The 144,179-nt window shown below is 37.8% G+C and overlaps 1 protein-coding gene across 2 annotated transcripts; it reads right to left on the reverse strand.

Annotated features, from left to right (window-relative positions):
• Window positions 1-5,479: 5,479 nt before the first annotated feature.
• Window positions 5,480-96,187, reverse strand: KHDRBS3 (KH RNA binding domain containing, signal transduction associated 3). Of its 2 annotated transcripts, XR_013773615.1 has the most exons (11): window positions 95,696-96,187; window positions 69,584-69,702; window positions 59,262-59,378; window positions 57,052-57,198; window positions 50,740-50,879; window positions 40,313-40,505; window positions 28,281-28,363; window positions 13,070-13,128; window positions 9,651-9,800; window positions 8,229-8,285; window positions 5,480-6,241 (listed from the first exon to the last, which is right to left on the reverse strand). XR_013773615.1 is itself a non-coding variant. In XM_079300675.1 (9 exons), the coding sequence occupies exons 1-9, from the start codon at window positions 95,781-95,783 to the stop codon at window positions 9,709-9,711; spliced, it is 1,038 nt and encodes a 345-aa protein (XP_079156801.1). In that variant the 5' UTR covers window positions 95,784-96,187; the 3' UTR covers window positions 9,192-9,708. The 2 variants fall into 2 exon arrangements, 1 of the variants encoding a protein (XP_079156801.1); XM_079300675.1 differs by lacking the exons at window positions 5,480-6,241; window positions 8,229-8,285 and having other exon boundaries at window positions 9,192-9,800.
• Window positions 96,188-144,179: the final 47,992 nt, after the last annotated feature.

Here is a 144,179-nt window from a genome sequence, read left to right on the forward strand (position 1 = left end):
GAGCATGAAAACCTCCTGATCAATGCACATACCAAGAAGGCTGATGGAGAAAAATTTGGAGCAGAAACCATCAAAAAGAGTCTGCCTTTCTTTGTTCTCTGCTGTTGTCTTTAAGATATCAACAAAAGTGGTTTTGGAACAGAAATATGAGTGAGATTCATCAGGCTTTACTTCAGACATCTAAGGTTTAAATATCCAAAGAAGTTTAATCACCCACATGAGTCAAGGGGGAAGAGCCAGGTGCTTTCAGAGCTTGAGTCAGTCCCCTGTAGCTCAATGTATTTCCCTCTCAAAAAGCTGATTTATCCTTTAAGATTGTTTCTCTTTCAATGATAAGGGGAGCCTGGGCAAACAGTCAAGAGTTTTTCATCTGAGTTGTACATACATATGTCAGAAATAAAAAAAATTCAGCCTATTTTTTAACAAAATTAAGAGCCTTCTGTTAATTTAAGAAGCAGATGGTGTCTTTTTAAAAGTGTAATTTGTGGGGTTACCACAGCAATTCCCAAAATCTCTAGGTGCAGCCTGCATGAGGAACAAGAGTTGTGTTGGTGCATCAGCACCAGGAAATACCCTTCCAGTTTGCACAGTAGGATGTGCACTCACAGATAACACAGACACAAATGGAGAATTCACCCCTCAAATGAAAGGAATTTTTATCATCTTAACTCTCACATATTACTAGTCTGAAAATCAGTTAAAGAAAGGAACAGTGAGAATTACTATACAACAATCATTGATCCATGACTCTCAGGCTCAGACACAGTTATTAGATCATCCAATCTAGCTGCTACATAGGAAAACCAAGAGAAGCCCATTCTTTTCATGTAGCTTGCTGCTGTGGTTAATCACTCTCATTTGAGCCTAATTTCTCATTTAAGACTGCAGGGTTTTTACTCAGCATTAGTTCTTACTTTTTTCAGTACTAGATTAGAGTAATTTAGTACTTATTATTTTCTCCCTGTGCAAGCAATTATAAAGCATAATCAAGCTTTTTAAGTCTCTCACAGTAAGATATCACCTTCTGTCCTTTGAATTATTCTTCTGAAGGGCCCTTACCAAAACCATTAAATTATGTACACATGCCTATAAATATTATTCAGTACACAAAGTGACCTTTCAAAGGAATATTGATTGTGGCATTTACAAAAGTTACATGCTTATATCTTTGAAGTGTATCACCAAAAATTAGTGCTGCTGTTCCTACTATGTGAGGAATTTCAATGCCAGACCAGTTACATATAGGCAGAAGAAAAAAAATGTTATCACAGACTTCAACTGTGACCTGTGTTTATCTTATCCTCTGGACCAGGATATATCACTTCAACTTCCTAACATCAAATATAGTTAAACTGAGAGTGAAATTCAGGGAAAAATAGTTGGAATAGCCTAGACACAACCCCCCCCCAGATATCTGATAACAACAAAAGAAATATGAACAGCTACTGCATGGCTCCCCAAGCTATCTTAGGGAAGATACTTTCTAGAACATGGTGGCTTCTTTCCTCTTCTGTTCCAGATTTTGAAATCCAAATTGTCTTTTAGTCTTTAGACTTCTTTTGAACAACCGCTTCTCAATTCCTTGTTGTGTAATAGGCTTATATTAATTTTTACATTTTCATTTCCTCATGCCCATAATTTGTCTAATAAGGTAAATGCAATTCATGGTCACCACCATCAAACCCACCACAGAACTTTGCACAATCTCTTATGCATTTATCCTGTAGCTCATTCAGGAGAACTGCCTGAGGATCAGCTTTGTTTTCTTGATTTATTAATTCTGTCAGTCTTAGAGTGATCCTATTTCTGATGTTAAAATAAATAAATAAATAAAAATTAGTCTTAAAGTGAATAATGAAAAAAACCACACACACTTTTCTTATTAGTAAGCTGTATGAGAAAATCATCACTGGAGTATTTTAAATATCTAAGGGAATTTTCTATTCAAACTTCTATTTGAAGTTAGAGCCTCAAGTGCTGTAAAATAGTAAAACTGTGCATGGTATATACTCTAATTTTGAAAGCAGGTTTGTGCAGTATTATTAGTTGCTTATAATGGAGATTGGCTGAATTGGTCAGAGCTTGGTGCTGGTAACACCAAGGCTGTGGGGTCAGTCCCTGTATGGGCCATTTATTTAACAGCTGGACTTGACCCTGTGGGTCCCTTCCAACTCTCCTCCTGTGAATCTCTAAATTTATACTAGAAAGATTAAGCTCAATATTCACATGTGGATAATTCTGATAATCAACATTAGTCAGATGACTTCCAGGATGCATGCAGGCAGAAGTCTATATAGAATTCTCATTTGATTTCAAACTGTAATTAACTGTCTTGAAAGGACTATTGAATTTCTAAATAGTAAATATTTATATTGTAATATAAACGTGGCAAAATGATTTAGCAAAAGCCCAGAGTCCATGAATGCAAGTCTAGCAGTGTAATCCTGCAGCAGTCTCACTATCTGAAGCAATAGCATCTTCATCCATGGATTCTGAACTGATAATTGTGGTAATTGCACTAGCAGAAGAATTAACTCAAGGACAAATGTGTTTTCCTTATAATTTCTTTTTCTTCTTAAAATATCCTAGTTCTGAAATGGAGTCTACATATCTTCTTTCAGTAAAAAGGACAAAAACAGCTACCTCCACACAAAGAAACTTCTACTCTTAATAGAGGAATGAAAACAACAGGACAGGTATTCAAATGAATAAAAAGTGTTTCATCCTTCTGATATGTTCAGTATATCAGAATCTTCATAACCAGATCAACAAGTTACCACTGACTCTTTCACCACTGAAGGCAAAAGACTTGAGTTCCTGGGTTACTGCTAGAGTAAGCATTTGAAGGAGTTTACTATGTTTTGTCTAAGGGAGAAAAAAATCATTCTGTGGAGGTCAGTAAAAAACCTCCCAGCTTCCCATCATCTTCACAAAAGGGCCAGAATTTAGCTTCTGGTGAAAACTTTTTTTTATTCTAAATTTCAGTAAGAACACAAAGATAAAATTATTTTTGCTATTTCATGCCAAAGGATTCTAAGCATAAAGGACAGGTTTAGTATTTAGGTTTACAAAAGCAGAAACAAAAGCAGAAACTATATTCCAAGGACTAATTTATATTTGATTTTTCTCTGTGTAATAACATCAGGATCTTGTTTAGTCATGACTTCTGGCCCAATGGCTATCTTGAAAGAGCATGAGGTTTTTTTTTCTTACTTGATATATAAATTACTGATAAATTTTGCCATAAACCTTTACTAAATATAAATTATTATTTTTTTTTTCAAGTACATCTTTGACCAAAGAGTGAAAGTGCCCATTAAGCCTATTTCCTAATGTCCTATCTTTAGGAATGTTGACATCCCACACTTTTTTAATACCTTCCTACAAAAAAAGAACTATGCAGCAAAGCAGCTTTATTTCAGCCCTTGGCTACAGCTTAAACATCTCTAAAATCCAGGTTTGCCAGAGATGGTCTCTTGACTTGCAATGATGTGGAAAGGCTGCCTGAAGAAAAGGGTAAATGAACAAGGAAGTATCTGAGGCTGCACAAACATTTATCTTCACAATATCTGCCTTAATACTAAATACCTTCAATAATTTCCATTACCAAAGGGGTTTTTCTCCCCATTAAACAAATGCAGCTGTCTTGGACAAAACTGCTGAGCTTGTGAAAGTAATTCTCAGTCCCCTCATCCAATTAGTCTTTCAAAAAGCTATAAAGTCAAAGATATTTGGATTCTTGGTGTATTTACTTCAGCTGTCAGCAATGTGCTCTTGGACATTGGCAACCTGGAAATTCTTGTACAGATTTGGCCTTTTAGCACACATTTGTCAACTTACTATAGAAATCCAATTATAATAGCTAAAATAGTTTTTAAAAGATTGCAAAATTCTTTGTGGGAAAATTGGACCAGAACCACTCAATAACAGATTTGATTTTATTTATACCAAACCATTATATATGCATTTTGAGTTTTGCATTCCAATCTTTAAATTTTCAGTTCTTTCTTCACCAGAAGGATGAAGTTGAAACGTGTGTTCTTCAACATCACTTAGAAAAATTTCTGACCTCAAAGTTTGTTATAATTCAGTGTCGTGGAAAATCTTTTCATAGATTTATTATGTACCTCATGGTGGGGGTCATCCCCAAAAGAGCAGACACAATGGGAAAGGCTGTGATGCAGACTGGATAACTCATCTGAAGCAGCAAGCTCTTGTCCTTGCTCAAAACCTTTGAAGTAAATTGATGGCACCTGGGAGCAGAGCACCAGGACTGTCCCACAGTGTAACATCACTGAGGCAGCCAAGGCTGCTCCAGTGACAAATGAGACCCACATTTCACTCAAAACACAATCACAAGAACTCAAATTTTTAACTAATGATGATAATAAAACCTAGCAGAAATGGAGCCACAGAGTCAGAGAATGGTTTGGGTTGGAAGGGTCTGAAGTCCAGGCTGCAAAGGACAGAGACAGCCAGAGTGAAGCCAAGCAAAGCACTTGTATCCCCAACAGCTGGATGGCCACAGCCAGCCCACTTTGACCAGACCCCAGTGGTTCCTGTTAGGCCACTCAGCATCAGACAAAACCCCAGGAAAACCACATTTGCTAGATGGGCTTGAGAGTCACATAATGTACTCATCCTAGTGAAATGTTTTAGCATTGCCATTGAGCAGCCCTGTTGTTCATGACTCCAGAGTGGAAGGTGATACTTCACTCCTTGAGCAGTTCATAGCACTCCTCAAATGAGCTTGTGCTCATAGTCCTGGAGTCCAAATTACAGAAAGTGAAATTGCATTCTGCTTATCTAAATTCCCCACACAGTATCTATATACAGTTTTTATACTTGGCCTGCATTTAAAATGTCAGGTGCTGTTCCACACCACAGCTCCTGCCTGTCAGTCTGAAGGAATCACTATTATACATATCTTGTGCTTATTCAAAGAAGTTTTTTCTTGATTATGCTTTCACTTATTTAAATAATTACTATTGCTGGCTGTAGAAAACAGTTTAGAAATGCAGTTTTAGCACAGTGAGAGATGAAGGCAGGGAAAATCTTTCCAGATGGTGAGATTAACTGACAGAATCACCTTAAATATTCAGAGGTTAAAAATACATATTTTTAATGGTCAGTTTTCCAAGTCTATTAAAAACTGCCTTACTCAAGATAATTTGATTGGTGCCACAGTTAATAGGAAATATTTTCTTTTTCACATCCCCAGAACTTCAAAGCTATTTTTCAGTAGTCAGTATATGAAATTAGAAGTTATGAAAACCTGTTGAAGAGGCAGCATTTTGGTGTGAAACTGACAACTGGTATTGTTTATATTCAAAGCAGCAACAACACAGAACCAAATTAAGCTTTTGTTGGCAATAAATTGAGATTCAGTGAAGAAAAATGCATCTGTGATGGAACCATAATTGATGAATGGGGCACACATGCTCTGCAAGCAGTATTTGTGAAAAAGAACACAAGAAAATAAATTATCAGAACTTTATTTCTGTTACAAATTATCACAATCACAATTAATATAAAACAGAAAGCACTGAGGAAACATGACTGTTGGATACAAGATTTATCAAGGTGTAAAAGCCTCATCCAAGACTACTACTAGAAAACCTGTGACTGTGTATTAGAGAAAAGATTTCTATGCATCAAACACCAAGTGAAAGAGAATAAGCAGCAGGGATTGCTCCTTATTGATATAATAATTGACAGGGATTAAATGCCTTGTTATACAAGTTTTTGAAGGAAGTGGAAGTTGGAGCATTATTTTTACCCAAGAGTCTTGTGTGGAGCAGATTTCTTTACAATTAGCTATTAAGAAAAGCTTCAGCAGAAAACACCAGTTTTCATTTCAACTTATCCATGTTGTTCATACATTAGACAATCTATTTCCAAAAGCATTTAAGTTCTAGTCATGAGACTTCACACACTCTCTTACACTTGCTGCATAAGGCTAAAAAGAGTCACTAAAGAATGGGAGGTTGCATTATTGCTTTGTAACAGGAACTTAGATGGAAATACTTTATTGAGCTCCAAATAAAACATTGTTGCATCACTATACAGTTAAGAGTTTAAATATACAAGTATTTTAAAAAGTGTATGTTTGCTGTTATACACTTTAAGGCTTTCATACAAGAAATGCTGAGCAGGATTTTCATACTCGGTCTCGTCAGTGTCTGAGCACAAGGGTAAGTACAGTGCTCTAAGCAGTCCATAATTAACATGGCAGAAGTTCCTGAAAAAGAGTAAAATACACTTTATTTGTATATATCTTGAGACTAGAGACCATGAATTCTCTGAAACCTGTCAGACTGTAACTAGAGGAATCAGACAATTATGCATATAACAAATGTATGTAGATCTAGGCAAGCATTGAAGAAACTGCTGTCATTGAAATTCAGTGGAAATTTCATAAAAAGATTCAATAAAAGGAAATTAATGATACGACTAATTATGACAATTAACATTACTTTTTTGAACAGTAGCACACAGTAACAGCCCTGTGTTAGAGTGCAGAACTCTACTAGAATGAAAACACACTTCTAAGTTTGTCACAATGGAAGAAAGGCTGCCTTCTACATTGGTTTTCCTTTATGTGGAAGCCTTTTCAGATTATTTTTCCTCTGCTCAAAATCAAATGGATTTAATTTAAGAGATTACTCCACAGAAAAGAAAATACCCATAAGAGAAATTCAATAGCAGAACAATGCTAGTGCATGTTATTTGAGGAAATGCCAAGAAAAGTTTTGCACTACAAAAATAAAGTTTTGAAGAATATCCAGTACCATTTGTTTGAACTGGTATAGTTTATGAGAATTAATAGAACATGAGAATTGATACAACAATTTTCTTCTAAGATGCATGAAAACACATTTTCTTAGGAGAAATAAGATGTATCAATGTAGAACACTGGAAGAAGGAAGACTTAATTCATATGATAATCATTAAATGGTGCCCTTAGAGCCTCTATTATCAGGGAGACACACTCTTCCACCCCAAAGGGAACCTAAAACAATTTAAGGTTTTCTAGGACTTCAGGGTAGAGTAGTAGAGAATCACAAATGCTGATCATACATTCACCCTCCACGCTGGAGGCAGTAAGAAAATATGGCATTAAATAAAAGAGAGATGGATAAACATTGCATATTTATCTACTAGCCACCCTTGCCACTAGGTATTTTAGTTTCAACCCCTGAAGTTTCATTCTGTCTATTTAATATAATACATGATGTTTGCAGATGAACACTTCCTATGTAATTCATCATATCATGTGATTTAGGATGTGACCAGAAGGAGAGATTGTGCCAATTGTTATAAATATTTTCAAAAGATATTTATATATTCAGTTTTGCCACAGCAATTCTAGCAGCTGGTATTAAATCTTTGCCCTCTGAGCCCCAAAGGGGAGAAATCTTCTTCAAGCTCTCCTCCTCTTGGAGTCCTTTGATTTAAGCCCTTAAAACAGTTCTAAAGCCATTTTGTAGGTACAAAAGGTTCCTTTAGCCTGTGACAGCAACCTCTTAAATTTACTGCAGTACATAGAGGCAGTGCAACTTATGCAATATTTCACAGTATAGAGCTCTATTTATCTGAGCCTTGTCAACTAAAAGCACTGAGATCATGAGGTTAGCAGGAAGAATTACCATTTCAAGTAGAAAAAAAAAATCTGTTTTATTTAAAATGTACACCATCTGAGCATAAATACAGTTAAATTATTTCTTACTTTATATATTGAATTGACCAGAAACAGTAGAGCCAGCTATTCTTCAGCTAATGCTTCTTAATGGATTTGTTCTCCTTCAATTAATGCCATAAATCAGTCTGCTACTTGTACAGAAATGCTTTACTTTGAAAATCAGTTTACAAATGTATTTTTCATATTTTTGACAAGCTGGTTGACCAGATTAGAGTTTTAAATTCCTATTTGAAAACTACAACCATCAAATTACATTTGGTTTCTTCAGCTTCCTGTGTCCAATCAAACACTTAATGGTTTGAGATGTTCTCAAAGCCACACACACCCTTCAATGAACTGCCAGAGGAGTGCCCACACACTGTGACAGTTTAAGGTCCTAAATAATGACAATTTAAAACTATTACCTTTCCAACCAGAATTGAACACAGACAGTGAAACCTAACTTAAAGCTTTGTGCAGAATTAAGGACCTGATGAAAAGTTCCATTATCTATCTAATCATTACACAGATGAGTAAAGATACTTACCAAAGCATCAGAAGATTAGGGTTTTTGTTCTTTTGGCTGTCCAAGGAGGTGAGTTTCCTGACAAGAGAGATAAAAAAAAAGATTTTTTTACTAAATTTCAAAGAATTTCAAATAACAACTAAATAAAACAACATAAACTATAAGTAATAGAAACAATGCTTAAAAAAAAGCTTTAGATAACATTTGCAATGTTTAAGTTACTAGAATTTATGGAAAAATAATATATTACAAACTAGTGGTTATGAAGTTTTACAGTTGTTTAATAGGGAATAGTTTGTCCAAATTTAACTAGCTAAGCTAAGGCTTTTTAGATGACTAATACAAATTAAACGTTTTAAAATGAGAATTTAGGTGTCCTCACAAGTCTCTCCTACATTCTAAAATGCAACTTTCTAAGTTGCAGCCTCCCTGTTTTTATTGGTTCTATTAAGATAACTTAAGTGAGATTAAAATCTTATTTGATTTATTTACCTTTGCAAATGAAGACCGTTTTAAGGGTTACACATCCTCTGCCTCTGGCGAAAGCGACCTCAATTAGTCAAGTCAGAAAGTCTTTAAAAGCTTTGTGTTTATTGCTTCCAGCACGGAGCGAGGTGGTCATTAACGTACCAAAATTCTCATAAAAATTCCAAAGTTGCACTAGTGAAAAAATGCTCAACAAGGTGAAAGCTAGTCACATTTTTTTCCAGAAAATTCATTTGCTATTTTAAACCATTTTTTTTTTTAAATTAATGTGGCACTCGAGCAGATCCATACCATTTGGATATTTTAAACAGCATTTATATCTACTGTGAGTATATAAAGAGATACATTTAGGTTTAAACCATTTTGTTTTAAAAGAAGTTGCACAGTGTTTAATATGAGCCTTTTATGCTGATCACTGTTAAACATTTCTCCCTGTTTACTACTATTTATGAAGTTTTATTATAAGATAAAGCATAAAATTAATCTCACACACACTGATTTTCTTTCAAAAGTTTATTTAGTATCAAGCAAGGGTAAAACTTTGCTTAACACTACAGAACATTTCAAGACTTGAATTACAAAATACCACATTATTCGCATTTGTAGTTTGCTTCCCTTTTTACGCATGTTTGCAAAGAGAAAATCTAGCAAATGGCTGAAAATAAAAACTAAAAACTAAATTGTTGAAAACCTTTAAAATAAAAGGTTACGCTTATGTTAAAAAGAATGGACTAACGTATTTAGTAAACCTATTTTTGTTTAACACTAGTTAATCAAAGGTTATTTTTTTGATCACCTATTCTTTCAAACACAGTTTGGAAATAACAAAGTTCCTTGTTTTACATATCTTTCTGTCCCAGTTGTTCTTTCAACAAAATGTTTTAAGTTCAGTCCATCCATTCAGATTTTTTATGCACTTTGAGTTAATAAAAAGGGATTGTTCATAGAAAAAATTACTTTGAACAGTATACAGGACTGGTGGAGATTGGATATTTCACAACATCAGACAGTACAATCAGTATCTGGCATATGGCTGGTCTCTGTAGACTCCTTTTGTTGTCCTTGCAGAAGGTGTCTTGTGTCGTGAGTTGGTCCATTCTTCTTGCCCTACAAGGAAAGAAAATATGATCAGAGCCCTTCCAACATTCTCAGGTGCTGAATGTAATTCTCCTCTGTGAATCAAACAGCCACATTTTGCTTGCAGAAACCAAGGTGTGTAACACTTGAAACAAGAGATCTGGGTACAGCACATCTCTCTGAGCCATCCCACAGGGATTTCTCAGCACACAGAACAGGGAATGTGACAGGCTAATGGCAAAAATATTTACAGCTGTGGAAATTTAACTGGACCTGCTTGTTGCAAATGCACAGAAATGTCAGTTCCCACAGCAGACACACCAATAATTGCAATGGGATGAAATGAATGGAAGGTATGAATTATGTATAAGGAAATAAGCTGCCCTCAGAAATAAGTTTCTCTGCATCAGTGCCAATTTAGGCCTAATTCAAACATGCAAACCAAGCTTCAAGTATCACTACAAACACCTGTGGCTTTTAACATCCTAGAGCCAATATTCTATTTCTCTGGAGGTAAACATACACCTCCTCTGAAATGCAAGAAATAGGAGAGAAGATTATTAAAAAATATATTAAAGGGACAAGGAACATTAGTTGTTTCAATTTTGGCTATAAAATGAGTTTGTAGAAAAGCTTGTGATATATTTAATGATTCGTAATCCTACCACCTTTTAATGGTAATAAGTATTTTTAAAAAGTAGAAAAAATTATCTTAAATGAGAGTCTGAACTACTAGGCTGGGCAGTTGCAAAAGGGGAAACATAGGATTAAACACATAGCATAAGGAAACACTAGTTAGGTAAACTTTAAGGATGGAAACAAGTCAGAGTACTCTGTCACATCTGCAAAAGCAAAAATAAAAAAAGCAGAATCAAAAAAGCCCCCAAAAGTAAACACACCTTAAAAGAATGGATGTGTTTCCATACTTATTTTTGCAGAACTGCCCTGCCCTAAACAGACAGGTGCTCCAGTGAACCCAATGCAATCCAGAAACTAAAATGGAATCCAAATGTATGGTAGAACAAAATATAGACATCACTTTGTCTTTCTAGGCCATTAAAAAGCCCTAAAAAAGCCCTCAAAGAACTGCTGCATGCACTTTGAATGCTGAGGTAACTTGCTCTGACATGAGATATCTGAAATTAGATGACAAGGATCCCATATGTCAAGGGTTCAGTTTCACAATCCCTTCACAGAAGCCTCATCCTAACTATTTTTTAACAATGTAGGTGGCTGCCTGCAGGGTCCAGGTTATAAATCATACTCAGGTGGTCAGGATATTGGCCTAGGAGATAACAGGAACAAGTTCAAATTCAGTGTAAGGCTGAAAGAATTAAACTTTCAATTTCCAGGGGCATCTGGTAACAATCTCTTGTGCTTCATCACACAGAAAGCAAGACTTACATTAAAAAAAGAAAAAGACCCTGAGCCTAATAGTATGGGGAGCTGAGGAGTAGGAATTAAAAATATCCTAGCTTTTAAACACTACAGCAAGAACTGTCTTGGTTACAGTTTAAGGGGAATACTTGCTCTTTTTCAAAGAGTTGATAAATCAGCAGGGTAAAGAGTTATCTTACTGTTTCTTTGTTTTCATTTTGGTGCTGTTCAGGGCTCCAAATCCTAAAAACACTGATATTCTTCCTACATCCTCTCAATTGTCACCTGAGTTTCTCAGAGGAAAAGTTCAGATAGTTCCTGAGAATCTGAATCTCCTCATCTCCTCTCTAGTGTCTCAGCACTAGACAACTACCTGCTCACTAGGTAGTGTTATTTATTTTGAGGCATCTAATGTTCTTTACATATAGTGAAGATGGTTATTAATCTGTAACTGCTTTTAAGGGATACACTTAAGAAATAAAGTGTCTGACTATTTATATGTGCAAAAACTACAGTGGCTGCAACCCATAATCATTCTTCAAGGTATTTATAGTCTTTCTCTCAACATGAATAAATACATCACTTAATATTCTGAGTGGCTGTGCTTTGATAAATAGAAAACCAATTTTAAATGCAAAAGCAGTGAAAAATCCATATTTTCAACCTTAAATACTACAATCAATATCTCTCCCTGTCAGTCTATCTACATTAAGCCATTTCATATATTTTTCCCCCCCATCAATTTTGCATTAATGAAATAGTCTTAGAAATATCAGGTTTATAATGGCAAACAGTTTATTTTAATGCTGAAATAAAGATTTAAGCTATATATCTATCAACACCAACTGAAAGTGCTGGGGGACAGAGAATTACAAGTGACCTCTTCTTTTGATGAACTGTCTTTCTCCTTAAGCAAAATAATTAGTTTAAGCAGATACACTGGGCAAGCTACTGCATTAGGTGCATTTATCAGAACTTAGTTAAGGTCATTTTTGTTTCAAGCAGAAAGCACTTCCACATGGAGTTAAAGAAATAAACCTCTGAAAATTTCAAGTAGAGCTCTAAAGTTATTGAAGCATTCAGTACTCAGAATCACAACTTTTACACAGGTTACTAAAAACCCTCATATGTTTGAGATTTGAGATACCTACATTGTATTTCCCTGATCTCTATCCAGAGACTTAATATTTACCCCTTAAGAAAAAAGGTACCTTTTAAAATGCTTTATGCTTCTAACCTGTAACATATTTCTTTAATTAAACCTGTCACTACCAGACCTCTATAGTAAAAAGAAAAAAAAAAAAAAGATCTTTACAACTGGCATGTTTTTTGCTTCATTATGCATTGTTTTGTCTCTATACATAGTAATCTGTTGCCCTCATGTCTATTAGCTACCTAAAGTACTTCCCTAACCTTTATATAATGACTCCATGCTTGATTTCCCAAGACTGATGCATGAAAATGAACTAAAACAGAAGGAACATACAAGGCTAAAACACACTCTTAGGCCCTAATTCAGCTGGGCCCTTCAGCAGATTCCTACCTTGTACCAAGGCTCAGTGCAAGCTGTGCCACACCAGAAGCATTTGCTTTTGGCAGCCCAAAGTTCCTGGAGAAAGGTCTTCCACCCACATTTTTTTTCCTTAAATCTCATTGAATGTGACATGAAAAGGCTGTGTGGATCATGATTTAAGTTTTATTTTCTCCACTTCTGTGGTTCCAGTTTCCCATGACTGCGTTAGCTAACGGACCACAGAGCGCATTTTTCTCAATGAGCACACGAGGAGCTCTGTGACATCTCAGGAATCCCTGAGCAGCCATTACCTGCTGCAGGACTAAGCCCTGCCTCACAGAAGTTATCCTTCCATTGTTTTTTTTCCCAGAGTCTGGTGTGCAGGGATTGATCTGACAGAGCCACTCACCGTAGGAGTCGTAGGTGTCCTCACTCAGTCCGTGGCCATAGTCGTAGTAATCTGCTCCACTGCAGGGCAGGAGGGGCACGGAGAGAACAGCAGAGAAAACATGACAAGAAAAACTTATTACACATTCTGAATCTGAAAAGAAAGCTTGAAGGATATATGTGCTCTAAGAAAGGTAAATATCCATGTGACAGTGGCAACTGAGGTCCTGCTTGTTTATTAATTGGAAACTATATTTAATTTCATTTAAGATTTTATTTTTTTCATCACTTGGCTACTTGTCCAGATTGTAAATGTGGATGTGGCACTTTTCCATTTAAAATTATAGTTGGGGAGGTTAAAAGATCTTACAAGTGTTAATGAAAAAAATGGAGATATAGGTACTGAACCAATTAATTAGTCTTGTAAATTCCTTTTCATTGCCTACTGCTACCTAGTATTTCACTTTTATATCTTCAAATTCACTGATAAGAATGTAATAAAGGGAAAACTATTTGGTGATTGGAGTGTTATACAGCTGCTGTGTGTGCACAAGTTCCAGTTTCTTCAAAAAAAGACACAAGAACACAAATATAAAGGCTATCATTTTAACAGGAAGAAATGACAATAGGAACTATGTTAGAAGCTGAAATCTGTAGTTGTTAGGATCCAAAAGCGTGGATGAATACCATAATCATGGCCTAAAACAGTCCTCCATTTCATAATGGTTTTTATATTTGTATTAATACCTCTGAATGGAAACTGAAGAACAACACTTATTACACATAATTCCATTATGCTTTCATATTTCATGCAACTCTAGCTACATGCAGTCTTTTACACAGGATATGAAAATCAAGTGCCTAAATAGTTCTTTTCCTTTTCTTTCTAGCCACAGCCAGACTCAGGGCTGACAATATTTGGAAAATACTCTATGAAATGATGCTACCAGAGAAGAAGACTCTTTATCTTTTTATTTCCCTTAATGGATTTATTCTGCAAGGAAAGACCTTTTCATAGAATCACCTCCTGAGTGAGAAGGAAATCACTAATATATGATCACTAGCAAGTAATTACTGATATTGACAAAATGTTCCTAACATTAGATTGATTGCTAACAAAATAAACACCAGAGTGAAAATAAACAATTTATAGCCTTAACATGAATTAGCAGGCAAAGCATTTATATAAAACAAACAACACATCACAATTACTTCTAAACTGACAAAATACTTTGTTGTGCTTGACTTGTTAGTTTGTGTTTTAGTTTGGGTTTCTTTTTTTATTTTTCTTTTTCCCGTAAACTAAAAATTTTCAACCCCTCAAAATAACTAGTCCAGAAAAAAATTACAGTTTTAGTGTTTGCAAAATATATCTAAAAAGCCTGGATGGTATTTTTTATTGCTGGCATAATGCTTTCTAAACAAAAACGTAACCAACTACACTTTGAAGGTCTACAAAGAATTATCTCTACAAAACCTTTTCTCTATGCTGAGGTGATGAGGACCCCAGAATAAGGGCAAAGTTTGAATAAGAAATACTTTTTTCCCTACAGCAGCCAGTAATAGTAGTCTTTATTCTGACAATGAACTGAAAACAGACGTTCACTATCCTTCCACATAGCACTTACTTATTTTAAGACTGTGATCAAGTTCAGAAGTCTAAAGCAGCTGAGCCTCAACTCTGTATCTGTCAATCCTGTCAGAACAACTTTGTGGGGTCTCATTTCATAGATCTAATATATATATTAAAAAAAAACCTGACTCATTTTGCAGCATACAAACTGCAAAACAAATAAACATCAGAAAGAAAGGAGCTTTTCACTTATATTGAAAGTATATCACAACTCATCTTTATTAACAGACAAACCCTTCAAAATTAATACTCTCTCTGAATAGTACAAGGTGCAATGGGAAGCAAACTTGCCCAGTGCAATTCAGTACTCCCTGCTCTACTTCATTCATGTTCTATCAACAATGCCAACATTCTCCAGTCAACTCTGTGTTAAACAAACACAAAGCCTCAGATGAGAAAACCTCAAGGCTGAAAGAAATGGGTACATACAGATGGTTGTAGGGAGGTCTCAGTGAAAAAAAAAAAACCAAAACATTTACAAGATAATTTTTTTGTTTAATTTGTTAGAATCTGAATATTCCATAGTGTCCACAACCAAGACCGACACTAATGATTTCTTTGAGTTCCTTTAGAATTACAGAAAATTCTAGTAGTGTATGAACTTACAGCTTATAGAATTGTATTTTGTTTCAAAGCAACAGCCTACAAAAAGCAAACTTATTCAAAGCACCCTACAGCAATACTAGACTTCTAAATTGTACATTTTAACTCATTAACTAAGATAACTGAGGTCATTTTGGCTGCAAAGACTTAAGTAGCTACATTAAATAATTCTTCCTGTGGACAGAAACTATGATATACATTTTTGCTTTAAAATAATCTTTTACATTTAGACTCTTTTGTATATATTCTCTGACATCTTAGCAGTCTGACTGGTTTTTATTTCTCTTAATGGATTTACTCTGCAAGCAAAGGCCTTTTCATAAAATCACAGAAAGGCTTGGGTTGGAAGGGACCATAAACATCATCTAATTCCATGGCAGGGACACCTTTCACTAACCAGACAGCTCCTCTTCCTTTCATTTATCTCATAGAAAGGAAAAAAAGAAATCCACAAACTCAGTTCATTTTCTTCTTCATATCATGTGACTCTCTCCTTTCACAAATAAAGGAGAAAACATGACATGGATTCTTCCCTTTTTAACCCAGCCAGACTAGACATGGACTCTGCTTGGAGTTCTTTTGTTTTCAGATGTAAATCGTCTTCATGAAGCCACTTTCTTTATTTTTCCTCATTTCCCATACATCTACTTTTTTGGATAAATAATTGGATTACATGCTCTATCCAGTTGACTTGTCAAGCACCTTCCTAACCATCAAGTAAAGGGTACAAGTGCAATTAACACTCGAGTATCAGCTGTGTTTCAGATCTTTTGTACACACAGTCCTTTTGCTTATATCCCCTCCTTTTAACTGATTTTATATTCCCATTCCACCATAATGGCTTTGGGCTGACAAGGGAGAACACAGACTATGGCTAAGAAAAATTGCTTTGATTTTCCATGTCAGCATAAAAACTTGAAATCACTTAATGCTATAGAAGGATTAGAAAACAACAATAAATTTAAATATGTTTCTAATTGCTGAGGGCTGGGCAGTAATCCTACAATGTTCAGAAGAAGTGTGAAATGAGGCTTAAATAGTGTAAGGCCAGAGGAAGAGCATGTTTTCTGTGTTCAGAGAAAAAACTTCAGCCAGAAAGGAGCAAGCTCAGATTTTAGCATAGCAGTGCTGATGAAGCAGAAATGCTTCTCTACAGCTTTATTTAGTAAACTAGAGGACTGGGAAGCTTCCTGCCATTTCTCTAGAATCACCATGAGAATTATCTTAAAATACTTCAAATTAGAGGTATTCAGCATAAGCTTTCAAAGGCCCTATGAAAAATTACCTCAGTTTTCTACTAAGCTGATTTGTTTCTGAAAATATCTTGATGAACCATAATAGAGCAAATGTTTATAAAAACCATATAGGAGTAACTGCTCTACATGATGGTGAAGTCTTAAGGAACTTCACATTTCATACTTTGTTAACTACTAGGTTATTCTGCCTAGAGATCCTGGAATACTCTCTTAGGACAGATATGAACAGCACAGAAGTTTGAAGTCAACTCTCAGGGTTCCCTCACTACAAGAGGTGCCAGAGTGTATCCAGAGGAGGACAGCAGAGCTGGGAAGGGTCTGGGAAGTCCCTATGAGGGGCAGCTGAGGGAGATGGGAGTGTTTGGGTATAAGCCTGGAGAAAAGGAGACTCAGAGGAGATCTTATTTCTCCCTACAGTGCCCTGAAAGGAGATTGTTTCCTGAGAGAGTCAGTCTCTTCTCCCAGGCAACTAGACAGGATGAGAGGAAACAGCCTCAAGATGTGCCAAAGAGATTCAGGTTGGACATCACCTAGAATTTCTTCAGGGGTGGTCAGGCACAGGAATGAACTGCTGAGGGAGGTAGTGGAGCCACCATCCCTGGAAGTGTTCAAAAAATGTCTGGATGTGGCACTGAGTGCTGTGGTTTACTTGACATGGTGGTGTTTGGTCAAATGTTGGACTTGGGACGTCTTTTCTTTTAATGATCCTGTGATTCCATATCAAAAGAGGCCACTAGGCTAGTTTTGGGACAATCCTAAAACAGGCAGATTGACCACACAGTCCAAGTATACTTGCAAAATGCACAAAGGTTGTAAAAATATATTGCACTTAATTCTTGTGATTGCCACAGCTCTCTATATTTGATACATGCATCTTGTGGAATGGCTATTATGACATTTCTGTGTTTGAAACAGAAGAAGTGGCAGGAGCCTGCTTGCTAAGGGAAGATTAAAAGGTCTCTGGCTGAAAGCTTCTCGTTTACTGGAAAATCCCAGACTTAATCACTGACAAACCCAGTATAAGCACCAAATGATCTGCAACTGTCTTTGGCTTCTGATGAAAAACAGCCTTGGCCAACAGTTCAGCTTCCAGTAATGCCTATTAGGGAAAAACTGACCAAAATTTCGGCTTTTCCTTTTTCCCATGAGTATCACAAGTAATTCTGATCCATTTAGGCAGAAACCAGGGCAGTTTCAGAAAGTGACAATAAAATCCTTGCAAACACCAAGGTTTCCTTTGGTCAACTGAAGCTCCAACAAGCACCACCCTTTGTGTTTCCACCCAGAGTTGCACAGAACAACAAAACAGAAAAAGCAGATGAGGATTTCTCTAGCAACAGCTCTTATATGATAGACCCTGACTGATACAATCACATATGAAGAGAATCTTCCATAAGGATAAGCCTCTTTCCATCATTCCTGTCAGTTCTTCATGCTCAGCTACTTCTGATAACAAAATGCATCTGTCAACAGCAAACAGGAAGAGTGTCCAAGACAACAATCACTGCAGTGAAGTTTCTCATAACTCCATAATGTCTTGAACATCGTGTAGCTGTTCTCAATGATCACCAGAACACCCTGTTCTAGAACCCAGCTTACAGCAGGACAGCTGAAATCCAGATTATCAAGAGGAGACCCACACCTTTTCTTGAATCTTGTAGACAAATTTTTAGTTAATACCCAATTCTGCTGCTACTTAGTAGAGATTTCTTTAATACATATCTTTACCCCTGCAGCTCAGTTTATATCTGTCAACTGAGACCCCTATGTGAATGCTTTATAAAATACAGAAAAATGACACAATCTTCCTTGAATTATACCCTAATGTAGTCTCAAATGTACCCTACAAACAGCAGATGTGTTACCTGTAATCCCTAAAAGGTGACCCGAGTGTCCTCTCAAGAATCCCCTTAGCTATCCCTGTTTAGGAATTACTTTTTATGGCAGAAATGGGAAATTTCACTTCTGAATAGTGAAATGCCCTCAGAGGCATCTCCATTCTCTTGCTACCTGCCAGGCACAGACCTATCTAGGTATTTCTAGCATAACTCTAAACAGTTGCCTAGAGCAGTTTTACCATCTGAAATATCCAGTTATTGCTGTTTCAACTCAATTAGTCTTTCCTCACTATGATCTCATGTGCCACCTCTCAAAAAGGGAAAGGAAAATGGCAATTAAAGGAGGTGACTGAAGCTCATGTTACAAATAAGGTTTCTCAGGAACAGCAGCAGGAGCTGCTAAAGCAGGCTTTACCTCGAAACTATGAATAGAACACAGCAACAATACATTCCTGAACATGAGAAATGCTAATCATATTAATGTCAAAAAACCACTACATTAAATAAGAAAGTACCAGCAGAAAAACTGAAACCTCAGATTGCATAAATTCAGCATTTTGGTTTGGCTGGTAAATTAGAACCAAGTCCCACACACCCCACACCTTGTCTGTCTATTCTGCAAAGCAGGTTGTGAACTGCTACCAGAGGAAGCTAAACTTGAAGCCTTTAACTATCCATGTGTGTAGCTATCATATTTCAGATGCTAAATGGAGAAAAAAGACATGAAACAACATTAACATCAGAAAAAGATGTCTTCTTCCCTCTCTCTCCAAATAGGCAAGATTACTCTGGGCAGTGGAAGCAACAGAAAACAATAAAGATCTGAGAGGTATCAATCAAAAATTCCTAAGACTATTCACTGCAGTACTGGACAGACCAGCTAATTCTTGGTTATCCCCCAAGTTCTGCATATGTTGTTGTCAGAGATCCAAAATGTCACTTGTCACAGACTGGAGTACAAGACAACACTGCCTCTCACACACTGTCCTCAAAAAGTGCACAGGTGGTTTGTCACCATCCCATCATCACAAATACTGCTCCAGAAGATATACATAACACATTCTTATATTTTTAATTTACTGAAGGAACAGTACAACTTTCAACACCTTTCTAAAAATTTCAGGCCTTAACAGTTGAAATTGAAGAACATTTGAGAGAAAAGGTATCATCCATCCTGGTTTGATATAATTCAAAAATAACAGAAGTGCCATCAAGGAATACATTTGGTAAAAGAAAGATTATGTTTAATTATTTTCAGAGCTGCATAATCATGAGCTTTAGCATGTTCAAGATCTTTCCAGTACTTTCCTAACATCCTTTGTACCAGCAGAGTCCAAACCTTGGCTCTACAAGTACAGTAAGGCAGGACTCTTCCCCCTAAGGACAATTCATTCCATTTAAGTGCAAAGACTCATTTCCTGGCCTCATGTGAGTTCCACTACTTCTATCCATATGCATGTTACAGGTGCATTACATACAGCACTCATGATAGAATTACACCAAGATAAATGTGGTTATGATGGTTACTAATACACTACTTTTTACCATCTATACCTGAACTATATCAAAATCGTGCTTAAAAGCACAATTTACAGCCCTCAATATTTCTACTGAAATAAAATGCAAGGACACACAATTAAGACCATTATAAAGTTTTCCTACAACCATATCCCATTTTTAAGTTGCCCAATAAAGTAGGTAGTTCCTTACCAACAAAAAGAAGTGAGATTTTTCTTCCCTTGAAAAGCAAACTGAATACAACAGGGTCCCCAGAGAGAAAACTGCAACTTTCAATTACTGCTAGTAAGCAGCCAAAGTGTGTTGACTGTCAGCAGAACAGTGTCAAATCTTCATCTGCAAAAACATGTTCTGTGACAAAAGTATGTTCTGAGCTGATGCAGCCTGATTTCTCATTCAGCTAACAGGCACTGGCTTCCAAGTGTGAGATTCCAGAGAAGTCCCTTCCTCACCCCACACCAGGGGAAAAAAATAGTCTTCCTTATATATATCTATATGTCATTCTCTAGTATGCAAATGCACATTTAAGATGTCCTTTCTCTAGTCTGGAGAGAAAATGTTGTCTCTTTTCCTTATCTTGGTATCTCTTAATCAAACTGCTGGAAAGTTAATTACTATGTGAGATGTTTGAGAAGTCCTTTCTAAATGAATAACTTCAATTTGTAAGATTGATTATCTGTGTTCTGTCTCCAAAGCCCATATATCCAGCACCATTTCTACAGCATCCTGCTGATGCCTGGCAACTGGATATTCTCTCCCTTTGTTACCTCCATCCTTCAAATTTAAAAAACCTTATTTTTAAAACAAACTGTAATTAATTTGAAGCCTTCATATAATTAAGATTTTTTTAAACTATGACTGATTCTGCAAATTACACTAACAGGTTCAATACAGCACTTCGTGTTTAAAAAATATTCTCTGTTAATGATTTTTTTTCTCCTTTGGACTTAGAAGATCTACTTTGACCTTTCCTTTCCTCATGTTTTCACTGGTTAATCAGTCAAGGAAAAAAATCAAATCCTACCAACTACTAATCCTCTTTAATTGTATTGTAGAATTCAACCATCCAGTTTAAGATGCTGCAAAATCACTAAAGTAAAATTAAACCAATCATGCAAAATTAATATAATTTCATGAAATAATGCATTTTCTTGATTCCTCAATACCTGTAATTTGATTTTACTACTTTTTGTATTACTGTAACACCTGCATATTAATTTTCTCTAGCAGTTTTCTACATTTATTTTCAAATGTATTTTTACTTGTTCCCCAAATATGGAAGCAAAGACACAGTTAAATTTAATAGCAAAATAACAAAGAAGACCAAATGAATTTTATTGATTATAATTAGTACAGATGAAGAGTAATCTAACATTTATTAAATAGTGAAGCCATTTACCAGTATCATGAGGATTCAAAAAACCTTTTCCTGTTTTGAGTGCACCATGAGGTAGGATTGTGTTTTTTCTATCACTACAGCTGAATCATCTTAGCCTTATTCCTTTTTTACTGAAATTTCAGACCTGATTTCTATAAATCAATTAAAGAATTAAAATACACTAGATTTACAATTAAACTATACTAATGAGGCAGTTCTGAATAGTTCACCTTCTCACATCTCAACATGTAATCAAAAGGAAAACATCTATCTAAACCTGATCTGAAAAACTGCATTAAATAATCTCAATAATATAAGTGCAAAAATTAGGCAGGAAACCACATTCCAGGATTTTCACTCAAAAGCTACACTTGCTTATTTATGCTAATGCTTTAAGGCTTTATTTTGCTGAATTATAACCTTCAGTACACTCTGGTATATACCAGGTGCTCATAAACAACAGCAACACAAAATGCCAACCCTTTGCACAATCCTCAAAATCAAACTTCTGCAGACTGATTTGATTTATAAGTCAAAGCATGAAATACAAACAGCTACAAGCATTAAAATGGAGAGAATTACATCTTGGAAAACTACAGTAACAGACACTCGTTTGCATATAATGCATATTTATACATCCTGGAAATGCATGATTGCTGACAAACTCAACAATGCAAATTTAAAACACTGAGCATCACAAACAAACTGTTAGCAATTAACTTTCAAATACCAACAGCAACATCTCCATAAGCCAATTTCAAATCCATATGCTCAGCTCTTCATGAAAATCCTCCTATTAAACAGGAATGTCATCATCTTTTGTGTGACTACTAAGCATAGTTTCAAAAAACACCTGAAAATCTGAGCTCCTAGTGGGAAATGAGGAGGGTATTTCCAAGACCTACATCCTAGGAATCAGCCTCTCCTATAACTAAAGTGCCTCTGGAGTAACATGAAAAGCGGTACTTAGAGATTTGAAGGATTTTAGCAAACCAATTTAGTTGTATTCTTCAGGCATCAGTTGAACAATGGCCACTGCTGGATTTCAAGATGTTTTCCTAAGTCCTTTTCAACCCCATATCCAGTTTCTCCATTGTTAGATAACCATCACCAGCTACCAAACACAAAATTCCTAAAACCTTTCACATCACAGGATTTTTGAGCATAATCTTTACAAAGAAATCATCTGTCTTGAATAAGTCACTTTTGAAATAAATGGTAAGTAAGGTAATGGATTACAAAGGAGGCTCAGGGGGAACTTTATTACTCCCTACAACTACCTGAAAGGAAATTGTGGGAAGGGCATCTGCCACGTGAGAAACACTGGATAGTGGGAAAAATTCCCTCACTGAAAGGGTGATCAGGCACTAAAACAGGCTGCCCAAGAAACAGTGAAAATCTTAAAAAAAATATGGATGTGGGACAAACCTGGGGACATGGTTTGGTGGTGAACATGGTGGTGCTGGGTTGATAATTTTATTTGATCTTGGAGGTCTTTCCCAACCTGAACAATTATATAATTCATAACACCAAATCTTTAACATGCCTAGAATTTACCATAGCAGCAATTATGTTTTTATGCACTTAAGTAAATGATCTAACAAAGTTGCAGCATGTAATTCTTATTTCCCAACACATCAACAATAACCACAGAATGATTTAGTGGCACTGAATAAACTTAGGTGTACTAAAGAGAATTTGACAGTTCCCTCAGCTCAGATTTGTCTAACTGTGTGGCTCCACGGCTCACAAGAAATTTGCAGCAGGGATTTTGAATTTATCACATTTTGGTATGATTTGAAGTGATAGTAATTATTGTTAGATATGCACAAAGAGCAGCTGAGAAATGCTATTTAAGTGAATGGCAAAATGGTTGTTGCCAAGAGAAATCTGTAGCACTAATTTGTAAATGTGGAAACCACAGAACAAGGCAGAAAACTTCAAACAAATCCAGCAATTAGTCCAAGTCATAATTTTGCCACTTTTATGCACGTTTTTAGATTAAATTCTGCTACAGAGTGAAGGTGAGACTGCCTCATCTGAAGATCTAAAATACTTTAAAATTATGCATTATAATTAAACACAAAACCACATTACTACATAAATGACCCATTCTTGTTGTCCCTGTCCAGACACTGACATACAGCTACAGAAAGTGTTCCTCTTATAGTTTAGGCTTTTGATCTCTACTGTAAGCTGAAAAATAAATCTTGAAAAACCATTTTTTTTCCTCCTAGGAAGAGTATCCCACTCTAAATGCTAGCAAACAATCCTGAAGAAGTTCTTTGAAACTTCTGAGTGCGTGAAGCAGACAGATGGGGTCTGTCCACATTCTTTTTTGTTCTACAGCAACTGTGTTAGCCATTCTCTCTCAACAGTAAACCTAAAAGCACACAGTAAACCCTCTAATGCTGCTGGAGAGGTAACAAACCCAGCCCCCTTTCTCAGCAACCTTGCCACATAATCTGGATTTCAGCACCAAAGCTCGTTCCCTGGCATGTTAACTCTCTGCAGCATCTGTCACTGCCATGAATGGTTGATCACAAGTACCTCTGCAGTCATCTCAATGCCATTAAGCAGATGGCAGCGCTGAATCCGAATGATGTAGTACATCTCCCTGGTGGACTTTGTTTCCATACACCACCATTATTCTACAATTCCTCAGTGATAAATCTTATGTATTCTAGAGAACATTAAACAGTGAGCTGACAGCGACAATTGATTTATTAGCATCCATTTCCCTTTGCCATATTATTGTCCTCGCAAACACTTGTGGAGATCATCGATGGAGTCACTAAGGGACCAGAAGCACTCTGCCTCAATTTGAAGCCTATTTCAGAGATTTAAAATAACTAGATTTTTTATTCATGCTGAAAATGTTTAAACTGCATTTTTAAATGGAGATTCAACTAAATCCTCCTGATTCCTCCACAATACTATTAGGGGAATTTTCATAATAAAATTGGTCTAGCACTAAGACCAGGCCATTAAAGTATCCACTACTTTCTGCAATAAATGCAAGTAAGTAATTACAATAATAGACAGGCTTGGAAAGTCCTTTAAGAGTGAGCTGAGTTGTCTAAAGACATGCTGGTGACAAGTCTACATGTGTCTGACATTGGCAAATAGCACCAGGAGTCATGAGTTTGGCTATCACAATTACAATTCATATTTTACCATAGGATCCTGGAAAGGTTTTTGGCACACAACTGCACATGTAACATTAATACATGTGTATATAGGAGAAATGTTATGAAGAAATTGCTGACTATATAACATGCCTTTGATTGCACATCATGTAAGCCTGATTGCATATTGAGGCATGAAGTGATGGGAGAAGAAGGTATGACTTAAAACTAAAAGAGGAGAGATTTAGATTATCTAAGGAAGAAATTCTTTACTGTGAGGGTGGTGAACACTGGTGGAGGCTGCCTGAAGAATTTGTCAATGATCTATCCCTAGAAGTGTTCTAAACCAGGTTGGATGGAGCTTGGAGCAACCTGGTCTACTGAAAGTTGTTCCTGCCCCTGAATGATGTTTGAGGTCCTTTCCAACCCAAACTATTCTATGATTCTATGAAGCCTCTGCTACCCTCTGATTTTTAGAAATTGCAAAGTATTTTTTAAATTTTAGGTTGTTTTGTTTTTTTGTAACAAGAATAAACAATATAATTGATTAAACAACCCAGTTTATACTGATAAAATTATCTAACAATCCCTCTGCAAAAAACTATACATGTAATTTAATCTTCTAAAAATCAATTAGGTATCTAGTAAAGCACAGCACAGCTTCAAGGGACATTTAAAGTCTTTTGGATCATAAAAAATAATTCTGCTAAAGGATATCCTGAAGCACTATTTGGGGCTTTGTTGCCTAAACACGCAACAGTGGATAATAAAATGTTCTAAAGGAAAACAACATTTTTTTATAGGATTACAGGGCATTAAGACAGATGAGAACTCAGGAAACTCTCATGTTTCTCTCTCTATTAGTGCTGTGGCAGATTTTACCTCATCAGATTGCCAGCACAAGAAGGATACAGTGTCACACAATATGAAATAAAATATCATCAAACTTTGAACCAGTCACTGTTTGATGTCAGCAAGAAGTTAGTACACAGAATGGTATAATTTATTTGCAGAACAAAGTCTCAACTAGTTAATTGCACACAGAAATAACAGTTTCCTATTCTTCACATCTATACATGTCACTCATCCTAATCCAACTCAGATTTGGCCATTTCTGGGAAATACAGTTGAAAAGTCCAGATTAAAAGAGCACTAAAGGAGAGTCACACTGTGTTGTGCTGAAGACTGAATTTGGAAAATGCACTTCTGCGCACCTACAGCAAAAGAAATGCTGTCATGCAACCTCTTAGAGATCTCCAAATTCCTAAAAATATTTTAGCTTCTATTGCAAGTTTCTATCTTTAACAGAGGAACCACTAAATAAGAAAAAATTGTAAAACAAAAATGAAATTTTAACTGTTTCCACCATATCACACATTGTACACTTGTGAGGATTAAGCCCTGTTCCTGCACCCAAAATTAGTCATATACTATAAACTACTGCAAGTAATTTGATATGCCAATTCATTTTCAGTTTTTTAGCTATCTCTTATATTTTATCTTTAATATACAGTATCACTAATATCACAGTGCTTCTAGAGATCAGTATCAGAAGACATACTAAAATAGTATTACTTCAAGATTACTATTTTCAATTTAGAAAATGAAAGACTAAGTTACTTCCACATGCTTGCCACCAAATGATGCATTTTAAACACATCACTGATCTCCATGTGCAAATGAAGTTTCTTTCCATGTTTTATAAGGGCAAAAAATCAAGAATAAATAAGGGTAAACTATGAAAACAATGCACTATTATTTAATTTCCTTCATGGTAAGGGCATTGTAATGCACCTAAATATGATAAGTATCTCATTGTGCTTACAGAATGATATTTTGCAATATGGGCTACTACTTGATATTCAGATTAAAGACAGGAATGCTGGTCTAGGTAGCTCTGATGGCTGTTTATAGTTATTACCTTTTGCCTGCCAATATAATCCTAAAAATCTTTCTGCCAAGCCAGAAAATATGGTAGAAAATGAGTGCTGATATCCTGTGAGAAACGTGCAATTGAATAATTTGTCTTTTTACCACAGAGTGCTTAAAAAATTAGGGGAAAAAAGTCAAGTAATCATTAGAAGGCAATAAATTAATCAAAATCTAACAATGTATGTATTGTGAAACTACAGGTAAAACATAAGGTAAAGCAATCATTTAATGAAATATCTCCTAGCTAAGCACGTGCACATGTATCTAAGAAAATTATACACATTCTTATGTATTAATCCTTTACAAGAGCCATTCCTTTACACTGAGCAATTTCAATCAAGAGATTTATTATTTTCCTAATTTTAGTTCAAAGGAAGAAAATCTCAGTGAAAACCTTCTTAATGTGGAAAAAAAATCAAATCCAAGTAATGTTTAATTTTGGCTCAGGCAAATGACTTTGTAATGAAGTCCAAATGTTTGTGTGCATTACACCCATTTAGCAACAGTACAAGCAAGAAAGGCAGAAGAGAATTGCTAACATAAAAGTTGAGGACTATGTTGGTAATTGTCTTTTGGGGAAAAAAATCCATTACCAGCAACTGTTCTCGAAATGCAACACTCTATAGAGTCTCATATTGTGAAGATTCTACACTTCAGATTTCTTAAGTCATTTTTTTATCAAGTTCAGAGTCTGTAGGAGTCAAGTATCAGACACAAAGGTAATTTCATTATTTTAGTTTGCAACAAAAAGGACACTTGAACTTTCCACTATGCTTTTTCACATTGGCTAAGTTGTTGAGCACAGAAAAATATTCATTTATACAAAACTGAAGTTGGGTGTGACAACGCTACAGCAGAGCAGATGCCAGGTGTAAACAGCTTTGTTCTCAACTTTGCTGTGAATAGTTCTGTACTCTTTTAGATAAAGCTGCATATTTAGCAAAAGGTAGAAGAAATCTGCCTCAAATACATGATTCAGTTTAATTCACCACAAGGGATTTATTAACAGGAACCCCATAACCCTACCTCAGAGGCAGGCCATAACTTTGCCATAAAATTTCAGGACATTGTCAAAGACATTAAAACATCTACTATTGAGCAAATTACGAATGCTTGGTCTGAGATAAAAAGAATGAAAATAAATTACAACTCAGTAAAAGAAGTTCTGTTTCCAGACAGGTACATTGGAAATAATCAGAAGTGGAAATGATCATCCAAATTCCTAAATTTGTAATGGGATTTTTGCCATGAAGTTCAAACCACATAAAGGAAGTAGTTTGTACTTCACAGCATGATTCCCATTGTTGGGTCACATTGATATTCATGGAGCTGCCAAATAGTGACTCCTTCAATAAAGGAAAAATTAAAAAAAAAAAAAATAACAAAAAAAAAACAAAAACAAAAAAAAAAAGAAAAAAAAAAAAGAAATCAAAGGTAATTAAAAATACTGCTGAAAATGAAGTGGGAGAAAACAAATGGCAAGGAGTAAAACAAACTGACAGGTGTATTTTTCTTACAGTCAAATACAAGCAAAATTTTGGAATATAACTTTTTACAAGTAGTAAGAAAATTTCATCAGTTCTGTTTCAGAAAATTTAATACCTTCTATGAAGTTGTCTTTTTTCTCCTCTCCCCTCCTTACCTACTCCTTCCTTCCACAATGAATCTGAATTAAATTTCCCTGAATTTCCTGAACTTTCAAAAGCTTTGATTTAGGATTTAGCATCACTGGAACTGTTAAAAGTGCTCAGTTCTGTTTCTAGTCAACCTTTCATAAATTTAACTTTTATACTTATGCAATAGTAAAGACAAGTAACATGGGGGTTATGTCCAAAATCTTCTCATGAAATTTTGCCTGTTTAAGATGAAATTGAAAAACTCTAAATAAAATTAACTGGCCAACCATAGAATTTTTCAAATCTTGTTACAGTTGATTTGGAGGCTTACCTTTGTGCTTGAGTGCTATAGCTGTTATCATAGGAATCATAGCTTTGCTCATCATAAGCAGCTCCATAGCCATCATCATACTCCTGAAATGATACAAAAGATGCAATATTAACTTCAAGCACACTCCAGAAACAGAGCAGTGACTCAGTTCTATGTGTGAAAGACAACACTCCTGAAATGTATGTATAACATATGTACACCATGAAGTGGCAAAATCTTAATCTTGAGACTACTTCTATCTACAAATATTAGACCATAATTTCTTGAAAGATATTTTAAGCTATTGGCAACGTGCTTCAAAAATATGTTTTTTTTACTTAACAGTGGCTTGTACAGATAACTGTACAAATGTTTAATGTTTCCATGTTCTTGAGTTTGAGTGAACTACTGATCTTTAAGAAAACTCTGGGAAGCACCTCAGGGAACAAAACATCTGAATAAATATTGTACAATTGACTTAGGTACATGGCATATTTCTGGACAATAAATTTAATCTTCTGTGTAAATTTGGATAGAAAAGAACTTCCCTAGAGATAAGACTAGTAAGAATGATAGTTTACTACTCTAAATGCCCTTTGAATACTCTTCAACTTATGGGAGTTTATCACTGTGGAAGAAACTAGAAGTAAGGATTTCTTACTTCTCTCCACACTATATTTGCACTATTTAAATACACACTGTAACACTCTTCCTAAATCAGTGCTGAATTTGAACCAACTACTAACTCCAGCCATATAGAAGTTTAGAATAAAAAGAAGTGACAGTGATTATGAGTTTTCACAGAGAAGGATTAGCAATAGGAATCTGAAGAACTGTCATCAATTTACTGTTTTGTCCAATAATACACTTATCTGATCTAAACACAGGAAAAGAAGAAATGGCTCATCCACTGCATTGATTCCTAGGAACCCCTAATATCCAAATCCTGTCTAAATAAGCCAAAAATATCAATGGCTTTTTAGGAGTATGTTGCCAGATGAGAATGACCTAAAAAGAAAACACTTTGAACACTGGGGGATCATCCTTCATATACATCTGTGTGTGTTTGTGTGTGTGTTTAAATAAAAATGGTGCTTTCTGAATAAGTGTGTTTATCCAGCCCTGGCAATTAAAGGATAAAGCCTCATTAAAGAACATTTTCCATAAAAGGAATGTTTAAGAATCTTTCAGCAATGACAGAAAACAAAACCAACCATCAGTATTAACTCAGGAACGACAAATGATGGATTGTCTAACTCTAGTAGAAAATATCTCCAATGATGAGAATCTGACAGCTTTCTGTAGCAGAAGCCAGTCACATTCTCAAAGCAACTGACAGGAAATCTGATTTCCTATGAGTTTTTTTGCAAGTTTTCCAGTCATTTGGAATTGCTTCTATGGAAAACAGGCAACCTGCCTATCAATAGAGCTTCACCACTGCTAGATCAGTGCACATGATTGTTTCCCAGCAGTGATTAGGTGAAGAGTGTCTGTGAGCATTTGCCAGCACAGTTGAGTGAGTTTATTCATTGGTTTGGAAGAAGAAACTAGGATTCTTTCAACTGTCAGCTGCATGGAGATCCATTAATAAATAGTCACTCCTAAAAGGAAATGCATTTTCTCTTTCAGTAATTCACTGCCCTGAAACTAAAAATTAAAATAGACTCTTAGGATTTTCTTGCCCATCAGATATGGTTTTTTCTTGATAAGCCACAGACTAAACTCCAGCCCCACTGCCTCCTGGTAGTTATGCCAAACAGGCATTTTATTACTTATTGATGCAATACACACACATCTGCTAACAATACAGACCCTGAACAACAGCAGAAGCTGCCTGAGCCAATTTCTTTGCTCTGTTCCAGAACATTTATATGACATTTGGTCTCCTCTCATAGACTCTCCAAGCTGTGAACCAGCCATCCCTAAGAGAGGCTTCCAAACTTCAAACTGGGCACCTCCAGCAGTGGCAGCAAATGAAAGCAGAGGACTGAAATGAACATTTTAATGTGTTAGGAAAGCTTTGCCCCTAAGGAATGATTAGAGGCCTCTTGAGCAATCAGTCCTCTCATGCACATTTATGTTAAATATTTAACTGAAAAAACAGATCATGAAAGAAAGATGGTAAGAGAGTTCTTTGAAGTCATGGTGTTTCTATGATTTCCTTAAAACAGAGGAACAAATTAAATTTGAAATGAGAAGATCCTTCATAAGATGTTTAGCAGAACAAAAGAAAATTTGGGGGAGGTCCATTCTGTATCAGACTGAACTATTTCTTTAATCAAAAAAAGAAAATTAAAAATTTTCTTCCAGACGATTTTTGTCCAGGATTAATCACTGTTCATCTTTTCATGTGTTAATAAGTTGATAACTGCTGAAATTAAGCAGTTATCATTATGATATTGCTGATGGTGGCTCTTAGAAGTCTTGTAAGGAAAGACTTCTGGTTTGTGGTTTATGTGTGGGACTCATGTCAGAATTAAAATCATGAACCTGAGCTTTAGAGATTACTATAATCTGTCTAAATAGATCAATTATCTTTTATTGATGAGTATCACAGAATCACAGAATGGTTAGGGTTGCAAGGGACCATAATGATGATCTTGTTCCATCCCCTGTCATGGACAGGGACACATTCCATGTGTCCAGACTAGAGCAGGCTGCTCAGAGTCCCATCCAACCTGGCCTTGAACACTTAAAAATGGGGCAACCACAACTTCTCTGGGCAGTTTGTGCCAGAGCTTCACCACCCTCACAGGAAAGACATTTTCCCTAATAATTACAGTTATAAATCTCAAAGTTTACACTAAAACCAAGATAAATATGTGAAACATGCTCCAAAAATAAAATGAGTTTGCTCTTAATAGCTTGTTAAGAAATAAAAGATTCAAATTCCAAAATATGTCTTTGCTCTGCACAATTCCTTTGAAGTAGCAATTAGGCAGGAGCAGCTGAAGTATGTTTCAGAGCTTTCCCTGAACTACATCTGACAGTGTTTGCTCTTAGTCATGCAGTATTTGAAAATTTTCTCTTTCAGAAGGTTACAAATAAGGTCAGCCCAGACAGATTTTTTTACATTTTAAATTAAATCCTCACTACTTGAGTATTTTCTTTCTGAATCAGACCTCTAGTGGCTTCAGTAAAAGTTTTCTTTGACTTTATTAAGTATTTAAAATAGGTGAAATATCCTTGGCCATCTGGCATGTTTCAGTGCCATAAAATACCATGCTAACTTAAATGAAAATAACTATCATTTTTACACATATATAATGAAAATGGACAGAACTGAACTTAAAGCACAGAAAGCCTGAACTAAAGTACATCCTTATACTAAGTACATTCTACTAAGCCCAAGCATTGCTATAGAGATTTCTTTCTATGTAATAACAAAAGAATTATACCTTCACAAGAACCTTCTCATTATATTTTTCCTGCTGATTTTTGGGCATCTTTCAGGTACTTATAAAAGTGTTCGCTTTTATATTTAAAGTCATTATTCTTCTTCACATGGATGATGGTGTCTGAATGCCTTCCACCTACTAAATGCAATACAATGGACTTCCCTCTCTATTCATACTATGTGTCTAGGAATAGCTTTTCCTAAATGTACTCAGGTATCAGAAAGTTTACTGGTGAATCCATAGTTCATCTCCCACTTCAAAACCCAAAAGCCCACACCACATCATGTCTTCATTCCGTGAACAGAAGCCTTTTTTTTTTGTTATTCATTATTCTACTTTTCAGGATAACCTAGAAAACTTAACTCTTCTCAGACTAGTCTGATCAAAAGACAACAAATGTGCTGAACAGTGTGGGCTTACAACAGAAATGGGGAGAAAAAAGACCTGAAAATGCTCAAGTCCTTTTAAACTACAAGTATTTATCACCCAACATTTGAAGTATCCACCAGGAAGGTATCAAGAGCAACTGCCTTGACTTCAGGCTTAAGAATCTTTCCCCAAAGTAACAGAAAAGCTGGTGTTACAAAAAATAATATGAAATTACTCTGTAAATTCTCAAAGCTTATTAATAAAGTCCTTTATTAAGCCAACCTATAAATGTTTCTACTTAAAAAGAGCTTCTGCCTGCAGTGGTCTCAATAATGGTGCCCACAGGTGAAATAAATCCAAAGAGCAGTACTGGTAGCTGTAATTGCTCTGTGTAAAGTACAGACATTTTTCATTAATAGAATTAAAGGCAATGTGTAAATATGCACTCTTTGAATATATTAAGGTACTATCATGGGTCAAAAAATGATAAAAGCAATCTTTGCCAAAATCTCTGCATTCCCCAAAACATTATAAATCATGCTAAGCCTTGCTCATCAGTGCTTTTTAATTACAGCAGTACTCTGAACAAACCCTTGAAGTGGAGAACAGGAAATGGTGGTTTTAAATTGTAATCTGCTGGCAGTGACAATGACAGACTACTGTTTGGACCCTCTTTAAGGAAAATGAACAATGTTTCAAAGAGCAGCACAGAGAAACAGGAAGAAAGAAGAGGGTAAAAGTGGCCTTTAACAAAAAGGCCATTTGCAGAACTGGGAAAAAAGATAATGAAATCAATAAGAAATCAATTTTCCAGCTGTTCCCATCTAAGGAAATCCATCCAAGGAAAAAATAAGGCCGTTACCACTACAGCTAAAATGTTTTCTTTTTACACAGTTTCTTTTTCTCCTCATTCTCTGAAATACTTACACCACTACTTTATCCCAGAACACTGGAGGAACATATTCCTTTTAGATAAAAACTATCAAATTTAAAAAAAAAAGTTTGTGTGGAGATTAACTTGAAGGAGAAAACACAAAAAAACATCAATGCAGTGCAATGAACTTCTTTTGGCAAATTAGAAATACAAAGGGAAGGAACAGCCATTTTGTTACATGGGAATAACATCCCCCCTCATTTAATCAACAGGGAATATGGGACAATCAAATCAAATATAGGTAGCTACAACCATCTGAAGTCTGAGTGCCACCATCAAGGACATTAACAGCAAAAATGCACAGACTGTAAGCTCTTATCTGGGAGATTTTCATCTGTTTCCATCCAGAAGGAGCCTAGTGCATATCCAGCCAGAAACAATAAGGTTTTCCTAGAATGAGAGATGTAAGAGTGGATTGTTTTTTCAAGCACCTGAAAAAAACCCTGAGGAGTTGCTAATGAATATAGACAGCAACATTTAAACCAAATTACTATCAGACTAAAACAAGTCTGGTTTTCTATACACAACAGTAGGTAGCAGTGACAGAATCAGGAGGACTCATTCAATAATACCAAGTTTCAGATAAGCAGCTTAAACTAAAATGCTTGCAAAAAATTTTTATTGGAACTTTACAGGTAAAAACTGGGGGCAGGGGGAAAAGCTGTTCAGCCTTTTCTCCACAACACTCCACTTTTTCCACAGCCAATGTCACCTCAGCTCCTGGGCAAATAAAAATATTTTGCATTCTTTTTCCATCTCATCCTGAAAAACCCAGAGAAGGTAAAAAAATTGAAATTAAAGAAATCAGTTAATTGAAGTGCTTAAAATATGAAACCTTTCTTTTCCTCCATATTTATTGCTTCTTGCTTGCCCTATTTACTATGAAAAAGAACACTGTGTTGGGAAGAAAAAGCCAAGAAATAATGTTTGCATATTATGAACTTGCTTTGCAATAGTCTTACAGAAATTCCCCTGAATTTAAGAACAGTGATAGCACTTCTAAAAAGCCAGAAGTCAGTGAGTAAAATGCTTAAAAAATTTCACAATACCTAAATGGAAACCACAACATTATCCACAAAGGGGAAAACAGGGACAGCATGGACAAAAGATAATTTCTCTAGTTCTTAGAGACTGAAGCTAATTCAAGCCCTTTTCCAGAAAACAAAAAGCTTCACATTCAAAACAACTAAGCAAATAAACTAACTGATTTAAAATGGTGCATGTCATTAGGAACCTATCAACATTCACAATACCAAGGTAAATTAAAATGTGGTATGAATCTTGCAAAGTGACAAAAATTATACTTGAACTCCATTCAAGAATTTAAATTCTTTTCAAAGTCCTATGTCATCTGGACTAGCCCTTACTTTCACTAATACTTTGCTACCACAACTTCAAGAAGCCTTTATTTGTTAAAAAAAAAAAAAGGGGGGGTTTTCTACATAGTATATGGAAATTTTTCTCTTTTTTTCCTACAGCTCTTACCTTCTTCAACCCCAAACAGCAAGTGAATGTTAATGAGAAAACTCTACTTTAAAAACAGTTCACCATGCAAAATCAGCAGTGTATTAATAGCTCCAAGAAATTGCTTCCACATTAATCCTAATTTTCAGTTTTTCAAAATCTAAATTAATTATGATCTCAATAGGGAGACAGGGAATTCAAACTTCAGGCCGGAGATTAAATCAGAATTCGCACTGGCTTTCCAAGGAAGTGAACTAAGTGACAGGCTATGGTTTTTCAATGAAATAGGGGGTTTTTTTCCCTGTAAATAGTAAGACTGCAATCATTATTTTCTCTAATGGATACCTATATCCATGTTTTGTAATAATCACTGGATCATGAAATTAATTTCTTAGCCATCCAGACAAATATTTGTGACTCAACTTTCCCTAAGGCTGACCAAATTTGCAGGATTTCCTGCAAAACCAAAAGGACAGAAAGCACTGGGACAGTATTCTGGTGGTCAGCACATCATCTCCAGAGATAACCAAGGGAACATGAATACCTGTAACAGGAATTTAAACCTTCTACTGCCAGAAAAATACTGAGACAGAGTAACACACCATCTGCTCATTATTTTGGGCAAGATCTTGTTAGAGAGCAGGTTATGGTCATGTTTTGGGTCCTCCTCATTTCTCAAAGAAAGCAGGACAAGCATATTGTCATAGCATTGTGATAGCTGGAATACACATGTACTCCACAGTACACATACAGTGCTAATTACAGTCTCACAATACAGAGTTAGTGTGAGAACTACAATCTTGAATCTGAAGTCTGCTTTGTTCATCAGTTAAAGCAATGTATTTCTGGAAATATCCACAAATGAATGCTTCAGGAACTATAAAGCCTAAAAACATCTCAAACTTTTATGGCTTTGCAGAAAGAAGAAATAACTAAATATAGATTTTAAGGGGTAAGTTTTGAAATTTGTTGTTATCAGGAACTTTTTTTGCATCCAACTGTACAGAATGTACTTCTGAGTGGCCTGTATCTGTATCCAAATTAAAATAATCTTGAAAACCAATTGTAAGTATTTCACAATGATCTTTCTCAAATTACAATTTACTAAACATTAGAAAGGCTCCTGTGGTGTCTTATTGATAGACATTCCATCTTAGTTCAATTTCTTAAGACACAAAGCAATGTCATTGAAGCACTAGCTGCCAGAAACTACACATGGGGTCAGTGCATCAGAAAACTCTGCCCTTGTATTGACCCTTGTCTGAACATCAGAAAACATCAATAAAATGGCCAAAACCAGAAATAAAGCCCTGCCCCAAACTTTCCCCAGAACAGGTAGAAACATTTAGATGTGACTGTCTTCCAAAGCAGTGTTGAAGCAAGTCTTGGCCACAACATGCTAGACTGATGAGTTGGGTTTTTTTTAGTGTAGGCATTACACACTGCCAGAGCAACAATGTTTAAAGTTCTTAATGCCTAAAAATCTGATTATGAACTCAGATAAAACTCACTTTGCATTTAACACAACTAGGCAGCCAAAACAGGACTTGACACAGGATCATCACAAATATATTCATGCAGTACAGAAGTGAAAGACTGGCAGAATATTTGCAAAATATTTGCCTTTGTAAAATGAAAACAGCATCAAATAAAAATCTACTCTTTAAAGAGCTTCAGTCCCACTGCTGTGTTGCTAATTTGGAAAAAAGCCTCAGAGGTTGGAAGCTGCTAAGGAGACGACAGCAGGACGAGGCCAAGAGCAGCAAATGTTACGAGACAGAAACTGAGACTGAGCAGTTCTGTTCTAACCTATGTTTGACTCAACATATGCTAAGGAATTGACCTTACACTGTTACTAACTTCCTGCTTATTGGAAAATTGTGGAAAAGCTTAAAATTTTCAGCTGGTAGTTAAATACGGTTTCTATTTCTTATCTTAGTGGAATAAGTTGTCAGCTTAAAAATCCATGAAAATATTTTTATCTATTACACAGTATAGTTCAATGAGTAGAGAAAAATTCACATTTAATTAAGAGAAAAATGTTCCTGAAACCATCTGTAAGTGCTTCAACAAATATAGCATCCACCTAGTATGGTTTCCCTCTTCCAGTTATTACTAAAATAATGTAATGGCCATGCTGCACACGTCACAACATGTTTTCTCCTGACCTGAGCAGTTGAGGAAAGAAAAAGGAGAATCCTGTTAGTCTTCAGAGCAAGTTTATCACAGCAATCAGAGCAGTGAGGTCAGGACAGCAATTATAAAGGTGGCTGGCTGTAGAGGCTGGAATTTTTCCTATCTGAGCTGATGCTGCAGCTGTAAAACAGTCAGTCTTGAGAGAAAATGATAAGGAACTGTCATTTAGTGGCTTCCAGAGCTTCATCATGGTACTAACAGTGTGGTGGGGTCTCAGGAGAAATGAGTCCTGTGGCTGAGACTCATATATGAGTAAGACTGGCAACAGTGGAGTTAGAAAACTACTTATTCTGAACTGGAAAGGTGTGCAAATATTGCTGTCAGTCCAGTGTGCTGTGTGACTCCTGCAGAGAAAGCCAAAGCATCCAAAGGCCACCAATACAAAGACCCCAGAAGACAGAGGCAGATCACTCTGAGTAGTGTTCTGTTATGGGCAAGGTTCTGGAACACTTCCCTGTGGGCTCTAAACACAGGACAGCAATGTTCCCACAGTTTTCTTGATCTTGAGCCCACATTAAATGCATCTCAAATTAACAACTTTTTGCCTGAGATATTTTTCCGATGTGAAATACTGCCTCCAGAAGTAACCCTTCCAATTTTTCAGAATGAAACAGGCATTCCCCTTCCCATTTTGATGATAACTTAAAAAAAAGAAAAACAGCTATTTAATCAAGGAAGAGGAAGGAGAGATATCAGGATAAGCAGGAGGCAGAATTGAGTTAGCCACAGATGTTAAAAATTCATTGGTTCCAGGGACTACATATAGTTAGCAACGGGAGTGAAGGAAAAGGGAAGCTATTTGAAATTCATTGTCTGTAACAAGGTAGATTTAACAGCACTCAACAGAGGAAATGGGCAAGGACTTGACATACTGAAAGCCCTAAATCACTTTTGAGATATTCACAGTTGCAGGAGTGAGTGGTTCAAAGCTTCCATCCACACACAGTTTGCTTCCTCCTGGACTTGTAGAGTTTCTCATTAGTTTCATGAGTACAAAGCAAAGGCATTTTAGCCTAAGGGAATGAAAAGATTCATGAATCTTCAGGACTTTCCAATCCTAAATGGAAAGTCTTCTTGTGGTGGGTTGACTCTGACTGGACACCAGGTGCCCAAGAAGGGCTGCTCTTCACTCTGCTCCTCAGGTGGATGGAAAGAGAAACCACAGCAAAAGCCTCATGACTCAAGAGCAGAGAGAGATCACTCACCAGTTACTGTCACAGGCAAAACAGACCCAGCTGGGGGATATTAGCTCATTACCAATGAAATCAGAGTAGGATGATGAGAAATAAAAAAACTCAATTTAAAACTCAATGCCTTCCTCTGCATCCTTCCTTTCTTTCTCAGTCTCAACTTCACTCCAAAATTCTCTACTTGTTCCCTCACAGCAATGCAGGGGGGTGGGAATGGGGGCTTAAGTGAGTTCACCACACCTTGTTTCTTCTCATTCTTCCCCAGGGACAGGACACTTCCCACTCTTCACCTGTCCAGCATCAGATCCTTCCCACAGAGACAGTCCAACACCAATTTCTCCAGTGTGAGCCCTTTCCTTGGGCTGCAGTTCTTCATGAACTGTTCTGCTGAAGGCCCCTTCCATGGGGTGAAGTCCTTTAGGAACAGACTGCTCCAGACTGGGGTTTTTTTCCCTCTCTTTCTTACATACATATCACACATGTATTTCTATATCACGTATCACAGAGGCAGTACCATCACTGCTGCTGAGCTCTGGTTTGGCCAGCAGCAGGACCACCTTGGAGCTGACTGGCACTGGCTCTGCTGGACATGGGGGAAGATTCCAGAAGCATCTCACAGAAGCCATCCTTGCACCTCTCTGCTACCACAACCTGGCCACAAAAACCCAATACACTTCTAAAGGTTTCTCTGTAACCTCTCTGGATATCTCAGTCTCCAAAGCTTTGATGGTGCTTAAAATAGCTTATGGTACACCCCAGTCCTTCTGATGTTCTCATTCTACAGACATTTCTCAATCAACAAGACCTTATTCTGCTGAGGCTGGCAAACTAATGCCTTAGTATAAGATATAACTGAACAGGAATTAGTAAAGAAGGTGCAGAAATACTACTAATGACTCCTACCGTGCTCCCTTGACCTGTAAAAAATATAGTTAAGGCACTTAGATAATGTACTGCAAATGGACAGGTTAAAAATACCAATAATCCAATTTAACACTGAACATATGTTCATGCAGCTAAATGTTCTTCCAAAGAAAAAAACAGACCACCTAAGATTTCTTTATCAACTATAGCTTTAAGTATTATATCTACCTATATATCCATTTATCTCTAACCCAGCTTTTTTTGGAAGATAAGTGATCCAGTTCTAAAGAAAATTCTTTTTATAAGTTATTTAGCACAGCACTATTTTTCTGTACAGTGCTATTTTCTAATTATTCTCCCAGAAGTGAAGCATACTTCAGAATACTGATGCAAACAGCTGTTACTTCCACACCACTTCTACAGACACGTGCTATAAATAGCAAATTATATATAAATATGAAGTTTCTCAAAGAGGTTTATATTATACATCTCTCTATGTGTTCTAGAATGTATGTCCTGGAAACAGACTCTTCAATGAAGACTGATTCTTTTGAAAGCATTGTGAGAGAACCACGCATCTGCAGTACCCACTTTGACTAGTCAAGTATAGCCAGGGGAAATTTAGGCATGTAGTTAAAGTCTTCTTCCTCAAAATTAATGAACTACGTTAACTTCTTCTGAATTATTCAGTTATATGCACATTTCCATTAACAACACTAAACTTCTTCTGTAATAAAGCTACAAGTGTTGTATAGAAAACTTGGTTTCTGCCAAAAGGAAGAAGCCTGGTATTTGATTTAGATGGCTTTGGTGGGGATCTCTGGAGGAAGAGAGGTGAAGGTAGGTGAAGGAAAGGTTTAGAGAAGAGCAAAAAATATCTAAATAGCAGCAGCATTTTCAGGAACTCAGAATCTCCTTTTCTGCTAGTCTAAACAACAAAGTCCAGACACACTTGGCTGTAAAGAGGGCACACTAAAACCTTTAGTATATATAAAGCATTAAAAGCATTGTCCTTGAAGGTATTCTTTTTCTATAAGACTAAATTCATTTTTATCACTATAGTTTTGATTTAACGATCTTTTTTCTCTATCTTACTACTCTCTAAGATCAATTTAAATTTTTGTTAACAATTCACAACCGCATAGTTTTGTCATATACAACATAAAAAGTATTTTGATATGATTCTAATGTTTAATACAATAAAATCAAGATGAATATGTACGGCTTATTGAGATACACTGTGCATTGTTAAAATTTTAGGATTAGCTCTGAAGCTTTCATAAAAATATTTTACATGTCTAATCATTAAACAACTATATGACCACAAAGATAGGCTTGGAAAGGAATATTAGAATATTATTCTGTTTTAGTTGAGAATTGAAAGTCTACAAAGTGATTTTTCAGATTTTTTGGAAAGCAGCAACCATTTAAGAGGTACATAACTATTTTGCGAAATGCACCGTAAATGTCTTTATGGTGGTGTATACATATCAACAGGTTTTTTAAAAATGAAACAGTTCAAGTCTGAAATGGAGAAGAGAGATGACCCCATTTGTCAGAGATGTTGGGTGCAGACGTTAATTAGGTGCTGATGACAGATGCACAGCAGGACACACACACAGCCCCAGCCCCACTTACATACTCCCCGTAGGTGTCCTGGGCGGGGGGCGGCGGCAGGGGCCGGTACCCTGCCGGGGGAGGAACTCCTCGTGCTCGGGGCGCCAGGAGCCCCCGGCTCCGGCTCACTGGTCCTCTGCTGGGAGGGACTCCCCGGGGAGCTGGTGCCCCTCTGGGCACTCCTGCTGGTGGTGGAGGCACTCCTCCACGGCCCCTGCGAACACAGGATCACTCACCATTAAACACATACCTGCGCCTCCCTCCCCCCCACTTCATGACAGGTTTGCTTTGCTACAGCCAGAAAAAGTCTAGAAGAGATTTCGAGTTTGTCATTTCTCTGCAGGCTTAAATCCGACTATGTGTTATGCAAAAAATGCTGGAAGATACAAACTAGACATGGGATTCAGTGATGAGCCTTGCACTGACTTGAGTCACTCACACACGCAGACACACCCAAAACAATCTGCTGGAATCAGTCAGTTTCACTGGAATTTGACTTCTAGTATGTGAAATCACAAGCACAGAACAACAGCTTCATTTGAAGGTGTCAGGATATATCATACTTAAACCCTGCACAGTTGCCACTCCCTTCTGATCCCATGAAAGCTTCTGAACACAACCCCAAAATCACACTGGGTATAAGATACTGAGTGGGTCACAAGAAATACATTTTCTTCTGCTTCTGAAGAGATTTCCATCTGTTTCAGGAAACACCATACCTAGTAAAACGTGCAGGGTGGCAGTATATTTGGTCTAAAAATTCTGAAAGGATGATAAGCACTGACTTGCATTCCATTATTTTGGACATGTAACATATGGATAAAAAAATGAGACTTCAGTTGAACCAGTTTTCAAAATCATTGGATCCATTTAGAAGTGGCTTTTCCTCCTGCCTCTCTGCAGTAAAGGGAGAGACTTAGAGGTACAATTTATGAGAAGTTTGCATAACTTACTCTTTTAAACAGACTAAAATATTGTTAATATACATCATCTTTTTAAGGACATCATTTCAACCCATGAACTATAACAGAATCTGAATGACTGCTGCTGGCAAATAGAATTGTTCCAAAGAAGTCAGACCCTTATCATACACTCTAACAGATACATAGAAGGAAACAAGGCACAAGCTCTACCCTATCTTTCTACCTACCAAGTCATTATCTAATTAATCTCAAGAACAGTAATTGTGTAGAAATGTCCTGATTTCAGTAGAAATTTCTAACTTGCACAGTATTATAAGGATCCAGATTTGGCCTTATAATTCCTTATCCCCTTTCATACAAGTTGTGTAATTTCACATCAATAAGCGAATCAGAAAACAAGGCAATAGTTCCACCACAAATAATTATTATTTCAAAAACTGCATCACTGAATGAGGAATGCAAAAAAAAATGTAAAGATACAACCAGGATAGATTTTATTAATTTTAATTACTGATCAAAACATAGTCATGAAGTATTTCAAATGAGCCTGGAGAGTAAGTGATTTAAAACTGTGCTTGTTACTTGGTTTTGGCTAATCTGTAGAATGCCTCCTCAGGACAGGGTACCAGTTGCTTATTTGACTTCACAGTAGTGGGGGGAAGGGTTGAGCAGTGAAGTTCCCAGACACAGGCTGCTGAAGTAATATAAAGAGATAGCAAATGTGATATTTTCCAAGAGAAGCCAGAGAAAGGGAAATCAACCTAGAGGAGTAGACTATAGTCAATAAAAAAAGAAAAAGGTCAGTAAAAAGATTCAAGAATCACTAGGCATAACCATGACAGCATCCTTCAGGCAAGATGCAAGTGAAAGCAGGAAATGGGATATGCTGAAAAACAGAAGAATATTTAAGGGAAGATAAAAGGTAGATTTTCAAGCTAGTATTGGTTTATTTTTAATTTAATTAGAAAGCCAGATCCATGTGACTTTTCTGCATTAAAAAAAAAAAACAAACAGTTTGTATGATGGGAATGGTGATGGGTGGGAAATAATATTTCTCTTATATAAAGAGATTACTTATGATCTTAACTATTCATAACTTTATTCATTCCTCCTAGTGGATCTCTTAGTCTGAGATGTATAGTTCTCATGGTGACTGCACCATGCTGGAGGAGACTGGAAAAGCACCAGGACAGAAAACCCAGTGACAGGAGAGTTCAATCAGCACCACACAGACTTGAGTTGTATCAGGTTCTGAGGCTAAAAGGAAATTTTAGAAACTGTAAATTGTTATGTCTTTTAACTTGTATAAAAGTTTTTATATTGTAAATTGTATATGTGTTTAACTTAAGAATTGTTATTTCTAAAGAAGGTATAGTGGAACTTAAAAAGCTTGATGGACATTTACAGTGAACAGACTCAAAATATTGAGATACCAATTGAACAGGAACCTTTGCACACCCTTGCAAAAACAAGGACTGTTCAGCTTTGCTTAATTTGAAAAGGGTATATACCCAAATTATGTTCAGAAGTTTTTAAAAGAGTAAAATGTACATATGTGATATGGGGAGACAGCAATTCTGTGGGAATTCAGAGGAAACACACAAAATCAAACTATCAAAAAAGAAAAAGCTTGAGAAAGGGCAATAGGAGCTCACTGAGGCTAGAACAGGTTTTAAAAGAGGCATCACTTGAAAGGCTGAACCCAACTCTAACCTCAGAGAAAGAATCCTAATAAAACAAAATACTCAGAACACCAGGTCCAAGATAACTGAAGTTCTTCAATTGTCCCAGAATCAGGAAATCTCCCAGAGTGAGCCTCAATCATCAGTACAGATAAATCAGTATATATATGAATGTCTGCATGCACATGCACATTAAGATTGTGCTAAACAACCAAGAATAACTTAAGTTTCTCATGGTAGAGCTGTTCTGAGAGTAATCCACTGGATAGAGCTGCCAATGCTTTACAGACAAATTATGGAACAAAAGGGACAAATTAAAGTGCATGTACTATTTTTCTATAAACTGCAACAGAGGTTCAGATGCCTACTGTAATAGGTAGCTGAATCCCAGCCTGAATGTTTTAGAAAAGAAAATAGCTTAAAAAAATGTAACTTAGAGGACGGGACACTTGGGAGTTAATACACAGACACATAAATTTATGTATCCTTTGCACAAACTAATAGGTTCTGCACTATGACTGTCTATAGAACATCTAGAATTAAGATTGGCCCAGACATCAGAACACTAAAAACAGAATTTTAGAAAACATTAGAGTACACACAACTTTGCTACTCAACTGTGTGTATTCACAAACATTTCCTAAATCAGCTTCTTTCCTAATTAAAAAAAACCAAAAAGCAAAAAAACGAAAACCAAACCAAACCAAAACAAAACAAAAAAACAATAAATAAACACCCAAAAAAACCCCAAATATAAAATAACTCAAAGTGCATCAGAAGCTATGTCAAAGATGATAAGCAGTCTAGAACTGTTCACACATCAGGGACAATTAAGTCAATTAAGGCTCTTCATACTACAAATGACAACTGAGGCTCATCTGATGGATCCAACAGAAACATCAGAGGAATGGAGAAGGCTGAGAGGTGCCCTCAGCACAATCTGCACCTTCCTCAAGGGAAGCAGTGGAACAGAAGGTGCTAGGCTCCTCTCTGCTGACCAAACACAGGACCAAACAGAACTGAACAAAGCTGATTTTGAACTTACATTCTTTCCAGGACTTTTCATCTCCTAATAAACTATTTTTGAGGGATATCCATCTGTTTCTGAAGCCTCTGAAGAAACAGCACAGAGGATCTGTTCTCTACCCTTTCCCTATAATTATCTCACCTATAAATTAAAGAATCTTTGTGCAACTGCTAAAAATTATTTTATCCCAGATCTGTTTTATCACATCCTGAGATACCTTACCATTAAATCAAACTTCTCACAGCTCCTAGACCACTTCCACTGCTTGCTTCTTTGCACAAGGACATCCTTATGATGCAGGCCAAATTTCAGGTGCCACCAACTCTCCTTGTCTTTGCTACCAAACTGATGATTAGTTTTATTTTCTTTATAAAACCTTTGTAACAAGTTACACACCATCAAAGGTGGTTTTTCAGCCCACTGTCAGCCTTGACTACCAGTCATATTCTAAAATACAAGAAAGGTATTTTTTTGTCTCTATTTTCCTTCATTTCTACCATGATGTCATCTCTGTCCCTGTCAGAAATATTTTGAATGTCCTCAATAAAACCCCTTAGGAGTAAGAACTCATAAAAACTTCTTAAAGTGCTGAGTCCATATATCCAGGCTGATGGCATACACAAATAAGAACTGAACCTCCCACAGACATGTCTCTGAAATTTTTGAGTACTTTGATTGTGCAAATACTTTGGAACAGGGTTAAAGTGTCTTATTTTCAGGAAATGTGAAATAAAAAGGTCCTTGCCAATAACCCCTTGGAGTAAAACACTGGAATACACAAGTACTGGAGCATCATAGGGAACACTAGCAATTGATTTTTTTTTTTTTTTTTTTTTGCTATGCTTAAAAAAAAAAACAAACTGTAAGGACCTATTAACTATCACACACACTAGTATTTAATTATTGGCAGTAAACACACTCAGCAAACCCTATCACCTAGCCAGGTGCTATTATTGTAAAGCCAAAAAGGCTTTAGCAACAAAATGCTTGTGTATGCACTTGAATCCATTGTGCTTTGCTCTCAAATAAACATTTTATTACCAGATTATAACTGCTTCGAGAAAATTTGAAATATTTGTTTCATCTTTATAATCACTTTGGGTTTGATTTTCCTGAATTTATTGATCTGGTAGTGGTGAGTCCAGTGAATAAATTAATCCTTCTCCATCAAACACGCAAGTGATTTAGATTGTTTATTTTCTGAATAACTTTGCTCCCAAAGTTGAGTAATTATCTTGTAGGCTCTGCATTAAAAAAAGCTTTTATATCTGGGTACCATGGACTAGACTAAGTAAAGCAAATCCCAGTAACTCATTTAATATATTTTGTTTCACTACAAAATGGGAGGAAGAATCTAATTTAACTCACATACCACATCATCCCTTGAAGACACTTTCATGAAAGCTGTTTTTGTTGGAATCTAACTCTCTTCTCATAACATTATTTCATTACTTATACTTCCAATTCAATATATGAGGAAAAAGAAAATGCAAAATGAAGCACAATTTCTATAAAACTATAAACAGACTAGAGAAAGGGAGAAAAAGCCTCTAACCAAAGTGGCAAAAGGTGCTAAGGTGATTTGTAAACACTGTGGATTAATGAGAGAAGATGGTTTATGTCAAAACACATGCAAATGCAAAGTCTACCTTACTGTGTCTACTTACAGTATAACAGTACAACTGAAGTATTGAATTTTGTGATTACCATCTCATTGTTTGAATCCTGAATTTACTGTACCTAAAAACATTCTCAAGAAAATCTAATACCAAAATCCAATACCACTTAGAACTATGCTACACAATGTTTGACTCAAAACATTAAAGAACATTGAGAAGGAGTTCACAAGCATTAATCTAATAATTGATTCCCACTGAAATAGTATTTTGCCAGCTTATACAACTTAGATACTTCCTCTTTGGTCTTTGTTAGCAATAATATTTGATATTTCTACTTTCTAGTAGTCCCACAGTGTTTCTAAGATTTATTTACAGCAAACCAAGTTACTCCCCTTTACACACTAGCAGGCACAGCATCTCACACTCATCTCCAGCAGCCCTCAGCAACAGCCACTTAAATAATTTTGTTTAGCACTTTCTCCACTCTACAACCACAATGATTTTTATTTTAAGTTTAGCCAGTCACTGGATGGCTGAGTTAGTAAAATTATTCTGATCATGTAAACACAACTACAGTCAGTTCACAGTTTTCCTTCACTTTCAGTGAAAAAAAAAAAAAAAGTAACAGTTTATGGTATGAAGATGCTTTCCACTATCTCCACCCAGAAATATGAAATGGAAGAATAGCTTTAACATAAAAATACCCACAAAATTTATGACTGGTTCTCAAACACTGTATTATTTAATGAGGAAACACTTGAAATTATTTAATTTTAGCATTTATAGTTGTCTATATTTGCAGGGATTTACACTGTTCAATAAACAGATCTAACAAATTTGGTTACCAGATGTTGATATATTATATTCATTTGAGCACAGCCAGCTATATTCAATGTTCCTCAAACAGTAAATATTTTTGGTTTTTATTATACATCTGAAAATAACAGACCTGTTACTTCAGTGTTGGCATTTTAAAATACTAAAACTTATATCCAGATACAACTCAGAACTCTAATTCCTGACTTTTTTCCCAAAAAGAATTAAGAGAACCATCATTGAGTTAACACTCTAACACAAGTCTTATTTCATATGTATATTTTAAAACAGTAATACATATGCTCATGTTTCAGTTTTGTGGAAAATGGGAGATCACAAAACTAAAACAAAACACAGTGAACATTAATAATATCTGCCTTTGGCCCAGATCCTGAACTGGTTTTGTCCAGTATTCATTTTGTGCTACAGAATCTTCTGCACTTCTCTCCCTACATGCTCTCAAGAAAAGGTTATTCTTCAAAAAAATAAAGCAGTTCATTCCAGACATGGCAGGAAAGCAGCTGGAAGCTGTGAACACACTGCAGCAGCAATCCACATCAGCTCATTTTGCTTCTAACATATAAGACAGCAAGTTCTAACACACAACTTCTGTAGCAGTTTTATTTTTCCCCAGTGACAGACATTCAACCATTAGGACCCTAGCCATGCATAAACTGAAATATGAAGAATAAATGGTAAAGTAAAAAAAAAACAAAAACAAAAAAACTCCACACCCTCTTGAAAGATAAACCAGATATCTTCCATTTCTTTAAAGAGAATTTTCAAATACAATCTCTCTTAATCTGGCATGTGAACTCAGCCAGCTCTACATTATTGTGGCTTTTCAACAACTAAGTAGAGCTGCTTATAAGAAAAAGAGTAGTTTCATCAGGGTCTGTACTGACAGGATGAGGGACAACAGCTTTCAGTTGAAGAGGGCAGGCTGAGATTGGACAAAAGGAAGAAATTCATGATGAGGATGGTGAGACAACACTGGAACAGGCTGCCCAGGGAAGCTGAAGATGCCCCATCCCTGGATGTGTTCAAGGCCAGGGTGGGACATGGAGCAGCCTGGTCTGGGGGAAGGTGTCCTGTGCATAGAAGGAGGTAAAATGAGATGATCTTTAAGGGTCCCTTCCAACCCAAACCATTCTGTGATTCTAGCACTGATTTCTAGCCATAAATGACACAAAATGCTTCCCCCATCATATCACCCCAAGGTATCAAGGACCTTTTAGCCTAAATTCTTAGACTTATTATCATCTGATAGAATTTCACTTTTCTAAAACATCTCAGTTGGAGTCACGATTGAGTGATCCTTGAATTTTATTTTTATCCTTAAAATAGTGTAAAGCTTTAGAGAGAAATGCTGCTTTAGTTGCAAAACCTCCTTAGAGATGTACATTAACATGTATAGCCACAGAAAGGTTTGGGTTTGAAAGGACCTTAAAAATCATCAAATTCTGTTGCTGTGGGCAGGGACGCCTTCCACTAGAACTTTAACATGTATCTTAAGTCTTTAAGTCTTTAGTTAATCAGAAATCAAAATTCACATTTTGGTTGCTATCATTTATAATGCACTGATTCAGGATGGGAATACAAGTGCACTAAAGAAACACTCATTCCTAGAGTTACATTTTCTAGTTTCCCACCTTAACAGCATCCCATTAAACACCATGGATCCTTCTAAGCTTGCAATGAATAAATTAAAAAGCAATGAATTAATAAATTAATTAATAAATTAAAAAGCAACTGGCATGATCATTTTATACAGTTGGCTCCAGAAAAGAATTTAAGATCATAACAAAAACAAAGGAATAAAAACCAGACTTTCACCACTTTTCCCTTCTTGTTGTAGAGAAGAGGGGTTATGTCAAAATAGTTTAAGTGCTCAGCATGAACACTACAGAAAATAGAAGTGCTATGATTACATCTGAAGGTCATCTTTAATGGTAATAGGGACAAAAACTTGGGGCAAGGTGGGGGAAAAAAATAGCTATAGGAAGCAGCTGTATCCTCATAGATCAGTGATGAGAAAACAACATTCCTGAATGTAAAGCTCACAACACACACTGAGCTCTTCCAGAACAAATTCCATCCAGTCACCCACAAAACCTTACTTGGCTCTAGAGTAATAAAAATTTGGTCAAAAAAATAAGGAACAATTCAGAAAAAAGAATATAGAGTTGCCAAACAACAACCATTAAGAAATACTTACCACACACAGGAACATCTGCACATAAGCTAGAATTTTGTATGCAAATACAAATGTACTGTTTTTTACAAAATGAAATTTTGTTATGGAGCTAAGAATTGATTTGACAAGATGCATTATATCCAGTTCTCACATGTCTGATAAGGAGCAAAAAAAGCAAAAATTAGTACTTTTTTTGTAACTGTAACTATTCAGGAGTAATAAAGGTTTCAAAAGTGGGAACTTAAACACACTCAACAGGATGTTTCATGTATCCAGGCTGGTATCATAAAACCATTCTGCAGATTACAAAGAAAGGTTAGGATCAAGGTTTAGAACTTCCTTTTGCAAGTCTTCTGAGGCTTTGCTTCAACTTCTCCTGGATATCTCAGGGATGCTGCCTATTGAAACTTTTTTATCCAACACTGAGACAAAGCCTGAAAAGCTTTGCTTCAACAATAGTATTATTCATTGACATCCATTTCTGCTAAAAAAGAATCAGAGCATTATAACTGAGTGTGAGATCTTCAGCTCAATGGCTGTACAATCTCAGCAGCAACAGAATTGAACTTTGTTTAAGGAATATGGTAACAGAGCTCTTCAATTTGAGAGAAAAGTGTCTTGGAGTTTAAGGCAAGCCTTGAGGTAAGGACAAGTCAGACACCCTCTCACTTTGCTTTAGAATATATATGTGAAAAATGCTGATGAAAAAAACACAACCTTTTACTGCCATCTCCAAAACAAACACTAATAACATTTAAATTTACCCTGAAAACACTTCAGTAGTTGTAGACCAATTATGCAGGATTGGGTAAGCTGTGTAACAGTGTATCTCTTGCATAAAATGCAGATTTGAAAAAAATACTTTACCAAAATCCAGAGGACAGAGCTAGTGATGTTAGAAATGTAGTACTCTAAGAAACTATTTACATATGCACATGTTAGGTACAAACAGTGTAAATTAATTATCAAGCTTTGATGATAGGACAATAGCTTCTGTATCCCACAAATATTAGCTGAAGGACATGGAAAATTAAATAAACTTGAAATAGTACTGCAAACGTATCTGCATTGAGCATTTGTAGCAGAATCTTTTTTTTTTTTTTTTTTACACAGTATTACAAAATACAAAAATTTTATGATTGAGATTTTTTTTTTCCTCCAAGGACACGACCCACAATAAGAATAATTTCTTTAAATTAAGATTTACTCTGCATTTCATTTGAATCATTATCAGGATACATGCAACTAAGCAGATCTATATAAATGGAATATTTCTTAGTGCTGCTTCTTCTAACATGCTTTACCATCTGAGGCAAAATGCTTAATGGTATTATTCAGAAATTAGTTTATGAGAAATGCATTGAAACAAGAAATTAGTTTACAACTTGCATTCAGAAATGCAAGTTTCAAGTTGCATTAACAAGAAATGTACACAAAACAGGAGATTACCAAAGTTAACAGTCACACTTAGGTGCTGCAGCCACAGTCTCTGTACTCTGTAACATAAACAGTTATGAACTTTATTTAGGTTTTGTTTTCACACTTCAGAACTTGAAGGAGTTGAAACTGTCACCTCAGTACTGCAATGAAGATGGGGGATGCTAGAGTAAAAATAAAACATCTCCTGTGACAAAAACAGCAAAAGCAGTAGATTCTGCCTACTCCCAAATCAAACAAAAGCCACTTTTCACAAAGTAAGTGCCACTCAGACAAGAGAATCCAAATTCTACCTCCAGAGCACTTCTGTATCATTTCATCATGACCATAAAAACTTAGTAGTACCATCAAAAAAGAAAAGTATATTGTATAAGTTGCTTGATACTTGCTACTGCCTGATATTCTCATCAATCGAGGTAAGACATTTACTGCTGTGAACTCCACAGGGCCCAGACACAGACTGCACCTAAGGAGCAGCTCAAGGCTAGAAATCAAGCTGCTCACAGTAGCACTGAACATCTCCTGTGCTGTGCACTGCTTCTTTACAAAGGCAGCATGCAAATTCCACAAGACCATTTTTAATTCAGTCCAAATGAACTAAACTTTCATCAATAAATGGAGTTTTTTTCCCTGGCCTTTTGCTCTTCTTTTGGGAATCTTTCATGTGTTTTACTGTTGTACTTGAGGACAAAGTGTGTTTTAAAGGAGAAGCTGGAAATACATACATTCAAATGGAATCCCACATACCTGGACAAAGCAGCAACAGGTACTCCTCTGGCTCGAATTGATGCTTTTCCACGGACAACTGGAACTTCTGCACTTTCTGAGCCACCATTTAAATATGTTAATTCTTGAAGCTGTGCCTGTCTGATTTCATCATTGTAGTCCTAAAACAAGGGGGAGGCAGAGTGAGAAAAATAATTAAATTGTTTAGCCACCACTCCAATCAAGCACTGCTCCTGAAAGTTTTCTCTTAAAAAGTTGAACATTCCACTGAAAAAGTTTAATATGCATATTAAGATAGGAATAATATTCAGTCCAAGCATTATAAGACAATTCTTCTTAATAACTGACATTTTTGCTTGGGGAGGTTTTTCTTTCCCTTTGCATATATTTTTATGTAGCTTTACCAATTAAAATGGCAATGTTAAAATACTGCAGAGATAGGAGGGAACCAGGAAAAAAAAACAGGAAAAAAAAAAATCAATATCCCACATTCTGAACTGAGATTCAGTTTGTAGTTTCAGCTGTAGAATGACTGTGTAAAAAGCAGGAAAAAGAGCAGAGAAAGAGTAAAAAAAAAAAGAGTAGAGAATAAATACACTGTTGAGAACAGCACATGAAATTGAAGGAATAGATTAGGAATCCACACTTTTAAAGTCAGGAGTTATCAAATAAACACAGGAATTCATTCAATACACACATGCACTGTTATTTAATAAGAGCTCAAAAAATTGAATTCCATAATATGCAATGGTGAAAATGCCAAGGACACATGGCTTATTTCTGTCTGCACAAATCCTCTACTCTCAAGGTCTAGCAAAAAGAAAGCTCAGGCTTTTACACATGAAATTAATATGGTACTTCTCAAGCACAGTTTTCAGGGACCTTGTGTCAACCTTTGAAACAAACAGAGCATACAGGAATAAAAACAGACCCAGCACAGAACTCTTGGGATATAAGTATTTTTCTATCATTTCTCCTCCACTTAAAGTGAGCCAAGCAGAATGCAGCCATAAAGGTGAATTAAAGATAACTAACTATTCTACCCAAGGTGCATCTGTACTGAGTATCAAAATATTAATAGATACTCCCATAGGAACAAAGGGATATTTCTGATACAACTGCTCTTCTGCAAATCCTCCCATTTCAAGAAAGAAGGTTTGTTCTAACACCACCCACTTCACAATTCAATGACAAAACAAAGAATCTGCATCTCACTGCAAATCTGAGTTTATTACATTTATTCACTAGACAGGGACCAAATGATTGCCAGGCAGTCTTACAGACTTGGAAATATAGCCGTGCATTGAAAGGAGATTAAAACTTCCCTGAATTCAAATCTCTCAATTATCCTTGGAATATTCTGCTTCTCCTAGACTTCTATAAATGGAAATAAAAAAGTTGTCCTTTATATGCCATTCCTGAAGAAAGTTACTGGTGTTAAAAGAAGAAGCACCATAACATCATTTTGTCCAAACTGTCTTAAATAGTTTCTGCAGTTTAACTCCCATCTGCCCACCTGAGACCATCCCCTATTTTGCAGCAGAAACCAAACAGCAAATATGAAAAAGGTCTAGAAGACTGAAATAACTCTTTCAAATGGCATAATTGAAGCTTTTGAGAAACAGATTCCATTATGAAATGGCCAGGACCCAATATGTAACCAATCCATCACAGGGAGTAGACTACAAACAGGAAACTGAACACGATTCTGGCCAGCTGCTGTACAGAAACCCACTTTGTATGTTTTTATTTGTTGCTGGATCAGAACTGGCTACAAATGCAAAATTCTATGTCCTGTATAGAATAAAACTTCAATCTTGACACAAAATGCCAAGAAACTGTACCAACAACATACAATATCAAAATTCTGACAGCCTGTATCAGATGCTCTTTATAATTTCTTCAAAAAATATCTTTTTTAGAACTCAGCCCCTGGAAAAATACTTTTGATCATTTTATACTCAATTAATTTAATTCCTTAGCAAAGATGTGCTCGGATTGCCCCTGTGTGTGTTGGGTCCCTTTTCTTTTCTCCCTGATGCTTTCTCATTTTCCTGCAGCACATTACCAGACACAGCAGCAGCCTTAGGTCACAGAGAAGGGCTCCACTGTGCACAGCACAGAACAGAAAACATGGCCCTTATCACACACACCAGAGGCAGCAGGAGGATGCAAGTGAAGGGGCAGCACAAGGCAGCCACGATAAGCTGCAGTGTTAATCCATTAGACTCTGAAATGGATTCCTCAATTAAAAGTAGCAGATGGTCAATTTATGAATGCTCACTGCTGGAAGCAGCACACTTCAAGTCAAATTAAGCAGACAATAATCTTTTTCTCACCTAGAAGATGGACATGGAAATGCTTTAGACTCATCCCTTCTCTGAATAGCTTAGGCAGTGGCAACACTTGAATTTCAGTCAAATGCTGCTGCTGAATTTCAACTAAACAGGTGTACTCTCATTTTATGAATAAATTGCCTACTCTGACTATCTACAGTCTTATCCAGTCATGGAGGGTGCATTTACATCAAGATCCATGCAAGAGATTTTCATCCCAAAAGTCCCCATTACTTACATGATCTAACTAAATCCTCTTTAAAATTTTATCTATGATTTTTACCCAGCCAGATCAACACATTGGCAGTGGCTCTTCTTGGGATCACTCTAGCTTAAGATCTTATTTCAATTCACCACTGAAACTACTAGCAAAGCTATTTATTTATATCATGTTAGGAGAGATCCCTACAAAACCCTTTGCAGCTTGGCAAAGCACTCAAGTAGATCTTTATCCTGACAAGTGAGAAATCAATAATTACCAGGTTTCCAGCCATCTTTCTACACCTTGCAGTTACTTGCCAGCTTACTTAAGGAAAAGTCTGTGAGAGCTTCCAAATGCCACCAAGCTTTTCAAAATGCCATTAAAAGCTATTTCATCACATCTCACAAACCAAATATGCAGACAGTAGGACAGGCTACAGGAAAAGGTTGTGAATTCTGCTCACATTGTCATATAACTGGTACAGATTGTTCTCTCAAAGACATTTCTATACTTTGCTTTAAGGACAAGGAAAACAAGAAACTGGTAACCAATAGCAAAGGGTAATTAGTGTTGCATCTGTCAGAAGACAAATGACTGCCACTGCTCAAAAATGACACAAAATAGACTAAGTTCTAATGGCCAAAACTGCCATAACCAAAGAATCACAGAACAGTTTGGGGTGGAAAAGGCCTTAAAGACCATTTTGTTCTGACTCTCCTGCCATGGGCAGGGACACCTTCCACTAGACCAGGCTGCTCAGGGCCCCATCCAGCCCTTGAGACCCTGCTCTAATACAACACCAGGGGCAGGTGAGGTTGGAAGTACCTGGCTTTTTGACCTGACAGAAGTAATTCTGAGATAACCAGTAACAAGCACAATACCCACCAGTCTAATACTCAAAAGTGCTGACCAAAGAGACTGGCCAGAATAAAGGGACTGGCTAATTTAAAGGAAGACAAAAGAATATACTTAAAGTCAGAAGCTGCAATTCTAACTGCAGAAGAAATGTAAGACTCAAGGAACCATAAGCACAGTCAAAAATACCCTCAAAACCAGCTTTTATGTTTTGAGTTATGCCAATAGTTTAAATGAAATTACACCAGTGCAAGCTTCAATGCAAGGATACTTTTCCAGAGAGGCTAAGGTGCTTTTGCTATGGTCAGCTACCACAAGGATATTCTGTATTCTGCATTCTAGCACCAAATGTGATGTTATATTCAGCACTGATCTGAAAGATGAACAATAAACATAATTCATAAATCTGATCTAGCATCTAAAACTGTAGGAAGTCATAATGACTCTACATTGTAAGGAGAATGCAAATTATGATCATAATCATATATACTCATAGCAGCACATCTTTCCTGAAATAAAACAGCTAATTTCTTAAGAAAGTAACAACAGACCCTGGAGAAAAAAAAACAACAAACAAACAAAAAAAAAACCCCAAAACAAACAAAAAACCACACCAAAAGAAGTTACATTTGGCAGCAGTGAACCAAACAGTAGTTCTAGAGAAGAAAATCTGCTCCTTATTCCTTCAGTGGCTGCTGCAAGGGGGGGCACGTGAAAGAGATTAAGGCATTTAGAGCAATTCTGATAAGCTTACATTTGAAAAGCCAAAGGGAAATTAAGACAGTGTTGGCTTGATCCCACAGTTCAGGAAAGATTATGTAGCATCAGTTCAGCTTAGTATAATAAAGATGCAATGATCAAAAATAAAGATGGAAAAGTGTATAAACACCAGTCAATGGAATTGCTCATTATCAGTCTGTAATTCTACTGGCTTAACACACTAATGACCAGGTTTTGATAAGCTTACTTCATTTATGGCAACATTAGGGAAATCAAGCTCAAAGAAGAAAAATAAGAACTCTGGTGGAGGGGGCATGGGGATCAGACATATCCTTCCTTCCAGCACGTGCAAGAAGTATTTATCAAACTGAACATACTTCTATCCAAAAAAAGGCAGCTGTTTTCTGTCTAGAATACCCAAGAATTTAATTCTCCCTTATCTCTCCACACCATTAAATCATGAATCATGTAAACAGAGTAGCCTTCAACATTATGACAGCCCAGCCTCCCTACAAATATTCTGTTGAGTATCCCCTGTCTGATCAGTTATGTTGGTTGAACAGCAGGATGCTCATTCACCTCTTCTCATATGCATCAAGAAAAAAGCAATTTGGAACCTGCAGACAAATGTACAGTGTGATGCTTGATTTTTTATAAAATGACAACATAATGCCCAGAACATCTTTGTTTTTAACTATCCTAAAGTACATCTACATTGGGGTTATTTCACATCAGGATATATTCCTACTGAACCTCCTGACAGCTGTTATTTATCATGCTTTGGTTCATACCACGGTGTAGTATTGGGGCACATGACCTCATGTCATCCAGACAAAAACTGGCTCAGAAGGAACACTCAAGAAGCACACAGCTCCAGACACCTGGAGAAGACTTAGTTTCATAAAATACCTTGAGTTGGAAGGGACCAACAGGGATTATTTGAGTCAAAATCCTGGCCCTGCCCAGGACACCCCCAGAATCCCACCATGTGCCTGACAGTAATGTCCATTTCTTGTATTCTGTCAGGCTTGGTGCTGTGACCATTTCATTGGGGAGCCTGTTCCAGTGCCTACCCACTCTCAGGGTGGTTTCACAGGTGTGGACTAGGTTTGGTACAAGCTATAACTACCAAAATGCATACAGAAGCACTGTTAAGTCATCAGCACCAACTGCTGTACAAGAGGCATCCCCAGCTGGCTCCACTCAGACATTTACAAGCTGCAGATACATGCCTCAGGACACTTCCCTAACCAGGGCCCCACACTTCCCAGATGACACAAATAAACACAAACACTTGGGTAACATTTTCAGCAGTAAAAATAAACAGAAGTCATGCACCTTAAGAATCTATTCCTTTGATCACCAATAAAGACTGAAGAAATGCTCACTCAAGAACTAAAACAGTTGAGAACTTCACACACAACCATCACCTCAAGTGCTCCAGAGCTTCCTAAGAAAGGCTGGATTTTTTCAAGCAGTTTAATATTACAGAGAAGTAAAGTTGGTTCTTACATGAGGAGCAGATGAAGTTATCTTCTAATAGAAGACATTAGAAACCTATTACCTAGATATATCCCAAACCTGGAGGACATAATTGTGCTAGAAACCAGATGCAGTTTTATATATCCATACAATGGAAGCTGAAGTACACACCAGAAAACAAGTATAGCTCATGTATCACTAATATTGTGATAAAAATAAAGATACAAGATAAACCTGTATTGATTCTTAGCACTCAATACTAAACCAGGATTACAGGTGAGAGAAATACTACAGCTTCAAATGTATTAATTCTTAAACAGAACTGATGCTCCATGCATCAAGAAAAGACACACATTTCACAGACTTTTACAATTATTTATAGTCTGTGATACTTTGCATATGACTAGTCAAGCAAGAACAAGTTTTCTTTTTACTGTATGTCAGGTCATGAGATTTGTGTGAACACTTGCAGATTCACCCAGAAACTGTCTGTATCAAAATGCAAAGTATTTGACAATCATAATTTCTTCTACAAAGGAAATTAAACTACATGACCTGACCAATATTGTGCACTGGTCAGAATCATAGAACAGTTTGGGCTGGAAGGGACCTTAAACATCATTCAGCTCCAACCTCCTGCAATGGGCAGGGACACCTTCACTAGACCAGCTTACTTAGTTTTAGAGATGAGATTTCTCACTCAAGAGTACCAGAATTCTCATTTAACAAAATACTAACAGGGATGAGGAACTTCTTGATTTCTTCCAAGGCATGTCCCATTCTGGCATATGCTTCTGCAGGTGGAGCAAATACTTCAATCAAAACATGCAGGTCATCATTTAGGTGGAAATACTTCGCCTCTCCACTTTTTCTCAACTCTTCCTCCTAGGAGACATGAAAAATATTGGTTTTACACATTCTTGTTTGAAACATTGTAATACAAGCATTGAAGGAATTTGCAAACACTCTTCACTCACATTCAGATGTCTGCAACTAAAAAAAGTAACAATGAAGTAAGAGCCAACTGCTTGTGCTCACATACAGAAACTACCATAGCACAAGGAGGAATGCCCCAAGAGTTTTCCCAGGTGCACCAGTTTCATGAAGAACACACTCTTTCCTTCAAACTCTACAGAAACAGGTTTGATCTAATATTCAACAAGAAAAAGCTTCTTTTTACCAATATTATTTCTATTTCAGTATTACTATGCTGCTCTCAGTATTACTATGTTATTCTCACTGAAGTTTTTATCCAATGAGTGCATCCTTCACATTTGGACATAAAGCTAACAGCATATGAGATGAGAGAACATTAGCAAAAAGAGTTCACTACCTATTTCAGAAGCAAGCTTATTTCTTTCATCTTCTATCACCCAACCCACTTCATTGATTGCAAAGTTGAGTTCAATGGAGTGAAGCAGAGCTCAGTTCTCAAATAGTGACATTCACATGCAAAATATTCACAGACCTAAAGGGCAGCACTTGCTTTTCTCAGGTTGCCCCTCGCCTGCGTGTATTTGACAGGTCCAAGGGATGAAACCAGCACTGGAAATAATTTCATTGCTTTACCAGATAATGTTACATCAAATAACTAGCAGTTCTGCTGTCTAAAAAACTGACACTCCCCTGCAGATTCTTGTATTTGGCAAGCACCAGGTAAGCACTTCACTCTTTAGATTACTAAAATTATAAGTTGCAATGATAGCTGAAATCTGCTCCCCTGCACACCCCTAATTACAGTTGAGGTTTATATGTGACAACCCATTCTGCTTTTCATGAATAACATTCTTATCAACATGATCTGTGTTTTACTATGAAGATGCTAAAAAAAATAAAAAAAAATCAGTCTGGATTGCTGTCAGAGCACCCAGAGCAAGAATATTGTGAGGCCACTCAGCAGCATTAGACTCCACCTGCAAAATCATTATTTTGTCAACAAAAATAAGAGATCTTAAAAATAGAAAGCAACCGAATATAAACGTCACAGCACAAATATTTAGTTTTAATAGGAACTGCTTATCAGGGAAATACTTTAGGCACAGTTACTCAAAACATATGAGCCACTAGCACTGGAAGCTGAGTTCCCCATATACTGCACCATGCATTCCCTGTCCTTTTCTACTAAAGAGGAAAAAAGTCACTGTGCAGTTGATTTGTGCAAAAAACAGAGTGCTAACAACTTCCTTTCTGTGTTTATCAATCAAGTTGGCTGATAACAGCAATAAGAAACAGAGAAGTCACAATTTTTTGTGTAGGACCTGGTAAAAAAGCATTTAAATCACCACCTTTAACAAAACATACAGAATTTAAATGCAGCTGTTTTTAAGATCATTCCCATAATCAAACTTTTAAAGTGACTCTGTGTTTTTGTTTTTTTTGTAAGTTCACTTTAATTATTGCATTTTATTTCAGTTTTGCAACTATGGTAACTATGACTTGGCAATGCTTCCATTACTTTCTCCATTACTTGCAAGGCCAGAATTGGACTTTGATGATCCATGCAAGTACCTTCTAACTCAGGATATTCTGGGATTCTAAGAAAACACTACACACTAAAACTCTTACAACAGTACACAAATTAAAATTAACTCACTCACTCACTGGATACATCTCACAACCTTGAGAACACATTAAGCATTTCAGGGTTTTTTTTTCATTTCCCATTAAGAACAACACAAAAGCCACAACTTGTTCCCATTCCAGTATCCTTCTCTGACAAATTTAGCTCCCATAAAATTCTCTGTCTTCCATTATTTGACATCTATTGGCTTGGTTTGCCCACTGCATGTGGAATCTTGGCTTGGCTGGCCAAAGAGAGACATTAACCAATAATCAATATAAGGATCTCCTATGCTTTTTATTTGTTCCAATTTTCATTACAAGGTTAGTTCTCCTGCTCAGAAATTTAAGGTAAGTAACAAAACTCCACTGATATACTCAGGCCTTACCTTTGTTTTGTCCCTCATAGAACCTTTTCCCAAAATAGACATTTTTGTCAGCGTTTCTTCCTGTAAACGCTTTAGAGAATTACCACGTGGACCCAAAAGTTTTCCCACAAAGTTGAACTGTAAGAAAACAAAGCCAAAACAAGAAACCACATTAACCTCATTGGATCTTTAATTGTAAATTAATAAGCAATGAGCAATGAGTAAATTAAAAGGGAAATTTTGCTGAAACAACTTTTGTTATAGGTGCAAATGATTAAATAAATTTAAAAACATTAAGTACAGTCCTATAGCACAATTAATAGAATGCCAGTGGCTGCAGCAGCATATTAGTATCTGAACTCAAGGATAACTTGATGTCCACTACAAGCTGCCAGATCCAGAGGAGCCTGTTAACAAAGCCTTCCTGCTCCAGCTGACAGCAGGCATCATGCCCAAAGCTTCTGTCCTTCTCAGAGACTCCAGCCAGCCCAACATCTGCTGGAAAAGTGGCAAGGTGAGCTGCAGGCAACCCTGGAGACTCCTGGAATGCATGTGGGATAACTTCCTGACCCAGATAATAGACAGACCTACCAGAGAGGAGATGTTACTGGATCTGTTGGTCACCAAATGAGCTCACAGCAGCAATCATCCACTGGGTATGGATCATCTAAGGAGTAAAACTGGGCTCATGAGCTTCAGGAAAACAAACTTCCAGCTCTTTGGGGAGCTAGTCAGTGGGATCTCCTGAGAGACTGCCATCAGGGATAAGGGAGTGGAAGAGAACTGGCAGATCTTTAAGGAAGTCTTATATTGAACACAAGAGCTAGTGATTCCAAGCAGGCAAGAGACCAGCATGGCTGAGTAGGGACAGGCTGGCCAAACTAAAAAGCAAGAAACAAATGCACAGACAGTGGAAGTTAAGACAGGTGATCTGGGAAGAATACAGAGATGAAGTGCTGTTGTGCAGAGCTGGGCTGAGGAAGGCCCAAGCACAGCTGAAACTAAATTTGGCAAAGGACAAAGAGTAACAGAGTCCAGTGTCCCAACCAGAAAAGGAAGGTTAAAGAAGGCGTTACCCCCCATTCCCACCAATAAACCATGATGGAAAACTGGTTGCTAGAGATAAGAAGGTTGAGGTACTCAACAACTGAACACAAATGACACAATCATAAAAGATTTAAAAGACAGTCTTAGAAATAAAATATAGTGATGCTGAACAGCAAACAGGCTGAAGCTTTGTGGCCTCAAATTTATGAAACAGTTCATAAGTTCTTTGTTTGTCCTTCTATGAAGAGCCAAGATGAGCTGCACTGATCTCCCTGTTTACCTGGAGTCATTTGAAAGCACCTAACAATGTGGCAATGGCAGTCCCAAATCTCTTGTTGTTACACTGGAAGTGCTGATAGAACAAAGGCCCAGCTGCACTCACCCTACAATGGAGAAAGTCTACAGCTCCAGTTCATTTCTTTCAGCTTTAGACAAAAAGGAAAGCATGCATTTAAAGTCAACTAAACAGGAAAATAAAAATTTATTTCCCTTACTAGATGCAAATTCAATTCCCAATGTAGATCTGACATAATACTATTGAGAAAATGGCTTATGGATTACTATCATCCACAGAGCCTATTAAATTTAGGGCCTTGTATTAACCAGTCTTTCCTAAAATTCTTAGGGAAATTCTTTAATTTTGTTTTTATTAGAGTTGTCCATTTTTTTCATATAGGTCCTAAGATACAGTCAAAAAAATATATTAATCAGAAAGATTGAACAGATACAGGTAGAAATTTCCCTTGGTGAGAATATTCAGGACTCAGGGCCACTGATGGGGTCCTGTGCAATTTAATTTGCAACCATTATTTCAACAGAAGGTTGAACATCTGAAAGCACAGATGTTCTCTAGAGATTCCTTTTAACTTGGACTTCTGATTTTATTGTTTCTGAAGGTATAACTAAGGAAAGCAAACAAATTGAAATAATTTGTAATAAGTTTGAATTTTGAGAAGTCAATTACTCCTTACCAAGAATTTCCTTCAAGAAAACTCATAGTTAAGCTCAAAGTAAAGCTTTCATGTAGTGGAACACCCCCCTCCCCCTGGGTTTTTTAAGCATACTTAAGATTATTTATGTCTACTTATAATAGCTTTTTAAGCTACTGGGAACAAAAATAAACCCTCTTTACTGCAGCTATATTCTTTTAGTTAAAACCAAGTAGTTCAATGCTGTGTAAATCTAAAACTTGACCTACCAAACTTTAATACCTTCATAAGATTTCACCTTTTAAAAGCCATGAAATCTCTAGTGCCAAAGTCAGACATTACAGAAGCTATACCAGGACTGCACAGATGACATGTTCCAGACATATTTAATGAACATGAAAATGCATTGTGTCCTGGGATCCACTGAACTATTCTTTCCTGTGCACTGAGGCTCCAAATATTTGATTTGACAAGTCTGAAGCATAAGAAACTTGTGTTGCAAGTCTGAAATTCTGCTGATTTGAAAACACACTACCTCTAAGTGTAGCAGAAAAGCACAAATAAAGGTTAGTAAACTATGGCTTACAAAGCAGTCATAGAGCATTTTTGCTCCCACATAACAAAACTAAAAGGCTTTGCAACATTTCAGTTCATTATTCCATATCTAAAACCCATTTAGGATATTGAAGGAATCCTTTCAGTAGAAAACACATTATTTACTTTGAACAGGTACTGCATTTTGTTAAAACTATTGGTCTATCTGCCTTTTACATTAAATTGGAAACATTCGATCAAAGGTTTATTTTGAAATATTTCATAGATACAGAAACACTCATGGTATTAGTCACTAAGTTACTGTTACTACTTATATACTGCTTTCAATCAAATAGTGGATTGATAAAGATACAAATCCAGTAGACAGTAAAAAAAAATTTACTTACAAAATTAGCAAAATGTGTTTATCTGCTGGTGTTACAGAAGCAAGTAAGCTCTTACGTGAGATTGGTCACATACAAATTGCATGGGTGTTCCCATGTTCCACATTTAGGGTATATTTGCCCCAAGAGCACAAGAATAAAGAACAAATTCAGGTTTATTATTGAACTCAAGATTATAACAAGCTTATAACAGTTTATAAACTGTTCTGAATTAGATGCACTGGATAGTAACAAACAGACATTTGAGCAGCTCTGCTGAGTCAGCCCAGCCACATTCACTATTGCTGGATCAGAATCAGACATGCCAGACTCCCCTCTTTAACTGACCCTCTCAACACAGCATAATCACCTCCAAACTGCAAATATCATGCTGCAAATATCAAAAATAACCCTCACCTTCACCAGCTTCAGCTTAACACTCTATCAAAGCAGTCACACTGTGTTCCAGTGCAAGCTAATGAAGTTCCCAGTTCTACATGACAGGTGACCTCTTAAGAGTCAACCATAAATGTCACTCTACACTGGATCACCTTTGTCAAACCAGGAATTGTCTCTGCACTAAGACAGTTTCTAATGCATTATGTAAGTACCAGGAAACTATGGAGAATGGCATACAAAAGAGGAGATAGTCCCCAGCTCAGATTTGCTTCTAGACCAGCTCTGAAGGATTTGGCAAAATGGAATCTCAAGCACAATTACAGGCATCTTTGCAAAAACAATATCAAGACTCAGATTAACAGACCTGGGAGGAAACAATTAGATAAAATAGGAAAAATTAGTACCTCAGCTACTCTAACCAAATAATACTCTGCTATTGATAAATGGTACCCTCTGAACAAAATATCATCTGATAATGCATTAGTTTGAGCAAAAGGATGCAAGATATGAGAGGTGTTCTTATTCCTAAAATCTGTGATCACAGAAAGCTCATCCTTGTGTACCTCTGGTTTACCTTGTGGGTAAAGATACATCATGCAGTGCAACATCCTTCCTCAAATTCCTGGGATACAGGATTTTCTCCTGAATATGGTGGCCATTAGCTACCAAATACTGGTTAATTGTACTGGAAGAATGTATCCATTTCCCTTTTACACTTTATCCTAAAGTCAAACATCTCCAATTTAAAACACATCTTAAATTGAAAACATCTTTCACAATAGAAACAACAAAAAAATTTATTACAAGGTTTATTATTCAAAAGTCTTTCCTTTTTTAGATGTTCATAAATCCACATTTTAAGAAGAATTTTTTCAGTTATCATATAATTGAAATTATGGGCATCACTGCATAGCACCCATTTCTTCAGAATCACCAAATCAGAACATGACTTGAACAGTTGTCTAAAGATTTGTTTCCTTACCACATCATTGCTTGAAATTATTCCCTGAAAACATTTATAGAGAAACAGAGTTACAAAGAACATTTAAAGAGCAGGAAATTCTCTTCAGAACCATTTGATCTCTATATGAACTATATAACCAAAAAAAAAAAAAAAAAAAAGGAATTAATGCCACTGCTACAACATTTTTTAAAATGTATATATTACAGAAAAGGGGATATAATAGAAAATGTAATCCTTGTTTATCCCCAACCAAGGCAAGCCTGCTAAGAATGGTTCATCCAGCTTAAAACACTCAGTGAAAGTACAAATGCTTGACCAAATGCTTTCCTGTAAAGCTTTAAGCACTCCATTGTTATTAAAGCCATAGAAAGCTTTCTTGACATTAGTTTTCTGCAATGGTTTTTCTGAGACAGGGTCACTAGGAAAAAAAAAAAAAAAAAGTTAATTTAAGATTCAGAGTACTTTCCCTCAGAATGACCTGAAACAAGGCAACTTCAAGGTTTTTCCTATTCATCTCAGAAAGATAAAGTCTCTATAGAAAGGTGCTTCAAACATCAATATTCTACCACAAACTACTCTCCTTCATGTAACATGGTAATAGTCTTTAAACATTTAATCATAGCAGAAAGCTTGGCCAATTTTACTATAAAGTTGCTCAAAAGTTATCTCTGCTATTACAATTGATGCTTGTTCCTCCACATTACTTCTGCTTATGCAACCACATTTTCCCATTTCTGCTTTAAGAATTCCTAAGAGCTGAGCTATTATGAAATATTGCTTTTTAACTGGTCATGTGATTAAAAAATTAATCTCTCCATGACTTTATATAACAGCAGGTATACTGTATATGACAATGACATTTTAAAACAGGTATTTTCACTTTAAAAGTTGAACTAAAAAGCTTAAATGGATACCAGTTCCACAAGTCAGTAACTTTTGAGAAAATATATTTGAAGTATTGCTTTGGGGAAAAAAGACCATTTCTTCCCAACTTCTGAGATTTACCCAGTATTTAAGTGTAGATCTAGAAGCAATTTTTAAAATGGTAGCCTGTCAAAACGAAAATAATTATTCCTCACAGTTTTGATCCATCTCAAGGAAAACCATCATGATTCCATTTACCATCCATGGAAGTTATTTTTTTCATCTAATTCAGAACACCCAAGTTCAGCCAACTGTCAAAGCAAAATCAGGGTTCTGAGACTAAACTACTCCACAATGCATATTCATTAAATGTATGGGAGGGGGATAAAACCTTCCTGCCTCACAAGAACACAACAAATCTCTAAAACACCTTTCACACATGATGGTTCTTCACAGCAGAGTTGGGACAGAGCCACAGAGTCCCTCCACCAACACAACCACATCAGGACCTTCCTTGAGTGGCCAGCTCACCTTTAATGCCTTTAAGCCTGTGCAAGGTTTGAAGATTATTTTCAAGCATGAAACACAAGAGAAATTCAGCTTTAAGGGTCACATTTTCACACATGACCCAGAGACAGTTGAAGTATTCAGCAGATCAAACACAAGTCACTCTCACCTCAGTGTCCTAAACTGACAAGATCATGTTCCACTACCTATTTAGACATCCAGCACCCACATGGACTCCTACCTTTGGTGACTTGATTTAGAAATCAGTGCTCAAAAAGTTGGCACTTTTCCTATAAGATTGCATAAAAGCCCAACCTCTCTAATCCTTACTTGTAGTAAATGTCCCAGTTACAACAGGATTGCTGACAGCATTACCAGAGCTTACTCAAGCTTCACCTAAATACCTCAGATTAATTTCTGTATCATAACACTTCAGGCCTCTTGGAGGCATCTGCAGAGCTGGACCAAACAAAAAAACTCTAAGATTCTGCACTGTCATATTTTGAAAATATGTGATTGGGCCTGCAATCTATAAAGGAGTTGCCACAAAGTTTTGTCTCACCAGGTACAACTATCTGTCACCATATCAAGACATATTAAATCAGAGACTTTTTTTACAGGTGTCTGTAAAAACAAGAAAATTTATTCAAATGTACAACCAGCCTCAAGGAGAAATTGAACATATCTCCTGGGACTAACCATCTTGAGTTATTTCATAGCACAGGCAAAATTCAATAGAAATTAGTTATTCTATCATCTATCAAAGTACAAATATGAAAAAAAAAATCCCAAAATATTTAGACCAATAATCTGTAGCATGAGATAAGTATGTTAACTAACACAGCCAAGGGTTGAACAAGACAAAAGTTCCCAGTTAAAGGATGTAAATCTAGAGCATCATAGAAAGAGCCAAGAGCATATCACCAGGAACAATCAGCTATTTGAGCAAAATACCAGAAACTCATGTTTTTTCAAGGTAAGCAAAGATGCTCAAAAAATTGCATTATATGATTTGGAATGTGAGGTCTACCAGACTCTTTTCCAACAAAAACCCAGCTGCTCTGCACTGTAGTTGAAGAGTTTCTGCTGCACTTAACCTGTCACCTTGCAGGGCTGTCAGAGGTAATTGCACAGGACCCAGCCATGGGCTCATGAGAATGTATCTGGCAGGACAGGAAATGTGAGCAAGCATTACTCTGCCAGGCTGATCTGATCAGAGCCTGGACTGCCTGACCTGTGTTGAGGCTATTATGATTTATTCAAAGAGTCAGAGGTACAGAAAAGTTTTGAAGAAGGAAAAGGCAATGTACTATACATTTCAGGTATAGCAGGCTGTCATGCTTGGGGGCAGGGCACTGGTGGGTTGTTTTGGTTCATAGACCTCTTGTATAACAAGAAATTAGGATAGGATTAATGAAATATCAATATACATAAATAGCAGAGTCATCCATGGCAAATATAAACAAAGGAATATTTTGTTGGCAAAAATCACTTACATTTGTGGTTAATTTCATTTTCATACATTTAATCCTTGTTAAGAATTTAACAATTTTAATAACTTGGAGGGAGGAGTTGATGTAGTTTAAAAGCAGGACCCTTTATTTAGGGGACTATTCTGTTAATGAAATTGAAGCAAACTTGTTTTTTCTCACTATGTCCTGGTTACCAAAGTCAGATTAAACCCAAATTAGTAACCCAAAGTATGTTTGAGAGATTAATCAGTTATTGTAATGATTTTGTCATCTTCAAACAGAAGATTTTTAGATCACTAACCCCATAAATACTTCATCTCCTGAAAAAATGGAAATGTCTGTTCAGGATCTTGTGAAGCAGGCAACAGTACTAGTGTGGACTGGAGGCAAACGTGCCAGAATGATAGCAGAACTCTGAATTCAAAACTGACATGCAAAAGATTTTTTTGCACAAATTTCATCCATACTTAAGTATGGAATTTCATTCTTCTGATGCATTTGTCACCAACACTGATCAGCAGGATGAAAACTCAAAAATAAGAAACAAATATTTTAACCATTCTCTGAGGAATTCTTCCTTGGTATTTTCTACCAACAACACATTTGCAGCAATACCAACACCTACCACAGGTAAAATGGTCTAGGAAACTGCACACATACACAGAACAGCAGTGTAGACACAAAGCATTTATGTGAAACACCTTTTCAGATTTTTATGAGGACCATAATATTTTTTGGTAAGTTCTGCAGAAGAGAATGACAGAAAAGTATAGGATGGAAGAGACCTTAAAGATCATCCAGTTCCAATCTCCTTGCCAAGGGCAGGGACACCTTCCACTCAGCCAGGTTGCTCAAAGCCCCACACAGTCTGGCCTTGAACATTTCCAGGGATGGAGCATCCACAACTTCTCTGGGCAACTGTACCAGATGTCTCACTGCTCTTTCAGTGAAGAATTTCTTCCTATTATCTAATCTAAATCTCTCCTCTTTCAATTTAAAGCCATGCCCACCTGTCCAATCATTCCATGCCCTTGTAAGAAATCTCTTTCCAGCTCTCTTGCAAGTCCCCTTCAGGTACTGGAAGATGCTGTAAGGTTTCCCTGGAGCCTTCTCCAACTCTCTCATCCCATCTTCCTAGCAGAGATGTTCCAGCCCCCATCATCTTCATGATCACCCTAGACTCACTCCAACAGCTCCACATCGTGAGCTCTGGGGATGCCAGAGCTGGGTGCAGCTCTGCAGGGGGGGAGCACCAGAGCAGGGCAGAGGGGCAGAATCCCCTCCCTCACCTGCTGCCCACAAGAATTTGGATGCAGCCCAGGACACCTTTGGTTTCAGGGCTGAGAGAGCACATTTTGGGATCTTGCTGAGCTTCTCTTCCACCAACACCTTAAGTCGTCCTAAGGCTCTTAGTTTGCCTTAGTTTGTCTTTTGTAGAAGCTATGTCACTTCATACAAAGTATCATAATTTATTAGAATCTCAAAACCACAAACCTGGTTCTAATACCAAGTGATAGCAAATTTCAGTGACTGGCTGTGGTTTAGGGCAGGTGCTTCTCAGAGACATCATGAGTACATATCATAATTCTGAACTGACACTCACCTCCCTCCAGAACACTCCTGTACTGTGAGAAATTTTAGTTCATTTTGACTCTACAGAATCTTAAATGAGCAACCTTTATCAAATATCCATCTATATGCAATAAAATGGAAATTTCTAAGAGAAATTGAGACCCAAAATATTGTGGTAAAAATATTCCTATTAAGTATCTAGGATTTTATTCACTCTGGCAGAATAGAGATTTATGTGCATAGAGATACCAATAATTTGCCTTCAGTGGAGCAGTCCTAGTGGAGATACAGGAACTCACATGACATGTCTGTTCTGCATAGCTGTTTTATTTTGCACCCCTGGATCTGCCTGGACATAAGTTCAGGCTTCTTTACACAGCATACACCAGGCTTTATTCCAATTCAGTGTCTCTATGGGCCAGAATCAAACAGCAGAGCATCTCGAGCCATTCAAAACACAGAAAGAGCTTTCCTACTAGCTATCCTAAATAATTTTAATGTTTAGTCCTATAAAGTAAGTTGACACTAGATAAAGAAGCAGAAGTACCTTTCAGAAGGCATTTTCCCTTTTTAATAGCCAGTTTGCCTTTCTTGCCCCTGAGCTCAAGTATCTACATCTCAACATTTAGAAGAAAAACATCCTGTTTGCAAACACTGACTGTAGAGTAAGAGGTTCCTATATTTTACATCCCAATCTTTATGTTTCTGTTTGCTAGTATTTAGCTCTTAGTCATAAAGATGACTTAAGTCAGAGTTCCTAAGAGGTGCCCACATGATCTGCAGCCTAGCACTGACTCAAGGAATATTTCATGAAACTCTGAACAGCACTAAAGAAATCCCTGCAAGTTACCCTGCATAAGCCTATAAGAAAAACACAGATACAGTGCAGGGAAAAAAAAATATAAAAGATTTTCTTAAACAGAAGGAGGAAGGAATGGTGACTTTATTCCTCCATGAGCAGAAAGTCTTGAAATTTCTAGAAGGAAGAAAAAGCCAGTTCAAACAAATTAAAATAAAATTATAATCTGATTGTCATAACATTAACCTTAAAATTTTAAGCAGCACCAAAATAATAAAGTTCCACAGCCTACTGAATGTTGCATAAATGCTACCAGGCAGCAATATTTTAGTGCAGGATGATACTTGGCAGTAAAGAAGAGTTAAGAATTCATGGTGGGCAAAGATATTAATGAAACCGTCTCTACCCCTCCAGAACAGACTGCATAATTTAGCACTCAAGCTATAATTCATTAAAGAATAACAATGGCTGAAATTTAAGAGTATGAGAAAAAAATTTACACAATTAATTCCTTAATGCTGCATTTTAAGCTGCACTTCCAGCTACAATAATAAAGTTCCAAAGCCTGGCATCAGATTCAACTTCAAAATTGGTTCTTCCTTTTGATATTCTGAAAAGGAAAATCCTGCTATACCTTAGATATGGTTTAATTATTTGCTCTCAACATACTATTTTGTGTGACCAGCACCACTTTCCTGCACATTTATTCCAACAAGAATCACTTCTGCCTCAGAGCTCCTACAGTACACAATACACAACAGTAACAGTAATTTCTGGTAATAGTTTAAATGCTACATTAATAAAATAATTAAGATACTAGTGAAATGTCTTTTATAAGAACTTAAATTTATCAAACATGAAAATTAGACTTACCTTAGGGAATTGCTTTACTGGAATCAGAACTTTTTGTCCCAACTTCATATTCTTATTGATGACTACATCAATATACTTTTCTTCTTCCTTTCCTTCCCCTTTTTGGAATTTTTCAATTTCTGTTAAAGAAAAAAGTTAATTTTTCAGTTTAACGCAACAATCTAAAAGCTGAGACTCTTCAAATTAAGTATAAATAAATTTCAAATCTAATACTGTATGGCATATATACGGCATATTGTGTAATTAATACATGCAATTGGTTATACAAGGCCAATAGGGTAAAGCATGTTTCCCTCTTTTTATATTTATGTTTGTATCAGTACCTTGATTTAGTATTGCAAACACTGTACTCACTTAACACTTAATACATATTTTTTATATGGCTCAAGTAGTGAAAACTATTCCTAGATACCTTTGAGCGTGTTTAAATTAAAAAAAAAAACAAAAACAAAAAAACAAAAAAAACAACAACAAAACCACATAACAGTTTAATATTCAATAATTTTATTCTCTTATATAAATAAAGTATGCAGTTTTAATGGTGGCTTTCTACAGTGCACTTAGGAACAAATGTCAAGTTTATCTTTCAGAATTTCAGGAATGTAATTGAGACATAGATCATACTCAAAAATCTGAGATTAGTGTTATACCAACAATGGCATTATTAGGAATGGGATTTAGAAGTTCAAGCCCTGGCTTGCGTGACTGTTCATTCCAGAGATACACACAAAACTGACTCTTGATTATGCTTTTCTCCAAATATTGACTCTCCAGTGTGCTAATGAAAATCTGCAGATCTCATTTCATTAGAGAGGATTCCTGAGGAGCATACAGGGAGACAAAGTGAAACATTTATTGATGTATTTGCTGGATTGAGTCCATCACCTGGGGGCTGCAGCATTAAACGTGTCAGCATGCACCAAAATCCAACCCATCTCAGAAGTGCCACAGAAGTTCTTCTTTGGGAATCTAGCACTTGTCCTCCACAAGCATCTCCATATATCTTGTTAATTTGGCACTACAAAAAACACCCTTCTACTCTACTCAACCATAGAAATTAAGGACATTCATCAAGACCTTGCAGCTCCCTTAATGGGAATGTGATCTTAGGCCAAGAGGAAACTGTAATAAAAACTTGAATGAAAAGAAATCAATCAAAAATACACAGAAAACCAGCCTTTAGTACACTTTCAAAGACAATCTGGTTTGAAATTAGATCCAACAAAAAACAGAATAAACCAACAAATTTCTAACTACTAAAAAATCCATTATTAGCATTATTAGAGATTTGTTTAATGAATACCAGTCCATTTCCATCTACCACTAAGAAATTAGCATGCCAACATCTTTTTTAATAATAAACTTATCTTCCATGCACATTTTATCCTCACTAACACAAAACAGGAAGTAAACAAGTTATCCAAGTTACTGTTCAGTGGCTGAAAACTAAAAGTCAGACCAGCCTCAGACTATCTGAAGGCTTCTTGAAAGAAAAGAATTCCCCAGCTGTAGTTTCAAAACTTTTGTCAAGTCTTTTCAAAGTTTTTGATTCCTATGGATTCCAATGTACAAATTCTGGAGAAGCCCTATCAAAGCAACTGTTTCATCATGCTCAGTAAAAAAAGTCTCCATCACCATTAACCCACCAGTTAACAACAACTGAACAACATTTCAATAGTGGAAATCCAGGTAAAAATGGAACTGTCACATTACAGACTAGGGAATTATGGGCAATTAAACAGATGTAAAGTTACATCAGTTTAATTTGGAGCTCATTTCCAGGTGAAATTAAGATTAAAATTTTATAGGATGTGATGTTCCCACTCAGAAATCAATTAACTGGTATTTTTACAAGTTGAAGTTTGCAACTATCCCATTCAGGTGCAAAGCATAACACTATCACAGCATTCAAATACAGATATATATCTAACATCCCTCTTTCCTCATGTAACAAGGGCAGTAGTGACAAAGGTCTTTGATTTCTCTTAAAAAACAAGATTAGGTACTTAGAGGTTTTTATGTTTTACAAGTAAAAACACAAGACTAATTTTAAGGCTGCTGCTGCTCTTACACTATTAATACTCAAAGTTTAAAACTGACCAGAAACCTGCTGTTCTTTAGCACTATTTTACACCAAAAAATGCTGGTTATTAAAACTGTAATAAAAAATACATCCAATTTTTATGACTGAAGCAAATGCAGTTGCAAAAAATTTGATATAACTTGATTTAGTACTGATTTTAGTATTGATTTTATTGATTTAGGACTAAAATTTAGGTCTAAAAGTCATAAAAGCACAGTTAAACTCCATTCAGTATTAAATTCAATTAAGGCATTTGCTGTATTTTTTTGTGACAGAGCAGTGCACCAAGATGCCCAGGTAGTCCAATTGATCTCAGCCTGATGCAAGACCTTCACAAGTTCTCTTTCACTGTAATTACTGTTACAGAAAAGGACTCTTTCCTGAAACTTACAAAAAAAGAGTACCTTCAACACCAAAGTGCACCAAGTTTTTATGAACTGGTAAAGCTAAAAATTTATTTTCTCATGTTGAGTCATAAGATGTTATCCCCAAATGCACAGCATGGCATACACTGCAATTTCCCTGCCATCTGAAAGTGATCAGAACACAATAACAATAAACCACAAGTTTATGAATCAACAATGGTTTAAGGAACTTCCTAGAAACTGCCAAGAAATATTATACCTGGAAATTGTTTCAGGCACCTCAGACACACTAAAAATGCTCTTGAAGAGTTAAGTACAGAGTTCTACATCAGTTCTTCGGCTGAGTCAGAAGCATCAATTCCTTAATAGATCAATACACTGCTAATTGTATTTCCTAATTTCTTTAGCTTAGAAAGTTATTTGAATTAGGTGTTTGAAGGACTTGGTTGCAACAATGTGATTAATGCTAAATATGCTCATAATATGGGACTACTTTGAGCTAATAAAAAGCATAAAAAAGACCTTTCTCTTCTTGCTCTAGTAGATACTAAACTTCAAGTCACTACAGTAATTATTAAAGGAAACACATTACTTACTACAAAAATCAGTTTTCCTATCCCAAGTATCTACACAATTTATCGAACCTTTTAAGGAAAAGGTCTTCGTTCTTTTACTTGCACTGTCTAAACAACTTTCTTTTTGCTTGAAGAAGCTACTGAAACCTGTTAAGAGGCTGCAAATCAGCTCTCAGCAAAATGGATCACCATTTTCCCTATTTGCTTTAAAGACAAATTGCTTTACTAACAAACAGCCACAGCCCATTGCCAAAGCACTACAAAGTAAGATTAAGTAATTTTTTCCCGTTATGCTCTGATGTTAATCAAACAGATTTAAAACTTTCTGGCTCTTCACTGCTATTGTATAAGACTTCAGTTTTGTAGGAACAAAGTCCAGTCCACTGATCACATTTTATTTCTGATTTCATTTCTATTTCTTTGCACTTGAAATCTAAGATAAGGGGGAAAATACAGCTAAGCATTAGAATTTTATTCCTATCTGCACAGCTCTTGTAACATCATTCATATACATCAAGCTTTAGATAATTAGGGAAAAATCATGCCAGATCACACAGGAAATCCAATCAGATTTTCAAGGTCAAAGGGATAGGAAGATTTGCCTTTTCTTAATCCTTAGATTACATTCTGTACTGCTTAGCTATATGAAGCAATGCCATTTCCTAGACCACAAAGAGTAAATAAACATGTGATTAAAGGTTCCCATAATGCTGGAGATTAAAATCTCATGTTCTCAGACCAAGGATGCAGCTAATGCAACAGGAATTTAACTGCATCCAGTAATAACTGCATGGATTTTTTTTCTTTACATTTAATCATAGTAGAGATCTAAGCAATGATTAGTCCTCAGTTAATTCACCAAATAACAGTGGTAGATACATCAGATAATGACAAAGTAGAATTGCTTCATATTATTCTTCAGCTAGAATTAAGCCTTCTGAGGCAGAACTACAATCCAGGATTCCAGCTCCCTTGGCTAAGCCAATATAAGTACTTGTGTTTAATGCTGAGCACAATGATGCCCTATTTGTCTGTAGTAAATCAATATAATAAATATAAGATCGAATGTCAACCTCAAAGTAAACAGAAATGTTTACTGCATTTGTCCTTAAGGTAATATTTCCTTTACCCAAGATCAGGGGAAACAGTAACCAGGTCAATTTGCCTGCAAATCCTTAAGAAAATTTCTACTATATTTCCTTAAATTCAGATGTCTTACCAAATACCCCATTAAATCTAAATAATTTTGTACTGACTTTTTCCTATTGTGGATGGAAGAAAAAGTGAAAAATGCAAGGCTCATTCAAGGACATGCACATGATCATAGCTTAAGAGAACAGGGCATTGATGGAACTGCACTGCAATTGCACTAGAAATAGTTCCACATTCATTTTGAAAGTGAAAATATTCTAAGAATTACATTATCCTTTAAAAATAATCCTAGAGCAAGTGGGTTTGAAAATTACTAACATTATACAATAGAAGCAATAGATTTTGTTTTATTTGGGCAATTTCATTGCCTTGTATCTAACAAAAGGAAACATCAAAATTTAGCCTGACTCAATCAAGCATGTTATACAACTACTGAAGCACAGTCCAATAGCAGTAATATTTCTCAGTGAATTCTCAAAACTTCACAGTTGACTTAGAAAAATCACACCCTCCTCAATTCAGAAAGCTCTTAAGTCAAAGTGAAGGCTAAGTATCTTTACATACTTCTCCTGTCCTTTTTAGTTCTTGAAAACTCATTGCTTTTGACCATTGCTAGAGATGGAACACTGAGCCAACCTCCTCTGGCAGCATGATTCCTTTTGTTTGCACATCAGAAAAAAATCAAAATCATGGTACTACAAAAACAGACCTTGGTTAATTAGTTTGCATTTCATGAAGACCCTCTTTAAAGAACACATTCAAGCTTTGGTAAGAGACAAGCTCCCAGAGGAAAGGGGAGCTCCAAGTCAGTTGCAGCAGAATTTCAGAAAAAAAATAAATAAAAAATCCCTAGTTTTTCCTCAAAGGACAAAACCTAACAATATCAGCATTCCATTTGGAAATTTTCACTGTGGCAAAACCCAAAATTTATTTCAGAATACATATTTTAAGAATGCTTATTCTTAAAAAATTATTACAACTTTCCCAATGAAGCCAAGTCTTGGGAAGCTTCAGATGCTGACTAACTGCCCACAGTGCTTCCAGGAGTTCTGTAAATCCAGAGCAAAGGAACACAAGATGCTGAACCCCATTTGATTAAATTGGTGAGAGCTTAATCTCATTATTGTTGTAGTGAAAGAGTCTTGATTGTGCTTCAGATTATACATCTTTTATCTTGGACTCCCTTATTCCCTGTCCTACTAGGGGATGATTAAAAGTTCTTTGAATCAGCACCTTTCCAACCAATATTTCTCATCTTTTGAGCTGAAAACAGTACTGCACAGCATGAACTTGAACTAGAATTGCCACACCAAGGCTCTATTACATTTCAAAAGGCTTGCTGAAATAAACCCCACAGATTTCCTTACAACAGCCTCTAAGAGTCCTACTACTCACTCCTTGTCCTCTCAATCAGCATGAAGCTGGACAACCTTCCCAATTTTTGCACTAAACAGGAGAGACAATCTTATCTTCCTACTTTTGAGCATCTTAGAACATGTCTAGCATAGTCTAGTCTGCTGCAAAGCAGTTTCTCTGTGTAGACATTCACCAAAAAGTCCAGAATTTCCTAATTTCAATGGTATATAGCATTCCAAACCCCCAGAAAAATACAGTTAAATCCAGCAACTAATCATCTTCTGATATAAGTAAATGCTTAGACAAATATCCTTTTTTCCAGCCTCCAATATATTTCCAAAGTAAATACTAATTAGTGTGTCTTCATAAAAAAAAAGAAGAAAAAGGGGGAAAATAGAGAATTAAAGTAATCAAGCAAACAAAAAATTGCCTCAAAATATTTAAAATAAGGAAACTAAATATATGTGGAATGGCAACATTTATATCCATTCTGGATGGGTCTAAAACACAAATTAAAAATGCAACAGAATTTTCAATTTTTAATTGTGTTGATCTATTACTGCATCCACCCCCACTCCTTTAAGACCCTCAGAAAATTTCACCTACTCTCCTCAGCCAACATTTTAATCCTTTAAAAAGTCTTTTTAAAAATCACAAGTTTTGCATCCATAATAGGTCCTAATGCTGAACTGGCATAGAAAGCCATGCATTAAGAGCATGAATTGTGCATAAAGAACCACACTAATTTGTTTCAACTAATGCACATTATTACAAAAGTTGAATTCCGAATAACTGTCTTTCATATGCCACCTTAATTTTGTAAAAGCAACTGACAATGAATCTAATTTCAATTTACAATAAAATAAGCAGTTCATGCTAGAATGATGTCTACAGCATTCAGAATCTTCAATTAATAATAATAATATCCCTGTTGAAGGACTCAAACCAATCTTTATTTAAATTGCATTCATAGGCATTATAAGTTCTATTTTAAAATTTAAGTACTACTATCTGCACTGATCTGAAATACATTTCAGTCACCAATATGACAAATATTTTGAATGGGCTTTTTTATTTAAGCAATTCAAAACTAATTGAACACCCATTACCTTCACATCAAAAATGACTCCACTGAAATCTGTTTAGACTGATTAATATTAGCAGTAAGGTAGGAAGTACCACAGTAGGAACTGTCAAAATCATGTATAAGGTATTAATAGCTGTTTAATCAGTCTTGCTCAGGAAGAAAACAAGATGTAGACATAGACTTCAGTCCCATATCCTCAACCTACTCTACTGAAAATTATTTATCTCATTGTGAAGGTAATTTATAACAAAACACTAAAATTTGCTGTAAGATTTACCTACTGTACATTTATCTACAGCAGATCTTTCATTAAGCATGAATATTTTTTTAAATCAGCAAGGTCAGGCATCAACTAATTACAAAAAGTCAACTCATTTGTTCTGTAGCTTAAAAATAAAATCCAATATACAGAGCATCTTACACTACTTGGTGCACAGGACTCAGGTAAAATGAAGTTAATATTCTTCATCAGTCCTTATGAGCAGATGTTCCACCTTTTTCATTTATTCATATGAACACAGCCAGGTAGCTCTTACACAAGATTTCACTTGACATTTTGGTGAGACATCAAGAAGGGCTTATAATCTTTCTTCCTTATCATGTACTTAGCACTGCAGAGTACTACAAACTTTCTGAGACTCCTCTGACAACTTTCACAAGAAAATGCCTCACATCTCAACTAAAAAAATGGATACAACCTGCAGCTCTCAACATGCAAATATAACATTCTAACTATTGCCAAGGTGAAGCAGTAGCCATTGCACATCCAGCTGTTGACCCTTAAAACAGACAGACTTGAGCACTATTAAGACTGCACTTTAAGGCACAGGCAAAGACTTCACTCTAAATATCTGCCAGCAAATTCAAACAAACCATATTTAATACTAGAAAATAGCTATGCTAACAAAATACATCCCTGTGTTTCCTGCAATTATAGTTACACAAATAAGTGTACAGCTGTTTCCTTAGCATTATGCAAAATTTATGAAGCCATCAGCAAGACAAAGTAGAGTTAACTTCTACTTCTCTAAAAATAATTTTTAGGTAACTAGAGCTTTGCAAGAAGCCTCCATGCCAATGACAGAAGGGCAGGGCAGAGCATCACACTGGCAATTCTTAATTCAGTAATGTGTCATAGCCCACTGATAAATACCAGTAAAACACAATTCACACCTGTAAGTTACAATTTACTGGAAATCATCACTAAAGCAGAAGTTTCAGGAAACATACACAAATACTGAGGGAGCTGGCTGATGCCATCAACAGGCCACTGTTTTGTAAGGTCATGGTCATCAGGGATGACTGTGGCAAAGCATCCTATCTTCAAGAGCAGGGAGGAGGAGCTGAGGCATCACAGCAAGGTAAAACTCACCTTGATCTCTTGGAAGGTGATGTAGTAAACAGCTCAGGAAAACCATTTGCAAGCATAGAAGGATAAGATGAGAGCAGCTTGCACAAATTCATGGCAGGGAAGTCACATGTACTAAACAGCTATGAACAATATGAGATGAGACAAGAGCTGGTGTGTCCAGCTCATCTGCAGCAGAGCTTTTGATAAGCCTCCCACACCCCATCCTCATGTGGACAGACAAGGCACAGGATGGAGACATGGACCATGAGGTGGACTGAAAACTGACCTGCCTGGCTCAAAGGACTGTCAGGGGCATCACAACCAGGCCAGCCATCAGTGGTGATCTCTGAGGGTCAAGGATATTTAACATCTCCAGCAATGACCTGGCTGATGGCAAAGAGTGCAGTTCCAGCAGCTTTACATATTACAGAAAATTAGGAGTAATTCAAACACCAGAGGGTTGTGATGACACTCAGCAGTGCCTCGAAGAGGTGGAGAAATGGGCTGACAGCAGCCCTATGCAGTTCACAGGGAAGTGCAAAGCCCTGTGCCTGTGGGGGAATAACCCCATGCAAGAGAATGGCCTGGAAACCAAACAGCCAGAAAGCAGCTTTGCAGGAGAGGATCTGAAGCTCAAACAAGCTGAACACCAGCCAGGAAGGTGCCCTTTCAAAGGCCACCAGCACCTGGGCTGCACCAGAACAGCACTGCCAGTGCCTTGGAGTGATGACCCCTCCTCTCATGCAAGTTTTAGAAAGTGTCTTCATTTCTGCTGTTTTGCTGAAAAGTTTTGAAATTATTTTTTTGAAGGAAAGATTTGTTCCATCTTCAGTACTTTTAAAAAAATACTAGTTCTAATAAATTCTTCCCCCAGCCCAAGATTTATTTCTCATGAAATGCTGGAACATAGAAAGCCATGATTTGTTACCTGAAAGCACAGCAGAAATTAATGTTATTCATTCATCATAGGAATGCTAAAACAGTCCAGAGAAATAGATATGGACAGACCCAGGCTACAGCAGTCCATTGTTTTCCCTCTCCAATGTGCATGGCTGAAAATGCACACAGCATGCAGCTCTTCCCACTGCTGTCCAGAATGCCACACTGCCCAAAATGCATTTTCTGTCCAATAAAGTCTTGTCACTGCCCATACTTCACACAGAGTTAGGGAAAGGAACAGAGATAAAGTTATTGCAAGAATCTATAGTGGTTTTAAATTCTTATATTTAATTCAATGAAATTCAGAGTTAGCACCAGACACTGCTATGACAAACTCACACCCACTGATCCTACATAAGCTATACCAACAAGTATCACCTCAATCTTACTATAGAATGTGCAAAAAACATCTGTAGCATATTCTGTAGTATTGCACTGATCAAGTGAACTCAGAAAGTGAATGCAAACTCTTAGAGCCTCTAAAAGATGAACTACAGAAAACAGTGCACACTGGAGTAACCTTCATGTATAATCTCTTGTTTCAACCTACTGGTCCTAATTTTCTCATCTTGCTGATTTTTAACACAAGCTTCCTGGCCTTTTGATGTAAATTTCTCAGAATCCTGAAACTTCCACCTCTGAAACTTTGTTTATTAAAGCACAAACTATTGATGTGCAAGTAAGCTGTTATAAAGTAATCTTGTAAAGAAAGAAAACAAAACCACAAAAAGAGGTGGATGTCACAGGTAATAAAATAGATGAGTTGTATATACCCTCTAAAACCAAAGAGTTGTATATTACCCTCTAAAACCAAAAAAAAAAAAAACATCACAAATTTTAAAAATGTTTTTGTGATATTAATGAAAAAGGTAACAACCTAAAGCATCCTAAAGCATTTGTGCATTCTGATCCATAGATGTAGGAAACAAACCTACAGACATTGGTTGGCATATGTAAAAGAAAAGGGACTAATACCAACACACCATCCTGGATTAGGTTAACAAAACCCTAATCCTCTAACCTCAAAGCCAGGTTTGATGGGGCTTTGAGCAAGCAGGTCCTGTGGAAAGTGTCCCTGCCCATGGCAGTGGGGATTTAAACTAGGTTCTTCCAACCCAAACCACTTCATGATTCCTCCAGAGGGAATTTCTTCCATCACCTCTACTGCAGAAGATAAAACAGGCAAAGCACCACTTTTTATTTTAGGTAGTACTTTTATTTTTGTCATTCATTACAGTCCTGTGCTGCAGTAATGTAACTTGGCAGGAAAAACACATAAAGGCAGCTTGGACATCTACTATCCTATGGGAAAGCGCAGCTTAAAGAAATTTGTGTTATAATTGTATACATGAGCTTCAACATAAATTGGATGTTATAAACTTGCAGCATCCAAGTTAAAAATTAACTAGCAGAGGGATAACATTAATTACTATCCCTTCCACATGCTCAATACCAGGCAACTAGAAATTATTTTCTGTGTAAGAAGACACATATTACACAGAATTTATGCATATTGCTATCACATTAAATTTTTTCCCAAATATTATGCTATTAAACTTATTCTCATGAAATTAGTTGAACCACATCACAGAATTGCAGAAGAAGATAAGACTCCTCTAGAAGCATTATAAAGCTTGAAAGTCCATCTTGTGGTCTCAATCCAGCTGCAAATCATAAGGAAAAGACCAAACATCTTTCAGCAGGCCAGTTTCTGCAGGAGAGCAGCCACATCTACAGCTGCAATAAATCTCTGTCTCTGTAGGATCACACACCCATCCATGCAGCACCTTCCCTGAGGAAGGTAATCTTCCAACTACTGGGGCATCCAAGAAGAGTTTTTTCCTTAAACTAGTATTTCTAGCATTCTCCTAATAGAACATTATTCATCTTTCCAAATTTAAGAAAAAATGAAACAGATCATGTTTTATGCCTGCAAAAATATCTGAAGTAACTATCAACCTATACTAGTAAGCTTTTGCTGAAAAACACCTTACAAAGCTAAAATACACTGCAGTTTTAGCAGCATTTATGGTATGGGTTTACTTGCCATAAGAAACAGCTCTGACTCAAAATCTTTCTCTAAAGAAAGTATCTTCATGTTTACCTTAAACAGAAGGAAGCGGTTCTTACTGAATAAATTGTATTTTTGGTTAGTAAATCTGTTTACTTTCTTTAGTAAAAAGTATTCTTAACAGTCCAAGATTCTTTCCAACAGACATAGTTATGGTATAGCTGTTAGAATCAGGAAAATTGCATGTTCTGTGCAACTTTTCAGCAGTCAAGACACTCCAAATTCATTTGTCTTACTAATTTGTTTTGAAGACAGTTTAAAATCAAATGCTTATATAGAAATCTAAAATACAATGCCTAACTTTTACTGCAGGCAAATTATGTTGCATAGTTATTTGATAAATTAACTTTATACATGCTACTGTTTTAGTTTTAATCCAGCTAATTTTAAAATACCTACTGTCACTGAACACAAATTTTTTCCAGTGATGTGAATGTATTTTCTTAGGAGAGTAATTCCTATATTCAATAGTTTAAACAGCAGGTTTCAGTATATTTCTACAGATTACACACTGAAAATCAACTACTACAAAGTGTCACAGGCACAAGACAGCTGACACCTTTAAGTGCAGTGGAACAATTCACAGCCTGGGAAGTTCACCTACATTCAAGGTGAGACAGCAAGAACAAAACTGGCCATATTTTAACAGTAGTGCTGGGAGCCTGCAAAAGCTGCTTCTAACCAGACACCTGGCCTGCCTGTCCCCCACCTGCCTTCACAACCCCATATATTCAAGTTTCTGCTCCTTCATCACTTCTGTCTGCCAAGAAACAATAAGAAAAGTGCCAACACAAACTACCTGAGGTGCCATTACCTCTTGATTCAGTGATGCTCAAATTGCTTTTATATGGGAAAGAAAATGTTGATGCTCCATTTTCCAAAAGTACAGAATGAAGTTATCTTCTAGGTGTGGCAGAGGACAAAGGGAATGCATTTGCAAAAAATACAGCAGCTTAAGAACTCTAGAGTCTTGGTACCTAAACGATGGACAGCTGAGACAGCAATAACCAGTTAATTAATGGGGGAGATTTTTCTATTGTTCCTTGCTACTAGAGAGAAACAAAGCAAAAAAGGGCATTTGGGAAGAAACTTAAACAGTTGCAATGGATACTTGTGCACCCAGGAAGAAGTCTTCCTAGAGAAACAGTCATGTGTAACTAAGTTTCACATCTCACTTCCCCATCTGGATTCCTTGACCTCAGAGCAAGTGCAGGAATGACACGTCCACTCACAGAACAACCATCTGAAAAGGCTGGAATGTGTTATTTTGCATAGACCCAAGAAATAAAGGTGCTCCACTGAACTGAAAAATCTGGCTGTCCACTAATACATCTGAAAAGAACATTTAACCACGGGGAATATAAGCTCTTCCTCGTGCAGACAGGAGAGACACATTCACAAATCCCTCTACTGAACCTGTCATGTGGGTTTAAAGACTCAATCATCAGTGTGTCACAGAGCCAGAAAATACCAGAAATGTTACAAAGAATTTTCGTTGATCATAAATGGAACTACAGTCCTGGATCCACTCTTTTTGCAGGAACCCTTTCCAAAGCAAGACACAACTCATTTAATAAGCTAGTACTCATGCTTGCTATAATTGTAACTAAAAATATGAACATAGCACTAAATTACCAGAAAGAGTTGGGAATGAGGAAAAGCTTTTTTTACTAAATTCATACAGCTTTTACTTTACCTTTGCATAACTATTGGCAGTAGCCCTTGACAAGAAGCATGAGATTAACTATGTAGGTGGCCAGGAGTATCTATTCTGTTTAATCTATTTTTCTGAAGGGACCATCTGCTCTTATTTCTTCATTTTGTGGCTTAGCTTGAAATTGCATTCACTATTCTGCTAGGATTTCAATTAGGTACATGTAAAATTTGTTTCATGTCAGGATGGCTGTCTTGAGGATGAAATACTGTAAGGGGAAAAGGTGTTATTACAAAAAGTTGATTGACTATAATTGATACAGCTCAAACAGCTAATTAGTCACCAATAAAATGAGAGAAAAATAATACTAACATTTGTTTTATTACAGCACAGCTTGACATCCATTACTAGCAGTATGCACAGCCATGTTTAAGGTACCAAACCTGAATAAAGGAACTATGTTTTCTGTGTTCCCTCCACTCAGCTCTTTTCCAATGACTCTGCAGAAAAACTTAAAATCTCAGCTTTGATAACAGTAATGAAACCTTTCCAAATGAGGAGCCAAAAAATACCTCATACAGATGCTGACAAGACATACCTACTTGATTAGCATCATTTGCACAGACTTAGAAAGAATGAATAGTTACTCCTAAAACACTTACTGAAATACAAGCTACAAGGTTGAGCTCTACCCAGTTACTACTCCAGTGAAATAATATAAAGTTAAAAAAAATATTCTGAAAGAACTGGAAAAAAATAAGCCTACAATTTTGCCTTATACTTTATCCAAAGAGGAAAGAAAAGTACTTTTGATTCAATTATTTCCTATCCATTTCACTGCTTTCCCCAGAAAAATGACCAAGCAGGCAGCTATCCAGCAAGCTGAGTACTTCAGCTATTGCCTAGAGTAAATAAATACTCAGCATCAGCCTCATGCAAGGCATCATAGCAAGCAGCCTCCCAGCCCAGGCAGTCATTGGAAGCTTTGGTCATTGCTTTGAACACATGAACAGGAATAAGGGATTGGTGCCTTCAGGACCTACAACCTACTCAGAGGCAGAAAATACATTATGTTAGCACAATGCTCAGCACACCACTGGAGTCTAAAGAAACTATGATCTACCAGTTAAGAAAGCAAGTCACATCCCTTTTCCACTGTCAGGGCATTAATCTAAAGGATAATTTGCTTAGAATTCTATATAGAGCTGATTCCACAGCCAGATACTTGCCACTTACGTGAATGAAACACACACCAGCATTTTTAATTAACCTTATCTTGAACTATTACTTAGGATTTCAAACAAGGCCTATTATTTCAGGTCTGCAAACTATATAAGTGCATCTATAAATAAATAATTAATTTATACCATTATGGTAATTTCCCTGTACTCTCCATTTAATCAGTTGATAATAAAGAAATATTCTGAGAACATGAAGTTTAAAAGCCTGGGAAAGTTTCTTTTAAAACATCAAATTGGACTGACAGCAGGCTTAGTAGTTCAAGCGTACATGAAGAAAACACCACAGGCCAAAGCTACTTCAGGTCACAGAAGGGTTTGGGGTGGAAGTGACCTTAAAAACCATCTAGTTCCATAGCCCCTGCCATGGGCAGGGACACCTTCCCCTGCTGCTCAGAGCCCCATCCAACCTGGCCTGGAACATCCCAAGGGATGGGGCTTCCATAGCTTCTCTGGCCAACCTGTGCCAGTGCCTAGCACACAGAGATGGATTTATTCCTCATATATAATCCAAATTTCTCTTCTTTTAGTTTAAAACCATGTTGCTTAGTTTAAAACCCATGTGTGACATGGTGCCATCCTCAGTACATAAAGTGAGGGGCAGAAAGAAGAGGGGGACATTCTGACTGGGAGGAATAAGGAAGGGGAGACTGTTCAAAGTGGAGGCGTTTGTATCCTGGAGCCACAGTCAGGTGTGATGGAATCTTGCCTTCCTGGAGATGGCACACCTGAAGTGGTGAATGGATTCCTTGTCTTCATTCACTTGTGTGAACAGCTTGTACCTTGCTTACCAAGGTAACCTATCTCAACCCAGAGTTCTGCAGTTTTCCCTCCTCCCATTCCCTCCCCATTGCCCGGCGGGGGAGGGAGGAGCGGCTGCGGGCTGGGGTTCCAGCGGGACAGGGACACACCTGCGCCTTGCGATGCAGAACAGGCAGAACAGCTCCGGCTGCCGAGCTGCTGCGCCGGGCCAACAGCGCTGGCAGCCCGCGCCCGACCCCGCTCTGCGAGGGGATCGCACCCGCTCCCGCTCCTCCCATCCCGCTCTCCCGAGGGGCTGACACGCGATCCCGGCATCACACCCGATCGCAGGAGCCCCGAGCACGACGCTCCCGACGGACTGGCGCCCGATCCCGGGAGCTCCGATTCCAGCCCTCCCGAGAGGCCAAACCCGATCCCGGTTCCCCCGCGGGGGAACACACCCGACCCCTCCAGCCCCACCCCGGCTCTCCCGGTGGGAATGATGATCCCACCCCGATCCCGGCAGTCCCGCGCCGCTGTCGCCTCCTCGTGGCACCGCTCGGCGCGGGCGGCACCGCTCCAGAAATAATTCCCGAAACGCTTTAAAACCCTCCCGAAATAGCTCCCCCAAAATGAAACATACACAAGGCCTTCAGTAATAACTATGCCTAATCATAATAGAATTGCCTGGCAAAGATGTATTCAAAAGCCTTTCTACATGAGCTACGTCGTCAGGAGCTCTGCATCACTACATGTATGATGCTTTATTAGAATCTTGTAGGAAAACCAATTGTGGAAGGCTTCTGCTCCTTCTAAAGTGTGCCCATATTAATAGTTCTTAATCGCCCAAGATCCTCAAATTCACAGGTGGCTGTGAAAGGCTGGAAAATTCTTCAGAGATAATTTATTCTCTGTCATGGTTTAACCCCAGCTGGCAGCTGAGCCCCACATAGGTGCTCCCTTCCCCCCAGAAGGATAGGAGAGAAAATTGCAAGGGTAAAATTAATAAACTTCACGGGTCGAGATAAAGACATTTTAATAGTAGGTGAAGCAAAAGTCATTCACATAAGCAAAGCAGAACAATTCATTCACCACTTGTCACAGCCAGGCAGGAGCTCAGGCATTCCTAGGAAAGCAGGGCTCCATCACATATAATGGTGACTTGGGAAAACAAACACCATTGCTCTAAACTTCCTCTCTTCCTTCTTCCCTCCAGCTTTATATGCTGGGCACGATGCCACATGGTCTGGAACATCTCCCGGGTCAGTTGGGGTCAGCTGTCCCAGCTGTGTCTTACCCCCCTCCTTGTTCCCCCAGCCTCCTCCCCAGTGGGGCGAGGAGCAGAAAGGCCCTTGAAGGGCAGAGAAGGCTTCTGTGTGAGCTCTGCTAAGCAGTAATGAAAACACCCCTGTGTTATCAACAGTGCTTTCACTATGAATACAAAACACAACCCCACACTGGCTACTAGAAACAAAAAATTAACCCCAGCCAAAACCACCACAACAACCCCCACAAGCACTTTATGACTACACTTACATCATTCCCAGCACTTGTTTCACATGGTATTAACAGCCTTCTGTGAAGGCTCAGGAGCCTGCAGAAACAAAAAGGTCTAAAGAACAGATACAGTAAGCCTCAAAAGCATGATAAATCTTTTGTTGTATGCTTTTATACAGTAGGCCAATAAAAACCTAATCATTTTTCCAGACCATGGATGCACAGTGTAATAAAAAGGTCAAGGGTATATGATAAGCAAAAAGAATCTTTAAGCCCAATCTGTGTAGCACAAGACAAATTGGACCACAAGAGTCTTTTCCAGTCCCTAAGATCTAGTATTAAAGGTGCTGAATTTCACCTTGCAGACTATCCAGCCCAGGATATTACTGGGATAACTCTACATAGGGGGCAAGTGTTAACTAGGGATAAAGGTATCTGCTGTGAATCTCCTCCAGACACACCAGGCTTCAATGGAGAAACTGAATCAACCATTAAGAACAAACTCTTTTGCTTTGAAAAACACCTCCAATTACCACAAAGATTTTGGGGAATCCTTTTAAGAAAGGCAGAAAACTGATGTGCGATCAAGTTCCTTCCAAATTAGAACTTCTCAAGCCTAAAATCATAGGCTGGAAATCACCATGAAGCAGCTGGATACTCAGTAAAGTTAAAAAATGCTTTGTGAACTTTCATGACTCTACAAATGGATCAAGAACATCATACTCTAAGTGTGATTCTATAACTGAGAAAAATCTGCTTTCCTTCAAGTTCATGAGGGGAGAGGGGGTACAGTTAAACACAAAAATCAAATCACCAAACAGACATGATGAACCACAATGCCTTTCACTTTCACAGAAGTGAGATTTATCATTTAGCATTAATCTGGAGGTGGGTAGAGAAGGAAAGGGTGATTTTTTTATTTCACTGTTTTACCCCATGGAGCTGTACCACTGTAGTCAGCACAGAGGACACCACAGCATTCCTGCTCAATAGCAGAAGAAAGGCAATAAAAATCTCCTTAACCCTCAAATACTGCAGATGTGATTGCAGGGAGCAGAAACTGAGCTTCTGACCAGGGACACACCAGGACTGGTACTTGACCACCTCTAGTTAATTAGGTCATGGATCAAAACAAACCAGTAACAAAAACCATTTTCCACTACCAGCCAACAGAAAAGGACACACAAGAGGAGGAATGATCACATTAAAAGCAGGTCTTCCATTTCTGCATCTGAAAATCACCATTTTTATCCCAAAGCAGTAGGAAAAATTGGCTGAAAAATATCTAAAACCTTTTGCTTTCAAACACATCTGCTTCCCAGAGTACTACTACTGAATGGTCTGAGGCAGTAAAAGGCTACAGACACATTTACTCTCCAAGCATTCAACAAAAGCAGCAGCAGGGAGTGGAGAAGCAATTTTGATTCATAGAATCACAGAATACCTTGAGTTGGAAGTGACCCACAAGGACTGAAGTCCAACTCCTGACTGCACAAAACCAGCTCAAGAATCCCATCCTGTGGCTGACAGCATTGTTCAAATGTTTCTTGGGCTGTGTCAGGCTTGGTGCTGTGACCACTTCCCTGGGGAACCTGTTCCAGTGCCCAACCCTCCTCTGGGTGTAGAATCTTCTCTCAGTATCCAACCTAAACCTCCCTGGAACAGCTTCAGGCCTTTTCCTCAGGTCCTGCCACTGGTCACCAAAGAGAAGAGAAGAGTGCCAGCCCCTCCTCCTGCCCTCATGGGGATGTTGTAACTGCAATGAGGTCTCCCCTCAGCCTCCTTCTCCAAGCTGAAGAGACCAAGTGCTCTCAGCCACATCTCAAATGGCTTCTCCTCCAGACTCTTCATCTTCATAGTCCTCCTTTGAACATCCTATAATAGTTTTATATCTTTCCTATATTGTGAGCTATATTGGGGTATCTGAAACTGCACAGTACTTAAGATATTTTCCTATATTCTTTATCTTGACCAAATGAAGGCATCTTCCTCAGACTATTTCTTTTGAACAATCCTGATAGATGATTAAATTCAAAGAAAATCAGTAAATCTTCAAAGGATTTGCAGCTTCAGGTTTTCACTGTCACTATATTATACCAAGATCAGCACAGCAGCAGTTGCTATAACAAATCTTCTGTTGGATCAAGTACAATGGGTTTACTGAAATGACTTCTAATCTTTTAGGTTTCCAATTACTTTGTCAACAAATTCTTCCTAGAAAATAAAGATCTAGAAAATAAAGATCTATAAAAGAACACCTATACAAGCCAAAAAAGTGAAAGATTTACCATCTACAAGAATTAAACTGACATTTTTTTGCTGCCTTGCAACTTTGTTGAAGTTGAGTTGCTACCTGCAGCCAAAAGTCTGATAAACACATCAAAATAAGAAATGAAAAGCATCCAGCAAATAGCAACTAGAGAATAGCAAGATGGAGAACAGAAAGGAAATCCATTCAACTGCCTAGTTGCTTAATAAGTTTACCTTGACAATAAAGTAAAATGCTGAAAAACAACAACACAACATAAAAGAAACATAAGCGATAAATATGAAAAAGGCGAGTTTAACCAAAGGAAAATTTTAAGACAGGATAAACACACAAAGAATAAAACATTCACTGCTCAGTTGTTGAGGTACAAAAATACATCAGTCAATCTAACAATACTTCTTCATGCTATCTCTCCAATTACTCTCTTCAATTCGCTCCTTGGCATAAACAACTGACCTACAGCTACTGTGCAGCCCAAATCATTGGCAGTTCAAAGAGCTTAACAATTTAGCAGGGATCAAGTGTCCATAAATGAAACTCATTTTGAAGCAAAAATCTATTGGTCCTTATATCTGGTTTAAGAGTTAATCATCCATTGCTAGAACTTTGTGCATTTTTTCATTTGTAGTTCTTGGCCAGACATTTCACCATTGGTTTAAAGGGGCTCTCGCAGCTTTATTCACTCCTGAAGGCTGCCAGGCTCTCAAAGCACCAAGTCAAAAATCACTTTCACACAGCAATCAGACTAGCCAGAGGCCTGCAGACCTTCTCAAGCTTGCAAAGCATTGTATTTTTTCCATGATTTCCTCAAAGATTAAGACATATGGACTTCTGTAACTGGAATGTCACGAGGAAATTAAATTCCCAAGTCCATATGCCCTTATGGCCTTAGCTTAAGGCCAGAAAGTTATTAATTTTCTAGCTAGTGTTACACTTAGGAAAAAAAATATAAAAATCACACCTGGCTAGAAATATAGGGCTCTAAAATAATTCCCAGAGTTACCACCATCCCTACCACACAGCTCCCATAGCATGGGCAAGACTTGCCTTCCCAGGACTGAGATAGAAGATAATGAAGGACAGGGCTTCTATACTGGGAAGGTGGAATGTCTTGATAAAGTGGGGTTGTCTATCTGAAAAACAGTATTAATAATGTAAACATTAAGCTTGCAAGATTCCTGCAGAGCTCAGCTAAGAGCAGTCAGTTAATTCACCATAAAATATTAGGTGTGTCAGTTACCAGTTAATCTATTTAAACATGCTTTTTACTGAACCCTGCTAGATACTAATTAAAAAGTCATGCAGTACCACACAGAATACTTTACAGATGCTTTTCAACTTTGACACCTGATTCTTTCAAACAAAACCCCATCCTAAATTCTTTTGTTTCCTTAATTATACTTGAGGGGAACAATGAGGGCAGACAGGTCATGTACACAAATTTTAAGTACATGTTATAAAAGTCAAACAAGCCACAGGCCGGAAGAACAGCACTGTGACCTTTCCGATTTCCCCAGTAAATAAGTACTCAGAAGGTTACAGTTTTAATTTGCATGGCTGGTGTCAAAAAGGATTGAAAGTGACAAACCATGTCAGCCTGCATTTGAAACCTTTGAATTCAATCTTCCTCATTGACTGCCAAAGTGAGTGTGCAAGTGAATTAGGAGTCAGCTTTACACTAACTGTGATCAGCGAGTGGCTCTCAGCTCAGTCAGGCTTCAGAACAGACGAGCCCAGGGGTGTACGAAGTGTGATTATCTTCAGCTGCATTTTGCAGAAACCCTGTTAACATGACTGGAATATCTGATAAACCACTTTCCCAGCCTTTTAAGAAAGCAAGATTGAAATCTAACTTTTAGGAAGCCCTCTGACTGTTCCAATACGGTTTCACTGCAGCAAAAGAGCAACCATAACAAAAATGTGAACTTCTGAAGTTTTACCAAATACAGATAGCTGAGATGAGAGAGACTCTGAAATATCCCTTCTGCCCTCCAAGGGTTACTACTTTTCATTCTGCTTCAAGAAAATAGAACCCAAGTCAGCCTTCCCTAGTTTGATGGTGCAACCATTACATCACATTTATTCCCCCTACTGTAATTTAAATTTCTCATTACACTTGGCCTGGAAAACATCCAATTCTACCAACATGTTTTGCTTAGACTGTTGTCTTCTATAATCAGACTAAAACCCAAAGAGCTTATTTCTGGCTAACCTCTAAGAAAGGCAACTAAAAGTGACCAGATGTCAGAAATAAATCTGAGGGGCACAAAATTTACTATATTTTATACAATATGATGAATAATTTTAAAACACCATCAGCTTTCTACAGCCATATCTCATTTTCAAAACACCTGTGACCTTCATGAAATGCTTTGAAATCCTAAAAGAGTAGGACACTCGAAGCAAGTATTGTTTCTGTGATTGCTACTATAATGACAAAAGAGGAGAGTCTGAGGTTACACCAGTGCATTCAACACTATTAGTGGCTGGGAATGAGCAGCACCATGTGTCTGTGATGTGCCATGAAACTTATCCACACAGCAAAGTGGATGCTTTAGTGGCAAACTGAATATTTACATTACAACATATGGATGTCACCATATATAATCACATTTATTTTTGATAAATTAAAGAAAAACACAAACTCTTGCATACTTAGATGGATTTATTGAACATTCTGCTGCTTTTGGCTGGGATAGAGTTAATTTTCTTCCTAGTGCCTGGTACAGTGCTGTGTTTCAGATTAAGTATGAGAGTTGACAAGAGTGATGTTTTGGTTGTTGCTAAGTAGTGCTTACTCTAAACCAAGGACTTTGCAGTGTCTCACACTCTGCTGGGGAGCAGGTGCACAAGAAGCCCAGAGGGAGCACGGCCAGGAGAGGTGACCTGAACTGGACAAAGGAATATTCCACAGCACAGGATGGATGCCCAGCATATAAACCGGGGGGAGTTGACTCAGAGCCACTGATTGCTGCTCAGGGACAGTCTAGGCACCAGTGAGCAGATGGGGAACAACTGTAGTATGGATCACTTGTTTCTCTTGGGTTTTATTCCTCTTTTTCATTTCCAGCATAATTATTACATTTTATTTTATTTCAGTCATTAAACCCACAAGTTGTATCATATTTCAATTCTCCCTAGATTCCACCGGAGGAAAGGGAACGAGTGGCTGCACAGTACCTTCCAACCAAGCTAAGCTGAAACCACGACAAAAATCAGCAACATATAAGGAACCATAACCTACTGTTAAGCTCCTACTTAAACCATTTCTACAAAGCCATCTCTGCTGAGAAAAAAAATTAGACCACTAATATCCTCCACAAAGCAGCAAGTACTGTTGTAAGGCTGAACAGGGTTTGGACCCTGGTGGACACATCTGTACAAATCTGGACCTTGTGTGTGCGCACCAGCTAAAAACTTTATTTAGTTGCTCTGTTTTGCTGTTCAGTTATTTCTGCATATTTTGCTGTTCCTTCACATGCTTCTTTCACATGCTAGCTGTTTTTGTGTATTTCTTAGTTTAGATCAGTGCTTACAACAGGTGCACGGCATGAGATAATTTTAGGATTTTTTTGGTAATTTGTTTGAAACCACCCAAGGCTGCTGAAACATCAGCTAGGCTAAATCAGGAGAGAAGTTGAAAACATCAAACACCAAGATTAGAAGATTCAAGATAGCAGGGGGTGGCAAAAATTTTGAAGACCATCATTTACGGACTTTCGGGGGGTTGAAGGGGTGGACCAATATCTTAAAATTACCAATTGTAAAGTGTGTTCCCATGTGGGTGACGGTTCTAGAAATGTATAATTGGGGCGAATTGTAAACAATAAATTGGCTTCTGCAAAATCATATTGATTTGCTGTCCAGAAGTCCATTTTGTTCCTGCAAAGTACATTCCCTCACACTCCCTTCTCCCTGATACTTAGGGAGGGTACAGCTCTGATTATTGAATCCCAAGCAAAATTTGACACGAGATACAGCAAGGTCCTGCTGATCACCACCAGACATGTGGCTCACACAGTTAGCACATACAGCCATCTCCTGATAGGAAGGCTTGGTATTCCTCTACATCTTCTCATTGATGTTACCTCAAAGCAGCTAAAATGAGCTTGCAAGGAAGAATTTCAGAGGTCCAGCATGCTCAAGAGAGCTGTTTTTCAGCAATGGTAGCAGCCCAAACTTTCATTATAGACACATTTAATTATCTACACAAACCAAACAACTGCCAAGCACCCATGCTCATGTCTCCCGTTAGAAATGTGTCTGGTATCCCCATGTTTTATTTACAGTTAGCTCCTTCCATCTGCAGTTTCACATACTTCATTCAACATTCAAACTGCTCATCTTGAATCACTACTATAAATAAATATGAAAGAAGGTAAAGTAACTTTTCACTCAGATCTTTCAGTATTTTTAGAGCATCACTCGTGAGCCAAGTCATGACAATCAACACTACACTTGCACATTTACCAACATTTACATACAACCACAACTGCAAAGTCAGCCTATAAAATAAGGCTTGATTTCACAACTACCATCACTCCCATAGACAAATATTTTTCAGATTTCACATAAAAATAAGCACATGAGAGTTGAAAATAGGAAAAATACAAATGTACTAAGCTCTTTCTTCATCATAGAATCTCATCTTTCCCAAGGTTCTTCATTTACTAAACTTACTATAAGCTAATAACTGGACAATATGTTCCAGCTCCCATTGGTACCAGCTGCAAATTAATCCTATTACCATGGTCATCTTACTCCACATGCAAATAAGTCTACTTCCAATCTATAGCATGTTTAATAGTTTACAGGCAAAAAAAAAAATAGTCCCTTTTTTAGAATGGCTTAATGTTGAAGTAAACAAATATATCATCATAATTAGAACAGGGGATAAAGTCTAGTCTCCTGGAAAAGACTCCCCCTGCACTAAAATTTAAGCAGCAGCTGACAGGGACTGTTTAAAACAAAAATTAAGCAATAGGTATTGTATTTGTATCCCAAGGAGACAGGGCATCAAATCCTTGAACAGAGCTCTCAACAAGAAAAATCAGGACCTACTATGCAGGAACATTGAAGGGTACTGGTATTTGATTTTAGTGCTTTCAAAACAAGGTTTTGAGGCAGAGAAATTTCTGTCATATCTTAATTCAGAAAGACAGATTAGTAATACTGCCCACAAAAATATTCTTACAGAAGCTTAGTTATTTCCACATTATTCTTTAACCAAAATGCTACCCAGGAACTTGAAGCAGGTCAAGCTCCATTTTTTAAAATTTAAAATTATGTAATTTGTGTTCACACAAATTATAATGTGTAATTATAAGCATAATATGCAAATTTATCCACTTCCATTGACATCTATAATTACCAGATTTCAGAAGCCTAGACCCAGGATTTTCCCTAGAAACCAGATTTCAATAAGACTGGAAATTTGTTAGCAATTTGGCTCTTCTGTCTAAGCAGTAAACACACCTGAACTACTTCAGCATCTCAAAAGGATTCTGCTATATCCACACAACTCTTACCAATTAGTCTTGAGTTTCTGAAGAAAGACAGCTGATGTACAGTATTTCAATTTAAGTAAATAGATAGCAAATTTAATACCACTAAGACACCAAAATGCTATTACATAATTAAGCTGGTTATTTAAAGCACTTAAGCCCCTTGCTAAGACATTCTCACAGAAACCCAAAAGAAACCAAACTTGGAAACCTGTTTCATTCTAAACTTAAAAGATAAACAAATCCAGTTAAGAAATTAGACAGGCTATTTCATTTGCTAATATAGAAAGTACTCAGTGGACCTGGCACACAAAATCCAAGCCAGAACCATTATATATATTTCCACTAATAACTGTCATTCATTTAAGTGCATAGAATTATTTACAATTGAGAAGAAAAACCAATCTCTGATAAAGTTAGTGTCATGGCAGTATGGGTTTGTAAAACATGCCCTCCTGAAGTCTTATTTCCCACCTGGATTATACAGTCACTTCATTTTATCTGGCTCTTTGGTAATTCTACAATTAAATTATCTATTTTACATAGACATGATATAAATTTTCATTTTAAACTACAGTTAACCAGTTGATAACTCACCTTCAATCTCTTTTTCCCATCTCTAACATGAGAAACACTTCAGCTATAATCCAAGAATTCACTTTCAAAGTAAACAGAATCAAGACAATCTAGATTACAGAGGTTGGATGCACATTCATCTACATTTTTTCACTGACAATATATTTTCGGTAGCTGAATGTATACATGCAGATTCCATGATGAAAGGCAAAAGTTTCAGTCCTCCAATTTATCATTTCAATGAGAGCCTCAAAAAATATCAAACTCAGTCAAAAGGACTGAGTTACTTCCTTTAACACTGTTTAAAAAATAGTAAATTGCATACATACAATAGTAAATTGCATACTCCCTGTAGTAATATACACATGCAAAAAAGATCTTTCACTACTTGGAGAGGAATTTCAATAATTTGTAGCCATCAAGTTTAATTTTTAAAAGTTTGGTTTTTTTTCCTTTAAAGCAAACACAGCAATTAGCTGGGTTTTTAAACATAAGTCTCCTTTTCCCACAATCAGAGACATTTTTACAGATTCAATGTTTGGAAAAATAGGCAAAACATTAACCACACATGGATCTTCAATTCACACAGCATATGCATTCCACAGCTGAAACTGTGTCAGCTACCCCTAACTCCAGAGTATTTCAGAAAACAGTAATTTCCCTTCTGATTCCGAGGCAGGCATTCACATCTACTACACACCAAAACCTACAGTGCATTAGAAGAACCCATATCAACTTAAACTTGTTCCTGTTATAGGATGTAAAGTACACCAAGCACGGCTTTTTAATCACTGCAATCGAAGCCCAAATCATTTTGGCTGTCACTATGTTTGGTGTATTAGAGGATCAGTTCATCTCTTGAGCATCCTGAGCACTAAATCAAGCATTTGCCTCTCCAGAGCTCAACTTGAAAGTCACCTGCCAATTATACAGTACCTCCAAATGTACATTAAATCATACTTTAATTCACACAGAATGACTTTTATAGTCAGTGTTGCATCACTGAAACAGAAAGCTAGCACTTTAAAGCACATCTGACGTGACATGCAGAAGGGGAGGGAGCAATTTATTATCTGGAGTTATATAATTGCAAAACAAAATATGCTTTATATTTTTTAAAGGTTTACTAAAATAAATCGTTGGTTCCTTAGAATCTTAGCCGCAGATCCCAAAGTTTCTAGGAAAGGCCATGGGCAGTGGGCTCGTTCTTAAGACGGCTCACACGCATGTAAACAATCGGCCGCTCATTGTTCGGAAACGCGGTAAAATAGGAAAACCTGCTGGTGTTTTAATTGACGAGCAGAGCTCAGCGGACTCAGCCGTCCTACACAGCCCTTCATTTTGGAATAATGCACAACTCGAGCAGCGAGCGATGGCAGAGAAAGCCCGGGTTGAGAGGAGCCGTGCGGGCACCCAGGAGCGCGGAGCGCGGGCGATGCCGCCCGGCGGGGAACGGGAAGGCGCCGGCAGGCGAACACCGCAAACCCGCCAAGCGGAGCACGGCAAGGGTGAGCTCCTCGCCGAGGAGCCCGTCAGGAGCCTGAACGAACCCCTCCAAGCGGTGCAAAAGCCGAGGGTGAGCCTCCGGCTGAGCTCTCTCCGGCCCGTCCCCACCGCGGGACGAGGCGCCCCGCTCCGCCCCGCCGCCCCTCACCTTGGTTGACCAGGCGCAAGGCGTGGGTGAAGGACGGGTCCAGCGAGTCCTTCTCCGCCATCAGCTCGGGCAGGTACTTCTCGTCCATGGCAGCGGCGGCGGCCCGGAGCGGCAGCGGAGCCGGGGCGCCGGGTGCGCCCGCCGGGAAGGAGCGGGTCCGAGTCCCAGGCGGCGGTAAATCCTCGGAGGCAGCGCTTCCCCCTGGCCGCCTCCCGCCCGGGGCTGCGGGGACGCATCCAGAAGGAAGCGCCGCAAGCCCCCGGCCAGGAGCGGGGAGAAAAGGGGCGCGGGCTGAGGGGACGCCCCCCCTCAGCGGTTAAGCGGCACGGACAAACCACTCTGCGGAAGCGCACGAGGAGGAAAGACGGGAAAGAGACGCGCCCCGGGCGCCGCTGACCCAAGCAAAACGGGGGGCGCGCACACAATGAAAGAGGGATTGTTGCGCTGCGCACAGAAAAAACAACACAGCCGGCGACACTGCGCCCAGTGAGCAGGGTGAAAAGCGCCGCACACGTTTATATACCGCCCCAGGCCACGCCCCCTGGCGGGCCTTAGCCCCGCCCAGGAGCCGTGCCCCGCCCCGGCTCCTTCTAATGGGCGGGGACAGCAGGGCCCCACAAGTGTCACCGCCTTGCTTAAGTGGAGGTTTCTATTGGATGGCGTGGCCTGTCAGTCAGAGGCGAGCCGCAGCTTCTCATTGGTCGCTGCTGCTGGCCCCGCCTCCCCGCGGTCGGTGAGGGGCCGGCTGAGGGAGCGCCCCAGAGCGGCTCGGCGCCGGGAGCGGAGCGGGAGCGGGGCTGTGCGCGGAAAGCGAGAATCGTAGAGCCCCTCAGACCCTCCCGACACACGAGTGCCCTCCCCGGGCTATAGGATCTGTGAGAAGGGTCGGGGATCCAGAACAGCGTCCTTTCCGTCTTAGTCAGATGCTACGGGGAAAGGCAGATCTTGTGTTGAAAAGAGTGTAAACTCGATTTTATTTTCTCTCCTCTAAACAGCAGTATCCTCTCTCCAGCGTTCTGTACTTGCGCCTCTAATAATACAAACCGCTTTATAAATAGCAGCCAGAAACCCGTATTGCTCATGAGTTGCCCAGATGTGCAGCTGTAAGGGGGTTCGGGATTTCACCCTGTTCTAAAACAGGAAAGAGAAACAAAGTTTAAAAAACCTTGCTTTGAGGCTTTACATCGCTTCCTTATTAGTCCTGAGGTGTCTCATCAATGAATCTTGGGTGACAAGCCCGGGGGAAGCCAGACCAGCTCTTCTCTGTCACACAGCACAAGGGCAAAGCAGAGGAAAATTACTAAATCACTGAAGCCAAACCCATAAAGCAGCATTTTAAATCAACATTTACTGGGAAAGCCGATAAGAAACTTTGATGTTCTACACTTAAAAGACCACTGAAAATATTCTTATATCTGTGAATTGAATAACCATACATTTACTTTTGTATTTCATGAAGAAAAAAAGTCTGTGATGGATACTCATATCCTTACAATACAGGGAGGAAAAACGCTCTGAAAAGGTAAACCAGCATGAGAAATGCTCACTCAGAGCTTGGAAGCAGAGGTTAAAGCTCCCTTCTCAGAACTGCAAGGGCTCTTTCACCCTGAAAACCAAAATACTATATTTTAAGGTATCTGATTCCTTGTTGTATTTCACAGGTTTCAATAACCCATGAAATAATGTCTGAAGCATACTTGATTTACACTCTCTCTACAACCATTCCAAATAAATCTTGATGCAGAACAAACAGAAAAAAATTTGCAAAGTTCTATTTAAAAAATTCTTTTGCATGACATCAAGCTCAATTGATACAACTAAAGCATACTAGCAGCTGGAAGAAGTTGAATTAAAACAAATGGGTTTTTTTTTTTCAACTTTCCATATACGTCTTCTATATAAAAGCACTGAAATGCAGCCATCTGTTGTGAAACAGGCAGGCACATACAACTCTGACACAGAACAATATGTAGGAGTGTAATCTTTCTTGGGTGACCTGGAGCAAAAAAATCTCTATTTTGCCAGTTAAGTCTAAACGTATTTAAAGTCGAACTAAAACATGCAGGACCTCACACAGAAAGGCGGCTTTGTTACTACAAATTGTGTAAAATACAATGAACCTTTCTTGGAAAGAGTCATATTCTCCCTGGTAACTGATTAAATAAACATTTGATGTTTCAAGAAACCACAGTATTTCTTCCCAAATTATACCAATTCCCTCTGGCTTTCAATAGAGAAAGACTTACTGGAAGTCTGAAGCCTTGGTTGTCCCAAGTCTGTAATAATACAGGAATTATAAAATTATCCACTTTGTACCCTGTTGTTCAAACTCAAACCTGCACCTAACAAGTGCAGGATATTGTTTTCTCCAATGAAATTCACTAGGATGCAATAAAATAAGACGAGGGAAGAAAGGTTGGGGAATTATGAGCCTTGGGCCCTAGAAAGCAGCCCAGGATGTGGTTAGCTGGGGAAAGCCTGCTGAGCATCACTTTTACTGCCCAGGAAAGGCAGGAAACACCATCTTCTAAGGATTGATTGCTTTCTTACTGCTGAAATCTATGCAAAGCTTGAAAAGCAGCCTGCTCAAGGAGCTGCCTGGTAAGTATTAGCTGTAGGATTCATGAATGTTGAAAAGCCATGAGTTCAAACTTTTAAAACTCGTTACTGAAATGTTTTCCCTCTAACCATTCACATCTGCTTTGCTGTTAAATGCATGTGGTAGTCTCAGGAAGTTAGTTTGGTGGGTGGGTGTCAGTCAGGAACCATGTCAGACTAATATCCATTGCTCCTTTTTAAGCACCAGTTATCTGACCTGACAGTGTGCCTGCCTATCCATGAGCTAAAGTTGTAGGTGCCAAAATTAATATTCATATGTGCTAGAAGCATTAGGATGTGTTGGTATCTTCACTCTCAGGAATGAAATTCACTTTCTTGTACCAACAGGATGTGAAAGGACCATGTGTAAAGGGGCAGAAACTGAGCTGTGCCCTCTCTCTGGAATATGGATTCTGTACACAATTACCCATTTATATTTTCATTATTTGTTGGATTAGCATAACAAGCAGTGATTATAAGCAGTAATTTCACTGTTAAGTCTTTGTTCCCAATATTGCAAGTACAACTAAGTATTTGTCATTTTCATGCAATCTTTGAATGCTTTGGGTTTGGAAGGGTCATCTAGTCCAACTCTGTTCCTGCAATGAGCAGGGACATCTCCAACTAGCTCAGGTTGCTCAGAGCCCCATCAAAACTGACCTTAGTTATTTTCAAGGGTGGGACGTCTATCACCTCTGTGGGCATACTGGTCTAGTGTTTCACCACACTCATTGTAAAGAATTTCTTATAAGCCCCCTTTAAGTACCAAAATGCTGCCGTAAGGTCTCCCCGGAGCTGTCACCCATGCAGGCTGAACTGTCCCAACTCACTCAGCCTGTCTTCACAGGGAAGGTGTTCCAGACCTCTGACCATCTTTGTGGTCACCTCTGGACCTGCTCCAAGAGATCCATATCCTTCCTGTCCTGAGGAGCCCAGAGCTGGATGCAGCACTGCAGCTGGGGTGTGATGAGAGCAGAGCAGAGGGGCAGATTCTCCTGTCTCACTGCGCTTTGGGTGCAGCCCAGGACAGGCTTGGCTTTGTGGGATACACACCACAGTAAGTGGCAGCTTGGTGTGATCATTGCATAGATGGAACACTTGTCACAGGAGAAAAACCAGAATGGACAGTAATTTAGGCAAAATCAACCTTGTGGTTGGGATTTACTACAAGGTGCCCGATCAAGGGGAGCCTGTAGACAGAGTATCCTCACTCCAGATGCAGAAGGCACTGCACTCACAGGCTGTCACCATGCTGAGGTCATTTCCAATTCTGTGCTAGACTTTCATGCCTCTAATGTAGTTCTTGCCTCTGATTAAATCCCGGGTTCTTTATTTAAATCTCAGACCACAACAGGCTGTTACAGAATCATTATTTGTTTGAGACTTCAACTTGCTAAACTTCACACAGCTGAAGACCTGTAGAAGCAGGGTCTGTTTGGGGAAATAGTTTGTCACAAACACCACATTTAGTGATTGATGTGACTCACCACAGTTCTGGCTAGCATGTTGCTGAGTGGGTTCTGGCTTCCTTAATATTACAGTGTGTGACTTGCCAATTTCTATCAGGCATCACGAAAGTACCATTGCACTCCTTTCTCCAATATGGCTTTTTTCCTTCTTCCTTCTTTCTTCTTTTTTTTTTTTTTTTTTTTTTTTTTTTTTTTTTTTTTTTTTTTTTTTAAGATTGCATGTGTTTTAAAATATGAAAAAAATAAAAGAGTGTACTTTCCTATCAAAACATCCATGACAAATTGTTTTCAAAAGCTTTTCTCTAAAAATTCATATCTTTCTCTTTTATACCTTTTGCCTCAGTTCAAAGTTCAGGCTTTTTTTGGACCTAATTAAGGTAATCAGCCAAGTTAAGGTAGAACACAGTACATAGAATGTATGAGACCTGTAGAGCAAAACAATTACATCATCTGAAGCAGGCAAATTTTATCAATTCACTTTACTTTCTTTCTTTCTATATTGTGAAGCCTAACACACTGTATCAGAACAGTCTCTCCAATTTCTAGTGCAGTAATTGAGTCAATACTTTGCAGTGAGCTCACCACCTTTGTCATTATATTCCAGTATGCCATCTTCTGAAGAGTTTTTTCCTTTCCTCTAGATATTTTGCTAATGGCAGTTGTAGCAGTGCTGATAGTCCTGGAGCTGCACACATGTGCCTTGGTCATATGATGTGCCTGTAAGCATCTTGATGAACTTAGTATTCTCTGCTCTGGAGCATTTTGCCACATTAATAGGGTCTTTTCTAATCTTGTTTTGAATAAGGTGCAATGATTTTGCAGCCTGTTATTTGTTTTGTACAAGTATTTGTTAAAAATCTAGATTTTGTCATTTTCTATTACGTACTTGCTAGTACACATTTCCTATAGTTCTAAGGATGCAAAAGATATCATTATCATGGCAAAAACCTTTTTCTAGATATTCTCTTACTCTTGTGTCATATTTGAATATAAATACTTTTTTTTTTTTTAGTACTCCTTTCTTGATCTTATGCTGTAGCCATAAAGGAATGTTGTACTATTGCTAAATTCCTCTGCTAGGAGCTTTTGCAAAATTGCATGCTCTTTAATTTCCTATATTCCCATCTACTACTCTTACAAAAGTGGTTTGCTTTGAGCACTTTGTGACTGCCTTCTCTGATGCTGGGACAATCAATGTGTATTACAAACCTTGATGCATCTGGTCCTCCCACATAGCTCTTTTATTGCTCTGAACGTGGGTGATGCCAAATCCAGTATATCCTTATCTCTGTTATACCTGTCCTCTTCCTGCTTTCATATCTTTTAGCACATTGTGTTGTGTGCTAATGAATGTTCTCCTTTGTTATTAGGACAGCTTTTTACAGGGTGAAATTGTTTGTTGCTAATTTTTTTTCTTTTTATATTCAATCCATTAAAAGCTTGTCTCTCACAGACTGTCTTTCCTAACTACCAAGGCTTCATCAGCCATAAGTTATCCATTGTCTTGGTAAGACTGTGATGTGTCTCCCAACATTTATCTTTGTATGGTGATGTTTTCTTTAAAAAGAAACAGAACTCGATTCAAAATTGCAATCTGTGTTATCCTGTCTGCTTGCATGAGTTTACTGGATACTTGAGCTTTGAAAATATCAGTGTCTTTTTCCTTGTTACCTTGTGGAACCGAGGTGAAGAGTATTAGCTACTCCAACCGTGGAATAAATCTGCTGCATTAATATCCTCTATATACCACTATTTTCTGCAATATTTCATTTCAGTTTTACCCATGGCCTATTTCTTTCATTATTCTGCATGAAAATCACAGTTTCTTTTCTTCTGATAATATATCAGAAAATAACATTGTTCAGACTGCTCAGATCCTCAGAGAGTCAGAGTAAACTGAAGTTATTATATAATAGAGGGCATTTGGTGATGGTGGTTTATTGCATTTTCTTTTATACTTTAACTCTACACAGTAATAATAAAGCAGTCTTATAAAAAGCATTTCTTAAGCTTCTCTTAAGAAGAAGGAGTGATAGTAGTAAAATGTCCATTTTTCTCTTGGAATAAAAAATCTTATTTAAAAAGCTGGAGGTGAGCCAGAGCACAGTTCATGAAAACTTCACAATGTTGAGACCAGAGTGGATATAAAAGTGATGCTGCTCTTGAGTGACCTTCAAGAGCCTCCATACTTGAAGTGAGATTATGAAGGAAAGCAGCAGCTGTAGGAGACTCCCAAAGGAAACAATGGGGGCAGGGGGAGGGAATTAAAAAAAAAAAAAAAAAAAGGCATAAAACATTTTCTGTTTGGCAATGGAACCATGGGCCTTCTGTACCTTCTACAAGGCAACAGGTGAAAGAGGAACTCACCTTGTAAGACAGCAAGACTCAGCACACGTCCAGATCAGTCTGTGAAACGTGGATTTTATACCTGCACCCTCTGTCAGGATTCAGTGGAAGGATCAAGCAGTGCAGAATGTTCTCAGCATCTTGTTCTTGGTATCTTTTGTGATGCAAAGAGTTAAGGAACAGAAAGGGAATCATCAGCCTTTGCTATCAGAGGTTTGCTCAGCTCACCAGCAGTTGCTGAGAAGGCTGTTAAGTTTTTACGTCCAGCTCCAAATGATGTCATTTGATTTATAACACAAAATAGGTCTGTTTTCTAAGGCTAATTCTCTCAACCCACCTATCAGTATCATCTCCACAATGTGGGGATGTGTTGATGTGACTGTTGCATGTGTATCTCATTGCTTAATTTTTTAGTATTATAAAGTCAGGTAGATGATACATGCAAAACAATTGTTTTTGAAAATTTTTCAGCTGCATACACAATGGTAATTATTAATAAATTTTAAAAATACTTTGGATAGGTAGGCAGATTTTTGTCACATTCTATATTTATGAATTTTGTCTCACAAGAAATCTGTTCCTTAAATCTGTCACATAAGTTTAGATTAATTTCTCTTGAAACTTCTAATCATTGTGTTTTGGTCCTACATTTTGAAATAAAATGTTTTCTTACTTAACTTTACTATAAATTTTTGCAGTAAGCAAAATATGTATTATATATTTAAGTTAGTAGTTCCTTAGCTTTAGACATTATATAAACAGAATTCTAGAATCACAGAATATTTGGAGTTGGAAGGGACCCAGAGGATTCATTGAGCCCAGCTCCTGATGCTGCACCCCAAGAAAAGTTGGCACTGCAAGATACTGCAGGAAGAGTTGGGAGAGCTGTTGCTTTGGGGGATGTTAGAGGAAATATGGCTGTGAGGAGAGAAGTCACTGGGAAAACAAAACAAAACAAACAAAAACCCAACAAAACCCCCAAACACCTGTTAAACTGTGCCTGAGAATTCAATGCGTGGCAATGGCCTGATTTCAGATTTTTAATTTAGGACTCAAATGGAAAGAAAATAGTCCTGACTGTAGGTTCATAAGTATCACAGCACTTCTATGTATTAAGTTTTCACAAAATGAGGGAAAGTAAGAAGCAGGACAATTTCATTATAGCAGGACTATTGCATTATAGATCAATGTATGAAGTGAAATGTTAAGGCAAAAATACTTCTTTGCTTTCCTGCTGGAATATTTTTATTCGATGCAGTGTCCCTCCCTCACCCCATCATTTCCCCTCATAATTTGGGATTCTGACTTAATGCAGTTATGAGACTTATATTGAGAAATATATTTTTGTCAAAATAAGTTACTAAAAATCAATAGTTTGAATTTTATTCATGCACTGCCTGATTTTGGCAGTGAACAGCTGCAAACGTAAACTCAGGTAAGAACTGCTTAGTAAGACTTAAAGTGTACCCAGGCACACACTTCCTTAAAAATAATACATCAGTTGTCTAATATCTCAATTCTGAGTCTTATTTAGGGGCCTTTACATAGTTTATTGTCTTTTTTCAAATTAGTGGTGGATTAGAACATAATATTTCCCAAGGAAAACACTTTTGTTTTCTTAAGGAAACTGTTAAGTTTTATTGACTTTTGAAGAGTTTTGCCTCTTACAGAGTCCAAGCAAAAGTGCAGTGCTTGAAAAGTAGAGTATGAATGGGTGTTTGAAATTACCTTGAGAAGCTAATGACGTCTTTATAGCATTAGTATTTGGTAATTGATGCCTTAGTCCTAAAATCTCTACTTTGCTGCTCCAGCAAGTCCCAAAAATTAGCATAACAATCCTAAAGAACAAATGGGTCCCTTGCTGTAAGTTTCTCTGCTACTGATTTTTTCATTCATTACTGTGATTTTTTTTCCTGGTGTTCTGCCACAAATCTCCTGTTCCCATGATACTATATGCAGTTAAAATTATCTCATCTTGGATTTGTTTTTCAATAAACAGAATGTGTTACACAAATGTGTCATATTCATGGCTGTATATAAAACAAATACTATGCTCTAAATGACACAAATAATTAGATTTTTAATATCCATTACTGTTTGCTGGTTTTATTTTTTTTTAGTCTTGATTGCTTATAGCTATAGGTATTATAATGTGATTTCTTATGTTCTATATTACATTATATTTCCACAGCAGAATTAGGAAACAATACTAAAAATATCCAATGCTAAGTATAAACAGATACATTTCTATTCCTTTTTTCTGATATCACAGAAATAGAACAGCTATAATTTTATACTAGTAACAGAACTAATTTCAGTAAAAACCACGTCAGGTAGCCTGGGACAAATTAAAGCATAAAAGTGAGAATGTGTGAAAGAAGCATGCTTTCATTTCAAGATTTATGGTATTTATCTACAACAGTGTTGAAGTCTTGCTGGTTTTCAATATGGAAGACTATTCAAATGTCCTTAACACAACAGGTTAGTGGTCAAGTGCAGCTTTATAAAACATTGCTTTGCCAGATGCTGTTGTCCTTTATATGCAGGAAAACATCAACATGGGTATTTTTTTTCTTGACAGCACAAACAGCACAATGTTACAGCAAGCTGCATGATACAGAACCAAAGCAAATGAGAGTGAAACAGGCCCCCAAGGTCATCTAATGCAACAGTGTGCCCAAGGAAGGAGTCCAGGAACACTAATATCTGCTGAGCTGCCTTGTCAAAACTTGGGTTCAGGGTCCCCAGTGACAGCCTTCCCTTGCACCTTCAGACACCTCCTTTGGTGTAAAGCACTGGGGGCTGTGAGTACACCAGGAGAGAGCTGCAGGACCTGACCTTCTGCCCCAAAGCTGCCAGATAATAAAGTTTATCCCACTTGTTCAGGTAATTCAGGGTGATTTTATGCATCCTGCATATTGCTTGGTAATATTCACCCAACCTAAAGATTGGGAACAATTACGTAATACTTTTCAAACCTAAGTATCTATAGAAGTGCCCAGTTACCCTTTCAAACAAAAGATAAGAGCCTAAATTTACCTCCCACTATAGTACCTCCCACTATATATGGAAATTATTTTCTGTGGTATTATTATGCTAAATTCTTTAGACCTAAACTTCTGATCGAGTCTGAGGCTAAGTTTGACAAGGGTGCCCACTCTTAACTTTGGGAATCAACAGGAGGATCTCCGTTACCTGTTGCATCCCTTACTCTTTTCCCTCCTTGCCCATCTGTGTCCCTGGTCTCAGTAAAAGGCTCTGTAGGTTACTCCTCCATTTTTATTTGTGGCTTTTATTTGAATAGTAAGTATTAGAGTGAACCTTGCCATCAAACTTTTTCATGCTTTTGCAAATTTATATCAAACCTGCTTTTGCTGATCCCTTGCTGGTGATTCTTTAAGCAACCTGAACCACTCATTTGTGGCAGCAGCAGCTAGTTTTTCCTTATTTACACTGAGCTCTCAACTTCTGTTTTCTTTTGGGGCTTTGTTTGGTTTGGTATGGGTTTTTTATTAAAGAAAATAAACCCATACATCATTTTGTACTGATTACTTTTATCCTGATCTGCTGACACAGCAGGAGTTTTTACTGGAATAATTTCTTACCTGGGTTAAAAAAAGCCATCAGCGTCCATCCTTAAAACCACAAAACTCTAAGGCCTCACACACAGCTGCTGCTATTTATAATGTGTTTCTTTACCCAAATTGAGAAAAAAAAAGAAGTCCTGGATTTTTGAATCCATTTCTGCTTCTCCAGAGTCTTAGAACAAACCTACCAAAAAGGGTATTAGCTCCAATAGAAGTAATTTTGAAAGAAATAAAAGTCCATATGCATTAAAAACGTGAAAAATAATATTATCTCATATTTGAAAAATCCTTTGTGTGTTTTAAAATTTTTAAGGCCTCCTAAAAAAATGTAGCCCTAGATGTTTCCTGTGCCACATGTCACTTTCTGAGTCGAGGAAATTCTTAGAAAATTATATTCCTCATGTAAATTTTGTTAATAAGTAATCAGTTATAAAATAAAATATTATAGAGATGCAACAATGGAGTAAGCTGAGACAAGATAGGGCCCTAAAAACTTCATGTCTTGTCTTTACAAATACCTGAAAACCCTGAAATGAGAACAACTCTACAATACCAATTGTATTGACTGATTCAATTTGGTCTTAAAATCTGTTCTCTGGAAATGGTTCAAGAAGAAAGTTCTTTGTTATATGAATCTTGACAGGTATTGAAAAATAACTGCTTTGCAAAAAGAAAACCACTCTGGGAAATGTAGTTCTACTGCAAATGGTTATTTTGCTAATTAAACCTTATTAACACCCTGAAAAAAGGAGATGGAGAGTTGGTAGTCTGTAGTAAAACTGTGTCTTACAGTTAAAGACTGTGGCACAAACAAGGGAGCATTAGATTGCAACAGGGCTCCATAACCTCGTTTGTGGTCCATTTGGTCTGTGTTATCTGATGGGTTTAGAGCCTGTGTTTTGATTTCTTTCTGCAAAGATGTGATTTTTTATTAACATAATATAGGATCGTTTGGTCTGGGTTTCATTATTTCCTTCATAATAGAGTCTGAGACCAACATGCAATAAATCATCTGTTGAGCTCTTGTTAAGGTAGGTGGGGATTTTTGGGATTTAGTAGTTTGTATTTTTTGGTTTTTTTTCTTGTTGCTGTTCTTTTATTTTTGGTAGTAGTAGTTAGAATCCTCAGTTTTATGCCATTTTCAATATTCGGTGGGGTGATACAGCTTTTGTTTGTACCCCTCTGTTGTCTGCAGTGTATAGACAGTTTCCTGCAATGCTCCCTTGCAGGCAGGTGTTGCTCTACCACTGGAGAACAGTTTTAATGAGTTGAATCTAAACAGGGGAGAATTTCTAGAAAAATGAAACTTGCTATTTACTTTGTGAAACAGTGATCTCTTATATTTTATAACAGGGTCATCAGAACTGTGTCACTTCTTAGAAATTCTCAGTGAATTCTTTTTGCTGTCAATCTGAAGCTACTAACAGATGTTTAAATCAAAACACTCATTTCTAGACTGGGTTGTGCATGAACTGTGTCTGAGAAATAAAATTGTATGGCTTACATTTCATGTATCAAAAATAATTACCTCTAGCTAAGATCTTAGCACAGAGAGGTGAAGGAGGGAGAATAGAGGGCAAGTAAGAATTGCTGAAAATCATGTGTGCAGTTCTGGCTTCTTTGTTTAAATTACTGGCCATCAGTAAAGGTGGGCAGCGAGATCATCACCTGTGCTTTAGCACTGAGTGCACAGCAAGGACTGAGCTCTCTGTCAGCATAAAGGGGCACAGTGTTCACTTGGCAGGGAGGCAGGGACCAAACGTGTCTGATGTGACCTGACAAATCTGGAATAGCACACCTGACCTCCACCTGTGTGGAATATTTACATATAATTTGTATGTGTTCCATAAGGTACATATACATATATATGTGTGTATGTGTGTTTGTGTGTCTATCTGTCTACATCTCATTGTTTAGTAGCCCTAGGTGCTTGTGCTAACACAACTGAATTGAACCTTTTCCTATCCATGGAGAATTTCAGGAACTTATGGAAAGTTCCTGAAAAACACCATGTCCTTTTACAGACAAAAATGATTGGAATTATTGGGGTTTCTCAGTTTAGGACAGAAATATATTAATTTCAGGCAATTTTAATTTTTCTCTAAATGGCTAATGTATATCCAATGGCAACACAATGTTTCCTTGATGTTAACCCCAAAGAAATCTATAATAAGATGATTTGTTTACACAGATTAAGTCTAATCTGTAAGGCTAGTGGTTTCAAAAATGTTTAAAAATTTAAATGCTTTTTCCTCTTTGACTTAGCAATATTTTTTTTCTGTAGGGATTGAAGTTATCCACCAAGCTTTTCATTTTTTAATGACATTACAGTTCTTTGGTAACCTCTTATAAACAAAGATGGGAGCAGATAAAATAACTACCAGCATAACTGGTAATAGCTACAATCTCGTCGTTCAAAAGGTTGTGTAGGTTGAACTTCAAACATATGTGGAGGCCTCTTTGATGGACTCTAATGAGCACATTTATATTGGGAACAGAGAGCCACCAAAATTTTAGCTGAAATGAACCTTCTGTTTCTTTGTGCATTTTCCAAGATTGTGTAAGTCTGTGGACGACTATCATCTGCTTCAGTGAGCAAAGTTATCCTCCAACAAGAGCTGATCTTCTCAGCTATTTTCTATGGCAGTACTTCAGTTAAGTAGGACTCCTTCAGTGTGAACAACTTGGAGTGAAATTGTCTCACACCAGCACACTAAAGACAGATGGATAAAGGACTGCAGTGATTTTTTGCAAAAAAAAAAAAAAATTTTAGGTGGCTGGTCCCAATAAATGGAAGCCAGAGCCTGCCATATGCTTTCTCTGCAATGCTCCAGGAAGAGCTAGTTCCCTTGAGGAGACAATCAGATTCACTAGGGCACTGCTGGTACCTCAGCTGTTTCCAGTGGAAAACTCAGAGTGTGGGAGAACCCCAATTTTTCTGTCATTTCTGCAATTTTGGCACCATACAGAGCTCTGTTAAGGACATCCTAAATAACCTTCTCAGAGTCCAAAGTCAAAACCAGTTGAGAGGGATGATGTCTAATCTAAAAAAATAGGAAAAAAAATTGTGCTAAAATCATTGTGATGCTCTTGTGCAAAATAACCTGCTGGGTTTAACACTCAATCAGAAATCCTTTGACACCAATGCTTAATGCCTTGAATTTAGAGTGTGGGATCCTGGAGTCTCAACTTGCCCTCAAGATTATTTCTTGTTTAAATCCATGTCTATTGGTAGGCTGTGGGTACATTCAAAGTATTTGCCTGTGTTGGAAAAGAGGAAAGATTAATAACCCAAGAGGAGAATGGATGTGAAAGAGTGAATTGCTGACTAGGGTAGCTTTCCAAGAGAGGAAAATCTTCCCAAAGCATACAAGTTAGTTCTCAACAGTTTCTGGGTAAATATTGTGGCTACTGGGCTAATATAATGACAGATACTGCTGCAGCTCAGTTTTTGTAAAGAAAAAAGTTACAAGTGTATTTTGGCAGCTTTTGTCCTTCTGAGTTTGTCTCCTGACTGTTCTCAGAAGACATCTTCCAGACTGGGTGTCTGAATCTTAGGCACTGCTCTACATATTCTCTTGATCCTGACACAGCTTATGCTTTGGGCTGTGAGGGAAAGAATTACATCTGTTTGAAAAGAAACTGCCATATTTGTGTAAAAAATGCAGTTACCATAAAAATTATCCTCAGGTTGTTGTTTTGTTTTTTTTTTTTAATTCTCATTTTCCTTTTAATTGTGCATGGCTATTCCTAAATCCTACAGCTAATTTAGTTATAAAATTAACTTAAACAGCCAGAGAATCCATTTTCTAAGTACATAATGATTGTAAAAAAAAAAAAATCACTATCAACCCTGTAGGAATGTAAACTTTCCTATTCTATTTGTTCTGCAGATGGAAAGATGCAGAGAGGCAGCAACTTAAGCATATCTCAGCATCTCCAACCCAATAATATTTGGATTTGTGGGGGTTTTTGGGGGGGGGACAAGATGTTGGGGTTGAGAAAAGTGTTTGTGTTGATAAAAATTATATAAATAAACAGGTAAAGCATTTACAGAGAAGTCCTGAGAGCCCTGTTTATTATAACAGAAATTCCAAAAGCATCCAAATTGAAATAAACAATCTTTGTGCATAATTCATTTTATTTGAAGAAAGATGTGAAGAAAATGCATTTACTGAAGATTACTTTTGATTTTTTTAAATTGAGGGAACCTAAGGGAACCCCTTGGGAGGTCTTCCCTCATTTATCAGTTCTCTTTGAGAAGAAAGCTCAATGTCTATGTGCATTTCTGGTATGTCCAGAGCAACAGAATATCATCACCTTAGGGTTTATGAACATCTATATTTCTTCATTGTTCTTGTGTCTCCTTCCCCCAGTTAAAAATACTCATCTGCATGATTTATAGTACGTAACTAGGTGCATGCTCTATTTATATAACCTAGTTTTCAACATTGTTTTTGTTTTGCCCTTTCCCATATAAAAGCATATAAATCCAGGAACTCTCCATGGAGTAAATTTTAAAACAAATGTCCTCCAAGCCTGTCTTTTAGCTCTATCAGCTACTACATTATTGACATGGAAAAAATGGACAGCAATTTCCAGACAATAAGTCTGGAGAGTACATATTTTTCTTAACTTATTTATATATGAAGGCAAGAACATCTTTACTTAGTTTTAAGGTAATTTTCAGGGCTTATGCATCTGTGTTTTCATTGTTGCAAATCAAACCCAAAATTTCACTGTTAATGAAATTATACTCATGTTAGCAGTTAAATAGATAAGCACAAATACTGTCATTCCTTTTTCTAAAATAAGCTCCTATCCAAAATGAAGACTATAAATTATAGATGAAAGTTTCTGCCAGGTTATGACATTGTAGTGAATATTACTAAGTTATTAATTATAATGACTATTCAGTTCACAGCATATTAGCAGTTGTTTATAGCTTTCTACTCCCACAAGCTTGTAGAAACAATATTATCCTTTAGGGAAAAAGAAAAGGGGCAAAGAATCCTCAGTCCTATACAAATTATTCTTCCAAATAATGAAGGGAGTGAGTTTCATTTGGTCAAATTACAGATTTTTCTGGAACTATCTGCTCTGAATGGCTTAATTTGTAATAAGAGTGTTGGAAATATAATTTTCTAAATGCTCTCAGATGATGCACTGGGTGCAACTGGTTCAAGAAACCTGTTTTGGTTACCTGTAACCCCAGAAGGCTTAGGCTAAGTGAACAACTAAGTTGTTTAATCAAAAAAAAAAACGAAACTATTTTCTACCTGCACGTTACCTCTGACATCAGTGTTGGAAATGGCAGCTTTTAAAATGGATTCTGTAATATTGTTAACTCTCATTAGCACAGGGATGAAAACACACAGGACGTCAGGTTCCTGAGAGAAGTTGTGGGGGAGTCTCAGCACAGTGAGCAGTGTGGGGGGAGAGCTGATTGTTAATCACTGTCTGTGTATCATAAGAATAGAACTGAACAAAATAGAGTATTTCAGTTGGAGGGACCTACAAGGACCATCTAATCCAACTGCCTGACCAGTTCAGGGATGACCAAAAGTTAAGGTGTTTAAGGGGCATTGCCAAATGCCCCTTAAACACTGACAGCCCTCAGGCATTGATCACCCCTCTGAGAAGCCTGTTCCACTCTTTGACCTCCCTCTCAGTAAAGAAATGCTTCCAAATGCCCACTCTAAACCTCCCAAGAATGGTTTTGAACCATTCCAATGTGTTCTAGCTGGATCCCAAGGAGAGCTCAGCACCTCCCTCTCTCCTTCCCCCCTCAGGAAGCTGCTCTAGAGCAATGGGGTCACCCTCAGCCTCCTCCTCTCCAAACCAGACAAGCCCAGAGCCCCCAGGTGCTCCTCACAGGACAGGACTTCCAGCCCCATCACCATCTTTGCTACCCTCTGGATGCAGCCATGAACCTTCACACCCTCTCCTGGAGGGTCCCAGCCCTCACTCAGGGCTCCAGCTCTGATCACAGCAGGATAATCCTCTCTGTTTCCTGCTGAACATGCTGTGTTTAATGCATCCCAGGAGGGGATTTGCCCTCTGGGCTGCCAGGGCTCCCTGCTGGCTCCTGCAGGGCTGATTCCTGTCTGCAGGTCTGATCTACAGCCAGTGCTCTCCCTGTTTAGATTTTTATCAGGCGTTACTCACCCTGGGTGCAGAACCCACAGTTTCAGCTTTTAAATTTCATCCTCTCAGTCATATCCCAATTCCCCTATCTGTCTAGTTTCCTCTAGAAGGCCTTTTGTCTCTCAAAAAAGCAAACAACACCTTCCATTTTGGTATCCTCAGCAAAATTACTAATGGTGCATCCAACTCCTGCATCCAGATTGTTGATAAATGTGTGGAACAGGACTGGCCCTAGAAACAAACCCAGAGAAGCACCTTTGGTGACAACTTTTGGAACTCTGTCCTTCAGCCAGTTCTCCAGCCAGTGCTCTGTGTACCTGATCTTTCCATAGCTGGACTACTTCTTCAGAAGATGCTGTGATGAGCAGTTTCCAAAACTGTGTTCTTCCTGAAAAGCCTGAGCTCACAAGACCATACTGTTTATTTTCCCTCCTGAGCCCCACAAAGAGTACCCTGTTCAGCCAAGCTGGATTTATTTCCCACTTGGCTTAAGACACAGTGGGATTGCTGGCTCCTGTGCTTCCAAAAGGTTTTCTTAAAGCCTGAACAGTGCTTGAGGACTTCCAAGCCCTCAAAAGCAGATTCCCAGGATAATTTGCTAAATAGCCCATGAATAGCTTTCAGTTTGCTCTCCTGAAGTCCAGGATAGCAACTCTCCTGTCCCTTTTTTCTCATTATACTGAAAATTTTAAACACAACCTTGTTGTGATCTCTGTGGCCAAGACAGCCACTTGCTGTCCCATCACATCCCACATGAACCCTTCTGTGTTCGCAAACAGCAGATCTAGAAGGACGTCTTTCCTGGCTGGCTCACTGAGTACCTGTGACAAGAAGTTATTTCCTACAAACTTAAAGAATTTTCAAGATTTGTCGGTTTGTCACAGCAGGGTGATATTCCCAGTTGTGTCTGGGAAGTTGAAATTTCCCATAAAGACAAGTGGGTCTGAATTCCACATTTAACTTGGCAATAATTTCACAAGTGTTTTTAATAAAGGTAGAAGAAAACAGGCAGAATATTATGAGACAATTCTGATAATATTCATAGAATTCTAAAGGTTGGAAAAGACCTCTGAGATCATCAAGTTCAACCATTAACTCAGCACTGCCAGCTCCAGCACAAAGTGCCTTAGCTAAAGGTTCATTGAACACTTCCAGGGATGATGGTTCCATTTCTCTGGGCAGCCTGACCACTCTTCAGAGAAAGCATTCCTGAACTTACCATTTTTTTTCTCTCTCTCTGGAGCAGAACTAAATGATTACTCTTTGTTCCTTTATCCAGTAATAAGAATTAAATAAATATCTGAAATAAGCAGATATTTTTGCTCTTCTTGAAGCTGCTGGTTATCTTGTGCCTGAGGCATGTAACTTCTGCTTGTCCAGTTTATGTAGAGGACAGCTCTAAAGACCTTTCTGAAGTATTTTATATGAGCTTCATTACAACAGTACTGAAGTGCATGGCAGTCATAAATTGAATTATCTGTACAATACTGTGATAATTAGAGAATTAATCTTTTGCAGATGAAGATCCAAGGCACAGCAAATTGTCCAAAGGTAAGCTGTGACAGAGCAGCAATTAGCTTTCAGTTGGCACCCTGTGGAGCAAACCACCTTCCTCTGGTGCCCATTGTTATCTGACTGGGCTAACTCTGCTGTTGTCACACAGCAGAGCACAAGCCAGGTGTGTGGCTGTGCCATAAAATCAAAACCATTTTCTGTCTCTGACTCCTGTTCCTGCTCACAACCATCATCTCAGGTGACACACTCTTGTAGGAGCACAGCTATCAAACCTGGAGCTGATTTTCATTCTTCTAGCTTTGAGTGGAACCAAATTTAAGCCAGCTGTTTCCAGCTGCCTGAGCACACGCTCTTGGCACAGGCAAATTTGCCAAACTCTGATATTCCCATGGATTAACCTACCAAACTCACTTTAACATTAAACCTCTGCACTGAGGAGGAGTTTAAATTGAGATATGCATTGTGTTTCTCACACATTGTGTAATGAGTTCTGTGTGGTGAATTAAAGAATTCTAAGTGTAATGTGCTTTAATATTGTTCACTTTGGGTTCTTTGCATTGTATTTCTATACTTATTGCTATCAGATGATCTTTCTGTGTTAATTGTTGTTGGGCAGTCAAGGCAAATGATATCACATTCATCAATATTTAAAGGTGTGTTTCTACCTTGAGGTGAAAATGGGGAAATATTTTGCATTTGAAATATTGCGGATAACAGCAGAAAAGGAAAATGTTATATGCGTGATCTGCTTCAGGAATTAAACTCTGGTACATATGAATCAATAGAGATCACAAAGCATAATTTTAAATGGATTTTTCCATATGCTATTTTCATTATAAAATTACAAAAAACCTAAATACGCTGTATTTTTTGAGATTATGGCAACATTTAAAAATAGAGCACATGCATAAGAATACTAGGTAAACCCTTCTCTGTCTATGATATTTCCTAAGTGAGAATCAAATCTTTTTATGAAGTTCCTTCAAAATATTTGAATGCAGAATTTTAAAAGATGTAGAGTATTCTTCAAATTACCAAAGAACTGTTAATTACATGAAAAATGAGATTTTACTTAGTTGTACCTAGAAGTAAAAAGAAATTGGATTTTGTGGACTTTTATTCTGGTGAGTGTAACTCTAAGAATAGAATATCTCAGCCTTCTGTGGTTTCTGATTTTTCATCTGTACTGCACTCAGCTTTGTTTTTTCCTTCTGAGATTAAAATCAAAGTGGCTGATACAGTATAAAATTAACAAAAAGCAAAGGGTTTTTTTCAACTGCAAGGAGAATCATATTATCATTACTTTTATTTTCCTTTTTTGCATAGCAATTTGCAGTTTTGAAAGGCAAGTATTCATTCTGCAGACATTCCTAGACTTCTTTTTGCAAAGAAATTCGTTGATAATCCCTTAAGATTTCAGCTTGTTCCATTTCAGCTGTTGATGACAGCCCTCTTTTTTATTCTGGGTAAAGTTAGGTGATGCTATGCAACAAAACAAACAAAAAAAACCCACAACCACTTTAGTCTCTGGTAACTAACAAAAGTCGCACATCACTTTTACTGCAAATATTTCCAGCACTATTCGAGGTAGGTAAAAATGCAGCAGCCTCTAAATAAGTGTGTTTTCTGTGCAGGGATGCTGTCCTTGTGAGGTGCCCTGCACACGGGGCTTTGCAGCAGCAGCAGAGGCTCTGATCTCGCACTTGCTGAGTGGCAATAGTGCCTCCCGGTGGCATTCACATTTTACAGCTGATTTTCAACAAGACATATTGTTTCTTTTGTATTTTGAATGCAAAATGCACACAGGTACCCTCCTATTATTGTGTTCAACAAGCTGCAGGCACCTCCCTATCTGCTTTGTGCAGGATGCTTTTATCCTGAATTTTTCATGTGATTATTTTACTACAGTTGCAGCAATTGAGATTCAGACTGGAAACTTCAATACTGTTTTCTTCTCATTCTGCCTTGGAAGGATTTTGAAGGAAGATACACAAAGCATTCTATTCCTCAAGTCAGATTTGAATCCAGAGCAATTCCTTTTGTAGCATCCTGTGCAAAGTGGTTGCTGGAAACTTCTCATTGTTTGGTGGAAATGATTTAATGAGTCTGTATCCTTTAGCTTAATTACAGGCACTAGATTTTTGTGTTGTTTATGACCCTCCAAGAACACAGAGGTCCACTTTACCTGTCTGCACAAAGCCCACTCAGTCCCTCAGCCCTCAGAGAGATGATTTGTGGAAAGTCACTGTGAAGGGACTATAGGGGGAAGCTGTATTCATTCAAACAATAGTGTATAATGAGTTGAGGCAGTTATGCCTTTTTTCCATGTATTTGATTCAATTCTATATGAATTGCAAAGCCTAATTAAATGGCTGTTTTGCTGACTGAAAAAATTCCATTTTTCTGAAAGCAAAATAAACAAGATAATTCTGATTTTTTTTTACATTAATATTTTAGTTTTCCATTTAAATGAAAGTGTATTTCACTTTGGGGTGTAGTTTTGGGGGTTGCTTTTGATGTTGTTTTTCTTTCTCACCTTACTTACTGGGATCTCATATGACCATGGGGCTGTGTCTGCCCTGGATGCTCCAGACCCTATAAAAGTTACAGGCAACATTTGTCTTAAATAGTTACTGATTTTTGGTAACCATTTTGAACATGGAAGTCTAAAACTCATGGCTGCCATGCACCCATACATAACTGGTTGAGTATTTTTTTGGGTGGTGGAATTCTGTCCAAAAATATGGCCAAGCCTCTGTGTCCTCCCATTAGCAGAGGGGTGCAGAGGTGAGGAGAGATGCTGTAGGTTGAAGCACGTGTCAGGTTGGTTTTCAGAAACTGAGGAGTCTGGAATTGCTGGTGGCTTTTATCTGTATGACTCACAGCTATGCATCAACTGGTAATTATGGCTTTAGACACAGCTTTAAAGGCAGAAAACGAGTGTGAGGTAGTGTGAATCTGTATCAGCAGCAGTTCCAGAGGCTGATGAGAGTTACTAGCATGGGAATGTAGGAATCCTGAACTCTTGGCACTGTATCCTCAGATAGTGCAGGTATCAATATGCTGAAGCTGTGGGGTCTTTAACTGGATATTGGCTCATTCTGAGCTCTCTGTGTCAGTATGTGTGCATACATCTGTGCTGTGCAATAAAGATGTGTGAATATTGCCAGGGGAGAGCTCTTTGTTGTGTTTTCTTTCACTGGAACCACCCCTGGTGACAGCTTTCCCACAGTGTTAAATACCTGTTGTTATATAATGATATTTATTTCATGTTCTTAGGCATAAAAGGATATAAAGCTATTGGAGAGTGTACAGAAGAGGGCTGCAAAGATGGCAAAGGGCCTTGGGAATCCATAAAGCAGTGACTGAGATCACTTGGTCTGTTCAGCCTGGAGAAGAAGACACTGAGGAGACACCTCACTGCAGTTACATCCTCATGAGGGGAAAAGGAGGGGCAGAGGCAGATCTCTTCTCTCAGGTGATCAGTGATAGAAGCCAAGGGAGTGGCCTGAAGCTGTGCCAGGGATGTTTGGGTTGGATATTAGGACAAGGTTTTTCTCCCAGAGGGTGGCTGGGCACTGGAACAGGCTCCCCAGGGATGTGATAACAGCACCAAAACTGGCAGAGTTCAGTGGCACTTGGAAAATGCTCTCAGGCACATGGTGTGCCTCCTGTGCAAGGCCAGGAGTTGGACTCAATAATCCTTGTTGGTCCCTTCCAGCTCAAGGATATTCTGTGACAGCAGTGACTGCCTCAGGGTCTGATTTTCAGCTGTGCTCTGTACTTGGTCTGGTGTGCACCGTGTTTGGGCAATGTAAGACATGACAGTGAGACCTGTTTTCCAAGTCCACATTGCACAAAAAGAGGAAGGGAAAGTCAAGTTAATCTTGAGCCAGGTAATCAAAGCAACTAGATCCTAAGTTGGATCCAACAAACAACTTTGAATGGGGCTCAAGCCTGTTTGGATGGAGCAACCTTGATTTAGTGTGTGGCATCCCTACCCACGGCAAAGGGATTGGAACTAGATGATCTCTAAGGTTCCTTCCAACCCAAACTGTTCTGTGAATTTATGAGTCTATTGGAGTTTTTGTTTACTATTGGTGTAATAGTAAAAAACTAAAAAAAAACCCAACAACCTAACAAACAAAAGAAACCCTAAGAAAACACAACTAAACAAACAAACAAACAAAACCCAAATCAAACAAACAAAGAGAAACCCAAAAAAAAATGTTTCATGTCCACAAGTCTTGTTCTGCACCTTTATTTCTGTCATTTTCCACTGCCTCATTTGCTGTCATGGGCTTGCTCTGGTTTGTGCTCTGTAAGATTTCCTTGCTAGTTGAGGTGTTTGGGAGAGGGACAATGCTTGTCCTGCAGCAGTGTTCTCTTTGTTAGGCACTTTGTCTCTCTTGCACATTCAATTCACTAGTGCCCTGTAGAAAAGAACATATTGCCTGACATGATAGCACTGTTTAATAAGTGGTTAAATCTTTCTATGTTCCTGGTATCTTGGCTTTGATGGAGATAGAAGGAGGATATTAAAAGCTTTCAGTAACAGGCATGTGCTGGAAGGACAATCTTGATCCTGTCCTTTGGTAGCACATTAAGGTTAAGTGTAGGAAGAATATTGTGCATTAGTGATTACACAGGCAAGTATTCTGTATCTGTTCATAATCTTTCTTGGGCATGCCTGTCTAACTTTTTGGTTTTGGCAGGCTCTTAATTTCAAGCAAGTTACTTTTTTATTGCAAAAGTGGTCAGTCCAGGTAAATTATGAATTTTGCCTCTTTTTATTTTTTTGCTTTAGAACATCTGAGCCCCCAAGGCAGTAATTGTGTGCAATCCTCTTCTCCTGGCTCTAAAGCTCTGTAGAATTACTGTTATCAGTTTTCTGTCCTATGCCAGTATATTTGAACAGCAGGGATGCTGCAGCCCAGAATGCAGGACTGATAATGGCTCTGCTTCACATTCCTGATGTTTATGGCCTGTTGTCTGGAGCACAGCAGAACTGTGGGAAGCATCTCAGCTTAAGAAAGATACATGCTGGAACTAAAGCAGTATTCTGAAGAGTCTGATGTAAATAAGAATCCAGAGTGGTGAAAATTTTCATTTCTAAGCAGTTTCCAATTAATTTATGACACTGAGCTGGTCTGTGAGTACCTGCTATGGCTTTCAGGGGGCTGGCTGATCACATGATTTAGTCTAGATGTTCCTCCTTTGTCTGCTGCTCCATGTGTCTCTATTCTTTTTGCAAATGACAACTCTGCTCAAAAGTGCCCAAATGGCAAGAAGAAAATCCAGATGCTGATGGCAAGAGCAGATATTATATCTGAACATTCCTGAGGTGCTGCTCCCAGAGCTGTCATTCTCCAGAGGGAAAGGATGTTTCTGCAGGCAGGCAAAAGGCAGAAAAGCAGTGTGCACAGAGGATAGGGGTGAAGAGGATGCAGGTGAATGGGCAGTGCTTACAGTGAGTAAGGAAACTTCTAACACACATGCAAACTTAGATAAAATGCAGAGACAAGAAGGAAAGCACAAGGTGGAAAGAGACAAGGATCAGAGTATGAAGAAGCATATTCAGGAGAGCAGAGAAAGAGGAATGAACAGATTGATGCAGTATAATTTTTTACACATTTATTAATAAAAGGAAGGCAAATTGTGGTATTAAATTGAAGACTTATTTATGTATGCATATATATGTGTAGGAATTTACTTATGCATTCACGTACATATATAGAAAATACACACATTTTCTTAATAGTGTCTATATGAACATCTGCTGCTAGTATAAAATGATTCTTGTAGTCTTCGTGCATAGTTTGAAAAAGCTTATGAACCCCTTTGCTATGAGAGATAAGAGAGCTTCTCTACTTCTCAGCAGAGGGAATATTCTGTAGCGTTTCAATACCATTATCTTTTCCTAGTTCCTCTGTAATTCTGTGAAGTGGATGTAGAGACTTGGATAATTCAAGTGTATGAGTTAATAAATTACAGTTAGAGAATATCCAGTTACCATAATGGCTCTTAAATAATTAAACAAAGCAATCTTAAATAGGATCCTGCTGCACTGCACTAACTAGAAAGGTGTCATAAGAGTTACTAAAAACCCATCCCTTAAGGTCCCATTCCACTGTGTACATACAGCACAATTAGTGCCTGCTTTGTGGGTCTGGAGGAACTGAGTATAAATCAAAGGCACAGAGTGCTTGTAGGGAATTGAGGGGAATTTAATGCTGAGAATTGTGTGGGCTATGAAAAGTGTGGCTGATGAGTATCTGTCAGATGAATCACCAAGCCTCAGTGGTAGCCAGCTTGCAACTGGCTGTGGCCCCCTTCCAGGTCACTACAGGAATTAATTCTTATCAAGTTCTTTCAAACTCTTCAAAGAGGACACTACTTTTAAAATCAAGATCTGAAATAAAAATGTTATGGGAAGACAGTGGTGAGTATTGACCATGCTTCAATCAGGCCTTGAAGTCCTGATGAAAGCAGAAAGCAATGCTCTCGTAATTAGTTCCACCAACATCTGACAATTTATTTACATAGGTGAAGGATACAAAATTAGTCATTTGTTAGGACTCTTGCAGGACCTAAATTTGTATTTGATAGAAGTGAGTTAATAATGGGCTGATTGATCCTTTGTGGAAATGTAATATATATTTTTTTTAAAATCCAGAAGCCTAAAACAAAAGGAAAAGAGCATTTAAAAATAATATTCTCGCTGAATTCTCATTTACGTGAAGAAAAAAAATAATAGTGATATAATCATAGGGTTTTTTTCCCATGGGAAACTAGAGATGCTGTCTGAAAACTGAGTAAGGTACATGTTATGTATGTTATATGTAAGGTATATGTATATGCCATAAAGCACATCAACAAAACATTCTCTGGAAGAACTTTACTCAGAGGCTTTTTACTGTCTGTGGTATTTCAGATGTTCTCACAGCAGGTGGACCATATATTGTGTTACTTTCCTTGAAAAATTGCAAGAAAGCAGCTGGTGAAATACAAGGTGTCATCCAACACTTGTTTCATCTTCAGTAAAGCAGACCAGTAATGCAGGTTTCTGTGATTTACAGTAAAGATCCAAACCACATACTCTAGACAACTCATTCAGTGCTCTTTTAATAAGAACTAAGATTTATATAGTTTCTCTCATCCCTCAAATATCCCAAAGCTTTTTATGAACTCCTTCAAACTCCTCATTTTTGAGAGGAAATACAAGGCCCATGAAGAATTTCTTGAGCAAGAAGTTGTCTGGAAAAATATTCAGTACACCAGTTTGGGACAGGAAGAGAAGGACAAAGGTGTCAAAACATAATGACAGATAGTATATATAATTAGATATATTGTGAATAAATGCAATTAATCTAAGCACCCTGTTGCTGGAATCTAGCCATTAAACTGCAGAATTTCACTTCCCTTAGGAGAGACGTTTGTATTTTTTAATATATAATGTGAAATCAATCCAACTCTGAATGTTGAAATACTTTCCTATGTGTGCAGCTGCAATGAGAATGTATTTTTGTCACTGGTAGTTACACTGTCTTAGTATCCAAAATAAATGAGATGCTGTTCAGTTGCTGTAGATATAGTTCTGGAACTGGAAGAAAAAATCACAGGACAAGAAAAAACGAAAATGAGGGATGTGCAAAAGATTACAGTGGGTGATAATGCACTTTTTCTATGCCTTCACACTTACGATTTGTCCTGATCATTAAGCCTGATTTGTCATTCTCAAAAATCCCTCAGATTTCCTGCTTCATATCAACAGGGAGGTTGTTTTCACCTTTATGTCAATCAATGGGATACAAGGAGTGTTCTCCCACAGGCAGACTGGATCCAAATCTGATTTGACTTTCATGCCGTGTAAATGCAGGATAAAGCAGGACAGCCTTTGATGTGCTGGATTGTTTGTTTGTTTATTTGTTTGTTTGTTTTAATAAACACTATGAGGAGCAGTCTGTGATATTTTTTAATTCCTCTCCTTGCCCTTTTGAGTTTTCAGGAGCCTTGGAGAGGGTGCCTCTGGGAATCATTTATTTACAGACAAGGGAAGAGAGGTTTATTGAGTAGTGAAAATATCATCTTGTTTTGTTGCTGTATTTTCCACTTTTATTTCAAGAGATTAACCTGTACAAGAAAAGCACTTTAATGGAACACAACTTCTCTATGAAGAGGGCCTGAAGAGATATCTATGCAGTATTTATATGCTGTCTCAATTACCACTGCAAAATAGTTTGATGATTCAGCAAGGGGCCCTAAAAGTATCTTCAATAATTCTTTCCCATTTAGATCTCTGAAGAAGAATCAATTTTATACCATTGCCTGGTCTTTTATTGCCTTCAGGTCCCACATTTCAGTACTGAATGTGGGCTTGTAATCCTCTGTGAGCTGGAAATGCAGATGAACCAGGCAACAAGGCTGAGTGAATAGAAAGCCAAGAGTTTGCAACAGTGCAGGCTCCTCTGTACAGGATACAGTGAGGTAAAGTTGCCTGGTTTCCAGTTACATTTAAAAAAAATGGTTGGGGATACACACACAACACTCAACAGGAATGTGAGGCAGCAAAGAAAATGTTTTTCTTTAAATTGCTTGTGCAGTTACTTTGCAAAGAAAACATATAAATTTTCATTGTCTCCAAAGGCAGAAGCCCAGGAGTTAAGAGAAGTGAAGAAAGCAAGAGCAGACATTGGGAAGGAGCAGAGGAGATGCTGTAAGGAATATTCTCTGCCCCTGTCAGGATGCACATCAGGGGAGCTGGAACAAGTGTCAGTGGCTCAGGAGCACAGGAGGAGCTGTTGTTGAGAGCACTGTGACAAGTTATATGGAGCACCAAGGGATGCTCCAGACTTTATCAAGAGTGAGGCAATCATTTCCACTGCCATAAAAGTATCTTGGCAGGCAAAGACTATAAATGTAATAAAAGAGGGGGGTGTGGGGAAATGTTGTCTGTGCCCATAAAAGAGGACAGTGATTGTGTAGTTATAGTGCTTCATAAAATCTTTCAAGTTAGCAGGAAGGGAAGAAATTGGACAAAAAGATGAGAACGAAGTAACACATTATATTTTTGCTGGAAACTGGGAATGTGTGTGAAGGAAGACACTGTTGGATCTTATTCTGATTTTATACCTCTCCATAAACAGCAGCTACTGGCCACTGCTGCAGACAGCACTCAGCAGGCTGGACCTGTTCTCTAACTCAGTATGGATATGGTTTGAATTTCTGACTAAAATAAAGGATAATAGTAAGACTGAGAGAAGCAAAATTTATTTCATTTATTAAGTACATATAGTGTTTTCACACACTCTAGGACAAAGAATCATGCCAAGGGCAATGTGGAAACTGAGAATTAGGTGAAAACTCCTATCTGTTTGTTTTGGTTTTGTTTTTTTTGCTTTTTATTTTTTTTTCCTCTAGGAAACAGTGGCAAAGAGCAAACAAGCAACAGCTTCTTTTCTTGATAGAATTCCATAGTTGTCTACACTGGTTTTGTATAAAATTTTTCTTGTTACTGTTCTCTTTTCTGACCTAAAGGATCACATCATTGCTAGCAAATGACTGATAAAAACTATATCACCAAAAGTTGGTGGGAAAAACCCCAGTTCTGTAGATTCAGAAGAAAAATTTGTGGTGGTCCTTTACTTTTTGCCTTATTTTCTTGAAGGAATATTTGAGTCTGAATGGTTGAGTTCAGTATATCTTGTACATATCCTAAACACTAACTGAGGCAGTGCTGAAAGTTTTGTGGTTTACCCTAATTTATTCAGGCTTTGTTCTGCCTCTGTGAGATAGGACATGGTAGTGGGAAAGGATTCAGACTTGAAAACGTGCCACTGCAACAGGAGATTTCAGTTGTTTGGATATAGCAGTTAATGAGAGCTGTGATAGTTCTCTGGAGATACATAAAAGACTACTAATGACTAGTTCATTTATAAGTGATGAAGATCTCTCAAGATCAAAATCCTTCCAAAAATGCAATAAATAGAGAGCTGTGAACTTGCAATGGTCTTGGCAGTAGTACACTGTCTTTGTCACCTCAGCACTGAGATTTCTTTGATGCTAAACTTTTAATAGAACTATTTTTCATTTGTAACATCATGCAAGACATTTAATTTACCTTTCTCCTTCTGCTTCATATCTCTGCTTTGCAGAGCACAGTGGTTTATGGTTACCAGATGTCGACATGTTCTCAGTCACATCTTTTTTTCTTTTTTTTTTTTTTTTTTTTTCAGGAAAGTTCAGTTTCAGTGGAGTTAGAAGATTTTGTGCAATTCTGTGCAACCACAATGTGCTCAGTGCCTCTTCATTCACAGGGGGCCTCACAGACTCCACTCCTTGGATGAGCAGCCCATTTGGGAAGTTTCAGAACAGTTGTGCCAATGTAGATCAGCTGGGAAACAATGGTGTATCAGATCTTACTCTTGCTGAAATGTCAGTGCAACTCTATTTTTTACCTAAAAAAATAGTTATCAGAAATACTATACACCCTACAGATAAATGTTTGAAATTCATGTGACCCTCTCCAAAACACCATCTAATCTGTAGGCAGAGAAATGCATGGCTATATGTGAGCACTGGAATAATTTCTTTATGTATTTATCTCTTTTCAGATTTTAATCAGTTTTTATATTTGATATTTTTATGGATAGCTTTACTGAATAATCCAACTAAGTAATTATTTACAGAAGTATTTAATTTTGGTTTTTTTGGTAAATTAATACTTTGTGGTTTACCTGGATCCTTGACCTTGGGGCAGAGCCTAACCAAATCTTCCCACAAGAGTTTTTCTGAATCACTGAGAGCTGGACATGAAGTGGAGCTCCATGATATTGGCAAATTAATTTTATGATTTGTGTATAAAATCTGTTCTATTATTACTTAGTTTCCTCACAGAATACACAATGAAATAATGCAAAATAAATCTCTGTTATGCTTTGCATGCAGCTCTCTTGTCCATGTGGGATGAATGGCAAGACAGCCATTAACTCCAGCAATTGACAATCAAGTCCATGATTTGAAAGGAAGCTCAAATTACAATGGACAGCATTAGTGTTCCAGGAGCTGCAGAAGCAGACGGTGGTTCATGACCTGAAAAGTATCAAGCATCTGTAACTTTCACTGAAGTCAAATTATAAATGCTTGACACCTCCCAGTGCTTGTCCCGCTATTCTGAAATGCAGATTGTGACTAGAGGAGAGAAAATGGCAGTTTAGTGGGAATAATTCTTTAGGGTTAAGCAATCAGAAAATTCATCAGGGGCTAAATTATTTCAAGATGGGTGGATCAGATCTCTTTGTACCAAAACTAAAATTCTAATATGCCACACATGGATGAAAAGGATTTTGTCACGATGAAAATTAATACAGCTGTGAATAATAATGGCAATCCATTCCAATAACATGGATGTTTATATAATATTGCCATCTGATAATGGTTAGATCAGAAAGGAGCTGTAATTACCACTATTGATTAGCTCTAAATTATGCATATTGATGACTAATGCTGAAATAATATGTTGTTTTCAAAATCCTCTCTTCCATTTTCACAGACTGCTTTTTGATCCTGTTCAGCTCTCCAATCTTTTCCATTAGTAATTGCACTTGTGAGGGCACTGGCATTCACCTCTTATGGCTTGTCCATTAGGATTTGTCTGAGAGCAACAGCTACCATTTAATACATATTGAAAAAAAGTAAATTCCAGTCTGACTTAATCCTAATGGCACAAAAGTAAGACTCTGGATTAACAATGATCCCAATATTATTAATAACAAGAATAAAAATGTTAAATAACAGTTACTAAAAAGTTAAATTATCTATTAGTAACATCTGTTTTCATGAGATCAGTCACAAATATTGACACAAAGGCCTATTTTTCAAATGGTGGTGAGAATGTTTTTCACTTACACATTGAAATAACCATTTCTTGGGGGATTTCCAAAATGTTTTCCACATGCCAAGATATATCACTTTCTCTGCATTACTCACCCTCTTTGAGCAATGAAGAAGAAAATTTAACTTAGCCAGAGGGTCATTAGGAAAGTGCAGCAGAGCTCAGATCTGTTTACTGTGGTTTGACCTGTGGTTATTGGGCATTGAGATTTTTTGCACTATTGACTCTTGTTGAATTAATTCAGTGTACAACTTAAGTACCTACAAGTGGAGTTCCCTGATGCCTAGGACTGCATCCAGATCTCAGAGGTTTCACTTTTCATGTGATGTAAAGGGAGATTTAGGCAAAGAAAGCAAGTTAGGAATGTGCACTCAGAGGATGGATGAGGTTTAATTTCAGCAAGAGGTAGAGCTTTCTTCCTCCTCTCTCTTTTTTCTCTCTGTTGTGCTTGAAGAAAACTGCTCTAAAATGGAGAACTCAGCATTTTTCTCCTGGATTAGTGAAATGAAAGATCTCTATGTATAAAAGATGGAAGGAGAGCATATAACCATAGGTAGGTCACTCCTAATTATCATGAAGTATTAGATCAACTCGACCCTTTCAGGGCTCAGGCTCTCTCCTGCAGTCTGCTGAATTTGCCAAGCATCTGGATGCTTTTCCACCCTTCACTGTCGTCCAGAGATGAGCAGTCCCAATAAAGGTCTTTTAGAGAGTTTCTATTTGGAAGCTAGAGCCCAGTGTCCTCTTTAGGAAAAGCCCCTACAGTCTGTCAAAGAGCTCCTGTGGGGATGATTCACTCTTGTCTTTTTAAAGATGCAGGAGAAACTGCACTTTGCCTTCAGTGCAAGTGGTTGGAGACTTATTCACAAAATGTGACCCTGGCCACAGCCTTTCTCAGGAGCAGTGGTTTTAAAGAAGCTGCAGCTCTCTTTTCAAGCATTATCTATGCCTCCAATAGGGACAGAGATCCTTTTCTCTGCTTGTGCAGTCTGCTGCCTGAGAGGAATCTACTAGGTGGTTTGTTATAAAGTGAATGTTGGTAGAGCCACTGCAAATATAAACATGATCTGCATCTTCCAGGCAGTGCTTGGTTGGATGATGATATGACTCTGCATAGACAGGATGGGGTCATAAAGACACTGAAAACCTCCTTTCTTACTCTTTTTACCTTCCAGCCCAGTTGGAAAGAAAGAGATAGGGATCCATCCTATTTGCCAGGGTAACTCTAGGCATGCACATTGAGTTCAAGGCCAGGAGAAGAAACCTGAGGTGCCTCAGTGGTGGGTACCAGCTGAGCTGAGCCCATTTGGATTTGCTCCTTCCACTTCTCTTTCAGTTGCCAACACCTTTTCCCCCCCTCCATCCTGATCTGGCTCAAATTTCTCTGACACCAGTCATTTCACAAGCTGTTACTCTCCCTAGTACCTTCAGTTGCTGCATTGTCCAAGGTCAAAATATTTCAACTTGGTTATAAAAATAAATTGATGTATCTAGTCCAAAATGCAGGTTATTTAGAGGGAATAGCATGTGGTGCAGTTGATATGAGAAGGTGGCATAGACATCTCAGCCCTCTGAGATATGAGAGTAAGTGGCCAATAATCCTCTTCCAGCTGTGAAATAATAAGACACATCTGAGATGCTTCTCTTGCAGATCTTGCCTAAAGTTGATTTATCAGTATTTTGATGCTCAGTTATATACAGTAAATAGGACCACAAATGTGGCCATGTTTCTGACTTTATAAACCTAAAGAATTATTGGATGTGAGACGTTTTATAGCACAACCTGCAGTCAAAAGTGAGTGCAGTGATCTCAGCCCTGTTTCTAGTGGTCAGATATCCACCCCACTCACTGGCCTCTGCAGTCCTTTCAGATGACAGGATGACAGCTCACTTCTGGAGGCATGTTTGCAGAATAAATAGCTTTAATAACATGCTTGTCAATTCATGACGAAGAAGTTTTCTTTTTTATTCTTTGTTCGTTTCCCATTCCAGGCAGAAGCTGAACAATTCATTACCTTTTGTAATGTAGTACATTCTGCCTTTAAAGGGAAATGTCACATTCCAGCTGGAGTTAGTCAGTACTGATGTTTGATGTTTTATCAATAAAAGGAAAAGTGGCAAAGCTGTTTTTTTTTTTCTTTGGTCTACTCTCTTAGCTCACCTGGCCACCAGTTTCTTTCCCCCTTTTCCTGCACATTATAACATAGCATACCCAGGAGTTGAGGATTTCCAGTTTCAAACTCTCTGCTGCCTATGCAGTCACAGTAAAACATCCAATTCTGCTGCCATACAGTCCAGAGGGAAGGATATTTTCCTTCATCTTCTTTGTGGCCTTTGACACAATTAAATTAGAAGAAATTAAAATTATTTTTCTTCATTGGAATCACAGAATCAGTAATGGTTGATGCTGGAAGGGACCTCTGGATGTCAAGCAGGGTCATCTAGAGTAATTTGCACAGGATCACATCCAGATGGCTTTTGAATATCTCCAAGGATGGAGACAACCTCCCTCAGCAACCTGTGCCTCACAGTATATTTTACCTGTTGGGTCCATCTTGTCTGGAATTGTCTTCATCCCTTAGATCTATCATTATTTTTATAAACTGCCTTAATAACATGCACTGCTGCCTACTACAACAGGAATGTGATTTTTATAGTCTGTGGTGGCAATAAATTTCACTTTGTTTTAAGCATCTCTTTCTTGACATGAACATTTTCATGCAATAAAATCAAAGACACCTGCTGTACTAAAAAGTCAAGAGTAACCGAGACCATCATCTACCCTTAAAGCAATTAGCTTGCTGAAACTCTGTGGCTTCCAGACCAGGGTGACTACATCCAAACTTCCTCTGAAGAGTGATCCCTGACCTGTGCTAACTTCCAAAATGTTTGGGGAACTGCTGGTTGAACCAAAACTGCACCAGGGCCCACCTGAGTGATTTCACAGTGCACTTGAATATCCATGTCTGGGGATGTTTCCTGGCACTGTTTAATGCACTGTGTAGACACAGCCATAAATTCTACAGGAAAACTACATTAATGTGGTTATTAGGTAAACAGGAGGAAACCTTTGACCTTAGAAAACATTTTCTGTGCTGCTCTGTCATTGGAAGTGTGTATCTTTTAGACAGTGGTGAGAAATTGGTATTTGGGTACCCAGTCTGCTGCTACATTTGCTGTGAGCATTACTGCAGGATTATACAGAAGAGGGAGGAGTGCCAATGCAAACCTTCTACCTAAATTTAACCTCACAGCTGAGTTAACTCCACTGATATCAAAGTAAAGCAGAATTTCAGACAAACAAAGTGGAGAATTGCAGTGCAGAGGGATTCTTGCCCCGTCTCACACCAGCTAGTTATTTCCCTTTCAGGGCTTCAAAGGGGAAATGAGGCATTCCTGCACACTGGGCTTTGAAGGTGAGCTGCTTTGTGAAAGCTCCCTGCAGTGCTGTGCTGCTGAAACCAACAATCTGAAAATGTTAGCTCAGCTTTGCTGTAACCTCACTTTCAAATAGCTGTGGAGGCTAAACACAAATCAAGCAGTTTCTTGAGCTGTATGTGAAAACACAAAACAAAACTAAACAAAAACCTCAACCATCTGAGCTGTGTGTTCCCAGCTTCTGTACTAACTTTCAGGCCCTGCTCACATTCACTTCATGTCCTGATAAGGCACAGAAACCCTGTCTTTTTTCCCTTTATCTATTAACTGGGAAGAGAAACAGGCTCCCAGCAGGGCCCAGTAAGGTGTTCAGCCTGGAAGACCTGAGCTAAGAGAAGCTCTTGAGGTTTGACAATGATGCCTGGGGATGAGCACAACAAGCCTAGGGATGGTATAACCCTGCCTTTTATTGCATGTGCCACATGGCCATGTTTCAGTCCTTCATTCTGTATCAGACTGTTTAATACTTACAGAAAAAATACTAATAGATGTATAGTTACTTAGGTTAGTTACTTAGGTTGATGATTTTACAATATTTCCTCATCTGGTGTATCCATACAGGCTCAATGTCACACACAGCAATGCAAAACTTCTATTTCTTTTCAGTGCATGGCCCTGTGCAATAGCATTTGTTGTACGTGTTAGTAACTCAACTATTAACTTTGTGTTAGAAAAAGCTCTTTTGTTGGCTTACAAGAACTATATAAAAATTATTTGGTGTAAAATATTTCATGGTGTTCCTCCCTTAGATTCATGCAGGTTGGAAAAGTCCTCTGAGATCATCAAGTCCAGCCATTAACCCCACACTAAACTTTGTCCCCAGGTGCCACATTTACACATCTTTTAAACACCTCCAGGGATGGTGACTCCCTGGGCAGCCTGCTCCAATGTTTGTGCTGTTCCAGTTCACCAGTGTTAAACTGTCCTACTACTTATCATCATTCCCTTTTGAAAACTGCTGTGAACTTAGAAAGGTTTATTCCATGTCCATTGAAGTCAATGGGATATAAGAGGTCATTTAGCAGCAAGTTAATTTTTCTGGTGGATTAAATGGCTTTAGGTAAGTGGCAAATTAAGTAATGTAAATTATCATTAGCCTAAAATGTTATTCTAACATTATTAATGTTACTACAGTTTCCAGGGCAGGGACTGATCTCAATTAAACTGGTGTAAATGCAGATAGCTGTTAACTTAGAGCTACTAAACTTTTTCTTAACATTTTCTAATGGAATAGGTCAGAATCCAGACCTCTTTTTCTTCTTGGTGGGATTTAAAATACAGGTTTCCTTTGGTGGTTTTTCAGCTGGTATTTCTGGTGCACTCACCAGTAGTCAAACACACTATTCTTTATTAGAGTCAAGCTTCTTGAAAAGCACTTTTTTTTCCTTCCACTATTCTGTGTTCTCTTTCTTTGGAGAAGAAAAAGTGATGCAGTTGCACAGGTAACTTTTTATCTTAATTTGAATCCTCCTTTTCTTTAACAAGTTATTAAAAAAACCACACCAAAAACCAACCAAAGCCAGAGATTTTCGCTAACTCTTATTGAAAAGGGACAAGAAAAATGTAATTTCTACCACTGTGGAATGACAATACTTTAATGTCTGTCTTCCTAATAAAATCTAGAGGAAGTTTATTTTCCCTAGGTAGCCTTGTAGGTGCATAAATAACATGGTTTATAAACAAGTGTCCCTATCCATATGGTCACCCATCTGGTGGTGACAAATCCCAAGAGAGATACCAATTACTGGAAGCAAAAACATGAAGTTAGGGAAAGCTACTAAGACATTAGTTATACACTTTGCAAAAATTAAATTCTGATATCACCATGATAATGATTGTTTTTCTAAAGTGTGTCTCATCTTGAATGACCCTGCAGGTACTTTCCAAGGAGGAATTATAGCAGATGTAATTTTATGATATGAAAGGGAATTAAAAATAAAGTAAATTTCTGAGGAAACCTGCAGTGTTGGGGGGATGAACACTTACATGAACCTGCAGTTAAAGATTTGTCTCCCTGTGCCCTAAATTCAGAGCCTTCCCTTGGACACGTGTGTTTCCAGTGCAGTAAAAATGAAATTATAAATTTGTAGAAATTAGACCTGTGGGAATAGTGGCCTCTTGGGACTCTGTGCCTCTGTGAGTGAGTGTATCATGTTAGGACAGCAAATCCTTTCTGAGTATTTCTTATCTAATTACCTTTCTACCTTCCATCAAACAGATGAAGGAACAGGGGCTTAAGGTCAGCATGAACACTCTGCAAACACACACACACTTTCATCCCATATTTGTGGGTATGGCAAGGCTTGACTTTGGCAAGTTGTTTGGAGTGTGTCTGTGCTAATTGCCAATGTGCTTTGGGAGAGCTGCTGGATGGAGCTTGGCAGCTCTTTCTTAAACCTGTCTGCTCCTATACTTGGATTATCTGTGAATCCCAGTATTCCCCAAAAGAAACCAGTCTGTGTAAGGAGCCAGAGCAGAGGTGTTTTAAATTGTTTTAAAGCTATGTCCAGAGTTATCCCTTTACCTAGGTTGCTGCACTCTGGGCATAAATGCTCCTGTCAGCTTTCTGCTCAGCACAGTTGCTGCCCCGATCTCATTTTATGGTAAGTGATTCTCTGTGTCTCATAGCCAGAGTCCAGCACACAGAAAAGAGTTCTGTATTTTGCCTAGAGAGAATTGGGTTCTAAATATCATACAGTGCCTTCCAGGCATAGGAGTCTCTATTGGAGCTAGCTTAGGAAGCAAAAAGTGCACTTCAGGGAATGAATATCTTTGGTTAGGAAATATTCACATCCTTTTCAGTGGCAATTGCAGGGTACTGCCACTTATCATTCCTGTCAATTTTTAGTAGTTAAACACTATTCGAGTGAGACTTGAGGAAATTAACTAACTAAAAAGCTCTCAACTGAATATTTGGAACACAGAATGATTAATCTTCCAGCAAGATCTGAAAGAATTTCTGATGTTTAGAGTGTTTTGACTAGTAGTCATGGGGAAGATTTTCAAAGGTCAAGACAGAAGAAGAATGCAGAATCTATCCAGGGAAAGATTGGAGTTTGCTTTATAAGCAAGTTAAATTTACATCAAATCTAAAGGGAGGTTAACATTATTTAAATTTTCAGTGCTGAAAAACAAATGACTATAAAGTATACTATTCTACCACAGTGGTGCAGTACACATGCAATAAAGATTAGGGAGCTCAAGCTATTAGTGTAGGTATGCATGGTTATTGCAAAACTTTGGATCAGAATTTAAGTTTCTGTAAGATTTTCTGGGTGCAGTTAGCTTCTACCATCCAGATGTCTGCATTAAAAGAAGCTGTAGCAAATCACGTTTCTCCTGTGATTAGTGGCTATAAAGGCTGTAACATATCATCCCAAACACACAGTGTTCCTTTGAGTCAAGTGTGATCACTTTATCAGCAAAAAGATACGTGCTCATAGCTGTCAGTGCTGGTAACTCAGTTTGGAGTGTGGCAGTCACACTGTGCTGTGCTCTGCTGGCACTTTATTGCCAGCAGTAACAATCCAATAACACCTCCATAACCCTATTGCCATTTGCTCATCCCTGAAGTTACACAAAGGAAAAAATTTTCTACAGAAAATGTCCTTGTAGGGGTGGAGATTGGCATCATGTGGAGATGCTGGGACATAACCTGAAGACAATAAAAATGGGACACCACCTTTATTGTCAGTAGTGACACAGGAAAAAAATTATCTGAGCTGTGTGTGAGTTCAGATATGAGAGCTGACTCTTGAGGAGGTGACTTTGGGAGTCAGAAACATGGGGTGTTTAAGAAAACCCTGGAGCAAACATGGTCCTGAAATGCATCCTCCACACCTTGGTGGGGTTGTATGCATGGCTCTAGTTATCAGTGTGGGCACTGGCTTGACTCTGTAGAGCTGGAAGTAGTGAAAAAAAAAAACCAACATAAAACCAAAACAAACAAATGAACAAAAAAAAACCCCCCAAAAATAAAAGCAAAACAAAAATAAAGCCAAAACAACAGCTTGAATTTTAAACTGTGATTATTTGATATGAACATCACTGGCATGCAATGCTTGTGGAGCTCCACAGTCACTGTGAGGTGCAGAAGCACAATGTAAACAGCAATCACAGAGACCTTCTAGGACTAAAATTATCTACAGCAAAATAGGTATAATGAGATGCTGAGCAAAAAGAAATTTGTTCTCACATTGTTAGGAGGGCTGAAGGAGTTGAATCTGTCTCTGAATAGCATGCTATTACTTATCAGACATCTGGAGATAGCTCAGCTGTTACAATACCCATATTTCATATTGAACATTGTATGAATTCTCATCTAAATGTGTTACTGATTGTGATGGTGCAGTTTAACTGAGCTTTTAATTCTGTTTATTTAAGTATGACTATTTCATACTGATTTGTAACAGCTACACATGCAGACTGTGCTGTGCATTATTGCATTCTCCCTCAGAATTTACCTGTAGATGTGAGGTGAGAAGTGTGGAGTTTAAATCTTCAGAGAATGAAGGGGGAATTGGTAGATTAATAGAAATGCTTATTAGAAATCCAGATAATAATCCAATAATTCAAGTAGGAGGAAACAAGAGAAACCTACTGATGCTCTCTGAATGTACTGTTGATTTTTGAGATATTTGTGCTTAATAGTGAAGAAGCTGTTATTGCAGTCTATTGAGGAAATGGCAAATGAATCATGTCTGGGGATTCAGGGTTTGGAGAGGAAGTAAGTAACCTTGAACACCAATTTGTCTAGTTTAGCTAGAAACAAGCATTTTTCTACTCAAAGGGCTTATTTGTGGACAAAACATCAATGTGACTCTTTATAACATTGATTTTTTTTCTCTGGAAAGCTGAGACAGTGAGGAGGATGTTACCCCATGAGTGGTAAGGGCCTCAGATTACTTTAGTTTTGACACTAGCAGCCTAATTGAAGGAGTCCAGCATGGGGCCTGCTTATGATCAAACATAGGAGACATGGAAGAACACTTGAGCTGCAATTTTCTGAAGAGAAGCAGAGAGGTATGTCCAAAATGCTGTTTCTAAACCTGAACAACCAACTGTGAGAAGGTTTACAGGAGGGTGAAGTGGTGAGTTATCTCATAAACTCTTCACAGCTGTAAGGGTCAGGATAATTCCTGATACTTGGGAAGGAAGCAGGGAATTATCTTCTCAATTAATTGTGTATTAATACTCTTTTCTAAGTTTAGTTACTTACTCTCTCTTTCTGTCTTATTTACCCACCACCCCCAAAATGTTCTGTTTATTTTCAAAAATTACTGACTTAAGGATCCAAGGCCCCTCACTGCTAACTCCTGCGATGTGACATTTCTTACCATTTCAGCAACTTTGGTCCAAAAGCTTGGATTAGTATCACTTGACAACTTGATTTGTCCATCCCCATCCCATCCCCATTCCATCCCCATCCCATCCCCATCCCATTCCACCCATCCCATCCCCACCCCATCCCATCCTATCCCATCCATCCCATCCCATCCCATCCCATCCCATCCCATCCCATCCCATCCCATCCCATCCCATCCCATCCCATCCCATCCCATCCCATCCCATCCCATCCCATCCCATCCCATCCCATCCCATCCCATCCCATCCCATCCCATCCCATCCCATCCCCATCCCCATTCCCATCCTATCCCATCCCCATCCCCATCCCATCCCATCCCATCCCATCCCATCCCATCCCATCCCATCCCATCCCATCCCATCCCATCCCATCCCATCCCATCCCATCCCATCCCATCCCATCCCATCCCCATCCCATCCCATCCCATCCCATCCCATCCCATCCCATCCCATCCCATCCCATCCCATCCCATCCCATCCCATCCCATCCCATCCCATCCCATCCCATCCCATCCCACCCAACCCTTGGGGAATGTTACCCCATGGTATCTTAACAGTCAGTGGGGAACAAAAAGCAAAGTTTCAGCTTGTATCAGTCAAATACCAGAGGCATTTGTGAAGAGTTTGGGACAGTGCTCCACATATCCAGTTTTCCAGAGTCCAGTGCAAGAAAGACAGCAAGCTGCAAGGCACTGACCACTGAGATGGTCCATCTGGAGCTTCTGCCCAGTCAGAAAGGCTGTGCCATCTCCATGCTTGGAGGGTTTTAAGGCACAATTGGATAAATCCCAAAGCAACCTGGACTGACCCCACAACTGACACTGCTGGAGGCTGGGCTGGAGACATCACAAAGTCTTTACCCATCCAACTTACTCCAGGTTTCTGTAATTTTAAGGTATTATTAGTCATACATATTAATAATAGGACCAATTAAAATGGTTTTATACAAAGCAGAAAACAACACAAATTCAGCATTGTAGACAATTGTTTTAGCTGACTTCATTTCTTGACTCTTACTCAGTTTCTCTTATACTTTGATGGACTAGTGCATTTCTCAATTATGACATGTTTCAGTTTCAACAGCATGTGACAAGAATGGTGTCTAGCCCTTCAAAAATCAAGAAAATGTGTAAATTTTCTTATTAATAATTTAAAAATTGACTTAGCTTGCTTCAAACCTTCTGTTCTGGACCTTGTCATAGAATATTCTTTGAAGAGTTTTGCTTTTATACTATCTGACATAGTGTTTCATTCATCTGAAAAGTGATATTTATTTAACAACCTAAACCCACAGTTTTTATATATGATATATACAGTGAGACAAGTCTTTAGTAGCATAAATCACTGTGACTTTGAAATCCATGGAGGTATATTAATATTTCAGAAATTGATGTGACTATTACATATCATCTCTGCATATCTATGTAAGATCTATCTCAGTCACATACAAAATCTCATTTAAGGCCCCATTTCACTTAGGTATTTTAATAGCTGACAAAATTTAAGCATGTCATTCAGTTGATTGCTAAAGGAATCATTGCATATTTAAGCACCCTCCTGAATCATGATAAGGAAAATAAGTGAGGGGTGTAAAGAATAATTATAAATAGTGGAATGTGGCTACCAGCATACTGCACTTCTCTGAAATGTATATACTCCCTTCCCCACACAAACTTGGAAAAAAAAAAAAAAAAAAGGAAGAGAAAAGGAAACTAGTGTAACTTCTCTGCAGGGTTTCTGGTGCATGATTTGTAAAGTCAGTAAATTCCTTTGCTGTTTGCTTTGCAGTTCAGTACCTTCACTTTTCAGCTGCTTTCCCTGAACACAGACCTGTTCTTTGTCGCTTGACCTCTGTTTCTCCCTTTACAAACTGCTCTTTTCCAAAAAGCCCTTCTGCTCAAAAGATTGTCAAGTGCCGTGGTTTCTATTTTCAGCTTGCAGTTAAAAGCTCTTTGTTATTTTCACAATTCCTCCCTTCTTGTGACTTCACTACACAAAAGCCATGTAGTTCCTATCACAGGAATCCTGGTAAGACACTCATCAAATTAGGCCAGTTGAGCATAAGACCAAACCTTATCATGTCTTAGATTTCATTTGGAGGTTTCATTTCATTTGGATTTCAATATTCTTGAGGAAGTGAAAAGGAAAATTTTACATGAGATGCTCAAAAAATAAGCATAGGGATTTTTTTTTTTTTAGCAGTACAATATTGTCCTTCAACAGTTGTTATGGTACAGTCCAATTTGCTAATCAGAAGAGAAACAAAGGAAGACTTCAGTGTGATCCAATACCATACATCATTGGGACCTAAATGTGCAGCCACTTGGAGCAGACAGAGATATAATTAAATATATGGCAGATATGACTTTGTAAGAGCAGGCATGCCTGTACAAATAGATGAACCAAGTCCTGAATGCACAGTGTTATTTTGTAGGGTTTTGTTCCTTTTTGAAATGGCTGACAAATTATTAATAGCTTTTGCATCCATGAAAAGGGATCCATTATTTTGGAACTCTGTGTCCAGAAGCTTCACCAGTGCCTAGTGATTCTTCAATCATCATTTTGGTTTTACACAGTGAAGAGAATGGCAATTGTCCAAAAAACATGCTTTGTTAAAACTTCACACTCCAGATGTTTTGCAGTTCCAGTTATTAAAGGATTATACAAATTTTATAGCTCATCCAACATATATTTGTTACATTTTCTCTTTTCAACTATGCACTTCAATAAACAGGAGACTAAGGTGCCAACTGGTTGCCTATGATTCATCTTCCTTTCAAGCTGTTCTGTAGAGTACACAGGATGCAGAAATCCTCAAATTCTTTTTTCTAACATAGGATTGTTGAGTGTTATAAAAGACGATGTGAGCCAGTGACATGAGTGGGAATGTAGAAGCTCTACATCCAGTGGTTGGTTGTTCACTAAAAACTTTCAAAAATCTTCAGGGACTTTAATTTCTCCCCACCTAAACTCCACCTCAGGAATGCACAGTAGTTAAACCATTGATTCTCCTCTTTCATTGTGATTTTATTGTTGCTGCTGTATTTGCCAGGATTTCTATAGAAGAGATCAAGGAATGAGTTTCAATCTTTGTTGCCTCACTCATCCTTGACCAAATTATGCCAATCTGTGCATACTGTGTTATTACTTGACTTTTATATAATGAGGAAAATACATGAGAAAAACTAGCACTAATTTGTCCCTTGAATCCAAACCACATATTTGAGGCTATTTTTTCAGCAGAACTGCTTTTTATATTATTCTGTCACCCCTTGACTACCATTTTTATCTCCTGGCATTTATGTGATGTCAGCATTTCACCCACAAAGTGGGGGAAAATATTTACACATTTTGCTGCATCATCTTGCTCCCAGTTACAGCAGATGGATTTCCATCTCTTTTCCTTTCAGGGTGTGTGAGAGCAAATTCAAACGAGCCTAAAGGCTCAGCTCAGCTCTGCTGAACAAATTGCTTTGCTTGTGGACAATGGTAGCTACTTGTGAATGCATGTAAGAATAAATCAGTATTAAGATTACAAGATTTAGGGGCAGTGAAGTTGTCTTTTTCTTCTGCTGGAACATGTGTCTGAATCAAATTGTTCCATTCATTCAGACAGCTGTAATAAGACCAGTGAGGAAGCTCAATGTGTATTTTGTAGCAGGATAAAGTGATTGGAAAAGGTTTTCTTTTTTCTCCCTTATTGTTATTGCAAAAGAAAGAGTTTTTCTGAAATTGTGTCCAAAAAAAAAAAACCTCATAGGGGAAATATTCTGGAATTACAATACTGTGATTTGGATTTGTGAAAAAACTGAAAAATTAGTTTGAAATTTTCTGTTTTATTATTTGGGAAGGGGGGTGTTATTACTTTAAAATAAATGAGAGGCAAAGGAACCAAACCACATTTATGGCAGTGGCATTGCTACAATTGACTAAGCTACTTTCCTGGGGTGGTGGTGAGATTGTGAGGGATGTTTACAATCTTCAGAGGTCCCAAGACTTACTGAAATATATTGAACAGAAGAAGTGTTTCCTGGCTCCTGTTACAATAAAACTAACTGATGCTTTGGAAATTGAAGTTATTGGAATTTTTGATGTAAGCCTACCCCAAAATGTAGGCATTTCTAAAAGCTAACATTGGACTTTTGATTCAAATCAAAAGTAAGAGTAAGAAAAAAAGAGTAAGATTAAATGTCAGTCTATAAATGTGCTCATTTACCAAATCTTGCATTTGCAGTCTGCTGAATGTGGGACACGTGAGCTCAGTGGGTATTTTGCAAGCCAATGAACTGTTTTGTGTGGGGCTTCATAACTGGAGGTGGCCATTCATGTCTGTTGGAGAAAGATTATTTCCCTGTTTAGAAGGAATTATAAACTTACCAAAATAAGACATCTGGCCATTCACCTTCTTGGCAAAAACCTCAGGAATGATTGATATCTCCCAGTCCAGCACAAACACAAGGGTCTGCCAGTGCTGTAAATTCCTCTGTTGATTGTAGATCCAGATTAAAACCTCAGTGCTGCTCCTGCAGCCCCTGTGCTGACACAGAAGGCTCAGAGCATTGGCAGGAACAGCAAACGGACTGATACAAACTAAATTTGCTTAACTAAATTAAATGCATGGCAATGCTAAGAGGACAGAGTTAAAGGTCTTCAGAAAATGTAAAGAAAGGGGGGGAAAGTATAGATTGGCTTCCCAGAGGGGAAAAATAAGAAAAGATTTAAAAGGAGACAGCAGGAAAGCATTGTTTGATTTTTGGTGGGGTTTTTAAAATATAATTTGCGTATGCACTGAATGCTTTTTGTTTTTAACACATAATCTGGATTTGCTGTTGCTTGGAGGGCGAGCAGGGATAAGTCAGAGAAGGATCTGTGCTAGATGAAAATAGAAAGCTTTCAAAGATTGAACCATGTGGTGGAGGCAAGAAAATGCCCTTCAGTTTTTTCCTTTCACTAATACAAGTCTGGGAAACACAAAGTGGCAGAGAGGAATTTGAAAAGAAAATGCACAGTAATTACCTTGGCTTTGAGGTTCCATGGGGATTTTTTTGCAGGGCCAAGTTCTCCAGCTTCACTCTTGTGAATATTATCCCTAAATATTAGAAATCCCAGTGTGTCAGTCACCATTGTCTGTGATTCCTTAATTGTGCTACACTTAACCAGATAGAGAAACTATCCCTGATACTGCCTTGGCTTGGACCTCTCCTGAATAAAGCCCTGAAAAAGGGAAACCCAAAGGGATCATATTATTTTCCACTGATCATAGTATTTCTAACAGCTTCACCAACTTTTTTTTTTCTTTTCAAAGAGTGGGTTGCCCTGTAGAGTGGAAGAAGTGGTCCATGCTCCTGCCCTGTTTCCCTCAGCACCTCTGCAGGAGAAGGAAGAGCTGTTCAGTGTCAGGTTTGACATTGAACACCTGCTCTCTTGCAGTCCTGCAGCTGGAGTTACACTGCCTCCAGCAGCTCTTCACACACTCAAAGTCACCATAATAAAGCAACAAAAAATAAATATCCCCCATTCCCTCCAGGGCTGAGGGCTGATGGCTCCTTTAGAGAATGTCTCCCCTCTCTCCTCTCTGCTCAGATTTCCTTTTTCATCCCATCAGCCTTGCCTTGTATTGACAGCAGGTTAGCCATAGACCTGAACCTTGAAAGAGTGGCAATAGAAAACTAGAAACCTCTTCTTCCACCTGACTGTGAAAGGTGAGAGCAATTCCAGGCTGTTATCTCTGGAGTCTGGCCCATTTCCAACCTGGATGCATGAAATGTGTTTATGGAATCATTCACATGTAGCTTCTTTGGAAGAGTACTCTGACAGGTGCTCTTCTAGCAGTTCTACAAAGTGGTGAAGTGAAAAAAGACGAAATCTATGTTTAATGAATTAAAATTTCACCCACTGTAAGCAATTCTCAGTGTAATGCAACTGGCTCTTGTCAAGATTTCAATGAACGAGTTGCTTTCACCTGACATTTATCTCTTGAATAAAGCTGTGCTTGAGATCTGTGTGTTTTCATGCTGAGATTGTCAGCAAACTGAAAATAGAGAGGAAAGTTTGGCCTTCTCAGTGGGACAGCAATACAGAATTTATTTACAGAAGTAAAGCAGGGCAAAAAGAAATTGTACATGTACTCCTTTAAGTTATGGGAATTACTGTGATGGGACATCTGGTATTTTACAGTACAGATTGCAAAGTCACTGTGCTGTATCATGTTAATCCCCATAAGTAAATGCTCCCTTACAGCTTCCTTTCCTGTATTAGTTATTCTCCTGCTTGCTGCCCTTGTATGTGGGAAGAACAAATCCAAGGACAAAATGTTGAGAAGCAATTTGATTTTGTAGACACTTTGTCAAGCTCTATCCCCAGAACCTCTGTGGATGTGGGAGAGGAGTGAGGCTGAGCTGTATGGCTAAATCACATACTTTAACATCTCAGCTTCAGTTCAATATGACATGACTTCAGGCAGACCCAGAATTTCATATGGGAGCAGTTAAATAACTGAGAACATCTAAAGCAGAGCAGAACAAAATCAGGCAGTGAGGGGTAAATGCCTACAGGCAGGCCACATCTACAGAAGAAAGAAAATTGCAAAGCTGTATATTCTGCATAACAAAAGAAATCTACTTTGTGATGAGTACTGGCTAAACTTATACCAGTTTTAGGTAGGAGATAACAATTATTGCCATTGTAATACTGGATAATTCCTAGGCATAATTATGAGCCTCACTAAAGTTTATTATGCATGTGGTAACTGGGGATTTGAGAAGTCTGGAGAGTTGTGAGCCTCTAGATCAGGATAGCATTTTGCATTTTTGGGTTTGTTTTAATCTGTTGTTACAAAGCAGATTATTTTCTATTTTAATTTCAAAGAGGACTCTTCAGAAAAGTAATCGTACTGTGGGCTGATAGTCCATATCTGTGTTTGAAAAAAATTGTTTCATTTTTATTGCAGAAGAGGGACATTTATAATACTGATTACTGTGTTTACTTCTCAACATTGTTTCTGCTAAACATGCATTTGCTGTATAAGAGAACAACCATCTGTGAATTTCTGAATTTCATTAAACAGATGATAAGTGTTTAGTGATAATGATTTCATTAAACAAATGCTAGTATTTTGTTTTCCACAGGATTAATACATTTCATACACGAGAATTATCATAAACTACTATGGACTTAAACAATTTACACACTGGAAAGAGTCCCAGAGTTACATAATTCATTGAGTCAGTTCAGATTAATTAAGAAAAACAGGTTATACATCTTAATTTATTATTAAAATGTCCCCTGAAATTCAACAAGGGATAACTGTAGGGGGGGGTTGTAACTTTTTCAATTTGTTTTGGAAATAGCTAGTGCTGCTTTTAACATCCCTTTGTGAGACTGTGACTTTTCCGATAAAAACAACTCTTGTCTAGAAATAATTTAAATGAAAGATTTCTTTGTGTCTTTCAGTAAAAGTTTTCATCAAAAAGTCATTTAAGCCGCCCAAAAGCCATTTTGATGCAGTTGTAAAATAAGCAAATGCTCTGCCTTTACTTTTTGTAGCTGTTCAGGTGACAGTGAGGGTCTGAGACATCAAATCAGGGGCAGTCACTAAGGGAGCAAGCTGAAAAGTGAGCACCAGCAGCTGCAAGGGCTGTACAGGAGCCCCAGTGGAGAGCAAATGATAGCAAAGAGCATCTCCCAGTACAGGGAAAAGGGAATCTTGAAGGCTGCCAGGGCTTTCTACTGGTGCCTGTTGCCCACATTTACAGAATTCGTTTCTCATCTCTGCCAGATGCAGCTGCTGACAGCAGCAATGGAAGCTGGAGATGACCTTGGTTCCATTCCTCGACTTCCAACTCTGCTCTCATCTGCAAAATCCAAGCAGGAAACACCTACATGTCTTCCTACTCCTCCTTTCATTCCTACCTGAGAGCACTTCTCCAAGAGGATTTGATGAGTAGAACAGCTGAAAAAAAGTTTGCAATCACATCTTCCCAGGATGTATATCTGTTTCCATCTTTATTTCCAATTTATAGCAAAAATTTTTGTTCTGTAGCACATGACCCTGTGCTCAGTCCGAGTGAGTGTCACCCATTTCTAGTGAGGCAGGACTGAGACAAACCACAGCTCCTCTGGATCCTCACAGCCCTGATCTGTGCTTGTCTCAATTTTAGTTCAGTGGAGAATTTCAATAGATATTTTATACCCTGTTCAGTAATTAAAATATTAAAGGTAAGTCTGGAGAAACTCTGGAGAACCTCCCTAACAGCTTCTCTTCAGTGTGACATCTCCCTGCTGAGTGCAGCAGCTATCAGCCCCCTTAGCTAAATCCCTCCCCACTTTACAGATATGTTAACATTCTCCATTTTTCTCCCTTACTAGTGGCTTCCCATGTGACACCACGTCTAATCCCAAGCTAAACAGATTCCATCTCTGCATTTCCTTTGTCTGCGTAATCAGTTCTGTTATCAAAGGGAGATATATGATCATTTGAGCATTATCTAATCTTGGTAAGCTCTTTAGCATTTTATCTCATTTTCTGTTTACCTCATATTACTAACATTCCTCTCTTTAATTTTTTTTTTTTTTTTAACTTACTGAGTGTTGAAGCCAAAGCTTTGGGACTTTATCTTATTCCAGTCATTTCCTTTCTCCCTTGCTTAGAGACAAACTGTTCTCAGGTACACTGACCTAAACCCTTCTTTGTCATTTGGCACCTGACAGAACTCCTGGAGTCTGAGAAGAGGGCAGCCCAGCCTGTCCACCTGACTCCTTTCCTCAGACATGGAGCTTTCCTTGTCCACTACCTTTCCTCATCCCTTTGCTTGGTGCCACCTTCCCAACAGAAAGTGAAGACATTCTATTCCCAAGGGCCACAAGCAGCTCAGAGAAATTCTTCATCTGGTCCTTACCAGGAGTTAAAGTTCTTTACAGCTCTCCCTGCAACCACAGAGGAACACTGTGATATTTTTCTTTATGTAAACAGGCCATTCTTTACATCCAGCTAAAGTAATCTCAAACAGAATTTTGACTGCAAAAACACAGAGGACTTCCCAGACTTAGATGAAAGTAGTTCATGGAGGTTTATATAATTCTTGTTTGAATTCATTATACATGCATGGAATCATGAATCTTGCAAGAACTTTTCTAACTATGTATTTTGGTGCCTAAGGAATACTGTTCTGCAGAGATAAAAGCCCAAATCCAGCAGACCCTTGTACCAGAAGTTCTTATCCAATTTTCAACATTTATAGAAGGATAATTACCTTCTTCTTCTCACCCACTACTGTTTTAACAAGGAGTTGGATAAACTTTTTCTTGCAGGGGATGTAGCAAAAGTCTGAGATGCAGTTAACCCTGTCTGGTAATCCCAGTTCCCTCACTGCTGGGATTCTAAACAGGTCATTTACCTGAGCCTTTTTAAGGGTCTTTGACAGGCCAGCTATTTTCACTGATTTCTGAGTTTCTACTGGGAGGAACCAAGGACTCAGTTTCAGTGCTCCAGAGACATGTTGCTGTGAGGTCAAAGAGTCAAGAGGATGCCAGGCCCTGGTTGCCAGCTTATGGCCACTGTGGGATGCACTATCCAAAAAACCCTGGGTGAGCACATGCACTAAATAACAGTAATAATAGAAGTGATGTAGACACTGTGGGCTGGAGCATTGCAATTTGACATGGGTCAGGTGAACGAAAGAAAGATAGGAAATGATTACTCTGCAGGAGCCTGAATCAATCTCTCCCCCTTCTCTGTGAAACCTGGAAACATTTGGCTCTTGCAAATAATCTGGAATCAGATAGGTCATGTTATTAAAGTCAATGGCTCCTTTTGTGAGTAAGGACTGCTCAGCAGGCAAAACACTTGCTAGCCTGATTTCTAAGTCTTTAAATGCTAAGAAGAAAACACAAAATGTTTTTAGTAATTTATTGCTGATGCAATTCACATTTTACTACAGAGTAAAATTTTATTGTTAGTTGTCATTTATTAGGGAAAAAAAAAAAAGAGGTATATATGAGCAGGACCCAGATGGCATTGTGCTTTTTACATAATTGCAAAATACTTATGTTACAGGCAATTTTCATTATGTACTAATCAAACTTGTGTAATCCTGTCACTGCACTGTCAGTAAGATTATTGCATCTGT

This window comes from Erithacus rubecula (assembly GCF_903797595.1).
Source record: "Erithacus rubecula genome assembly, chromosome: 3".
Lineage (NCBI taxonomy): Eukaryota > Metazoa > Chordata > Aves > Passeriformes > Muscicapidae > Erithacus > Erithacus rubecula.

Excerpts from the sequence above, each read along its gene's own strand:
- KHDRBS3 (XM_079300675.1), bottom strand. The coding sequence starts at position 95,783 with ATGGACGAGAAGTACCTGCCCGAGCTGATGGCGGAGAAGGACTCGCTG. Across the intron at positions 69,703-95,695 it reads CTTGCGCCTGGTCAACCAAG|AAATTGAAAAATTCCAAAAA; the intron begins GTGAGGGGCGGC and ends TTTCTTTAACAG. Across the intron at positions 50,880-57,051 it reads TCAAGAAGTTCCTCATCCCT|GACTACAATGATGAAATCAG; the intron begins GTTAGTATTTTG and ends CCCTTGTTTTAG.